The sequence below is a fragment of the Sus scrofa genome, chromosome 1, assembly GCF_000003025.6.
Source record: "Sus scrofa isolate TJ Tabasco breed Duroc chromosome 1, Sscrofa11.1, whole genome shotgun sequence".
Lineage (NCBI taxonomy): Eukaryota > Metazoa > Chordata > Mammalia > Artiodactyla > Suidae > Sus > Sus scrofa.
In genome coordinates this window covers 92,262,628-92,406,806 of record NC_010443.5, presented here as the reverse complement: position 1 = coordinate 92,406,806, position 144,179 = coordinate 92,262,628, and the positions used below count along the sequence as shown (strand labels likewise).

Below are 144,179 nucleotides of genomic sequence, written 5' to 3'. Positions count from 1 at the left end.
ACCGCTGAGCCATGATGGGAGCGCCTCCATTGTCTCTTTCTGAACAGGCTCATCCATGTTTAAGCATTATCCCATTTACTAATATTGTCCTCCCTAATGATATGTTTTTACCAATCAGCATGCTTGAAATCATGGTTTTAGAGCCAAATATGCCAGAATTTTTCTTGCCCTTGGCATTTACTATGTATCCTTAGGCAAGTTTCTTATTTATTAAACTTCATTTATTTTTATTTTTATTATTTTGTCTTTTTGCCTTTTCTAGGGCCGCTCTCACGGCATATGGAGGTTCCCAGGCTAGGAGTCGAATCGGAGCTGTAGCCACCGGCCTACGACAGAGCCACAGCAACAACGGATCCGAGCCACGTCTGCGACCTACACCACAGCTCACAGCAATGCTGGATCTTTAACCCACTGAGCAAGGGCAGAGATCTAACCCAAAACCTCATGGTTCCTAGTCAGATACGTTAACCACTGAGCCACAATGGGAACTCCTTATTTATTAAACTTTAGTTCCTTCCCCTGCAACAGGAGTATAATACTTAATGGATAAAATAAAATAATGTACTGGGAAATGCTTAGCACAGAGCCAGGCACACAGCAAAAGAAAGTGTGATGAATGGTGATTATCAACATCATCATTAATGATGGCAAGAGTTAATTAACGTATTCTCTTTGAAGAGTTCCTGTGGTAACCCAACTAGGATCCATGAGGACGAGGGTTCAATCCCTTGCCCCAATCACAGGTTAAGGATCTGGTGTTGCTGTGAGCTGTGGAGTTGGTCGAAGATGGGGCTTGGATCCCAAGTTGCTGTGGCTGTGGTGTAGGCTGGCAGCTGCAGCTCCGACTTGACCCCTAGCCTGGGAACTTCCATATGCTGGGGGTGTGGCCCTAAAAAGCCAAAAAGAAACAAACAAAAAATTTGTTGAATTGAAGGAGTGAATTAATGTAATAATGAGGGAATCTGGGACTCCCATCTGCTTCTCCCCAAATAAATTTCTTCTACTGACACATGTACACTGTCTTCAGTTTGAGAATTAAGCAGAAAACTCTTCCTTTCATATTAAAAATCATCCCATGGAGTTCCTGTCATGGCTCAGTGTTTAATGAACCCTGCTAGTATCCATGAGGACATGGGTTTGATCCCTGGCCTTGCTCAGTGGGTTAAGGATCTGGTGTTGCCAAGAGCTGTGGTGTAGGTCGAAGATGCAGCCTGGATCCCTCATTGCTGTGGCAGCTGCAGCTCTGATTTGACTCCTAGCCTGGGAACCTCCATATGCCATGGGTTTGGCCCTAAAAAGACAAAAGACAAAAAATAAAAAATACAAATAAATTAAAATCATTCCCAAATTCATGTGTTTTCCAATAGCCATCATAATGTGCTCTGGTCTTTTTCGAGTTTGATTGTTTTAGGTTCTCCAGGAGCGAGGGGTCACCCAGGCCCTGGGAGGGGCATCACTGCATAATGTCTGTTTGTCAGATAGAGGAGGACAATTTCATGTGGCCTGGAAAGAGGCATTGATTACACCCATAACTGGTATTGGCTTAGTTACAAATAGGAACTGGTGAAGGCTGAGGGGGCTCATTGATATCAAAGACTGATCCCTGTTTCTTCCACACACCCCCAATCCTCCCCTCATTCAGCAATCACAGCAGTTACTGAGCTCATCCCTCTCCTGGAAATGTTTTAAATGTTTATGCATGTTAGTTAATTTCATCCTTACCATTACCCTAAGGGGTGGTCCTCAGTTTACAAATGAGCAAACAGATAACCACTTTGTTTTGTTTTGTTTTGCTTTAGGGCTGCCTCCGAATTGTATGGAAGTTCCCAGGCTAGGGATCAAATTGGAGCTGTAGCTGCCCACCTACACCACAGCCACAGCAACATGGGATCTAAGCCACATCTGTGACCTACACTACAGCTCACAGAAATGCTGGATCCCTAACCCACTGAGCAAGGCCAGGGATTGAACATGTATCTTCCTGGATGCTAGTTGGGTTCGTTACCGATGAGCCACAGTGGGAATTCCCAGATAACCAATTCTAAGCATTATTGCTTAGCTGTTTTTGAGAAAAAGCTGACAATCTTTTATAGAGTCACATAGATAATGCTGTTTTTAAAAAGTGATGATAATTTTCCAAATGACTTTTGACACGTGTAATACCGTTGGAAGCTTAGTTAAGCCAAATTACATGTACGGGAGTTCCCACTGTGGCACAGAGGGTTAAGAATCCAACAGCATCAGTTCGTGTCACTGTGGAGCCATGGGTTCAATCCGCAGCATGATGCAGTGGGTTAAAGGATCCGGCATTGCCGCAGCTGTGGTGTAGGTCATAAATATGACCTGGATTCAATCCCTGGCCTGAGAACTTCCATATGCTGCAGGTGCAGCCATAAAAAAAAAAAATTACTTACACTGTCCACAAATTTGTGGAAGCATTGTCATATAATCCCTGAGCATGAAGCCAGTGCTAAATAGGAGAAATGAGCAAAGTGTGTGGCATCAGAGAGGAGGCTGCAGAGCGGAGGGAGCATTGCCTGGGCTGGAGCAACCTTCAGCTGATGGGGCTTCTGAATTCAGGGACTCCATGATCTTGGCTGAGGGGCATAAACAGCAGCTTCTAGTCTGCAGCGGGGAGAGGACAAAGCCTGTAGAGGTCCTTCCTGAATCCCCAGACTAAACTGAATGCCCTCCTCTGTGCCTCTCTGTCCCCTTCTGCAAGGGTTTGCATATCATTTGCAACATTGAAAGTACTCTCTTTTCTTTTTTCTGAGCCTGAGGCATGTGGAAGTTTCCAGGTCAGGGATCAATCCCTCACAGATGTAACCAGAGCCAAAGCAGTGACAATGCCAGATCCTTAACCCACCGAGCCACTAGGGAATTTCTGAAAATACTCCTTATAGGGCCCTCTTGCTCCTAGATTGTAAATTTCTTCAGGGCAGCAATATCTGGAACTGTTTGCTGGGTGAACTCTTCCCTTTAGGTCAGTCTTAGCCCAGCCCCCTTTTTAGGGAATCGTGCCCCCAGCCCATTCCACTCATCCCGCTTCCCCCAAATCTAGGACAGTTTCCTCCACATAATTTTTTTTTTTTTTTTTTTTTTTTGCTTTTTAGGGCCACACCTGCAGCACATGGAAGTTCCAGGCTAGAGGTCAAACTAGGGCTGCAGTAGGTCTAACTAGGGTTAGAACAAAGATGGTGGAAGGTTCAACTTCCAGTGGAGCTCACACCTCCTTATACACTCATTGTAACACATTAGCATCTAATTGACACACCTATAGCCACCGTGACACTTCTGAGGCCAACCCTAAAAGGCAAAAAAGTTGGTAGTGGCCCAATTCCTAGAAATCCCTGCCCCTCCCCCTGAAATAGTTGGAATAATCCTCCCACTCATTAACCTATGAAATTACCCAACCCCCCAAAAAACATATTTCAGGGCTGCTCTCACACCTTTTGAGATGGCCCACTCTCTGTCTGTCCCTTTCAGTAAATCTATTTCTTACCTGTCACTTTGCCTCTCACTGAATTCTTCCTGCTCTGAGACATAAAGAACCTGAACTTCAGTAAGTTCTGAGACCAGAAGTGGGATTTTAGTTAAAAGACAGCATGTTTAATCCCAATCTGGGTTTTGGCTGGGTTCAAGTCCCAGCCTGTGGGTTCAAGTCTTAATCAGAGTCATGCAGTTTCAGGAAGAATGAATACATGGAGGATTTTTTTTTAGGGCCACACCCTCGGCATATGGAGGTTCCCAAGCTAGGGATTGAATCAGATCTGCAGCTTCCAGCCTACACCACAGCCACAGCAACGTCAGATCTGAGCCACATCTGTAACATACACCAAGGCTCATAGCAATGCCAGATCCTTAACCCTCTGAGCCAGGCCAGGGATCAAACCCTCATCCTTATGGATACTAGTCAGGTTTGTTACTGCTGAGCTACGATGAGAACTCCAGATGGAGGATTTTTTAAGGAAGAAAAACTACTCCATGATACTATATGGTTCTGGGTATATATCGTCATAATTTTGTCCAAACTTATAGAATGTACAACACCAAGAATGAACATTAGAAGTTCCCTGTGGCCTAGCATTTAAGGACTCAGTGGTTCAGGTTGCTGCTGAGGCACAGATTCAAGCTCTGGCCTGCGAAATTCTGCATACCGTGGATGTGCCACCCCCAGTGAACCCATTAAGGGTAAACTATAGACTTTGGATGATAGTGATGTGTCATTGTGATTGGAATGGAGTAGGATAGTTACACAGGTGGCTGTAGAAGTCCCAGGAGGGGACCATAGATAGAGATGGAAACCTAGGGGACTTTGTGAGATCACTATAAGTTAATACTAGCTCAAGAAAGCCATCGGAATGATGCAGGCTTACTTAACAATAAAACCATAAATAAAAGCATGAGATATGCCTCAGGTCATTCAGTGAACGATAAAATGAGGCCTGCATTAATGTTCAGCAAGGCAATAATCCTTGCTGGACAGGACAGGAATTTAAGGGAAAGATGACATTCCAAAGTAGGAGACCCTCATTAGACGGAAACCTGAGATGATTCGACACCTTTCTGCATATGTTACCCCTCTTCTGCTGATTTGAGTAAGTGCAGGACAGTCCTAGTTTGACCTCATAGGGTCAAATAGTTACTGGACACGAAGGAGGAGCTAATGATGTAAGCATGATGTCTACTCTAAGAAAGAGGAAGAGGCAGTCATTTCCCCCTCCCCACTTTCCTTGGTTTATAAAAATGTAGCCTACCTAATGCTCAGGGCAGTGCTTCTTTGCCTGCCTGCTTGCATCTCTCACAAGCATTCTATTTTAATCTATGTCTTGCCTATCACTTTTGTTTCTTGCTGAATTCTTTCTGCGCTGAGACACAAAGAACCTGAACCTCGATAAGTCCAGGCACCAGGTGAGTGATTCTAATTAAAACACTGTGGGAGATCTGTTGTGGCTCAGCAGTTAATGAAACCGACTAGCATGCATGAGGACTTGGGTTTGATTCCTGGCTTCACGCAGTAGGTTAAAGATCCGGCATTGCCGTGGGCTATGGTGTAGGTCACAGAAGCAGCTGGGATCCCGAGTTGCTGTGGCTGTGGTGCAGGCCAGCAGGTGCAGCTCTGATTTGATCCCTAGCCTGGGAACTTCCACATGTAGCACTTGCAGGCCTAAAAAGACAAAAAAAAAAAAAAAAAAAAAAAAAAAAAAAGACAGCTAAATATCTGAGGACTATTTTTTTTTTTAAATAGACTATGTTTTAGAGCAGTTTTAGTTTCACAAGCAAAATTGAGAGGAAAGTACAGAGATTTCCACATAAGGAAATTTTGCCTAATTTGTTTAAAAAAAAAAAAAGTCCAAGGTTAAACTCTTACAGGGGTAGAGTTTCTTCGTCTGTAATGCCCAGTTAGAAGTCAGGAGGAAAATTTTTACTCAGATAGAATGCAAAGCTTATTGGTAGAGAATCAGAGCAAGGTTTTATAACAACATCCAAGATTACTGAAATGCAAATATCTGCATGAAACAATAGATCCCAACTAAATGTAGTTGCTTTGTTCTGGGATATGGTTATTCCTACGCTGTCTTTTTTGGGATTTATAAGTGATGATTTTAGTGAAAAATGAGAAGCACCTTACACTCCACAGATCTAAACAGTAGTTTTTATTACAGAAGGTTGCTTTAATGCTAGAAGCCAATCAATCACAGGGTGATCTTCTAGAGATGAATAAGAAGATGGGAAAATGTTCACACCAGCCTCATAGACCCCGGGCTTCTTTTACTCTAGAGAATTCCATACTTGTTTATATAGGCAGTTATCGTTAAGAGCCAGGCTCTCCTGTTACAGCAGGATTTTCTTTTTTTATTTTTTAGGGCCTCGCTCACTTTTTATGGAAGTTCCCAGACTAGGGGTCGAATTGGAGCTGCTGGCCTATACCACAGCCACAGCAACACCAGATTCAAGCCGAGTAATGCCAGATCTTCTAACCCATTGATTAAGGCCAGGAATGAAACCTGAGTCCCCATGGACACTATCCAGGTTTATTACCACTGAGCCACAATAAGAACTCCACAGCAGTATTTTCTTTTCTGTAAATATTTTCTGTCCTTGACTCTTTCAACCAGGCTTGACCAACAGACCTACAATGTAGGGTTTACAAAATTGGACTTCATGCTGGATTTTATTAAGGTTTGTATACAGTTCATCTGGATATACGTGTCATCTTGGATGGGTGATGTGACCATGCTTTTTTTCTTTTTACTATTTTTTTTTTCCTTTTTTCTAGGGCCACTTCCTGAGGCATATGGAGGTTCCCAGGCTTGGGGATGAATAGGAGCTATAGCCACCGGCCTACACCACAGCCATAGCAAGGCAGGATCCGAGCTGTGTCTGCGACCTATACCACAGCTCATGGCAATGCCAGATCCTTAACCCCCTGAGCAAGGCCAGGGATCGAACCTGCAACCTCATGGTTCCTAGTTGGATTCGTTAACCACTGCATCACAACGGGAACTCCTCTTTTTACTATTTTTAAAAAGCATTTTGTTGGCGTTCCTGTCGTGGCTCAGTGGAAATGAACCTGACTAGCATTCATGAGGACGCAGGTTCTATCCGTGGCCTCTCTCAGTGGGTTAAGGGTCTGGTGGTGTTGTGAGCTGTGGTATAGGTTACAGATGAGGCTCAGATCTGGCATTGCTGCGGCTGTGGTGTAGATTCGACCCCCTAGCCTGGGAACTTCCACCTGCCGAGGGTGCAACCCTAAAAAGACACACACATACACACACAAAAGGCATTTTGTTCAGGTTCACAGCAAAATCGAAAAGAAAGTACAGAGATTTCAAATATACTCACACTTGGGCATCTTCCCCCAGAATCGCCATCCCCCATCAGAGTGGGGCACTGTTACACTTGCGGAACCTACAATGATACATCATGATCACCCAAAGCCCACATTTACATTGGGGTTCACTCTGCATACTGCAGCTGCTATGGATTTGGACACATGTATAATGACAGGCATCCATCCCTATGGTATCTTTTTTTTGGTCTGTGCCTGTGGCAGGCAGGAGTTCCTGGGCCAGGGATTGAATCCAATGTGACTTGAGTCATAGCAGTGACAGTGTTGGATCTTAACCTGCTAAGCCACCAGGGAACTCCCATCACCATGGTTATCATACAGAGCAGTTTCTCTGCCTTAAAAACACTCTATGCTCCACCCATTCATTCCTCCCTCCTCCCAACCCTGGAGCACTGATTTTCTAATTGTTTCCATAGTTTTTTGTTTCCAAAGCATTTGGAATCACACTGTATGTAGCCTTTTCCAGTTGACTTCTTTCACTTACTTAGTGGTAAATGCAGTTAAATTTCCTCCATTTCCTTTCATGGCTTGATATCTCATTTTGTTTTAGCACTGAATAATATTCCATGGTCTGAACATACTTTGGACTGACCATGTTTTTTGTTTCCTTTTGTTTTTAGCTCCATGACATTTTTTGTTTGTTTCTTTGTTTTTGTTTTTTTTTACTCTTTAGGGCCACACCCACAGAATATGGAAGTTCCCAGGCTAGAGGTTGAATCAGAGCTGCAGCTGCTGGCCTACACCACAACCACTGAAACGCAGGATCTGAGCCACGTCTGCAATCTACACCACAGCTCAGGGTAAGCCAGATCCTTAGCCCACTGAGTGAGGCCAGGGATCGAACCTGAGTCCTCATGGATACAAGTTGGGTTCGTTTCCACTGCACTACAATGGGAACTCTTCGAAGCTTTATTTTAAATTACATTTAAAAAAAAAATTTCATTGGAGTGTGGTTGACCTTTAATTGTATTAGTTTCAGGTATAGAACAAATATACCTGTATATTTTATATAAGTACTTTTTTTTTTTTTTTTGGTCTTTTTAGGGCCGCACCCTCAGCATATAGACGTTCCCAGGCTAGGGGTCAAATCGGAGCTACAGCTGCCAGCCTACACCACAGCCACAGCAACTCAGGATCTGAGCCAAATCTGTGACCAACACCACAGCTCATGGCAATGCCAGATCCTTAACGCACTGAACCGGCCAGGGATAGAACTTGCATCCTCATGGATGCTAGTCAGATTTGTTTCCACTGAGCCATGATGGGAACCCGTATAAGTACATTTTTTTTTTTTAAAAAGCATGTTATATGTACACAAATTCATATCAGTCATACATATCACATGATTTTTTTTTTTTTCTTTTTAGGGCTGCACCTGTGGCATATGGGGTCAAATAGGAGCCAGGGGTCAAATAGGAGCTGAAACTGCAGGCCTACGCCATAGCCATAGCAACACTGGATTCAAGCTGCATATGTGACCTATGCCACAGCTCACAGCAAAGCCAAATCCTAATCCACTGAGCAGGCCAGAGATTGAACTTATATCATCATGAATATTAGTCGGGTTCTTAACCCCCTGAGCCACAGTGGAAACTCCTATAACATGCTTTTTAGACTTTAACAAGTAAGTATCTCAAGAAATGTTAGAAATATTTTTAAAATATGATATTTTAGGTCTCTGAAATAATAAATAAAAGTTAATAAAAGTAGACTTGAAAGGATATTCTGCCAAAACTCAGGAAAATTTAGACTCAAAATAGGTATTTATATCCAGAAACAACAGTTGCTTAATCAACAGGTGGCCCAAATTTCAGTAATTTTGCCCTAATTTGTGTGCATTCAAGTGCAAAGACAAGTATTGTTATATTCCTAGACTGTTTTGATGATGATTAGTAAACAAAACAGATTACAGTGATAGGTTGTTGCTTGACTCCAAATTTTGTTGGATATAAAAGAAATCCAAACAGGCAAGGAACATTGTTAAAGAGTAGGAATATCTGATAAGTGAGAGAATGTGACATAGGTGGAGACTCACACAGATTTGAGGACTGAGAATCAATGCAACCTTGCCTTCCCCCAACACCCTTGGCATGTGGAAATTTCTGCGCCAGGAATTGAACCTGCACCAAAGTTGCAACCTATGCTATAGCTGGGGGAATGCCAGAGCCTTAACATGCTACACCACAAGGGAACTTCCAATGAATCTCTCTCTCTCTCTTTTTTTTTTTTTTTTTTTGCTTTTAGGGCCACACCTGCGGCATGTGGAAGTTCCCAAAATGGGGTCAAATCAGAGATGTAGCTGCCTGTCTGCACCACAGCCACAATGGGAACTTCCAATGCAGTCTTTTTTGAAGGCAACTTGACAGGTTCTTCCAAAATTTTAAGTAGCATACCCTTTTAAAGTTATTATAGAAAATACACACACATGAAAAAAATAAGAATGAAAAATACACAAGTGCTGGAGTTCCCTTTGTGGCTCAGTGGAAAAGATTCTGACTAGTATCCATTAGAATGCAGGTTCTATCCCTGGCCTCTTTCAGTAGGTTAAGGATCTGGTGTTGCCATGAGCTGCAGTGTAGGTTGCAGATGCAGCTCTGATCTGGTGTTGCTGTGGCTGTGGTGTAGGTCGGCGGCTACAGCTCAGTTTCTACCCCTAGCCTGGGAACCTCCATATGCTGTGGGTGTGGCCTTAAAAAAAAAAAAAAGATATAAGTGATAAAGATGAAGGGGGAGGTGCATGAAGCCATGCACACATTTTAGAAAAGTTTGCTGCGGCTTTTGTGAAGGTTACTGCTAGTCACGGGGAGCAGATACCATCATGAAGTGTTTTAATGTTTTTTTAGATATGAGGAGATGCAAGAAGTGGGTGCATAAAATTTTCTCCTAAAAATATCTAGTTATCTGAAGCCCTGTTCTTCCAGTTTTCCCAGAGCACAGAGTGCCTCGCTCCTGGTCTCCACTCTGAGCTCTGCTCAGGGGGTGCTTTGGGTCAGCAGCCATAGTGGCTCATGATTTAATCCATGTAGAGGCTGATGGCAAGTGCCCAAATCCAATTCACCGGGATCAGGCACAGCCTGCCTAGGTTCTATGTTGACAAGGCTGAAATAAAGCGGTCAGCCAGACTGAGTTCTCACCTGGAGGGCAGTGGGGAAGAATCCTCTCACTTATTCAGGTTGTTGGCTGTGTTACTGTGTTTATAAGAAATATATATTTAGTCTCTGTCTGTGATGTAGGAGTTCCTAAAATCCTTGCTTAGAAAGTCCTAAGAGAATGACTAAGTTGTGTTTTGTTATGTTGATGAATCGACTTTTGGACCCCACCTAAGGATGGGGGCTGTTTTGTTTTGTTTGTTTTGCTTTTTAGGGCTGCATCCGCAGTGTATGTAAGTTCCCAGGCTAGGGGTCCAATCGGAGGAACTGCAGTTCCTGGCTTATGACACAGCCATAGCAATGTGGATCAAAGCCACGTCTGCAATGCATACCACAGCCTCATGGCAATGCTTTTTTTTTTTTTTTTTAAATGATTTTTATTTTTTCCATTATTGTTGGTTTACCTGCTGAAAGAGGCCAGAGACCGAACCTGCATCCTCATGGATACTAGTTGGGTTCATTACCTCTGAGCCAACTCCAGAGGCTGCTGTGATTATAGAGTGTTAGAATTCTGAGTCACATTCACCTGACCTCCGTGGAGAGAAGAGGGGCTGGATGTTGAATCCAGTTGCCAAAGTCCAATGAGTTAATCAGTTATGCCTAAATAATGAAGCCTCATTAAATCCCAGAAGGACAGGTTTTGGAGAGCTTCCGTTTGGTGAACACATGGAAATTTGGGGACAGCGGTGCCTAAAGAGGGCACGGGAGTTCCTCATCCTTTCCCTTACACCCTGCCCAGTGCTTCTCTTCCATTCAGCTGATTCTGAGTTATAGTCTTTTAAAATAAGCCTGTAATCAGGTAATACTTTTTTTTCTGAGTTCTGTGAGCCACTCTAGCAAATTAATCGAACTCTAGGAAGGCCAGCCGTTGGACCCTCCAATCTATAGCAGTTGGTGGCACCCTCCCACCTATAGCACAGGGGTGGGGGCCAGTCTTGTAGGACTGAGCCCTTAACCTGTGGGATCTAGCACTGTCTTAGGATATAGTATCAGAGCTGAGTTGAATTGCAGGACAGACACTAGATGGTGTTTGTGGAATTGCTTGGCAGTGTGGGGACACCTACCCTCTTGATACCTACACACTGAGATTGACAGCCAGAATTGTTACCAGCAGAATCTCATTCCTTGTAGTTGTGAAACTGAGGTCCCCTTTCCTTGCTGCCTGTCAGTCGAGGGTGGCTTGCTCTTAGCTCTGTCTGCATCATTTATCATGTGGTCCCTTTTGTCTTCAAGTGTCCCAATCCTGCTCTCACTCCAGACCTCTCACTTAAATGCAGCATGACTAAGATGTAAAGCTATGGTTGGATTTAAGAGGAGCCTAGATGAATTAGTGGATGGTAGATTTGCAGGGAACACTGCAGCTAGAGAGCATCTGGGGATAAAATATCGGCCGAGGGAGTTCCTGCTGTGGTGCCATGGGTTAAGAATCCAGAGTTGCTGCAGCTGTGGCTTGGGTTCCATCTCTGGCCTGGGTTCCATCTCTGGCCTGGGAACTTCCATATGCCATGGGTGTAGCCAAAAAACAATCAAATGAAAAACCCCTCAGCTGAGGACTTAGATTCCAGGGTTTGCTGACTTTTCCTGCATCCCTTTCCTCTCTTCTCAAAAATGAGGGGATGTGACCAATTTTGTTGAGATTGTTGCCATTGTTCCAGACAAAATTTTCTGAGTGTTACCGTCCTAAAGAAACACCAGGCTGGGAGGATTATTAATCTGATGCTGAAATGCAGGTCCTATGTTCTTTTGAATGATTGATGTGTTCCCAGAAAGAAAAGCTAGACACTGGATTAATCTCGAAAAAACAAGGTACAAATGTAGAACCTAGCTGGAAACCAGACCAAGCAGGTCAGGCATATAGGCAGCACATTTGGACTTTTTGGAGTTTGTCTTTTTTTTTTTTTTTTAAAAGGGCCACTCTTGTGGCATATGGAAGTTCCCAGGCTAGGGGTCAAATCGGAGCTGCAGCTGCTGGTCTATGCCACAGCCATAGCAACTCGGGATCCAAGCCGAATCTGCGACCTACACCACAGTTCTCAACAATGCCGGATCCTTAACCCAGGGATTGAACCTACATCCTCATGAATACTAGCCAGGCTCCTCACCACTGAGCCGCAACGGGAACTCCATGGACTTTGGGAGTTTGGAGAAGGAGCTTTTCTAGGAGCCCTCACACTTCAAGGCAGCTGAAGAACAATGGCTTTCAAAGAAAACAGGCTTTTATCCGAGTCAGTACTGAGTAACTCAGTCTGGATCAGAGGAAGAACACATATTTGGGTCATTTGTTATATGCAGGTCAGGGAGCAGGATCCATAAGTACAGGGCAACACATAGCAAAAGCAAACTCCTAAACTAGATTGATTTTTAATTTTCTGTTCTTTCCCAGCCAGTCTTTGTTCCTGGATATGGATCAGTTGGGAAAACCAAGTTTGGAATGTTCAGTGCTTCCTTCCCACACATTCCTGCCAATCTGTGTGCATCCCAGTTTGCACAAATTCTTACATCTCTCCCACTCCCACATCCCTCAACAAGGTCCAAAGTCTTCATTAGGCCTGCAAAAGAATCCTCATTCTTGTTGAGGTCAGGAGTCATGTTTTCATAACTGAAACACGTTGATCTAATGAGGAGTAGATCATCTCTGCCCCCAGAGTCAGCTATTCCAGACTCTCCCACTATCAAGTTCAATCATACATTGGACAAATTTATCCAGCACCTGCCATGTGCCAGGCACCCAGGACAGAACCAAAACCCGTCCTTGCCCTCCTGGAGACTGCATTCTAGTGGAGGGAGGCCAATAGCAAAGAAGTCTCAGTGGAGTTTGGCTGATAGAGATGAGGGCTATGAAGGAGAAGAGGGGAGTGTGGGCCTCAGGGTGAAGGTAAGGTGTTCTCGCACGTGACATGCCTCAGAATCACCTGGGAGGGAGGCACCTGTTAAAATAGAAGTTGCTGCACACTCCCAGAGTTTCTGACTCAGTAGGTCTGATGTGAAGGCTTGAGTATTCTGTTGACTCAATAGCAATTTATTTTATTTTGTTATTATTTATTTATTTATTTATTTATTTTGCTTTTTAGGGCCACACCCTCGGCATGTGGAAGTTCCCAGGCTAGGGGTCAAATTGGAGGTGTAGCCACTGGCCTATACCAGCAGCCACAGCAACGCTGGATCTGAGCCGCATTTGCAACCTACACCACAGCTCACGGCACCACCAGATCCTTAACCCACTGAGCAAGGCCAGGGATAGAACCCGAAACCTCATGGTTCCCAGTCAGATTCATTAACCACTGAGCCACAACGGGAACTCCTATTATTATTTTTAGTTAGTTAGTTAATTAGTTTCACCCACAGCATGTGAAAGTTCCCAGGCCAAGGATCAAACCCAAACCACAGCAGTGATCCTTGCCGCTGTCGTGATGATGCCAGATCCTTAACCTGCTTCACCAGAAGAGAACTCCCCCCAGTTATTTTTAAAGAGGAATAAATGGGGAATTCCTGCTGTTGTGCAGCAGGTTAAGGATAAGACACTGTTCTGCATTGGCACAGGTTCCATCCCCAACCTGGCACAGTGCATTAAGGATCTAGCGTTGCTGTGGCTGTGGTATAGGCCAGCAGTTATAGCTCTGATTTGACCCCTAGCTTAGGAACTTCCACATGCCACACGTGTGGCCTTAAAAAGACCCCCCTCAAAAAAAGATGAATTGTATGATACCATTTATATGAAAAAGGTTTCTTTTACCCATTTTCTCATTTGATCATCAGAATATTCCAACTTAATGAGATCAGTCATTCACCTTTTCAAAGGGAGACAGAGATTAAGTGCTGACCTGGTGGCTGGTAAGGGAATGAGGTGGGTCTGCAGCCAGAGTCTCAGCTCCAAGGCCAAGGGTCTTTCCACTGCATTCAGCTTTTCCAACACTAAGTTCACCTGAGGGGTAGTCATTATAAGTTATTAAAATGACATTGTCTCTGATAGAAATGTTCTAAAATTGGATTGTCATTATTTTTTATTTTTTTTTTTTTTTTGTCTTTTGTCTTTTTGTTGCTATTTCTTGGGCCGCTCCCGCGGCATATGGAGGTTCCCAGGCTAGGGGTTGAATCAGAGCTGTAGCCACCGGCCTACGCCAGAGCCACAGCAACGCGGGATCCGAGCCGCGTCTGCAACCTACACCACAGCTCACAGCAACGCCGGATCGTTAACCCACTGAGCAAGGGCAGGGACCGAACCCGCAACCTCATGGTTCTTAGTCGGATTCGTTAACCACTGCGCCACGACGGGAACTCCTAAAATTGGATTGTCATTATAGTTGTACAGTACATTTACTAAAAGTCATTGAAATGTGCCCTTAGGGGCTCCCATCGTGGCTCAGTGGAAGTGAATCTGACTAGTATCCATGAGGATGCAGGTTTGATCCCTGGCCTCACTCAGTGGGTTAAGGATCGGGCGTTACTGTGAGCTGTGGTGTAGGTCATGGACATAGCTCAGATCTGGTGTTGCTGTGGCTGTGGTGTAGGCTGGCAGCTGCAGCTCTGATTCAACCCCTAGCCTGGGAATTTCCATATGCCACAGGTGGGCCCTAAAAAGCAAAAAAAAAAAAAAAAAATATATATATATATATATATGAATAACTTTGCTGTACACTTGAAACTAACACAACTTTGTAAAAGAACTATACTTCAATCTTAAAAATGAATGAAGGAGTTCTTGTGTGGCTCAGTAGGTTAAGTATCCGGTGTTTTCACTGCAGTGGCTCAGGTCAATGCTGTGGTTCAGGTTCAATCCTTGTCCTAGGAACCTGTGCATGCTGAGGGTATGGCAACCCCCCCCAAAAAAATAGATAAAAAAGAGTGAATTTTATGATATGGAAACTATTTATCAATAAAGTTGTTTTTTTTTGTTCTTTTGGGGTTTTTTCGTTTTTTAGTTTTGGTTTTTGTGCTTTGCTTTGTTTTGTTTTTTGGTTTTTTTGTTTGTTTGTTTTTGTTTTTTGTTTTTTTTTTTTTTGCTTTTTAGGGCTGCACCCTCAGCATGTGGAGGTTCCTAGGCTAGGGGTCAAATCAGAGTTGCAGCTGCCAGCCTACACCACAGCAACAGCAATGCTAGATCCAAGCCTTGTCTGTGACCTACACCACAGCTCACAGCAATTCCGGATCCTTAACCCACTGAGAAAGTCCACAGATTGAACCTGCATCCTCATGCATACTATTCGGGTTCATTACCAGAGCCATGATAGGAATTCCAATAAAGTTTGTTTTAAAAATGTAATTCTCAACTGCTCATCCCTCTTCCCAAATCACTAATTCCTTTCCCTCTTCCCAAATCACTAATTCCTTTCCCTCTTCCCAAATCACTAATTCCTTTGGCTGGATAAAATCACTAATTCTTTTCCAAAAGCCTTTCAGGTCACTGTTTCATACGTTTATATTGACATTCTTGACCCAACACTAGCCACACTCATCTGAGCCCTCTTAACTAGACCTCAAGCTGAAACAATCTTTTTCTAATAAGGTATAGTGAAAAAGAAGTTCTTGGAATCCGGCAGGAACAAGGAGGCATTATTCATTTCTCTCCTCACTACTTTGCTTCTCCAAGTTCTGATTTATTCTGTGGGTTTTGGGGTCTGTTTTTGCTCTTGTATTGATTTTTATAGTTTGCTGTTGTGAGGATTATTGAAGAGTTGATTACTAACTCAGGATAGAGTAAGGATAACCATAAAGGATAAGCCTGAAGGGATCACATGTCTTTTTTTCTCTTCTGTACTATACAAAAGATACAGTCAGGTACTTTTCTTATAGAAAATAATCACACTTTTGAAAGAATGCAGAGATGGCTTTTTTGGAGGTAGGGGATATTGTGATAAGATATATATCATCACATTTTCCATTTCAACCATTCAGAAGTGTACAGTTGAGTAGTATTAAATACATCCACGATGCTGAGTACTATTACCACTGTCTACACCTAAGACTTTTTTCATCATTTTCAGCAAAAACTCTGTATGTATTAAACAATAATTCTTCTTTATCATCCTCCCCCTAGGCCCTGGTAATCTGCTTTTTCTATTAGAGAGAGCCTTTTTTTCTTTTAATGGCTGCACCTGCAGCATATGGAAGTTCCCAGGCCAGAGACTGAACTCTAGCCACAGCTGTAGCAAAGCCAGATCCTTTAACCAGACCAGGGATTCGACCTGAGCTTCAGCAGTGACTCAGGCTGCTGCAGTCGGATTCTTAATCCACTGTGCCACAGCAGAAACTCCTGGAGAGAGGTTTGGGTTTTTTTCAAATTTTTATTTATTTTTATTATTTTTTTTGCTTTTTAGGGCCGCATCTGCAGCGTATGGAAGTTCCCAGGCTAGGGGTCCAATTGGAGCTGCAGCTGCTGGCCTACGCCATAGCTACAGCAGCGCTGGATCTGAGTCACATCTTCAACCTACAGCTCATGACAATGCTGGATCCTTAACCCACTGAGTGGGCCAGGGATCAAACCTGCATCCTCATGCATACTAATCAGGTTCCTTTCTTATTGCTGAGCCAAGGCAGAAACTCCCTGGACAGAGCATTTTTAGTACTAGATGCTTAAGGGAGTTCCCTTTGTGGCTCAGTGGTAACAAACCTGACTAGTATCCATGAGGATGTGGGTTCAATTTCTGGCCTTGCTCAGTCAGTTAAGGATCTGGCATTGCTGTGAGCTGTAGGGTAGGCTGCAGATGCAGCTCGGGTCCTGAGTTGCTGTGGCTCTGGTGTAGGCCGGCAGCTTAGCTCTGATTCAACCCTAGCCTGGGAACCTCCATATGCTGTGGGTATGGCCCTAAAAAGACAAAAAACAAACAAACAAACAAACAAACAAACTAGATGCTTAAAAGCTAAATTTTTTTTTTTGCTTCTTTTTAAAAATTTTTATTTATTTTTATTTTAAAATTTTTTTTATTACTCAATGAGTTTATCTCATCTGTAGTTGTATAATGATCATCACAATCCAATTTCACAGGATTTCCATCCCACAACCCAAGCACATACCCCAGCCCCCCAAAACTGTCTCCTCCGGAGATCATAAGTTTTTCAAAGCCTGTGAGTCAGCATCTGTTCTGCAAAGAAGTTCAATCTGTCCTTTTTTCAGATTCCACATGTCAGTGAAAGCATTTGATGTTGGTGTTTCATTGTATGGCTGACTTCACTTAGCATGATAATTTCTAGGTCCATCCATGTTGCTAAAAATGCTGGTATTTCATTTCTTTTAATGGCTGAGTAATATTACACATGTGGTATGTGTATACATACCACATGTTCTTAATGCACTCCTCTATCAATGGACATTTAGGTTGTTTCCATGTCTTGGCTATTGCAAATAGTGCTGCAATGAACATTGGAGTACGTGTGTCTTTGCAAGTCGTGGTTTTCTCTGGATAGATGCCCAGGAGTGGGATTGCTGGATCAAATGTAGTTCTATGTTTAGTTTTCTGAGGAATCTCCATACTGTTTTCCACAGTGGTGGCACCAATTTACAATCCCACCAACAGTGTCATAGGGTTCCTTTTTCTCCACACCCTCTCTCGCACTTATTGTTTGTAGACTTTTGGATGATGGCCATTCTGGCTGGTGTAACATGGTACCTCATTGTAGTTTTGATTTGCATTTCTCTAAGAATGAGTGATGTTGAACATCCTTTCATGTGTTTTTTGGCCATCTGTATGTGTTCTTTGGAGAACTGTCTGTTTAGATCTTCTTCCACCCATTTTTGGATGGTTTTTTTTTTTTGGTATGGAGCTGCAGAAGGTGTTTATAAATTTTGGAGATGAATCCCTTGTCAGTTGATTCACTTCCAAAGATTTTCTCCCATTCTGTGGGTTGTCTTTTTGTTTTGTTTAGGGTTTCCTTTGCTGTGCAGAAACTTTTAGGTTTGATCAGGTCCCATTTGTTTATTTTTGTTTTTACTGTCATGACTCTAAGAGGTGGATCTGAGAAGATGCTGCTGTCATTTATGTCAGAGAGTGTTCAGCCTATGTTTTCCTCTAAGAGTTTTATAGTGTCTGATCTTATACATAGGTCTTTAATCCATTTTGAATTTATTTTTGTGTATGGTGTTCGGGAGTGTTCTCATTTCATTCTTTTCCATGTGGCTGTCCACTTTTTCCCAGTTTCGCTTATTGAACAACCTGTCTTTTCTCCATTGTATATCCTTGCCTCCTTTGTCATAGATTAGTTGGCTGTAGGTGCATGGGTTTAATTCTGGGCTTTATTCTGGGCTTTCTATCCTGTTCCACTGATCTATATTTTTGTCTTGGTGTCAGTACCATACAGTTTTGAAGATTGTTGCTTTGTAGTATAGTCTGAAGTCCAGGAGCCTGATTCCTCTAGCTTGATTTTGGATGTCTTTTGCTATTCTGGGTCTTTTGTGCTTCCAAACAAACTTTAAAATATTTTGTTTGAGTTCTGTGAAAAATGTCCTTGGTAATTTGACAGGGATTGCATTGAATCTGTATATTGCCTTAGGTAGTATAGTCATTTTGATAATATTAACTCTTCCAATCCAAGAGCATGGTATGTCTTTCCATCTAAGTTTTAAAAAGCTTATTAAAGCTATTGAGAAAGGCATTTTTATTTACCTTATCATTAGAGATAAATCTGCCTCTTAATATTATATTGTGATCTATGTGCTGGTGATATGACCATGCATGAGATTCATGCTTGCTACATCTCAGGCTGCAGGATAGAGTTAACTACATGAGCATGTAAAGAGATAACAGACAATACCATGTGACAAATAACAGAAATTCTATATTGTTCTCTGCCACATCTTTGGCACAGAGCTCCCCAAACACTTGTAATTTTGTAGGAGCACTGGGAGCATCTTTTTTTTCTGCCATTTGCTCTTCGGTCCTCACTCCTGACCAGGCTCATAACTTCCTTGGAATTTCCTGGGTGACAAGAAATAATGTGGCAGAATCCTGGATGGCTTCTGGACAGGGCTGTTTCCCAGAAAGACTGAGCCACAATTAGAAGCTTGGAACTTTCAGCTACATTCTATTTCCAGGAAAGGGAGAGGGGCTGGAGATTGAGTTAATGATCCATCATTGAGTTCCATGATGAAGGCTTCCTAAGATTCCAAAAAGTATTGGATTGGGCCACCAGACACTTTGAGGTGCTGGGAGGGAGGCAAGTTGTAGGAGGCAGGAAGCTCTGCCCTTTTCTCATACTGTGCTGTAAGCATCTTTCACCTGGCTGTTCATCTGTATCCTTTATAATAAACTAGCAAACATGAGTGTTTCCCTGAGTTCTGTGAGCAAAGTCTTTTTTATTTGGACTATGCCTGTGGCATGCAGAAGTTCCCAGACCAGGGCTCAAACCCACACCACCGCAGCAGCCCAAGCTATGGCAGTGACAAAGCCAGATCTTTAACCCACTGAGCCACACAGAAGTCCAGTTAGCAAATCCTAAAAAATATTAAACCCAAGAGTGGGTGTGGGAATCCTCCTGACTGGTTAGTCAGAAGTGACAACTTGGCCTTGTGATTGGTGTCTGAGGTTGGGGGCAGTCTTGTGGGACTGACCCCTTGTCTTGTGGGATCAGCTAACTCCAGGGTAGATAGTGTCAGAAGTCAACTGAATGGTAGAGCTCTCAGCTGATGTCAGAAAAACCCACGCATCTGGTGTCAGGAGTGAAGGAAGTGCAGTGAGAGAGTAAAGGAAAATAGGAATTTGTCCTCAGACACCAAATAATATGAAAGCAATGTATTATACTGAAAACTTTTTTTCCTGCATAATTGTGAGATGATCAATGTCAAATAAAATATAAATTTTTGGAGTTCCCACTGTGTTGAAGTGGGTTAAGGATCTGGTGTAGCTGCAGCTATGGCTTGGATTCTGTCCTTGGCCTGGGAACTCCCATATGTACTCTGGATGTGACCAAAAATATATATATATATATATATATATATATATATGTATAGATATCTACATCTATACACACACACACACATTCATCATTTGCCCATGTTCACATTTTCCTGATCAATTCTTCATTTTTTCCTTCTAAAATACTGCATGCCACACTTGAGGCAGTAAAGAATTTTTAAACACATGTCTAAGGACTTAAACATTTTTCTGCAGTTGCCTAAATGCTCATCAAATACAACCGTTCACAACAGGTGGTTGTGTTCTCAGTGGTTTTTCATGATCATGGCACGTTTTTGGAAAACATTTATCATGACGACCTTCATATATCTTCAAAATTCATAGGCCTAACATTGTAAATCAACAGTAATAAAAATATTTTAAAAAATACATGAGAAACCCCTCCTAGGGTTGTTGCACTTGAAAAGCCTAGTGATGAGTTCGCAGGCAAGACCTACCCCAATGGCCACACAGAAAGAAAGCAGAATCCTTTTTTTTTGGCTGCCCCCGCAGCACGCGGAAGTTCCCCAGGCCAAGGATGGAACCTGTGCCACAGCAGTGACAACACCAGATCCTTAATCCACTGAGCCCCCAGGGAACTCCAAGAATCCTTCTTGATTTAATGACATTTTTATGTAGGGTCATTTACTGTAACCAATACTAGGGGCTGGCAAACTTTTCCTATAAAGGACCAGATAGTGATATTTTCCCCTTTGTTGGTCATGTGGTGTCTATTGCTACACAGCTCTGCCTGTGTGGTCCTAGCAGCAGGAGACAGGAGATAATGAATGAGTATGGCTGAGACCCAGTATGAGTTTATTTAAGGGTACTGAAACTAGGATTATGGTTGTGGCTCAGTGAAAATGAATCCACCTAGTAACCATGAAGGCGCAGGTTCGATCCCTGGCCTTGATCAGTGGGTTAGGGATCTGGTGTTGCCATGAGATCTTGTATAGGTCGAAGATGCAGCTTGGATCTGGTGTTGCTATGGCTGTGGTGTAGGCTGGCAGCTGTAGCTCCAATTTGACCCCTAGCCTGGAAACTTCCATATGCTGCAGGTGTGGCCCTAAAAAAAGTCAAAACAAAAAAAGAAGGATACTGAAACTAGAATTTCATGTAATTTTCATGTCGTACATTTTATTCTTCTGATATGTTTTCAACCCTTTAAAAGTGTCAAAACCTTTCTTAGTTGCTCAGGTCCAGCTTGCTGGGCTACAGTGGTTGTACTACCTCTGCTCTTTACAAATATACTTCTTTGCACTTAGTCTTCATAGCTTATTTAGGTCCATTAAGTTTCACAGTTTGTGAAACATCTTAAAATCTCTTTAGATTGTCAAGTCCCACTCAGGTTTGAACAGAAAAATTAAGATCTCAAAAACTAAGATCTTGGAGTTCCCTGGTGGCCCAGCAGTTATCACTGGGGTTTGATCCCTTGCAAGGGAACTTCCACATGCCGCAGATATGACCCAAAAAGCCCTCCTAAAACAAAACAAAATTAAAAAAACCCAAGATCTTGCTCAGGCTAACAATTATTAGTCTTTAAGATAGAACTACAAACTGCATCCTTTCCAATAGCTCTTTTTAAAGTTGTTTTGGGAGTTTCCACTGTGGTGCAACAGGCTCCATGGTGTCAAGCAATGTTGGATCCTTAACCCACTGTGCCTGGCTGGGGATTGAACCTGGTTCAATGTGTTAAGGATCCAGCATTGCTGCAGCTCTGGTGTAGGCCTCTACTCTGGCTCGGATCTGATCTCTGGTCCGGATCTGATCTCTTTAGGCCTGGGAACTCCATTTGCCACTGGGCAGCCAAAAGAGAAAAAAAAAGTTGGTTGGTTTGCTTGCTTGTTTGTTTTAAAGCTGAAATGTTACTCAATTTGTATGGCTTATGTTGCAACTGTGAGAGTTCGTAGAGTCAATATCATTTCATTTGTAGCTTTCATTAAAATTCAAACCACTTAGTAACCTGGAGAATGAAAAGGCAGTAATAGAGGCAATGGTGTTTATTCTCCATTTGTGCTGTGCAAGGTTCTGTGAAGACACAAAAGAATGCCATACCTTTGAGGAACTTACAATTCAATGGGAAAGACAGGATAAATGTATAACAAACCATAATGAATTCATTAATCAATTCATTGAGAACTCCTGTTTGTTAAAAGTCAATGCATTATCTGTTATAGCATTTAAAAGCCCTAATGTAGAGGAGAGAAAAAATATTTTTCCTACTACTGTTCTAGGTTTTTGGGCTGGAGCCCTGTCAATTGGACTGACAAAATATTAATAGGAGAAAAATGTAAGATTTTTTTTCTTTTCTTTTCTTCCTTTTTTTTTTTTTTTTTTTTTTTTTGGCTTTTTAGCGAAGCACCCGAGGCATACAGAAGTTCCCAGGTTAGAGGTTGCATTGGAGCTACCGCTGCTGGCCTACAGCACAGCCACAGCAACATGATATCCGAGCCACATCTGGGACATACAGCTCACAGCAATGCCAGATCCTTAACCCACTGAGTGAGGCCAGGGATTGAACCCGAATGCTCATGGATACTAGTTGGGTTCATTACCGCTGAGCCACCTTTTTTTTTCTTTTTAGGGCCACACCTATGGCATATGGAAGTTCCTGGGCTAGGGGCCAAATTGGAGCTGCATTTGCAACACGCTTGACCCACTGAGCAAGGCCAGGGATCAAACCTGCATCCTCATGGATACTAATGGGTTCTTAACCCACTGAGCCATAAGGGGAATCCCTGTAATATTTATTTAATATAATTTTTATGTGACAACAGGGGCCTTCACAAGGAAATAAAGACCTGAAGAAATGGTTAAACCTGAGTGTTTTTATATTAGGTTTGATGAAAAGTGGAAAGACATGGAAAAACATGGTAGGACCAAAGGGTATGAACTAAACGCACCTCAGTGGGGGAAACTCAGAAGACCTGTTCATTTGGACTTTTCTCTGTACCCCTCTGTCTTTGGAGACAAAGATGCTCCTTTCCTCCAAGTATAGTGAGGGCACCTTTCTCAAGAGGCTCTTATGACCTCCTTCAGAGTGAAGGGGGAGGTCAGAGAGTCCTTCTTGCACCTGCTGTTCCCCAAATTCCTCTAGTTTAAAATATTTAAAATATGTCAGAGTTCCCATCGTGGCTCAACAGTTAACAAACTTGACTAGTATACATGAGGAGTCAGGTTCGATCCCTGGCCTCAGAATCTGGCACTGCCATGAGCTGTTGTGTAGGTCACAGACATGGCTTGGATCTGGCGTTGCTGTAGCTATGGCGTAGGCAGGCAGCTGTAGCTCCCATTCGACCCCTAGCCTGGGAACTTCCATATGCCACAGGTGCGGCACTAAAAGTCAAAAGAAAAAATTCAATATGTCAAAGTGCTATATTTTGCAGTAGCATGTTCTGAACCCTTCATTTACAGTCTTTTTGTTTGTTTGTTGTTTTTTGGTCTTTTCAGGGCCGCACTGACTGCATATGGAGGTTCCCAGGCTAGCAGTCAAATCAGAGCTTACACCACAGCTCATGGCAACACTGGATCCTTAACCCATGGAGCGAGGCCAGGGATTGAACTTTTGCCCTCATGGATACTAGTCAGATTCATTTCCACTGAGCCAGTTACAGCTATTAAATGTGAGAGATATTGTAACCACTTCACAGGTGAGGAAACTAAGGCTATAAAACATTAAGAATGTTGTTCAAGATAGCCACTCACAACCCCCAAAGAAAATTCCTTTCCCTCCTCTACCACTCAGATGATCTAGTTCAATCTCCTCCCTTAAGGAGATAAATAATTAATTTGGGAAAAATAACTTTTTTACTTCAATGATCTATAATAATGGCTATTATAATCAATCCAATGAGAATTATATGCTTGGGCAAAAGGGCTGTGGTAATGTGAGACCCTCACACCATGCAGCATGATCCACAGAATGTGTTTTTTTGTTTTGTTTTGTTTTTTTGCTTTTTAGGGCTCACATGTGGCAAATGAAAGTTCCCAGGCTTGAGGCTGAATTGGAGCTACAGTTGCCAGCCTACACCACAGCCACAGCAACTCATGATCTGAGCCGCATCTGTGACCTACACCATAGCTCACAGCAACACTGGATCCTCAACACACTGAGCAAGGCCAGGGGTTGAACCTGTGTCCTCATGGATGTTAGATTCGTTAACAAATGAGCCATGATGGGAACTCCTGTTTTGTTTTTTTATTCTAGTTGGGTTCATCACTGCTGAGCCACAGTGGAAACTCCAAGAGTTTGTTTTGCATGAGGCTAAATACTGTAAAAGAAACAAATTTAAACTAAAATTAAAAACATCTAATCTGAATTTAATTTTAGCCTTTTTTTTTCTTGGGCCTTGCCTACAGCATTTGAAAGTTCCTGGGCCAGGGGAACCCCCACCAGGGCAGTGACCTGGGCCACAGCAGTGCAAATGCTCCACTCTAACCCACTGAACCACCAGAGTTATATATATATTTATGTTGTATTTTTAGGACCACACCTGCAGCATATGGAGGTTCCCAGGCTAGGGGTAGAATCAGAACTGTAGCCGCTGGCCTCCACCACAGCCAGAGCAACACAGGATCCAAGTCACATCTGCAACTCACACCACAACTCACAGCAACACCAGATCCTTAACACACTGAGCAAGACCAGGGATTGAACCTGTGTCATCATGGATGCTAGTCAGATTCATTTCCACTGAGCCATGATGGGAACTCCCTAATTTTAATTTTAAATAGTGCTACAGTGGTAGAATCTATCAAGGAAGGTACGTAATATGATGTAATCTGAAACCTGGCATATTTGCAGTCATCATTTAAGTCAGTCCTGAGAAGGTATGGCACAAGTTTTGGGAAGAATGGGAAGAAATCTGAATGCCTCCTATTTAGTTTTGTTTTGTTTTCTTTTGTTTTTCTAAGAGTGTTAGCTCCTTTAATTGAGGCCATGCTGGTCGATAATGACAGTGTCATTCCTGAGTCAAGGCCAATCTGCCAGCAAGGTATCAACCAGTGAGCCTTGTTGAAAAACTCCTAGGACTTACAGTGAAAAGTTTAGAGAGAATTGCCATCCTGGGAAGAGCTTTGTCCAGAGGAAGAGTGAGGTGAGGAAATGATAATTCAGGTACAGAAAAAGCAGGAGGAAGAGAAACTAGCCTAGGGTGGCCAGCAAAACAGCTAAGTCTTCAGGCTTATGTTACCGGATGCTGTGGTTAATGTTCACGCATAATAAAGTACTTAGGTTATTTTTTAAAATACATCATCGATTGAGTGAGAGTATATGGGAACTCTACAGTCCTTTGGAAATTTTCTATAAATCTAAAATTATTCTAAAATACAGTTTAAAGGAGTTCCCATTATGGTTCAGCGGGTAAGAATCTGACTAATATCTATGAGGACGTGAGTTCAATTCCTGGCCTCACTCAGGTTAAGGATCCAGCATTGCTGTGAGCTGTGGTATAGGTTGAAGACAAGACTAAGATCTGGTGTGTCTGTGACTGTGGTGTAGGCTGGCAGCTGCAGCTCTGATTCAACCCCTAGCCTGGGAACTACCATATGCTGCGAGTGCAGCCCTAAAAAAAAAAAAAAAAGATAAAATACAGTTTAACAAATCTTTTTTTTGGTGGGGGCGGGGGCGCTACTCCTGTGGCATGTGTAAGTTTCTGGGCCAGGGATTGAACTTGTTCCACAGCTGTAACCAGAGCCACAGCAGTGACAATGCCAGATCATTAAGCACTGAGCCACAAGAGAACTCCTTTAAAAAATCTTGTAACGACTTTTTTTTTTTTTTCTTTTTAGGGCTGCACTGTCAGCATATGGAGGTTCCCAGACCAGGGGTTGAATTGGAGCTGCAGCTGCTGGCCTATGCCACAGCCGCAGCAATGCAAAATCCGGGCTGAGTCTGTGACTACACCACAGCTCACAGCAATGCTGGATCTTTAACCCACTGAGCAAGGCCAGGGATCAAACCCGCATCCTCATGGATCCTAGTCGGGTTTGTTAACTGCTGAGCCATAAAGGGAACTTCTTATAATGACTTAATTATTTCTCACTTCCTTTGGTGGGGAGGTAGGAAGCTCTTCCCTTCCCCCACAGTGCTTTTTATAAGCCCCATTAAATCCTACCAGCCTTTTATTGTTAGAAGTAAATGCTCTAGAAATTACCCCAAGAGGATAACTGCCCTGTGTGTAAAACTAAGTTATCATATTTGTTCTCACATGGGTGAATTGTAGTTTTGATTTTATTTACATCATTAGTACAATGTAAAATAATAGGCCAGTACAGCAGAAATTGACAGAACATTGTAAATCAACTACAATAAAAAAATAAAAATCTTAAAATATTTTTAAAAAGTAAAACATGGGCCATTAAGACACTCTGTTATTTACGTTTTAAACAACTGAGGCATTATAATAATAAAAAAGAAATAAAGTTATAGCAGAAAACATTCTAGTCTCAAATGTAAAAGGCAAACTTTCTCTCCTATATGACTTCTTTTTTGATATCTCAACTTAAAAAAAATGAAAGTTTAATTACTAAAAAATAAAGCCTTTGTCATAGTATCTAACTTTTCCCAGCAAACTATTTGCCAAAAGATAAATTTTTGATAAGGGGAAATTAATATTTACTTACTGTATCCCAGTGCTTTACAAGTGCTGTCTCATTTAATCTTCATAAAAGTGCCTGGCAGCATGATAGGTATTTTTATATCCAGTTTGCCTGTGAGGAAACAAAGATTTTTTTTTTTTTACTTATCTACAGCTAGTTACAAAGTAGAGGAAGTTTTGATCCAGATCTGAAAGATTCCGAAGAACTTTGCCACTATCCCCTGATGTTCAGTGATAAATGGAAAACTCTTCCCCGTTCATCTAAAATATATTCTTTTATTAAGCAGCACATGAAAAAAAATGTCTAACATCACTAATTATTAGAGAAATGCAAATCATAACTGCAATGAGTTACCACCTTACACTGGTGAGAATGGCCATCATTATTAAGAGTACAAATAACAAAATGCTGGAGAGGGTGTGGAGAAAAGGGAATGCTTCTTCGCTGTTAGTGGGAATGTAAATTGGTACGACCATTATGGAAAACAATACAGAGGTACCTCAGAAAATTAAATGTAGAACTACCACATGATCCAGCAATCCCACTCCTGGGTATATATCTAGACAAAACTACAATTCAAAAAGATACATGCAAAAAAAATATACATGTACTTGTATGTTAATAGCAGCACTATTCACAATAGCCAAGGCATGGAAACAACCTAAGTGTTCATCGACAGATGAATGAATTAAGAAGACATGGTACATATACACAATGGAATACTATTCAGCCATAAAAAGAACAAAATAATCCCATTTAAAAAATTGTTATTTTTACAGTCGCACCTGCTGCATATGGAAGTTCCCGGGGCTAGGGGTTGAATCAGAGCTGCAGCTGCTGTCCTACACCACAGCCACAGCAACACTGGATCTGAGCCGCAGCTGTTACCTCTGCTGCAGCTTGTGGCAACACTGTATCCTTAACCCATTGACTGAGGCCAGGGATCAAACCCTCATCCTCACAGACACTCTGTCGGGTTCTTAATCCTCTGAGCCACAATGGGAACTCCAGAAATAATGCCATTTGCAGCAACATGGATGCAACTAGAGATTCTCATACTAAGTGAAGTCAGAAAGAGAAAGACAAATATCATGATATCACTTATATATGGAATAAATATGTGGCACAAATCAAACTTTCCAAAGAACAGAAACAAGACCCATAGACATAGAGAACAGACTTATGATTACCAAGGTAGAGGAGGAGGGAGTGGGATGGATGGGGAGTTTGGGGTTAGTAGATGCAAAGTGTTACATTTAGAATGGGTATATACAATCTCTTGGAATAGAACATGATGGGATATATTATGAGAAAAATTGTATATGTATGTATGACTGGGTTATTTTGCTGTAAGGTAGAAATTGACACAACATTGTAAATCAACTATGCTTTAATTAAAAAAAAATTTTTAAGTTCACAAATAATGGAAAGGGTGTGGAGAAAAAGAACCCTCCTGTATACTGTTGGTGAGAATGTAAATTGGCACAGACACTCTAGAGAACAGTGGGGCCATTCCTTAAAAAACTAAAAATAGGAGTTCTCATAGTGGCTCAGTGGAAATAAATCTGACTAGTATCCGTGGAGATGCAGGTTCAATCCCTGGCCTCACTCAGTGGGTTAAGGATCCAGCATTACTGTGAGCTGTGGTGTAGGTCACAGAGGCGGCTCAGATCTGGCATTGCTGTGGCTGTGGCATACGCCAGTAGCTACAGCTCCTATTCGACCCCTAGCCTGGGAACAGCCATATACCAGAGGTGCAACGTAAAGAGACCAAAAAAAAAAAAAAAAAAAAATCCTAAAAATAGCTGTTTCTGCTTTGGTGCAGCAGGTTAAGAATCCAATTGTGGTGCCTTGGGTTGCTGGAGAGGCACAGGTTCCACCCTTGGCCTGGTGTAGTGCATTAAAGGATCTGGTGTTGCTGCAGCTGTGGCATGGATCCAATCTCTGACCCAAGAACTTCCCATATGCTGTGGGTGCAGCCATGAAAAACCCAACCAACCAACCAACAAACAAAAAACTAGAGTTTCCACATGATACTGTGATCCCACTCCTGAGCATATATTCATAGAAAACTATAATTTGAAAAGATACATGCACCTGTATGTTCATTGCAGCACTACTTACAGTAGCCAAGTGTCCATCAACAGATGAATGGATAGAAAAGATGTGGTACACACACACACACACACACACACACACACACACACACACACACACTACTATTCAGCCATTTCGGCCATAAAAAGAATAAAATAATACCATTTGCAGCAACATGGATGGACCTAAAGATTATCATACTAAATGAAGTAAGCCAGAGAAAGACAAATATCATATGATATCACTTATAAGTGGAATCTAAAAAAAAAAAAAGATACAAATTAATTTACTTACACAACAGAAATAGACTCACAGACATTGAAAACAAATTTATGGTTACGGAAGGGAGAAGGGTGAGGGAGGGATAAATTAGGATTTAGGGATTAACATATACACACTACTATATATAAAATAACCAATAAGGACCTATTGTATAGAACCAGGAACTCAAAATTTTTTTTTTTTTTGTCTTTTTTTTAGGTCTGTGCCTGCAGCATATGGAGGTTTTCAGGCTAGAGTTTGAATAGGAACTGTAGCTGCCAGTCTTTACCACAGCCACAGCAATGTGGGATCTGAGCCACGTCTGCAACCTACACCATAGCTCATAGCAATGCCGGATGCTTAACCCACTGAGTGAGGCCAGGGATTGAACCTGCGTCATCATGGATGCTAGTCGGATTTATTTCTGCTGAGCCATGACAGGAACTCCTTAATATTTTGTAATAACCTATGAGAGAAAATAATCTGAAAAAGATATATATAACTTAATACTCTGCTGTACAACTAAAACTAACACAACCTTGTAAATTAACTATACTTCAATAAAAAAAATAGAAAAAAAATTTTTCCTCACACATGATTGCTAAGTTTTAATGCCAGGCAGTGCTTCTCAAAGTGTGGTCCATGACCAACTGACCAATTATTTTACCCAGGGCACAGGTAATAATGCAAATTTGAGGACCCCACCCAAATTTGGATCAGTTGGATCAAAATCTCTGAGGAGGGGCCTGGAAACCTGCCCATTTAACCAGCTTCCCAAGCAATTCTATGTACATTCAAGCATGAAAAAATAGTTGGGGAGTTCCCGTTGTGGCTCTGTGTGTTAGGAACCCAACTGGTTTCCATGAGAACTGGGGTTCAATCCCCGGCCTCGCTCAGTGGATTAAGAATCTGGCATTGGCATGAGCTGTGGTGTGGGTAGCAGATTCGGCCCGGATCCTGAATTGCTGTGGCTGTGGTGTAGGTGGGCAGCTGTGGCTCTGATTCAACCCCTAGCCTGGGAACTTCTGTATGCCATGGATCAAAAAAAAGAGAGAAAGGAAAAAAAGGTCAGCATTTCATCTCATCATCCCTTCAGTTCCAGTAGATTTGGAGGTTGAATGCTCAAGGGCTGGGCGAGGGGGACCGGATGTGGTTAAGTTCTACAAACAGCCCAAGTCACGGAGTTCCTGTCATGGCTCACTGGTTAACAAATCCGACTAGGAACCATGAGATTGCGGGTTCGGTCCCTGCCCTTGCTCAGCGGGTTAAGGATCCGGTGTTGCCGTGAGCTGTGGTATAGGTTGCAGACGCGGCTAGGATCCCGCATTGCTGTGGTTCTGCCATAGGCCGGTGGCTACAGCTCCCGATTCGACTCCTAGCTTTCGAACCTCCATATGCTGTGGGAGCGGCCCAACAAATAGCAGAAAAGACAAAAAAAAAAGAAAGTAGTTCACTGAAACAGCATTTGGAGTTTTTACAATTGATTTATTTTCTTTGTTATTGTTATTTCTCTTGCCTGATAACAGTGGTTCGCTCTTTTGTCCCTTTCCGTTTAAAATCACTATTGCTGAGACCTGTTCAAGGGCAAGCATTAGGGCCTGGCTTAAATCACCAGATGGCTTAGGCCTAAAACAGCTTCTCTCTCCCTCCTTTTTTTTTTTTTTTTTTGGTCTTTTTGACATTTTTAGGGCTGCTCCCGTGGCATATAGAGGTTCCCACGCTAGGGATCCAATTGGAGCTGTAGCCACCGGCCTACGCCACAGCCACAGCAACGCGGGATCTGAGCCGAGTCTGCAACCCACAGCTCACAGCAACACCGGATCCTTAACCCACTGAGCAAGGGCAGGGATCGAACCCGAAACCTCATGGTTCCTAGTAGGATTCGTTAACCACTGAGCCACAACGGGAACTCCTAAAATAGCTTTTCTATGTCAAAAAGTTATTTCTGGTTCTTTTCCTCTGGAGAACCTTTATCTTATTTGCTTATAGAAGCAAGAGTTTCTAGGTTAGAAATGCAAATAACATAAATCACTGGAGTTAGAAATTAAGGTTTTCTTTTGAACAAAAATAGACCAACTCCCTAGATTTGGCCTTCTTCCTACAATGATGGCACAGGAAGATTTCAACACTGCACAGTGCTGTTGATGGCAAAAATGTGCTCCATCTCTCTCTCCCCTTTCTTTTTCTTTCATTTTCCTTTTTCTTTTGTACTGGTTTTTCCTCTCTAGTATGAAAATTCTAGAAAGTGATACACTAAACATTAACAGTGATTGTCTATAGTTAATAGAGCTGGGAATAGAGGATTTTCATCTTATTTCCCTCCTGGAGTTCCCGTTGTGGCTCATGGTTAACGAATTCGACTAGGAACCATGAGGTTGCAGGTTCAATCCTGGCCTCGATCAGTGGGTTAAGGATCCCGCATTGCTGTGGCTGTGGCGTAGGCCAGCAGCTACAGCTCCAATTAGACCCCTAGCTTGGGAACCTCCATATGCCCAAGGTGTGGCCCTAGCAAAGAAAAAAAAAAAATGACTCCCCATCTTATTTCCCTCCTATTTTCTACTTTCAGGTTTGCCGATGTTAAGTCAGTCAGTGAACTTAAAATCACCTGTGTCAGAGTTCCTGTGTGGCACAGCAGGTAAGGATCTGGCATTGTCACTGCAGTGGCTAGGGTCACTGCTGCCTCACAGGTTCAATCCCTGGCCTGAGAACTTCCACATGCCATGGACATGGCCAAAGAGAAAAAGAAAAAGAAAACCTCACAAAACCAACCAACCAAACAAAAAACACCTGTGGGAGTTCCCCTTGTGGCTCAGCAGAAATGAACCTGACTAGGATCCACGAGGATGCCTGTTTGATCCCTGGCCTTGCTCAGTGGGTTAAGGACCCAGCATTACCCTGAGCTGTGGTGTAGGTTGCAGACTTGGCTCAGATTCCAAATTGCTGTGGCTGTGGTGTAGGCCAGCAATGATAGCTCTGAATCGACCCTTAGCCCGGGAACCTCCATATGCTGTGGGTGCAGCCCTATTAAAAAAAAAAAAAAAAAAAAAAGAATACACCTGTGTATGACGATGGAGACATCTGTGGATGTCTTGAGGTAGGAGATAGATGGGCCCCTAGGCTGAGAACAGCTGGGACTTTTTAGGCTGAGTAAACTGGACCTTGCTTTTCTGACACAAGGAGAAAGTTAATCTCAGGAGCTGAGCTCTGCTGGAGTAGAGTGGTAAGATGACACTTCAGTAACTCCTGGGGTCAAAGAGAGCTCCCCAATTACACATGTGCTGTAAGACTCCTAGGGGTCAGGAAGGGAGGGGGTGCCAGGCCATAATAAGTCCTGATACCATCCCACACCCTTTGCTCTGGAATCCATCTTTGCCAAAAGTTGTGCATGCATATTGAGAGGGTCCTATGTCCGGTTAGGTGTTAGAAATAAAACAAGATAATTGGCTGAAGGAAAACAAAGAGCCAGAAGAACCGTGCTATATAAATGATTTAATCAACTCTTTGGTGTGCTCCTCACTCAGGGGTACGCCCACACCTGCACTCCTCTTTAGGGTGTGTATTGCTGCTTTGCTGCTGACTTAAATAAACCACTTCTCTGTGTGCTCTCCCACTTGTTGTACTGTGACTCTAATAATAAACTTTATACCTGTTTTGCCTCCTTGAAACATTCTTGCTTTCAACAGGGGGCAAGAATCAGGGCAATTCCTCTTCTAGCCTCTAGTCAGTCTAGTGGCTGGGATTCCTGGTTTTCACAGAGCAGAGAATTAAGATCTCTCACTCCAAGCCTTACTCACTGCTGCCTCTCAGAAATCACACCTACTGGCTAACTTAGCAGGGAGTAGGGTAAGATTCATTTCTTCACCTGTGAGGTGTACTTTTTAAAAACAGTAAAGAAAAACCTGTTTCTCTAGTTTTTTTTTTCTTTCTGCCCATTTTTCTCTTTTGCTTGTTGATCCTATCTTCTCCCCCCCAGCTGTGAATTCTGTGTCAGAGAAGCAGCTGGATGACACTGGTTGAAATGAAAGAGCCACTGTCTGGTCTGGCTACATAGATAGAAACCACACTACATCATGTATAGCCTTTTTTTTTCCTGGAGGGTTGTGATTTTTATTTATTTATTTATTTATTTAATTTTTTGTCTTTTTGCATATGGAGTTTCCCAGGCTAGGGGTTTAATCAGAGCTATAGCTGCTGGCCTACACCACAGTCACAGCAACGCCAGATCTGAACCTCGTCTGCAACCTACACCACAGCTCATGGCAACACCGGATCCTTAACCCACTGAGCAAGGCCAGGGATCGAACCTGCATCCTCATGGATACTAGGCAGATTCGTTTCCACTGAGCCATGATGGGAACTCCATGTGATTCCTTTTCATAATTCCACCACATTTTGTTTTTTTTGGCTGCGCCCGCAGCATGCAAAAGTTCCCTGGCCAGGGATCAAACCCAAGTCACAACAGTGGCAACATTGGACATTAACCTGCTGAACCACACGGGAACTCCTTCACCATGTTTTTAACATCTCTACAGGGAAAGCAGAAAGCAAGTGCCTTCATCTTTGAGCTGGTCACAGGTTTCCTAAATCTCTATTTTCTCCTGGAACAAATAATTCGGAAGTGAAGAGAGTTTAGAAAGTCTTTCCATACTCCTAAAGAAGTAAAATGCTTAGTTATTAGAATACCACAGAGAACGTAGGAAAACACAGGTATATTGATTTGTATTGGGGGAAGGTTCTTATCATTTGTAAGATCTGCAGCATCACCCGGCTTTGTCCTCTGAGCATGAATGGAGAAACCCCAAACGGTGAACAGCCCAGAACCTCAGCTAAGGCAAAAGAAACTGGGGCTCGGTGCTACAGACTCACTCCCAGACCAAGTGGCCTTGATTGTTTACTTCATTATTCTAGAGACTGTTAACGTTTCAATCTCTACTTGATTTTTTTTTTTTTTTAAATGGTTGTACCAGCAGCATGTGGAAGTTCCTGAGCCTGGGATTGATTCCTAGCTGCAGCTGCTGCAACACTGGATCCTTTAACTCACTGCACTGGGCCAGGGAACAGCATCTCTGCTACAACCTGAGCTGCTGCTATTGGCTTCTTAACCCACCGAGCCACAGTGGGAAATTCTGAATCTCCCTCTTATCTATCACTTTGCAGTCGCTGAAGTCCTTCTGCACTGAGACATAAAGAACCTGAACTTCAGTAAGTCCTGGGACAAGGTGTGTGATTTATTTTATTTTTTTTATTTATTTATTTTGTCTTTTTGTCATTTCTTGGGCCGCTCTCATGGCATATGGAGGTTCCCAGGCTAGGGGTCTAATCGGAGCTGTTGCTGCCGGCCTACACCAGAGCCACAGCAACGCGGGATCCGGGCCGAGTCTGCAACCTACACCACAGCTCACGGCAATGCCGGATCCTTAACCCACTGAGCAAGGCCAGGGATGGAACCCGCAACCTCTTGGTTCCTAGTCGGATTCATTAACCACTGAGCCATGACGGGAACTCCCAAGGTGTGTGATTTTAATGTAAAAAAATAGTGGGTTCAATTCGCAGTCTGGGTTTTGGGCAGGTTAGAGTCCCAGTATGTGGGTTTAAATCCCAATCTGAGGTATATGGTTTCAGCTGCATCCATCTCACTAATAGGAAAATTATTTTTATTTTTATTTTTATGCCCGCACCTGTGGCATAAGGATGTTCCTGGGCTAGGGGTCATTCAGAATTATAGCTGAGGCCTACCAACAACCACTGCAACACTGGAGCTGAGCTGCATCTGCAATGATAGCTCAAGGCAACACTGGATCCTTAACCCACTGAGTGGGGACAGGGATCAAAACTGCATCCTCACGGAGACAATATCAGGTGCTTAACCTGCTGAATCACAATGGGAACTCCAGGAAAATTAATTTTAACTTCAGATGCAGCACTTATTTTTAGGTATATGGGGGCTATTTTAGCCATCTCAAGCCTGCGTTTTCTTGGAAGTGTGAAAGCTTCATTTAAATCTTTTAGACCATGGAGTTCACTGGTGGCCTAGCTGTTAAGGATCTGCCATGGTCACTGCTGTGGTGCAGGTTTTGATCCCTGGCCCGGGAACTTCCACATGCTGTGGGCATAGCCAAAAAACCAAACCCCCTACCCCAAAACCCAGTGGGTTCTAGTCCCAATCTGAGTCTTGGCAAGGTCAGAGTCCCAGCACATGTGTTCAAGTGCCAATCTGAGTTGTGGGGTTTTCGCGCTAGCAAAAGTTCTTTAACTCTGCAGAAAAGTGGGGAATAGTTTTAGGTTTGCATAAGTGGCTGTCATATTACACTCACATTTATAGTTGTTAACAGTTTACAAAGGGTTTACCCTTTCTAAAGCTACTAAGGGCCAACTTCAGCTACATTTGCCCTCAATTTTCTTTTAATTTGGAGTTACTTTTTTGTCTTAGAGGCTAAAAGTAGGCTAGTGAATGAGGTTTCAGTGAGATGAGGAAATTTTTTTTTGGCCTCATCCACAGGATGCAGAAGTTCCTGGGCCAGGGACTGAACCTGCATCACAGCAGTGACAACACTGGTTCCTTAACCCACTGAGCCACAGGGGAGCTCCAGAAATTAAGGTTTTAATCAGGGTTTTAGGCTGATAGGAATTTTTTTGTTGTTGTTGTTGTTTATGTTTTTGTTTTTTGTCTTTTTAGGGACGCGCAAGTGGCATATGGAGGTTCCCAGGCTAGGGGTCTAAGTGGAGCTGTAGGCCACCGGCCTGTGCCACAGCCATAGCAATGCCAGATCCAAGGCGCATCTGCAACCTACGCCACAGCTCACAGCAACACTGGATCCTTAACCCACTGAGTGAGGCCAGGGATTGAACCCACAACCTCATGGTTCCCAGTCGGACTCATTTCCACTGCGCCAAGATGGGAACTCCCTGATAGGAATTTTTAACTTGAGTTGCCCAGTAAGAAAAAAGAAACCAGACGGGATTTCCCTGGTTCATTTTTACTGCTGAGGCACAGATTCAATCCCTGGCCTGGGAACTGAGATTCCCAAATTGAGTTGCTGCCTGCCAAGGGAAAAAAAAAATTGAAAGTAAAAAACAACCCAGTAGCTTTGGAACTTCACTGATTGATTGCTTTACATTTACACACAAGAAAAAAGCCTAAGTGGAGTTCCTGATGTAGCACAGCGGAAACCAATCCGATTAGGAACCATGAGGTTGCAGGTTCAATCCCCAGCCTCGCTCAGTGTGTTAAGGATCTGGCGTTGCCGTGAGCTGTGGCATAGGTTGCAGACCCAGCTCAGATCTGGCATTGCTGTGGCTGTGTGGCTGTGGTTGCAGGTTTGATCCCTGGCCTCACTCAGTGGGTTAATGATCCAGCATTACTGTGAGCTGTGTTGTAGGTCACAGAGGCGGCTCAGATCTGGCATTGCTGTGGCTGTGGCATAGGCCAGCAGCTACAGCTCCTATTCGACCCCTAGCCTGGGAACCTCCATATACCATGGGTACAGCCCTAAAAAGTAAAAGAAAAAAGAAAAGAAAAAAACTTAAGTGAAACCAGAGCTGGTAGGTGGGTTCAGAGTACCAGAGACAGCAAGGACTAACGTGTTTTATATAGTATCAACAGGCCCTCTGCACCATTCCACATCTTCTGCTCTCAATAGGTGGTCTCTGGGCCCTTCAGGGAAGAGAGGTCACCCAGAACAGAGGCTGTCCAGGCCTAAGCCCATGATTGGCTTGCTCCTTCCCCCAGCACAGGAGGTAGGACCCAGAGGGTTCACGGAGCAGACCTCACCTCCATGGAGGACAGAGGCTGCTTCAATCTCCATAAGACAAGTCTTCCAGTTGCCATTCTTGTAAATTCTCTCTTTCCTTTTCTAAGTCCTTTTCAAAATGCTTACCCAATGCCTTTGACTTAGTTATGGACTTTACCTTGAACCTGGTTTCTCTCAGTGACTCCTGGAATTTAGGAAATGAACAGAGACCAGTGTTCCATTGACAGAAGTTCTGTGGCTCAGCACAGAAAAAAGGAAACGCCCATAAGAATCTTTCAAACTGCAGATGTTTTTTTAAAAAACATTACCTGGGGAGTTCCCTTCATGGCTCAGCGGTTAACAAACCCAGCTAAGATCCATGAGGATGCGGGTTAAATTCCTGGACTCGCTCAGTGGGTTAAGGATCTGGCATTGCCGTGAACTATGGTGTAGGTCACAGATGTGGCTCAGGATCCTGTGTGGCTGTGGCTGTGGTATAGGCTGGCGGCTGTAGCTCTGATTCAACCCTTCTCTTGGGAACTTCCATATGCCTCTGGTGTGGCCCTAAAAAGCAAACAAAACAAGTCAAAAATCATTATCTGGTATTAGGCCTAAAAAATTCTTTTTTTTTTTTTTGTCTTTTTGCCTTTTCTAGGGCCGCTCCAGTGGCATATGGAGGTTCCCAGGCTAAGGATCCAATTGGAGCTGTAGCCACCGGCCTACGCCAGAGCCACAGCAACGCGGGATCCGAGCCACGTCTGCAACCTACACCACAGCTCATGGTAACACCGGATCCTTAATCCACTGAGCAAGGCCAGGGATCAAACCCACAACCTCATGGTTCGCAGTTGGATTCGTTAACCACTGAGCCATGACGGGAACTCCTAAAAAATTCTTAATTACCAGGGAATCGAGGCCCAGTGGGTTAAGGTAATTGTCTAAGGTTTATATGACAGAAAGTAGCAGAACCAAGAGGAAACACAAGCCTTTGATTATTAGTCCTGGACTCTTATACCACCACCAGGTTTAACAAATAGGAGGCCAGGGATCGAACCTCTGCCACAGCAGCGAGCTGAGGTTGCTACAGTGACAACACAGGACTCACTGTGCAAAAAGAGAACTGTTTCCTTTTGTTTTTAGATTACTTAACCTTTGATTTATTCAACCTCTTTTCCTCTTTTGCTTTGTGTTTTCATACCACTCTGTACTCAAAGAGGAAGAAGACTTTGAATAGCAATTGTATCTAAGCATCCACATGAAGTGCTTAAGGAGTTATTTTAACAAAAAAGCTCAGTGGTCATTGTGGGTGAGAGCACTTTGTCAGCAAATTAGAGAGGGAGATCACAGACTTTGAAAAACTTTCGGTCACCAAAGGAGACAGTCAGGGATGGAGGGGTGGACTGGGGTTTGGGGATTGGCATGTGCACCCTGAGGTATATAGAGTAATTGACCCACAGGGTCCTGCTGTACAGCACAGGGAACCCTACACAGTGTTCTGTGATCATCTATGAGGGAAAAGAATCTGAGAAAGAATGGATATGTGTGTATGTATGACTGGGTCACTTTGTTGTACAGCAGAAATTATCACAGCCTTGTAAATTAACTATACTTCGACAAAACTTAAAAAATAAATGGAAATAGAGTATGTCAGGCACCCAAAGGTGAAATGAGAGGGTGAACAGTTTCCATAATTTTCTTTTTCTTTCTTTCTTTTCTTTTTTTTTTTTGGTCTTTTGTCTTTTTAAGGCTGCACCCAGGGCATATGGAGTTTCCCAGACTAGGGGTCGAATGGGACCTGCAGCTGCTGGTCTACACTACAGCCACAGCAATGCAGGATCCAAAACCCATCTGCGACCTACATCATAGCTCATGGCAAAGCCAGATCCTTAACCCACTGAGCGAGGCCAGGGATCGAACCTGGGTCCTTATGGATACTAGCCGGGTTCGTTAACCATTGAGCCACAATGGGCACTCCCAGTTTCCAGAATTTTCTACTTCTCTCCTCTTTCAGGAATTACTAATAACTACTGTTTATAACTGTAATAGAAACCAGAGATATTACTTACAAAAAGAAAAAAAGCCAAATCCAAAGGAATATTTCTTCTAGTCTCCTGATTCCCCTCCCAAGTCCAGTTTCTGGGATACAAATTATGAAGCAACCCCCCTTCCTGCTATCCAGTTTCTAATCCTACTTTTGTCACTGAAATGAGCAAAGTCAAACTATATATGATAATTATAGTTCAACAATTCCCCATGCGAAGTTAAAGATGGCTCACAGGAAACAAAAAGTCAAGTTCAAGTATGTAAGAGTAAAAATCTCAGGAAACACCTTAATTCCATCACTCCTTTGTCTCCTGCTGTGTGTGTTTCAGAGGAAAATGTTAAACAACTAAATAGCAATGCTAATAGTTGAAGTTTTATCTCTAAAGTTTAGCATTTTCTAAATCATGGAAGACTTAAACTTTTTAACCATGACCCCAGATATTTGACACATGCCCCTTTGTAACTGGAAAACTATCAATGGTACTTGGAAAATAATGATGTCCATCTATTGTTTACCTGCCAGTGGAAATTTTCAGGGGGATCATGAGTATCTAACAGTGTGTAGAATTACCTAGTTTCACCAGGAAAAAAAGCGGACCCATGTGGTACACTTGGGGCCTTACTAGGCTAATCTTACCAGAAGATGGATGGAGTGGTTTGGCAAAGAATTGATCCTGTTCCCCTGCCATGCCCTAAGACCTTTCACCAGACAGAATGAACAAGACCTCATTCTCACTAGGGTTTGTTGTTGTTGTTGTTTTAGAGACGCATCCACAACACCTGGAAGTTCCCTGGTCAAATTGGAGCTACAGCTGCAGGCCTACACCACAGCCACAGACCCAAGGGATCCAAGCTGTGTCTGTGACCTACATCACAGCTCATGGCAACGCCAGACCCTTAACCCACTGAGCAAGGCCAGGGATCATACCTGAGTCCTCATGGATACTAGTTAGTTTCATTAACACTGAGCCACAATGGGAATTCCAGGATTTTTTTTTTTTTTTTTTTTCTTCTTTGAGAGGATGTATAATGCAAGAAAGGGCCTAGAGTTCTGCTCTGGGACATTATAGTTTTGGGAATTTAGTATTCATTCTCTAAAGTTCATATCTATGGTCATGCAAGCATCATTAATAATTTTCTTACTTATCCACAGAGGATGATTTCAGAAATATCATAAAACAGAATAAGCGGATCTTAGCTGGGATCTTAATGTATTCAGTTAAACTAGTCCTTAACCCACTGAGCAAGGCCAGGGATCAAACCAGCGACCTTATGGTTACTAGTCAGATTCATTCCTGCTTTGCCACAATGGGAACTCCCCATGAAGGATTTTAGTGTTTTTTTAGATATGAGGAGATGCAAGAAGTGGGCTCATAAAATCTTTTCCTAAAAATATCTAATTATCTGAAGACCTGTTCTTCCAGTTTTCCCAGAGCACAGAGTGCCTCACTCCTTGTCTCCATCCTGAGCTCTGCTCAGGGGGTGCTTTGGGTCAGCAGCTGTAGTGGCTCATGATTTAATCCATGTAGAAGCTGATAGCAAGTGATGGCAAGCGCCAAACTCCAGTTCACACAGGGAATCCACTCCCATCTGGAGGAATCCATCTCATTTTTCAAGAACATTGATCAATCTTTGGGGGGCTCTTTGCAACAAATGTATTCTTCACCAGGACAGTGATCACTTTCCTTTCTACCTTCTCAGATATATCACTGGATTTCAGATACACAATGTTGCAATTTTTTTCTGATTGAAAAAATAGTCATAAAGTTCCTATTGTGGCTGGGTAGTACCGAATCCCACTAGTACCCATGAAGACTTCAGTTTGATCTCTGGCCTCGCTTAGTGGGTTAAGAATCTGGCATTGCCATAAGCTGTGGTGTAGGTCAAAGATGCAGCTTGGATCCCACGTTGCTGTGGCTGTGGTGTAGGCCAGCACCTGCAGCTCCAATTAGACCCCCAACCTGGTAACTTCCATATGCCAAGGGTGAGGCCCTTAAAAGAAAAAAACAACAAATACAGTCATAAAAGGAAATGCAGTATGTTTCATTCAACTCATGGGGGCCAAGTGATCACTACTTTTTTCTTTTTTCTCAATATGCTTGCAATTAATTCTCTCACTTTAATGATACATTATGAATCTTCTAAGAATTGTCAAAATCACTGGTATCAATGATTACTTGAGTGTGGGGCGGGGAGGGGGAGAGCACTTTCCTAAAGTTAGAAAATGAGTCTTGTCAAAATTAGGCCTACAGAAAAGTGCCACCAGGCATTTGAAATTTGTGGCTCAGATCCTGGATTTGAATCAGTTAATGAAGGTGAAAGCACCTTTATTTTCTGTAAAAGGGATAATGTATTCTTCGGTGTTTCTCCCCATGTGAGCCTGTGACATGAACCTCAGCTATGGGGCCAGTATCCTGAATTTTAGGTTTCCATCTAGTGCTCTAAGAACTAAGGAGTCAGGGGAGTCCCTGTCGTGGCTCAGTGGTTAACGAATCCGACTAGGAACCATGAGGTTGTGGGTTTGATCCCTGGCCTTGCTCCGTGGGTTGGGGATCCAGCGTTGCCATGAGCTGTGGTGTAGGTTGCAGACATGGCTGGGATCCCTCATTTCTATGTCTCTGGCGTAGGCCAGCAACTACAGCTCCAATTAGACCCCTAGCCTGGGCACCTCCATATGCCTAAAAGGACAAAAGACAAAAAAGAACTTAAGGAGTCAGGATCTCTGGGGTTGGAATTCAAATCTATACCCCAGGAAGCTTTAATACCAAGATCTGAGAAAACCATGTCTACTCTTTCAACCCCCCACCCCAGCTGCTGCAATGACTGGATCCTTAACCTGCTGAGCCACAGGGGAACTCCAAAACATATCTACTCCTAATTAAATATATTTCATCTCAGTTATGCTTTGTCAAAAACTATCAGGTTTAGATTATCTTGTTGTATTTTATAAAGAAATTGCTTTGACAATCTCTCAAGTAATAAGTTTTTTTTTTTAACCTTTATATCTAAAAAGCCTAGAACAGTGTTTCTTTCTTTATTTCTTTTGTTTTCAGGGCCGCACCTGCGGCATATGGAAGTTCCCAGGCTGGCTATGGAATCAGATCTGTAACTGCTGGCCTACACCACAGCCACAGCAGCACAGTATCTGAGCCATGTCTGCAAACTACACCAGAGTTCATGGCAATGCCGGATCCTTAACCCACTGAGCGAGGTCAGAGATCGAACCCATAACCTCATGGTAACTAGTCAGATTTGTTTCCACTATGCCACAATGGGAACTCTGTTTGATTCTTAGTAGATGTCTTTGATAGCACTTTATTGAAGAACTGAATGAATGCTTTATGGGTAATCTTTTGGAAATAAAGTCAGTCCCCAAATTTTAATGGACAAATATGACCAAAAGCCATCTCATATCTTTTATAAAAAGTACCAAAGTGGACATGTTTTGCTGAATTGATGGGGCAAATACTATTCAAATAAATGTTAACCAAGAAATTGATAACATCTAGTATGGGAGGCTGTGTAGAAAATAGACTATGAAAAACAACCATAAGGTCAGAATTTACAGAGGAGACAGAAATGAACTGGACCCTAGATGCTTGGTTTGTGGTAAGCAAGTGGAAGAAAGAACACTATTTGAGGGAGGGGAGAATGTCTCATTAGGCCAGGAACAATGGGAGATCTTCTTGATTCAGCAGAAGGTGGGAATCTCAGGGAATAAAATGGGGAAGGGAGTGATCTCAGATCACAGAGAGCCTTGAAGTTCACGCAAAAGTGTTTAAACTTGACCTAGTAGGGAATCAGGAGACAAAGGAGATTTTATAGGGTTAATAACTTGAAAAAAATAATGTGTAAAGAATTCCAGCTTGGTTGTGCCAATAATAATATTGGTTTCCTTCTATCGAAGCCCTGATTTGTGCCAGGCACTTGACCAAGAGCTCTACAAGGATGAGAACTATTGCTTCCACTTAAAGCTTTGTAAAATGAGACTCTGGGAGGTCTGGTGACTGAGTGAGTAGCAAGCAGAGTTAGTATAAGGCTGAGCTAGGGCCCACATTTGGGTCTCTAAAGTTTGCACCCTAGAGCTAGGATTGACAAATTTTGGTGCATAAGCCAAATCCAGCCTGTTTTTTTACAGCCCTCAAGTTAAGAATGGTATTTACATTTTTATTTTATTTTTGTTAAAAATTAAAAAAAAATTTTTTGGAGTTCCTTTAGTGGTGCAGTGGAAATGAATCTGACTAGTATCCATAAGGATGCAGGTTCAATCTCTGGCCTTGCTCAGTGGGTTGGGGATCTGGCTTTGCCTCAACCTGTAGTGTAGGTTGCAGATGTGGCTCAGATCCTGTGTTTCCGTGGCTGTGGTGTAGGCAATCCGCTACAGCTCCAATTTGACCCCTAGCCTGGGAACTTCCATATGCTGAGGGTGTGGCCCTAAAAAGCAAAAAATAAATAAGTAAATAAAAATTAAAAAAAAATTGGGGGGGCTATACCTGTGGCATGGCATGTGAAAATTCCCAGGCCAAGGATTGAACCCAAGCCCAGTGACCTGAGCTAAATCAGTGACAGTGTTGGATCCTTAACCAGGTGAGTCACCAGGGAACTCCCTGGTATTTACATTTTTCCAGGGTAGAAAAAAAAGTCAAAAGAATTATCAAGGAGTTTCTGTTGTGGCTCAGTGGTAATGAACCCGGCTAGTATCCACAAGGACTTGGGATCCCTGGCTTTGCTCAGTGGGTTAAGATCCGGGTTGCTATGGCTCTGGTATAGGTCAGCAGCTAGCCTGGGAACTTCATATGCCGTGGGTGCAGCCCTAAAAAAACCAAAAAAAAAAAAAAAAAAAAAGATTAAGAGACTGAAGGGGGAGGGGCAGCTTTCACAGACATGTAAAGAATGTTTGCCATTTAACTATGAACCAGCAGCCACACATTCCTGCCCCAGGCCTCTGGGATTCCTGCATATAAATATGCAGAGAATAGGACCAGACACAAGTTAACATACAACTTTGCACTGCTTATTTTAAAATGTGTTTTGCCCTGACATTTTGAATAAAGCTGATCAACAGGAGGATAATTGAATTAACTGGTACCACCTTTCCATCTCCAGCCTCCATTTAAGATTTGGAGACAGAAAAAGGACTTCCTGACAATCAGGAATGTCCATGCCACTAGAAATGAGCCTGAAGCACTGCTGTTGGGAAGTTTAAGAGATAGTGTATTTTGCTAAAGCATTTTTGCAAATGTTAGAATAGTTGTAAATAAGATTATGCAGTCTGTAGTCCCCCTCAAAATTACTCTGCAAGGAAATGTGCCATTTGACCACTTTCTAATTTGCTTTTTTTAAAAAAAGATTTTTATTTTTTCTATTATGTTGATTTATCTAATTTCCTTTTTTTTTTTTAGGGCTGCACCTGAGGCATGTGGAAGTTCTCAGGCTAGGGATTCAATCAGAGCTGTAGCCACCGGCCTACACCACAGCCACAGCAACTCTGGATCCCAGCCATGTCTGCGACCCACGCCATACCTCACAGCAATGCCAGATCCTTAACCCACTGAACAAGACCAGGGATTGAACCAATGTCGTCATGGATGCTAGTCAGGTTCTCTAATCGCTGAGCCATGACAGGAACTCCAAAGGATGACTTCCAATTAACTCAACAAGTGGAGAATGTGTTATGCTCAAAATATATAGATAAATAGGACAGGAGAAAATGGTCTGAATCCAAGAAGTTGGCAGTCTAAAGGGACGATAGGCATGTAAAATAATGAAAAACAAAAGAACATTTTGGACTAGCACAGAAAATGGAGCAAACAACTCTGACTGGAAAGGCTGGGGGAAACATACACATATAATTTATTTTAAAATACTTTTATTTGGAGTTCCCGTCGTGGTTCAGTGGTTAACAGATCCAACTAGGAACCATGAGGTTGCCGGTTAGATCCCTGGCATTGCTCAGTGGGTTAAGGATTTGGCGTTGCCGTGAGCTGTGATGTAGTTTGTAGACGTTGCTCAAATTCCGCGTTGCTGTGGCTCTGGTGTAGGCCCATAGCTACATCTCCGATTCGACCCCTATCCATTATTTATTTTTATTTTTTACTTTTTATTTTATTTTATTTTATTTTATTTTATTTTATTTTATTTTATTTTATTTTATTTTATTTTATTTTATTGTTTTCTTTCTTGGCCTGTGGCATGTGGAGTTCCTGGGCCAGGGATCAGATCAGAGCTGCAGCTGCACCGTGGATTGAACCTGCCTCTGTGGTGCTGCAGATGAAGACACTAATCCTGTTGCACCACATTGGGAACTCCTTTTTTTTTTGCCACATCGGGGCACACAGAAGTTCCAGGGCCAGGGATTGAATTCATACCAGAGAAATGACCTGAACCACAACAGTGACTGCTGACAGCACCCAACACTTAACCCACTGTGCCACCAGGCAATTCCTAAAGTATTGACTTCTACATATATACTATAAACTTTTTACTAGGGAAAGGTTCAGCCATGCAAAAGTAGAAGGAATGGGAGAATAATGGAATCCCCCCACCCCACCCAGGAATTGTTTTCTTTTTTCTTTCTTTTTTTTTTTTTTTTGTCTTTTTGTCTTTTTGCCATTTCTTGGGCCACTTCCCGAGGCATATGGAACTTCCCAGGCTTGGGGTTGAATGGGAGCTATAGCCACCGGCCTACGCCAAAGCCACAGCAAGGCAGGATCCGAACCATGTCTGTGACCCACACCACAGCTCACGGCAGCACTGGATCCTTAACCCACTGAGCAATGCTAGGATCGAACCCACAACCTCGTGGTTCCTATGCGGATTCGTCAACCACTGAGCCACGACGCGAACTCCCCCAGGAATTGTTTTGAAGGATATTTCTTTGAGTCAGTTTTCATTGTTGTTGTTTGTGGGTTTTTGTGTGTGTGTGTGTGTTTTTTTTTTTTTTTTTTTTCTTTTCTTTTTAGAGCTGAACCCATGGCATATGGAAATTCCCAGGCTAAGGGTCGAGTTGGAGCTGCAGCTGCTGGCCTACACCGCAGTCACAGCAATGCCAGATCCGAGCTGCATCTGCGACCTACACTGCAGCTCACTACACAAGTCTGGTTCATTACCACTGAGCCACAACAGGAACTCCCTGAGTCAGGTTTTGAAGGATGCCTGAGAGGAGGGGCTGCTTGAACACCACAGGAGATCAGGGACACATAAGACACCTCCAAACCAATCTGGCTTGAGGGGCGGATTTTAAGATATTTATGAGAATAAGGTAGAGAGTTAAGTTAGAATGTAAGCTCCCTGAGGGCAAGAATCATGTTTATCATCTTCATCCTTGTGTGCTTGAACCCCCCCCAGTGCCTGGTGGAAAGTAGTGCTTAAAGTCTGTGCAAAGAGTAAATCCGTGCCCTTGGCATGTGCACTTTATTCTGGGGTCACTGAGTTAGTTTAATGAACTGAGGAGGTGTTTTGTTACATGATTAAATGTGTTTGTGGCAGATGAACTCAAACAGAAACCGATGTATCATAAGTATGCCAAGTTCCCTCCAGGGACTGGTGTTACAGGGCCTCACCTACAATCATCTGATCTAGCAGCTCCCTTTCAGTTGAACCTACTGAAACCATGACCCTCATCTGACCTTTATTTTTTAACTTTTAAAATAATGCAGCATATGGAAGTTCCCAGGTTAGGGGTCGAATTGGAGCTACAGCTGCTGGCCTACACCACAGCCACAGCAACAAGGGATCTGAGCTGCATCTGTGACCTACACTGCAGCTCATGGCCATGCTGGATCCTTAATCCACTGAGAGAGGCTAGGGATCGAACTTTCGTCCTCATGGATAATAGTCAGGTTCATTACTGCTAAGTAAAAGGATACTAAGTCAGGTCCATTACAACAGAAACTCCCCTGAGCAGATGATTTTAAATGAACTTTTGTTATATCATCTGCATTTAGTCATTCATTTGTTTACTAAACATTGATTCAGTGTCAGGAGCCATACTGGACTTAGGAACAATAAAGATGAATAGATCATCATTTTAGAGCACAAGGGGCAGTCATGGTACTAGAAGAAACAAGACAGGGAAGCAAGGGATTCCAGCAAAGATGTGAGTATTTACAACAAGGTATGTACAGTAGAGGTATGTACAACAGCTGAAGGAGGTGATCCCCAAGAGGCGACAATGGACCTGAGTTTTGGGGTTGAGCGAAGACATTCTAATCTAGGTCAGAGAAACAATACCTGTGAAGGCAAGAAGATTAGAAAGAGGATGACTTACTCAGCATGGCTGCCTCCAGGGTGTGGCAAAGGATCGGCAGCAGATGGGACTGCAATTGCACTGGTAACCAGATATACCAGCTTTTGTTCTGGATAATATCATTTGGAATAGGTTTGTTAAATATAAAGTATGAAAATTTCATGAAGTGTGAGATAAATAATTGTGTGTTTTTTAGCATATTAATTTTAACCTTAAAGACAATTGCCTTTTTAAAATAATATAACTGAGAATAAATATTCAGTTAAATGTGGAGTTCCTGTCGTGGCTCAGTGGTTAACGAATCCGACTAGGAAACATGAGGTTGCGGGTTTGATCCCTGGCCTTGCTCAGTGGGTTAAGGATCTGGCGTTGCTGTGAGCTATGGTCTAGGTCGCAGACACGGCTTGGATCCCGCATTGCTGTGGCTGTGGTGTAGGCCAGTGGCTACAGCTCTGATTAGACCCCCAGCCTGGGAACCTCCGTATGCCAAGGGATTGGCCTTAGAAAAGGCAAAAAGACAAAAAAAAAAAAAAAAAATTCAATTAAATGTGTATTAAGAATGGCAGTATAGGATTTCCCAGCTTGGCTCAGTGGTAACGAACCCGACTAGTATCCATCAGGTTGAGGGTTTGATCCCCAGCCTTGCTCAGTGGGTTAAGGATCTGGGGTTGCCGTGAGCTGTGGTGTAGGTCTCAGATGTGTCTTTGATCTGGTGTTGCTGTGGCTGTGGTGTAGGATGGGAGCGGCAGTTCCAATTCGACCCCTAGCCTGGGAACTTCCATATGCTGCACTTGTGGCCCTAAAAAGGAAAAAAAAAAAAAAAAAGAATGGCAGTATACTCTGTAGGATGGTGGTAGATAGACTTTAGTACTTTATTTCAGTCATGCTGTTTGAATATTATGAGTATAATAAAAGATAAAAATCTTATCAGAGGGCTTCATTCCTATGGACCAAACATTATAAATCTTCAAGATTTTTGTCTTTTTGTCCTCTGGGCAGAGGAAACTTGCCTTGAAACAGATTTGTTGGATTATCAATGTTAAAGAAATCTTCATATTTTCCTTTTCTTTCCTTTTTCACTTCCTCTCTTCCTCCCTTCCTTCCTTCCTCTCTTTCTCTCTCTCTCTCCCTTTCCTTTCCTTTCCCTTTCCCTCCTTTCCTTTTCCTTCCTTCCTTCTTTCCTTCGTTCCTTCCTTTCTAAATGGCCACACCCACAGCATATGGAAGTTCCTGGGCCAGGGATTGAATCTGAACCACAGCTGAAACCTGTACCACAAGTGTGGCAATGCCGGATCCTTTAACCCACTGCGCCATGCTGGGAATACAACATGCACCTCCACAGCCACCCAAGCAGCTGCAGTTGGGTTCTTAACACACTGCACCAGAGCAGGAACTCCAAGAGTATCCATATTTTTCAAGTTTGTATTCACAGTCTTGAATAGCTGGAGAAAGAGTTATGGTCTAATTGTGTACATTTTCTTTTGCATTTTTAGTTTATGTGTTTTTGTTCATTTCAAGATGCTGTAATAGAATGCTATAGACTGGATGGCTTATAAACAGCATTTGTTTCTCATAGTTCCAGAGGTTGGGAAGTTCAAGACACTGGCAGATTTTGCATCTGGTGAGAGCCTTTTTCCTGGTTCAGAGATAGCTCTCATCTCCCTGTGTCTCCACAGGGCAGAAGTGGCAAAGAGCTCCCTGGGGCCTTTTTTACAAAGGTGCTAACACTACTTCCAGACTCTTCCCTCATGGCCCAAAGGCCCACCTCCAAATACTGTCACTTTGGGGATTAGGTTTCAACATATGCATTTTAGGGGGGCACTAACATTCAATCTATGGCAATAGGTAAATCAGCTTTAACCAAATTATAGTTCTTCTCTGGTATGTAGATATCAGATTTTTAAAGATACGTAACTTCAGAGGAATTTATGTCTATAGAAGAGAAAGGGTGACGAGAAACAGTCCTGGAGAAGAAAGAAGGTTCTGGTTGTTGATGAAGACTTAAAGAGAAACCAGAGTCTTTCATTCACATTAATTTACTTAGTTAACATTTTAAGACATTTACTAAGCCCTGCAATATGCCAGGCATGAGTTGTTTTTTCTTTGTTTGTTTTTTAGGGCCACACCCAATGGCATATGGAGGTTCCCAGGCTAGGGGTCAAATTGGAGCTGTAGCCGCCAGCCTACACCAGAGCCACAGCAATGCCAGATATGGGCTACAAATGTGAACTGCACCACAGCTCACGGCAATGCTGGATCCCCAACCCACTGAGCAAGGCCAGGGATCAAACTCTCATCCTCATGGATACCAGTTGGTTTCATTTCCATTGTGCCATGAGGGGAGCTCCCAGGCATGAGTTTTGATGAAGAGACAGATAAAGGCCTTGTCCTTTCCTCAACGAGCAAAAAATCTGGGGTAATGGGAAATTATGATGAAATGTGTTAAGTGATTTCAATAGAAGTCACCTCAGAGTGTCACAGAGAAACAGCATCTAAGTCAGTCTTAGGGATGGACCATACCTTCTTTAGAAGCAGCATTAATAAATAGGTCATAGCTTCTGGATATGAAAATCCATCAGAGGTGTTTTTTTCCTTATAAAAGGAATCATATCAGTGAATATTTATAGCGCTTATAACTTACAAAGCATTTCACATGCATTTCATTTTATTTATTTATTTATTTATTTATTTATTTAGCTTTTTAGGGTTGCACCTGTGGCATATGGAAGTTCCCAGGCTAGGGGTTTAATCAGAGTTGAAGCTGCTGGCCTACACCACAGCCACAGCAACTCGGGATCTGAGCTGCATCTGTGAACTACACCACAGCTCACAGCAATGCCAGATCCTTAATCCACTGAGCAAGGCCAGGGATCGAACCCGCATCTTCATGGATACTAAGCCGGTTCGTTACCGCTGAGCCATGATGGGAACTCGTCACGTGCATTTTAGAACTTGAGCTTCTCAAAACTGTGAGACTGAGATAATCATGCTCATTTTGGAGGCTGGAGGATTGAGCCTCATGGAGTCCCTGGGACTTGCCCACTGACTACCACCCTGAGTTCTCTGGTCCTGAAGTCACATTCTTCTCTCTCTACCACATTCTCAATTTTTCATCAACTGGTGCACAAGGTGTGTTCTCTGGGACAAATGGGCAGAAGACTTGATTATCTGTGGCCCTGCCTTCCCTAATTTGGGTCTGCAAGTCCTGTGCATTGTAGTGACCTGAAAGGAGCAGGTTCATTCACACACTGCTGCTGCTTGTCAGCGATGCGGGATGCCCTGTGCTTGTGAGCAACTGTATCTCACTCCTATGCTGGCATTTTTTTCTGTCCATTTGTCTTGTCTCTGCTCCTCTTTAGTTTATGGCCCTATAGCTGTCAGGGCTCTGTCCATCTTTCTGACCTTTCTTCCAAACGTATGCCCCAGTAGCTAGCTGGCCTAGGGCACAGGACCCTGTCTTCAGCACCCTGCCAGAAAAAGCTGGCATGTCCCAATGGAAAGTGCGGCTTCCTGAGGGCTCTTGCTTGTTCGGCTTTGGGCCAGCCCCAGGGCCTCTGGGTTCCAGGAGAGGTGACAAAGTACTGTGACAAATTCTTGCCCTGACTAAAAACGCAAGCACTGGCCAGCCTGAGCACATGGTGCAATAGCAGCCCTGAGAAGGGACTTTGTATCCCTGATGATGCTGCCTCTGCACTGACCTGCCTGGTAGGTGAGACCTTCACAGGCAACAGCATCTTTGAGGATCTGTACCTCCAAGCCATTGGAAGTTGCCACCACTAGGCCGTAGAAAGAACCTAAGTAGGAGCCAAAAGAATTAGCTAAAAATCTCTCTTGAGAAGCATCCCGATGCGGAAGCCTCGGCGTGGGAAGGCTGCAGACTTGAATCCAAGGACTGGCTCTGTTGTTGGGATGTTCTTGGATATTTCAGAAAACTCTGTCTGCCTCAGTCTGGTTTAAATAAAAAGGAAATGTATTATTTCTCATAACCGGAGAATAAAATGACTCCAGGCCCTGTGTGATCAGTGGTTCAGTAATGTCACTCAGGGTTCTTTCTTTCTCTGCATCCTCACCATCTTTAATGTTGGTGACACCCTAACAGCACTCATGTCAGTTCCCCAGCATGGTTCCGAGAAGATTTCTAGTAAACTGCCAGGCAATCCAAGCTGGAGGCTTCCTTAGTCACTACCAGCAGGCAGAAACCTCTCCCAACCATGCACTCTAAATTCTCTGCCTCAGTCTGATCAGCTCAGCTTTAGGACTCCAGCCTCAACTCCTTGACCAGTAAGAGTTGCCATGGGAATGCTGTGGTGATGGGCTCAGACCTGCTTTCTCCAGTATGGGAGCTACTAGCCATGTATACTTACATGTGTCCAGTCTAAATTAATATAGCCTCTAAGCATAAAATACTCTTCAGATTCCTCAACCATCTGTCTTTCCTCTCCCTTTCTCTTGCTCACACATACAGACGTAATATCTTGATTTAATTTTTTGGTATTGATTACATGTTGAAATGTTAACATGTTTTGGGTTTATTGGGTTGAATAAAGTTTATTATTAAAAATAACTTCTGTTTATTTTTACTTTCTAGATGTGACTACTAGAAAATTTTATACTACACACATGTGACTCACTTTTTCTTTCTATTGGGTAATACTGGTTCAGACAAAACAAGGGTCTACTTCCAGAACTGGAGATGGAAAGATACCTGAACTAAACTGTGGTTCAGGGAGTTCCCATTGTGGCACAGCAGAAACAAATCTGACTAGTATCCACCAGGATGCGGTTCGATCCCTGGCCTTGTTCAGTGGGTTAAGAATCTGCATTGACGTGAGCTGTGATGTAGGCCACAGATGCTGCTCGGATCCTGTGTTGCTGTAGCTGGGGTCCTGATTCCACATGGGAACTTCTATATGTGGCCCTAAAGAGCAAAAAGAAAAAAAAAAAAAAAAAAAAACTGGTTCCTTTAGAAGGAGGAATTCTTTTCTTTTTGAAATTATATGTATATTTGTAGATACTTAGCAGAGAGGGTAGACAAAGGCAAACAATGCAGGGCTATACATTCAGAGAACTATTTATGTGAAAATGTGCTGTGCTAAGTGTTGTAGGGGAAGAACTTGCTGACTGTGTTGGGGAGATAAGATATGTAGGCATGTGAGTGGTGCAGATAATAGAGGCTGTAGGATTTCGGACTTTGCAGAGTTTTTGCCCAGTGTGACAATGGAATGCCAGTTTGATCTGGGCCTTGAAGGTAGATGGGGTTTCAAAAAAAGAAGTCAATTGGGGATAGTTGCCTTGAGGGCATTCTAGCTGAAGGGAAGAGCAGAGAAACAATGCTGAAGCAGGAAAGTATGACCTGGAATTTTAGTTTAGCTGCAGCTGAGGGTTAAAGAGAAAAGCCTGGGTCACACTGCTGAAGGCCTTTCACCACTGGTGCGAATCCTAGTAGCAGTTTTATTTTAGGATGGCTAATGGGAACATTTGTTAAAGAGGTATCGGCAGCAGCAGAATATATTTTTGCCAATGCATCTTTAGCAAATGAGCTTAATTAAACCAGTTCACGATCTCATACTGCCCCTTAGGAAGCATTCACAGGTCAGGTCTGCACAGCGTGGTACTTGGGTATATGGACTCTGGCACAGACTGCCTAGGTTCTCATCCCACCCATACGATTCATTAGAGGGGAGATTTAGGACAATTTACTTAACCTCTCTTTGCCTCAGTTCCCTATTTGTAAAATGTGAATGATAACAATATACTTATCTCATAGAGTTACAGTGAGGAGTAAATGAATTAATACGTGTAATGTTCCCAGAGTATACAGTGCATGCACATAGTAGGTGCTAAAAGTTTGTTTTTTAAAATTTTTATGGGGTGCGTCGGCAGCATATGGAAATTCCCAGGCTAGGGGTTGAATCAGTGCTGCAGCTGCCAGCCTCCACCACAGCCAAAGCCATAGCAACATAGGATCCAAGCCACATCTGCCACCTGCACTGCAGCTCAAGGCAACGGTGGATCCTTAACCCACTGAGTGGAAAAGGGATGGAACCCGTGTCTTCATGGATACTAGTCAGGTTTGTTTCCACTGGGTCGCAACGTGAATCTCCTGAGGTTTTTTGTTTTTTGTTTTTAAAGAAAATTGGTCGGTGTTGTTGACTACACATAGCTAGGTAACTGAGATGCTACTGCTAGGGGAAAAAAACCCTATATTTTTCAAAATTTGTGTATGTTAGGTAGTAATTATATGTATATAAAGAAGGAAGAGTCTCTGGGTAGAAATAGCATTGTCAGGTCACTCTGACAGAGGCTAGTTCCACATTTACCGGCACACTTCCCAAACCAGCTTTGCTGATGTCCACAGAAATTGTTGCAGAGTTTACAAATAAATCTCCAAGTATTTTGCACAACAAAAGCAGTGCAGAATACACTAACGGTGTCAGAGTTCTTAACGGAACAGGATCTTTTTAAAAATGGGGCAACAAAATGGGCTTTCTTTTCAAACTGCACCTTCACTTGCTTCCCTCCCCTCTCCCTTCCTTTTCATGGAGTTGGTGAGGGGTGAGGAGTGTTTTCTGTGTTTGGACAAATTGCTCAAATCCCTCAAGGTGACCCTAGAATTCTGGTTTCCCCCAGGCGGATTTTCCACGGATGTCCAGGTGATGCAATGACTCTCTTAGAAGTCTTGGTTTGTCTGGTAAACCACAGGTTGTCTCATCCACAGGGAAAGGAGAGGGGCACACACACTAGTGTATCGGAGATTGGGTGGTGTATGCAGGTTAGTGTGTTCTTGGAGGCTGGGAGGGAGATTCAGGGGGGCAATGGATGAGTTGAGCTGGCATCCTGGCCTTGGGGCTTGCCGGAAGCTGTGCTGGGAAGGGGGCAGGGTGCAGGCCAGCGCGAGCCAGCGGGACGTGGGGTGAAACCTCTAGAGGCTCCAGGTGGCCCAGCGGGGCGCAGCGGGGAGGGGCCGCATGAGCTGTATGGGCGGCGGGGGAAGCTCAGCTGCCAGTCAGGCCCTTGGTCCTGTGCATCTGCAAACAGGCCCAGGGCATCTCCACCGTATGAAACACAGTCTGTTACAGATTTTTTCTTTTCTTTTTTCTTTCTTTCTTTTTTTTTTTCGGTCTTTTTAGGGCCGCACCCAGGGCATATGGAGATTCCCAGGCTAGGGGTCAAATGGGAGCTACAGCTGCCAGCCTACACCATGGCCACAGCAACGTGGGATCTGAGCAGCCTCTGGGACCTACACCACAGCTCACCCCAACTTGTGATCCTTAACCCACTGATCAAGGCCAGGGGTGGAACCTCTGCCCTCACGGATGCTAATCCGATTGGTTTTGCTGAGCCACCAGGGGAACTCCCTATTATTGATTTTTGAATCTTAGCTGCAGCTGCCATGTTCCTGGAGAGTCACTGAGGCCGAGACAAGAAACCCCAAGCTCAATATATTTGTAGTAGAGGATTGCTTTTCCTAGAAAAGAGGTCCCAGCTGCCAGGCCCAGGAGCCAGCTCCTTCCCCAGCTCCCTTCCAGCTGAAGGGCAAGGGGGAGGTCCCCTCGAAAGAGGGAGGTCCCCTTCGAGGCCCACGCTTCCACCCCTGGCTGGATCTGGATCACCCCCGTGCCTTGTTTTCAGGAAAGTTTAGAATGAGTGAAGAAAACGGGTCCTGTCCATCCTCGGAGCGGGAGTTGATCTGGGGTCTCCAGGCCGCTCTTTGCGGCCGCGGTGACCCCAGCCTCTGGCAACGAGATCCCAAGGCTCCTGAGGGTTTTACGTAACTATCATTACACTGTAATCTTAAAAACTAACTGTGTATTTTAGGCTAAAAAGCAAGAAAAGAGGGTTAAGAAGTAATCACTTTATTATTAACTCATCCTGCCGCTCAGAGCTGCGAGCGCCCCACCCCTCGTGCGGGCGGGTGTAGACCCCGCGGGGCGGGTGTAGATGCCGCCGGGGGCTCTGAGGCCCAGCTGGGACTTTCCATTGTTCGAGCCGGCTGAGTCATTCTAAATTCTTCTCTTTGTGTTTTCTCCGTCCGCGAGCGCGCAGAGATGGTTGCTCTAATAGTCATCTTCTTTCCTCAGACAAAAGAAATCTAGTCTTTGATAGTTCTGATTCACGAGTCAGCTAACAAATGAGTCAAACTCCAGTTTCCTAAGAGCTATAAATATTTGCCCCGCCCCACCCTTAGAGGAAGTGTCTAGGTTGGCATAACGCCGCCCAGCGGCTCAAATCTGGAGGATTTCTCTGGTTTCCAGGGCAAAATGATCCACGCTCCGTGAGCAGTTTTTAGGGCAGTGACACTGCAGTGTATCCCAAACTCAAGAGAGAGGAGTGGCAGTGAGTGAGTGCGCGTGGGGGTGCATGTGTATGTGTGTCTATGCTTTAGTAATCGACTGTTTCTTTGGTTTTAGTTTTTGACTTTTTTTTCTTTTTTTTTTTTTTTTTTTTTTGCTTTTAGGGCCACACCTGCAGCATACGGAGGATCCCAGGCTAGGAGTCAAATAGGAGCTGCAGCTGCTGGCCTACACCAAAGCCACAGCAACACGGGATCCAAGCTGTGTCTGTGACCTACACCACAGCTCAGGCAGCACTGGATCCTTAACCCACTGAGTGAAGCCAGGGACCAAACAGGCATCTTCCTCAGGGGTACTAGTCCAGGTTCATAACCCACCGAGCCATAATGGTCACTCCAATAATCAGTTTTTTAAAAATATAAAACTGTTCTGGTGAAAGTTATAGACACTATACTGGGATAAGGGAATGGAGAAGGTAGCAGAACTGATTGGTGTGCTCCAGGATGTCTGCATTTTTGGCAAGTAAATATGTGTCACCTGGCATGGCCTCTAGGCTGACAAGAATATCAACAAGGGCCACTTTGTAGGCTGCAGAAGCCACTTTATACCCAGGCTGAAGTGTCAAGCTTGAAGGTGGTAATGCTGTGGGGGCACTTTCTAATGGATGGCTTCAAGAAGTCAGTTCTGGGGCTGATAGTGAGGGTTCTTTTTTTTTTAAAAACAATGGTTTTTCTTTTTTATTTTAAAAAATCGATTTTTATTTTTGAAAATTTAAAATAAATTTAAAAACTCAAAAGAGAAAAAATGTTTATTACATTCTATTAAATAGGTTCTTTTTTTTTTTTTTTGGGTCTTTTTTAGAGTTGCACTTGGAGCATATGGAGGTTCCCAGGCTAGGGGTTGAATTGGAGCTGTAGTTGTTGGCCTACACCACAGCCACAGCAATGCTGAATCTGAGCCACATCTGTGAACTACACCACAGCTCAGGGCAATGCAAGATCCTTAACCCACTGAGCGAGGTCAGGGATCGAACCCGTGTCCTCATGGATGCTAGTCAGATTTGTTTCCATTGAGCCATGACTGGAACTCCTAAATAGGTTCTATATTTTTGTTTTGTTTTGTTTTAAGATTTTTTTTCCCACTGTACAGCAATAAATAGGTTCTATTTAATTACCTATTAAATTACTTATTTATTTCTCATGACCCAGAAATAATTCACCTTTTTTTCCCCAAGTATATTTCATTTAAACAAAAGTGGAATTGCTACATTCAAGAGAATTGGAAACCTATGCCCAAGAGTCTAGCCTGGAAACCTCCATATTCAGGTGTGACCCTAAAAGACAAAAAAAAAAAAAAAAAAAAAAAAGCAAAAAATACATACATATATACATGAATAAATAAAAAGGAGTACTGATACATACTACAACATGGAGCATATTACATGATTCCAATTATATGAAATATGTGGAATAGGCCTATCTATAGAAACAGTAACTAGATCAGTGGCTGGCAGGGGCTGCAGCTGGGAACTGGAGAAATGGGGAGTGACTGCTAATGTATATAGGGTTTCTTTTGGGGGTGATGAAATGTTCTGGAATAAAGTTTGTGATAGTTGCACAACTGTGAATATACTAACAACTATTGAATTGTACATTTATTTAAAAATTTTTTTCCTTGTTCAGCCACACCCTTAGCATGTGGAAGTTCCTGAAGCAAGAGTTTGAATCAGAGCTGCAGCTGCTGGCCTACACCACAGCCACAGCAAAGCTGGATCCAGGCCGAATCTGTGACCTCCACTGCAGCTTTCGGCAACTGAGCAAGGCCAGGGATCAAACCCACATCTTCGTGGATACCAGTCAGGTTCTTAACCTATTGAGCCACAACAGGAACTCCAATAAAAATATTTTTTAAGCAGATACCCTGAAGGTGTTGAAGTTGGGCAAGGGAAAGAAATATTTCACTGTCTAATATTCATTCTTCTGGAGTTCCCATTGTGGCTCAGGGGTAATGAACCCAACTAGTATCTATGAGGATTCGGGTTCAATCCCTGGCCTTACTCAGTGGGCTGGGGATCCAGTATTGCCATGAGCTGTGGTGTAGGTCTCAGAATTGGCTAAGATCCTGAGTTGCTGTGGCTGTGGTCTAGGTGGGCAGCTGCAGCTCCAATTTGACCCCCAGCCTGAAACTTCCATGTGTCTTGGGTTCGGCCCTAAAAAGACAAAAAAAAAAAAAAAAAAAAAAAAAGGACAATAACATTCACTTTCCCGCATTATTTAATTTTTTAAGAATGAATGTGCATTACTTTAAAAATAGAAATGTTGCAGAAGAGCGGTATTAGGAATATTAGGGAAGTGTTCATAATATATTACTAGGTATACCATGATTACATTTGCTTTTGTTTAAAACAGCTTCTTTGAGATATAATTCACATTTTATGGTTAAAATTTATCTTCTTAAAAGTATACAATTCGTCAAAAAGCTTACAAATAATAAATGCTGGAGACAGTGTTAAGAAAAAGGAACCCTCCTACACTCTTGGTGGGAATATAAATTGCTGCAGTCATTATGGAGCATAGTATGGAAGTTCCTTAAAAAAATGTAAGTATGGAGTTCTCATTGTGGTTCAGTGGAAATGAATCCGACTATTATCCATGAGGACATAGGTTCAATCCCTGGCCTTGCTCAGTGGGTTAAGGATGTGGTGTTGCCTTTAGCTGTGGTGTAGATTGCAGATATGGCATTGCTGTGACCATGGCATAGGCCAGCAGCTGCAGCTCCAGTTGAACCCCTAGCTTGGCAACTTCCATCTGCCGCAGGTGTTCCTGGGCATGTGAGAAGAAAATCAAAATTCAAAAAGATGCATGCACCCCAATGTTCATTGAAACACTGTTTACAATAGGCAAAACATGGTAGCAACCTAAGTGTCCATTGACAAAGGAATGGATAAAGACATGGTACATATATACAATGGAATATTACTCAGCTATAAAAAGAATAATACCATTTGTAGCAATATGGATGGACCTAGAGATTATCATACTAAGTGATAAGTGAAGTTAGACAGACAAATATCATATGATACCACTTATATGTGGAATCTAATAAAACTGATACATGAGAACATATAAAACAAAAAGGCTCTCAGATTTTGAAAACAAATTTGTGGTTATCAAAGGGGAAAGGGGGAAGTGAGGGATAAATTAGGAGTTTGGGATTAACACATACACACTCCTGTGTATAAAATAGATAACAAACAAGGATGTATTGTATAGCACAGGAAACTACACTCAATATTTTGTTGTTTTGTTCTTGCAAGTATCCCTGGAAAAATCACATTTTTGTATAGGTATTGAATTTTCTGAAGGGCTATTGTGCTATAAATTGTCGTCTTTTTTTTGTCGTTTTAGAGCCACTCCCTTGGCATATGGCATTTCCCAGGCTGGGGTGAATTGGAGCTGTATCTGCCAGCCTACACCACAGCCACAGCAACACAGGATCTGAGCTGCATCTGTGACCTTCACCACAGTGCATGGTAACACCAGATCCTTAACCCACTGAGAGGCCAGGGATCAAACCCGCATCCTCACGGATACTAGTCAGGTTCATTACCGCTGAGCCATGACAGGAACTGCCTCTAAGTCTTCTTTTTACTTAACATTTTCTGCATGTTCCTGGGTGATGATATTATTCAAGAGCAAAGTCCACCATGTTTACCTTACTTGGCTGGCCTCCAATGTGTCCCAGTAAACAGTATGATGCACATGTTCCCTTCGGGACTTGAGCAAGAATCACTCTGGCAGGTACCCAGGTGTAGGGCAGTATACCAGAGTAGGATATATTCTTAATTAATTAATTAATTAATTTATTTATTTTGTCTTCTAGGGCCGCACCCCCTGCATATGGAGGTTCCCAGGTTAGGGGTCAATCGGAGCTGTAGCCTCCGACCTATGCCAGAGCCATAGCAATGCAGGATCCAAGCCAAGTCTGTGACCTACACCACAGCTCACGGCAATGCTAGATCCTTAACCCACTGAGTGAGGCCAGGGATCAAACCTGCAACCTCTTGGATACTAGTCGAGTTCATTACAGCCAAGCCACGAACTCCTCTACTGCATTTTGAACTCTTATTTTCCATTGGGAACTGAGTTTCTCCCCCTCCGCCCAAAAATGTGCTTCCCAGCCAGCCCATGATTTGAAATAACGTTTATGGGCCAAGAACAGAATATCAGCAGCTCCCCTAGAAGGAGTTTATTTTTCAGTAATAGCACGGAGTGGGAGGGCTGGTCTTTTCCCCCACACCAAAGTGTCCAAAATTGTTGAAAATTTCAAACTGGTACAGCAATAGAAATAATGAGTTAAATTCTTTTTTGTAGGAACAACTGAATTGTATCACCATGTTTAGTTTTATAGAAAACATTAAAAAGATTCACTGTACTGTAGCACAAACATAGAATAACTAAACATTCCCTAATATCACACATGGAGCTAAGATGGTAATACAACAAATTCCAATGCAATATATGTTTGTTTTTATTGCTTTTTTTGGCCACACCTATGACATATGGAGATTCCAGGCTAGGGGTTGAATTGGAGCTGTAGCTGCTGGCCCACACCGTAGCTACCTCAGTGTGGGCTTTGAGTCACATCTATGACCTACACCACAGCTCATGGGAATGACGGATACCTGACCCACTGAGCTAGGCCAGGGACCGAACCCTTGTCCTCATGGATACTAGTCAGGCTCGTAATCTGCTGAGGCACAACAGGAACTCCCCACCTCAATGTAATAGTTTGAGACAGTAGTCTTATTTGATCGATGTGGGCCCTGTGAGCCAAGGTTGCTGGCAGAGTCCCTGTAAGGGCCAAGACTTCTCTATTAACAGTCAGAGACTGTACCTCTGAGCCCAGGTATAACGAGGTCTTGTTGCCTGCATCTCCAAGAGTGTTTGTATGCAGTGAGGTCATCTGTGTGGGAGTGGACACATGCTGTCACCTGTCCTGTGCTTCTCTGTAGCTGATGATGGTCAGAAAGAGACCCCTGTTGGAGTTCTCATGTGGCTCAGCAGGTTAAGGATCCCATGGTATCACTACAGTGGCCTGGGTTGCTGCTGTGGTGTGGGTTTGATCCCTGTCCTGGGAATTTCCACCTACTGTGGATGTGGCCAAAAAGAGAGCGAGCGAGACTCCTGCAAATGCCCCAGTACGGACTTCCTGCACTGATGACAGAACAACTCAGCAGAGCAGACACTTTGGTGTGAAAAGAAAAAGGTGCATAATCATAGACCTTGTATAGGTAATTGATACAGTATACACATTGGAATTTCCTCTCACAGCATCCAAATACTTCACACAAAATAGTTCTTGAGCATTAAAAAGAATGGACTGTATGTCCCACCCCAATTGCTTTCAATCTTGACCAATCTTCTGTGGGAAACTCAAGTTTCGGGCTGTGGAGTGAGGGTGAAGTTGTGAGATGCTGAGAACCTAGGCTGTTTGTGGCTGGAATGCAAGTTGGGGCCTGCATGCACCCTGGATCCCCAAGCACTAGCATGTTTCAGAGGTTCTGTGGAGAGAGCAGGTCTGGCAAAGAATACAAAGTTTAGGATGGAAGTGGGGCTCACCCTGTCAGAAGACGGGCAGCCTACCACTGCAGGAAGGCTATGTCTCTTCAATACTTGCCAGCTCAGTTGTGCAATAACGGCTTCTCACAAGCACGGAACTGGCAGTGACTGGAACGTCCGCCTCCTCCCCCAACACCAAGATAAAGTGAAAGTAAACAGGCACTTGGAAAATTACTAGTGTTCTTCCTCCTCAAACCACATGGAAGGTGGTGTCAGAAAACTGGTTACATTTCATGTGCTTTCAGTATTGCCTGTACTCAAAGCTTACCACAGCAGAGCTCCTAAAAAGTAGTTTCTATGTTAACCTCTTAAAGTGAAGCCCTTTTATGTAAATGGCTTTTCTGCTTGTGGTTGCTCTAAAAGACAGAGGCATCTGAAAAGGCTTTGTGATCCACCTTAATTTACATTCCTATGAGAAAGATAATTTATTCTTTAACTGAAATTAGACATTTACCCCAAGTCTAATCATCCCAGGCAGTAGCATGATTTCCTGAAAGGAAGAGGAACAAGGCTGGTTCCTATAGAGCTTCCTGCTTAAATACTCTATCAATGTTTTTCCATTCGGGAAATTTTATTTTGAATAGTGGTAAACAGCCCTCAGAGAAATTATTTACTTTGCAACAGGATCTTAATTCAAAAAATCTTCATTTCTGACTTGAAAATGAAACAAAGGCTAAAGTAAGAAGGACATTACAATAGTTAATACAAACTGCTGACTTCAGCGCTCCTCTCGTTTCTTTCATAACTCTGGCTCCCAAGGTCAGTTGGTATATGCTTATTTCCCCTGGATTTGATTGTCTGATGGACAGTGCCACGGAAGGTTCCAAAGACTGGACTCTGTGAAGGAAACTGTTTGCTAAATCAGAGCTCTGTGAGAAAAGGGTTGGCCTTTTTCACTGCTTTCTCCTGGGTACAAAGAACTAAGCCCGGCCTGTGATGAATACTTGGTAAATATTTGTTGTATAACTGAGAGAAGTCCTTTGCCTATGTTGAACTGAGCTCTCCTAAAATACTTTCAAAACCATTTACTAATAACTGCCACATAAGTTATTTGGAGGTTGACATATCATTTCTTTATTAAAAGATGTCACACATTTAACTGTCACACATTTAACGCCTTTTTTGAAAAGAAAACAACCTGTTAAAAAAACAATATACAAGATAAAAAAAATTCAGTTCATTTAACAAAGGGTTATTTACTAAATATTTTTAAGCAACTAATTTTTTTTTTTTTAGGGCTCCACCTGCAGCATATGGAGGTTCCCAGGCTAGGGCTCTAATCGGAGCCACAGCTGCCAGCGTACACCACAGCCACAGCACCACCAGATCCAGATTTGAGCTGCATCTGTGACCTACACCACAGCTCATGGCAATACCGGATCCTTAACCCACTGAGCCAGCCCAGGGGTTGAACCTGCGTCTTCATGGATGCTAGTCAGATTCGTTTCCGCTGAGGCATGACGGGAACTCTCAAGCAATTAATATGTTAAGACAACATGTATTGCCATGAGGGAGACCATGCAGAGCTCAATCAGACCTACCCTCAAGATGCTTGCGGTGAATCTAATGGGGACCGACAGAGTCACATGCTCCTGTGTGTCATACAGAGAGGCCACAGAGGAGCCGGGGGTCGAGGAGCCTAGCTCAGCTCCCAGGAGGCCTCCAAGAGGGAAAAGACTGTCAAACACCATCTGTATCCTTCCCACGGAGCAAAGAGTAGATATTCCTAGTTGTTGAATGAATCGTCTCTTCCTGGAAACTTAGCCTGAGGCCTCAACTTAAAACAAAGAAAACCTCAAAATTAATAAATAATATGGTTTGTCAGGAGCTCAAAGGATGAGCCCACGTCTAGATCAGGGAGGGTGTGAGAAATTGTGAAGAGGAGTTGCGGCTCAGCGGAAACGAATCTGACTAGCATCCATGAGGATGCAGGTTTGATCCCTGGCCTTGCTCAGTGGATTGAGGATCTGGCATTGCTATAAGCTGTGGTGTAGGTCGCAGATGTGGCTCAGATCTGGTGTTGCTATGGCTGTGGTGTAGGCTGGCAGCTGTAGCTCCAATTTGACCCCTAGCCTGGGAATATCCATATGCCTCAAGTGCCACACTAAAAAGATAAAAAGAAATCATGAAGAAGGTGGGGTGAAAGGAACAAGGTTAGTAAAGGTTCAGAGGGGAGGGGGCGGTGCCCGGATGCAGCAGAGGCAGCTATGTGGGAGCAAGGAGGGCAGGCAGGTGGCGGGTAGAGGGCTTGTTGCAGAGGCAAAGGGAGGCCAGGCGTGCCTGTGGGATGGGGCGGGGGTTGGGGGGTGGTGTTTTCACCTTGGGGGAGTATCCTGATCCCAGAGATGGGATGTTCTGGGACCAATAACGCAGCACAGGGGGGAAAAGGATTTTATTTCTGGAAATTTAAAATTGGAATGGAAAAGACAGGTGGTTAATGACATACAGGGTTGAGGGTGGGGTGGGAGATGAGGGAAGAGGAGGAATAAAAATGATGCCAAGCCCCAGCCTCAATGAGGAGAAGGGGAGTGGCAGGCACAGCTGACCTTACTGGGGGAGGGAGGCTGTGAAGACAGCTCACTGGGGATGCCTGGCAGGGAGTGCAAAGCCTAGTGGTGATTACACAGTAGCTTGAGCAACAGGTGTTATATTTTTAAAATGTTTTTCTTTGAATAGGCTATACCGCCACATCTGGTAAGGTGAAATGAATTTTCCTTGCCACCCCGGGTGCCAATTTTATCTTTCCAGAAGGTACCACTGTTCCGGGTTTCTTAAGTGTCATTCTACAACTATCTCATATACATGTGTTTTTGCTTTTCCTTTTGTCTTTTTTTGGTCTTTTTAGGGCTGTATCCGCAGCATATGGAGGTTCCCTGGCTAGGGGTCCAATTGCGGGAGCTGCAGCTGCCAGCCTACGCCACAGCCACAGCAATGCAGGATCTGAGCCACATCTTCGACCTACACCACAGTTCACGGCAACACCAGATCCTTAACCTACTGAGTGAGGCCAGGGATCAAACCTGCATCCTAATGGGTGTTAGTTGGGTTTGTTACAATGGGAACTCCCAGTCAAGGTTTCCGATCACTTAGACAACTTGTCTCCCAGCTGAGAAGGGGCGGAGAAGCACCTAGAGGTAGGCTGGTGGTTTAAGGAGGATGACAGAAAAGATGTAAAATAGCCACTGTGGACTCTAGAGGATCATAGAACTGTCAGGCTGAAAAAACAAATCCAAAAAAGTTAATTTTGATTATTTATTTTAAAAAATCACCATAGTAACTTAAAGCTATTTACAGATTTAAAAATAAATTTACAAAAATGTATACACATCATATTACATTAAACAGCTTTAGTTAAAATGTTACAGGTAGTGTTGAACAAACAGGACAAAACAGAAATCAAGTTTTAAATCATATAAATGCCCTTGGAGCCTGCTCAAAAACCACTGGAAGATGGTCCAGGAAAAAAACTAGAAAAATGAAATTTCAGAAACCAGCAGTCACAGGTGATGGAAGTAAAAGCCACTTTAACCTTGAGCTGCAACCAGACACTTACATGTAAGACAGGCAGAAGAAAATGGGAATTTTAAAAAAAATTTTACATATTGTGTGGCTTATAGAACATAGGATTTGAAAATTAATACTCTTATCCAGGTGAGGGTAGTTTTAATCAAGGATGGCATTATCTGTGGCTAACTGGGCATCACAATTTCTTTTGCATGTTATCTACCTGGCAATACTCGGGTGTGTTGAGCACATGGAGACAGTGGCTGTGGCTGTACCACTCCTGCTGGCTCAGGGCTTCATCCATAGCCACTGGGAGAAGGGCACCAGCCAAAGCCTGGCCGCTGACCTTGGTCTTGGATGCTGCCTCCAATACGTGCTGGGCACGGTCCCTGAAGCCAGGAAGGGGATGCTTGGCAGCTGCCTGGGCCTGCTTTCCTCAGTGTAGCTGCCAGGCCAAATAGTACAGTCGCTGGCAGCTCCACAGAGATGCTGGAGATTGAGGGTGAAGTGTCAGGGACTGCTAATGACAAATAACTTTTTGAGGAAAGTGTACAAAAATAGGTGTTTACCAAGACCTGAAAATTATTATCCAGTTTAATTAAGCAAAGAGAAGGGTCCCTTTCAGCTCATCCTTTTAAATATAGTTCTTCAAAATAAATAGAACTCCCCTACTTCAGGATGCCTGACTTGCAGCAGATATATGACTCTAAAATGTAAGTTCCAGCAAATGTGTTATTAATAATTAAAAACAGCTAATTTTACTAATCTGGCAATTGGTGACATTTCATGATTACAAACCTTCCAAATTTAATACAGTATAATTTTCTTGTATAGACATTGCTTACACAATAAAATATCCAAGGCACTTTTAGGTTACATGATAAAAATACATTAATGGAGACAGGATTATTTATTGTTTCCTTCAGTTTTTGTGTCCATGGTGATCACTGACAGCCCAGCCTTGCACTTCACCTTTGCCAAACAGTGTGAAGAAAATGGCACCAAATACATTAAGAGCAGCAGCAATGCAGAAGACAGTTTGCCATTCTCTGATCGTGTTCTGCAGAGAAAGAAAGAAAGAAGAAAAATGCAAGTGAAAAAAGATTTTGTCTGTAGTCCACTTTACAAAAAAGGTGGTGTCATAAGATTGTTCTACAGCAGTAGCATCATTCATAAAAGCCTCGTGATGGAAACAACCTGAATGTCCAACAGCAGTAGCATCTTTGGTCCATGGAGTGTTACATAGCAATGAGGGCAAACAACCTACAACAGCAGATACAGCTCACAAAGAAAAGAAGCCAGACACAAAAGAGCACATACTGAACGATTCCAGCTAGAGAGAGCCCCTAATCAAACAAAACTCATTTTTGGAGTTAAGTTCAGGGCAGTGGTTCCACTTGTTGGGGGTAAAAGAAAAAGGAAGGGGTGCTGGGGGCTTCAAGAGGAAGGTAACATTCTATTTTTTGACTGGGTGCTGGTTACACAGATATATTAACTTTGTAAAAATTTGTCCAGCTGTATAGTTAAGATGTGTGCATTTTAAAAATGTTTGTTACAGGGAGTTTCTGTTGTGGTGCAGCAGAAACAAATCTGACTAGAATCCATGAGGACGCGTGTATGAACCCTGGCCTTTCGTTCAGTGGGTTAAGGATCCGGTGTTGCCATGAGCTGTGGTATAGGTTGCAGATGTGGCTCGGATCCTAAGTTGCTGTGGCTGTGGTGTAGGCTGGCAGGTGTAGCTCCGATTCAACCCCTAGTCTGGGAACTTGCATATGCTGAGGGTGCAGCCCCAAAAAGAAAAAAAAAGGTATGTTACATTTCAGTAAAAAAGTTTACTAAAAATAAAATGCTAGGGGAGTTCCCACTGTGGCACAGTGGGTTAAGGATCCAGCGTTGCAGCTATGGCTTGGATTCTCGATCCCTAGCCTGGGAACTTCCATATGCCTTGGATGCGTCCAAAAAAGGGAAAAAAATAAAAAATAAAAAACCTGCTGGTATGTCCTTCAATTGTGTGCTTCTAGGAAAGAACTAGTATGATGCCTGCACGTTGTTTCCCAAGTTCTCAGGTGGGAAGTGTCAGGAGCAGGTCAAGTCAGGATGAGTTCAGGGGTCCCTGTGTGGCTCAGTGGGTGAAGGTTCCAGTGTTATCATTGCTGTGGCTGGGGTATCAATCCCTGGCTTGTCCACAGCCAAAAAAAAAAAACCAAAAAAAAAACCCAAAAAAACTATGGACTTGAGACCTGGCCTCAAAGATCCCACAGGGCTCTTGAATGGCACACAACACAGGACATGGCTGGGATTTGTCAGTAAGAGATCAAAAAGACACAGCATATAATCCAGCAGCATAAAAATATTTGGCAGTTATCTAAATCTCTGGGTCATGTGATAAACTTCAACAACCATTTTTTGGGGGATTTTTATAATTTCAGCATAACCAGAGTGCTACATTGTAGCATTTAGAAAAAGAAAAAAATAAGCATTAGAATTGGCAATGAGGAAGAAAAAGGAAAGGATGAGGAAGAGGTCATTATTTAGGAAAAAAGGAAAAACATGGAGAAAGAAGGACTCTGTGGTTAATTATACTTGTCTGAGATAAACGTATTGTGGTGAAAAAAAAATCTTAGAAATCCATCTTAAATTTTAGGGACTATCTAAGGAGTTCCCACTGTGGCTTAGTGGGTTAAGATCCTACTAGTATCCATGTGGATGCGGTTTGATCCCTGGCCTTGCTCAGTGGGTTAAGGATCTGGTGCTGCTGTGATTTGTGGTATAGGTCATAGATGGAGCTCCTGTAGCAGAGGCAGGCAGCTGTAGCTCCGATTAGACCCCTAGCCTGGGAACCTCCATAGGCTGTGGGTGCGACCCTAAAAAACAAACAAAAAAAATTTAGTGTCTATGTAGATACGCTAACAATGTGTTACCATCCTAGAGGAGGAGTCGGTCAGCAATTACTAAGTACATCATACACCAGAGAGACAGGCTTAAGATTCTTAGGACTCTAAGACAAAGCTGCTCCAGGTCATGCCTCACTGTTATCTGGAGACAATAGGTGACTTAAAATCAATCAACTGTACCAGAAATCGCCACACAGCTATTTTTTTTTTTTTAACAAAAATTCCACCCATTTTTAGAGAATGCTATTTTGTCTATAACAAAACTGAACTTTAGGAGTTCCCATCATGGCTCAGTGGAAACGAACCTGACTAGTAACTATGTGTACATGGGTTCGATCCCTGGCCTCATTCAGTGGGTTAAGGATCTGGCATCACCATGAGCTGTGGTGTAGGTTGCAGATGTGGCTTGGATCCCACGTTGCTGTGGCCGTGGTGTAGGCTGGCAGCTGTAGCTCTGATTTAACCCCTAGCCTGGGAACCTCCATATGCCGCGGTTGCACCCCCTGCCCCACAAAAAAATTGAACTTCAGACACACTTTGACTTTTATATCATTATTTATTTATGCTCTGACTCATTCCACAAAGTATTTGAGACTGTGCAGTAAACTTGCATTGTAAGAAATTACAAAGGCAAGTGCGTTTTTCCTTTAAAAAAATAATGGTCTTTTAATAAGATTAAAAAAATGTTCTAACAACATATCTGAAACCCAGTTCAGTTCCCACTTGATAAGCCTTGCAGGCTTAAGTTCCAGAGACTGCACCTTTCCAGCAGAAGCGCCAGGACTGTGGGTAACAAGCTCAATCCCTCATGGAAATGTGCTGACTTAGGTTCTTAGGTTGCCACCATGCTCCCTGAAGAGAACATTAAACATCCTGAGACTTCCCAGTATCCTTTCCTCTTAAGTGAGAGAAAATAGTAGTGAAGGGCATGAATTCATTTGAGGGAGGAATTAGAAATGGAAGAGCACCACCTGTGCAATCAGTATTTGGTAATAAGACAACCTGTAGGTATATCTTGAAATTCCAAGGACTAGACAGTGTTAATTTCATCACAGAGACAAAACAGAGATAATTAAGTCTCTTTTAGAGGTTTAGATCAGCCTCTTGAAGAATACATTTCACTGGTTCTTTAGAGTTTCTTCTTCTTCTTTTTTTTCTTTTTCTTTTGGCTGCACCCAAAAGAAGTGCACGTGGAAGTTCTTGGCCAGGAATCGAGCCCACACTACAGCTGTAACTAGAACCACAGCTGCAGCAACACCAGGTCCTTAACCTGCATGTCACAGAGGGAACTCCAGTTTTCCTTTTTTGGGGGGTCTTTTCTTTAAGGGCCACAAACACAGCATATGAAATTTCCCAGGCTAGGGGCTGAATCAGAGCTACAGCTGCTGGCCTATGCCATAGCCACAGCCATGGCAACTTGGATCTGAACCTCGTCTTCAACCTACACCACAGCTCACTGCAATGCTGGATTCTTAACCCAGTGAGTGAGGCCAGGGATCAAACCCAAGTCCTCATGGATACTGGTTGGATTCATTTCTGCTGAGCCACCATGGGAACTCTCCAGTTTCTTAAACAGTAGAAAAGGGCCTGTGAGGTCAGTGAATTTGATTTTTTACACAAACTCAGTGCTTCTGCTTAGTGATCTGGCCCCACGCTGCCTTACAGCCTCAGGCTGGACCAGTTGCTTGGGCCCAGCGTGTTCCTGGGGCCTCAGTGCCGCAATGCAGGCCCACTGCCTGCCCTGCCCTCACCCCTGGCCACTCCTCCAAGCTCCTTCCCCATAAACTGGTTGTGCCCTCCTCTGGGCCCATGGCACTCTGCATACATTTCTTCTTCAGCTTCTGTCACACTGTACTTTTATTGCAGATAATCTCCAAATGATGAGTTTCTCAAATGTAGAGTCTTGTAATTTTGCCTTTGAATCTGGTATGTGAATAAGAAATGCCATGTGGATACATATTTGACTATTTCAGGGCTCAATAACTCAAGGCAGCCCATGCTACATAGAAACAGCTTGAAATAGAAAAATTGCCTATGGTCTCCTCCTAACTTCTCTTGTGTGTCTTTGTCGAACTTCAAATATGTGAAGACACCTACATGTCTTCCCAACTCTGCTCCTTAACGTTTTTCACTACTTCAACTCTTCCTATTCATTCGCACATGATTTTCTGACTCATTTGTGGTTCCACTTCTTGAATAATTCTTATATGGCCAATTTTTATTGATTCAAATCAAAGATACAAGTTACTTATTTGGTATAATATCGCAACTTTAAGTACTTATGTGATTATGAGATCTTCATTTAACTTAATTCTATTTTCCTGTCTAAACTCCAGAGAGTATTCTTTGAAAATATATTTTCCTATCTATTAAGGTATTTAGTTTTTGTTGCTATAAATAACTGCATAAGAATAAGGATTCAGAATTTTACCCTAAATTAAAACATACTCAACTTTAACACAGATGTGCAGCTTCAAGGGAACTATTTAGACCATTTCAGTTTATAAGCAAATAATCTACTTACCTCAGGGGTCAGACTTCTGGCAATGACAGGCCCAATCATTCCAGGAATAGTGGCAAATGTATTTGTGATGCCCAGAAGGATACCAGCATACCTGCAAAACATTTTCACAGAGGTGTATCACTGTGTTACACATTTATTTACTTCTTTTTCTTCTTTTTTTTAGGGCGGCACATGTGACATACGGAAGTTCCCAGGCTAGGGGTCAAATTGGAGCTACAGCTGCAGGCCTACACCACAGCAACAGCAACGCAGGATCCAAGCTGCATCTGAGACTTACACCACAGCTCAGGGAAACTTGAGATCCTTAACCCACTGAGCGAGGCCAGGGATCAAACCCATGTCCTCATGGATACTAATTGGATTCATTTCTGTTTCACTGTAACGGGTACTTCCTGTGTTACACATTTAAATGCCTTCCATCCATAGATAGCTACACTGTTCTCAGGCTCTATTCTTGAGAGATTCTACATGTAAATGAAATGTCTTACTGACTAAATATTTAGCCAGTGAAAAACTTACATTTCAGTTCCAGCATCATATAGAGAAACACAGCCATTGAAATGAGCCCTTTTATCATGAAACAGAAAAGTGCTGAGGGAGTTCCCTTGTGGCTCAGTGGGTTAAGGACTCGGTATTGTCACTGCAGCAGCTTGGGTGGCTGCTGTGTTGCAGGTATGACCCCTGGCTAGGGAACTTCTGTATGCCATAGGTGCAGCCAAAAAAGACAAAAAAGAAAAAATAAAAGTGTTGAGATAGGATTTTCATACATGATTGTATCTATAAAGGAAGCTTGATGTCTTCAATTTTTTCAAGTTAAATACTTTATTTCCTGATTAAAAAAATTGAAAAACTATAAAGGAAAATTACTTATAATTCTTCTATATGGAGATAATGAACATTATTAACATTTTGGTAAATATCCTAATTATTATTTTCCTGTATATATTATTAATATATTATTAGAGAAATGAGATCATATTGGATACACAATTTCACAACTAGCTTGTTCAACTTATTACATACCTTCTTTTTTGTTTTGTTTTGTTTTTTAGGGCCGCACCCACAGCATATAGAGGATCCCAAGCTAGGGGTCCGATCTGAGCTGCAGCTGCCGGCCTACACCGCAGCCATAGCCACTCAGGATCCGAGCCTCGTCTGCAACCTACACCACAGCTTATGGCAATGCCGGATCCTTAACCCGCTGGATCCATAACCTACTGAGTGAGGCCAGGGATGGAACCTGCAACTTCATGGTTCCTAGTCAGATTTGTTTCCACTGCGCCATGATGGGAACTCCTCAACTTATTGCATATCTTCTTGTAGCTAAATCCTTGTGCACACTTCTCCAGAGATAGACAAGATTTTTTTTTTTTTTCTTTTCAGGGCCGCACCCACGGCATATGGAAGTTCCCAGGCTACGGGTCGAATCGGAGCTATAGCCACCAGCTTATACCACAGTCACAGCAATCCAAGGATCCAAGCCACATCTTCGACCTACACCAGAGCTCATGGGAACACTGGATCCTTAACCCACAGAATGGATCCTTAACCCACTGAGCGAGGCCAGGGATTGAATCTGAAACCTCATGGTTACTAGTTGGATTCCTTTCTGTTGAGCCACTACGGGAATTCCTGACAAGTTGGGTTTATATACTGGGTGTGGGTATGACAAAAATGCAATTTTAATATGCTAGGAAAAAGTTCTGATTTATTTTAAGGATAGATCTTAGGGGAGTGGGATATTCTTATATACATTTAGATGAAAATCTTTAAAGAGTTCCTGCCTATTTCTGGGAAATGCAAATGATCTGTTGATGCCTCCACTATAGACTCTGGACGGCTATGACAGCCAAGATCTTAGGTACCAGCTTAAAAAGAATGAAATGCTTATGATTTTCTCTAAAGAAGTCATATTGGACTGGTAACAAGGAGACCTAAAGATTCCTGACTTAGCTCTACCATTAAACCATCAGTGCGACCTTGGGCAAGTCAGTGAGAGATTTTTGTTTCTCACGTCACTCATGGGTGTAACGTTGTCTGCTGGTCCCCACTGAGCTTCCCTACATCCCACCAAGTATACTGAAAATATTTACTGAATGTAACTCATGCCTGGAAATGCACATAGACCTTAAGTGTACAGTTCTATGAACTTTAACAAGTGAACACAACCATGTCATTAGCACTCAGTCAAGAAACAGAATCTACTGGTGTAAAAATTATCAGGACATTTTACGTATGCTGAACTGCTTCTCAGACTGTAAAAGCTTTAACTTGAATAATCACAATTTTGTCAGGTCACCATCTCCTCAAATGCTCACATGATGGTCTACTGTTCACCCCAACAAGCCTGCAATATCCTGCCTGGCTTGCTGTGGCCTAGCCTTGGTCTACCAATCCTGCCTTGCTTCCTATTGCTGCACAACATACAACTTCAGATCTGCACAGCTCTCGCTCCAGCTGCTCACATCTGGTGTGCTCACTCCTGTTGCTTTTCTTAACTTGTATCACTTTCTGAAATCCACACTCTTTCCATCCAAACCGCTTTCACGAAGATTTCTCTGAGCTGTCTTTTCAGCATCCTTATTGTCTTCAAAGTTGGCACTTTATGGTTTTTTTTGGCAGCACCTGTGGTATATGTTAGTTCCTGGGCCAGGGACTGAACCTGTGCCATGGCAACGACTTTGTGGATCCTTAACCTGCTGCGCCATCAGGGAACTCTGTCAAGTTTGTATCTGCTACCTATGCCGCAGCTCATAGCAACACCAGATCCTTAACCCACTGAGCGAGGCCAGGGATCAAACCCACATTCTCATGGACACTAGTGGGGTTTATAACCCACTAAGTCACAACAGGAGTTCCTAATTTTTAATGAGATAATCAGTGGGTTTTTGTTTTGTTTTGTTTTTTTCTTTTTAGGGCTGCACCCGCAGCATATGGAGGTTCCCAGGCTAGGGGTCCAGTCGGAGATATGGCTGCTGGCCTATGGAGGCTACAGCAAATCCAGATCTGAGGGATCAAACCCGCAACCTCATGGTTCCTAGTCAGATTCATTTCCACTGGGCCATGATGGGAACTCCAGACAATCAGTGTTATAAAATAAAATTGTGGTCAAAATTAAAGAAGCTTAATTACACCATATAGTTTTATTTTGGGATAATGCTATTTTTATTAGGGCTTAGGATCCTCAATACCTTTGTTTCAGATGACTGATTTGAAGTTCCCCTCCCCATTTTAGACAAGGACAAGTGCCACTTATGGGTTGAACTGTGTCCCCCAAATCCATACCCTCAGTGTGACTGTATCTGGAGTCAGAGTTTTTAGGAGGTAATTAAGGTTAAATGAGGTCACAAAGGTAGGGTTCCAACCTAATAGGACTAGTGGCCTCATAAGAAGGAGAGCTCTGTGCACACAGAAAGAATGGCCACATGAGACACAGTGAGAAGGTCTACAAACCAGGAAGAGAGCTCTCATCTTCATATAATTAGCTCATGCAGCTGTAGAGCAAAAAACAAACAGCCTGGGCAGTTCCCACTGTGGTGCAGTGGGAACGAATCTGACTAGTATCCATGTGGTTGCGGGTTTGATCCCTGGCCTTGCTCAGTGGGTTGGGGATCCAGCACTGCTGTGAGCTGTGGTGTAGGTACAGATGAGGCTCATATACCACATTGGTGTGGCTGTGGTGTAGGCCAGCAACTGTAGCTCTGATTTAACCCTTAGCCTGGGAACTTCCATATGTTGTGGGTGCGGTCCTAAAAAAAAAACAAAACAAAAAAAACAAACATAAAACAGCCCAGTCAAAAAATGGCATAAGATCTAAACAGACATTTCTCTAAAGAAGACTTACAGATGGCTAAAAAACACATGAAAATATGCTCAATACTGGAGTTCCTGTTGTGGAGCAGTGGAAACGAATCTGACTAGTATCCACAAAGATGTGGGTTTGATCCCTGGCCTCGCTTAGTGGGTCAGGGATCCACTGTTGCTGTGAGCTGCAGTGTAGGCTGCAGACATGGCTTGGATCCCACATTGCTGTGGCTGTGGCTGTGGTTAGGTCAGCAGCTGCAGCTCCATTTCAACTCCTAGTCTGGGAACTTCCATATGCCAGGGGTAAGGCCCAAAAAAGCAAAAAAAAAAAAAGCTCATCGCTATTAGAGAAATACAAAACAAAACTATAAAACTATAATGAGGTATAACCTTACACATGTCAGAATGGCCACCATCAAATAGTCTACAGGAGTTCCTGCTGTGGCACAACAGGTTAAGGATCCAGTGTTGTCTCTGTGACAGTGGCAAGGGTTTGACCCCTGGCCCAGCATAGTGGGTTAAGGATCCAGTGCTGCTGCAGCTGTGGTTAGGTCACAGCTGTGGCTCAAATTTGTTCCTTGGCCTGGGAATTTCTATATGCCATGGGTGTGGAAAAAAAAGAAAAGTCTACACAAAATAAATGCTGGAGAGGGTCTGGAGAAAAAGGAACCAACCCATTGTTGGTAGTAATGTAAATTGCTGTTGGTGCAGCAATTATTAAAAGCAATATGGAGGTTCCTTAAAAAACTAAAAGTAGAACTACGATATGATCCAGCAATCCCACTTCTGGACATCTATCAGGAGAAAACCATACTTCAAGAAGATGCATGCACCCTAATGTTCACTGCAGCACTATTTGAAATAACCAAGACATGGAAGCAAACTAAATGTCCATCAACAGAGGAACAGACAAAGAACATATGGTGCGTATGTACAATGGAATATTACTCAGCTATAAAAAGCATGAAATAATGCTATTTGCAGCAATATGGATGGACCTAGAGGTTATCATACTAAATGAAGTCAGAGAGAGACAAATATCACATTATATCATTTATATGTGGAGCCTAATAAAAAAAATGATACAGGAGTTTCTGCTGTGGCTCAGCGGTAATGAATACAACTGGTATCCATGAAGATCCCCGGCCTCACTGAGTGGGTTAAGGATCTAGCACTGCCGTGAGCTGTGGCATAGGTTGCAGACTCAGCTTGGATTTCCCCGTTGCTGTAACTGTGGCTATGGTGTAGGCTGGCAGCTGCAGCTCTGATTAGACCCCTAGCCTGGGAACCTCCATATGCCTTGGGTGCAGCCCTAAAAAGAAAAAAAAAAAAAAAAAAAGATACAAATGAACTTATTTACAAAACAGAAACAGACTTACAGATTTCAAAAACAAACTATGGTTACTAAATGGTAAACACAGGGGAGGGATAAATGTGGGTTAACACATACGTACTGCTAACGTACTGCTATGCATATAACAGATAACCAAAAAAGGACCTACTGTGTAACACAGGGAACTCTATTCAATATTTCACAATAACGTGTAAGGGAAAGGAGTTTGAAAAAGAATGGATATCTATATAACTCATTCACTTTGCTGTACACCTGAAACTAACATTGTAAATCAATTATATTCCAAAAAATTTTTTTAAAAAATGAAAGAACCTGACTGGGCTGGCCCCTGACCTTGGACTTCTAACTTCCAAAACTACAAGAAAATCAACTCTTTTTCAAGGTGCTCAGCCACGTGGTATTTTGTATGGCACCCTGAGTTGACTAAGACAGGGCACAAATAAAAAATCCTGCTGAACCTAATTCAGTTATCTACAAACATCACCAATTTTTATGTTGAAAACGTGTGCATAGAGGGTACAATAACAAAAACAATGTGGCTCAGATCTTTTCGGCTTATGACCTTTAGGAGTGGATCTTAAATTAACCAAGCTTGGCAGAACCTATGCTTTTTTTTTTTTTTTAAACCATTAACACCTTGGTAGTGGGAGGAACCCTGCTGCAATGTTGCCAGGCCTTTTTCAGGGACAGATATTAAGTGTTGTGAAATTCGTAATGTCAGCACCAAGAAGCTCATTCAAGTATTTATATTACACTTGGCCAGGAAGGGCCATGAAAAATTGACGAGTGCCTGGAAAAAAAAAAACATGTCATGTGGAGTCAGTCTTGAGTCCTAGAATTCTGTGGAATTAAATTAAAAATCTATCCAAGTCCCTTGAATCTTAGCAACAAAATTATCCATAGAAAATACCTAGTCTATAGAAGAGAAGGCTTAGAAAATACCAGGTGGACATATATTTATAGTATTTACATGCTAATAGGAATACTGACTGCTTATTGAAAAACTTTGTCAGACAGGGTTCCATGTATTTTATGTATCTTATTCCATTTTATAGCAAAATGAACCCCAAGAGGTAGGGATTATTATGTTTATTCTGCAGATAAGGAAGACTATAAAATATTACCTACTTTGCCTACTTCCAAATCAGGACTTGCAATGGAATGTTATAATTTATAATGCTGTGTTATGAAAACACAGTCATCACTGAATTCAATCTGTAGGAAAGATCAGTTTTCTCATGCTTAATTTTTATCACAAGCCCCAGAGATGACTGCTTAAAGGTCTGTGGTCTCAGTATTCTGAGTAGTACCAGAATACTCATAATTAGGTATGAGTATATAACAAAAAGGTATATAACTTTCCAGTTAGCCAAGACACAGGGAGCTGGAAACAACTTGTATACTTTGAACCAAGAAATTTTAGTTGGAAAATAAAAACTGAAAGCTCATCTGAAGGGTTGAATTAAAACTTAAGGGGCATAAATGATTTGACTTCAATGAGATCACCTTACATTTGCACAGCTGTATAATTTTATTTATTTTTTGGCCAGGGCATGCAGCAGCTTGATAAGAGATCTCAGTTCCCAGACCAGGGATTGAACCTAAGCTGCAGTGGTGAAAAGTCCTAAACACTAGACCACCAGGGAACTCCCCTATAATTTTACAAGTCAACACATATTGTCCACATACATACAGACGTGATCACAGCCATAAACCTGGTATTTTGGTCAGCTTACAGCAAGCACAGCACTGTTCATTACCTGAGGTATACAGTTACTCCATTCTCCTGCTTCTACAACTATTTGCTGGCATCATTTATATTATTAAACTGTTTAGCTTCATACCATATCTAGGTAAATATCTTTTTTTATTTATAGGACTCCCAAAATATCAGGGCTGGAGCAGGGTCTCTAAGACGTAGTTAACCACCCTGCTGATTCTGGAAGCCCAGTTCCAGGATCCTGCCTACAGATTGTCCAGTACCTGTTTCAGGGTGAGACCTGGGTACCTTCCCAGCCAGCAGAAGCTTACCCAGATGCAAGCAGGGACTGGGTTTCTTTCTTTCCTTTTCTTTTTTTTGCCTTTTGTTTTTTAGGGCCACAGCCGAGGCACACGGAAGTTCCCAGGCTAGGGGTCAAATCAGAGCTGCAGCTGGTGGCCTACACCACACCCACAGCAGCTCAGCAGCTCAGGATCTGAGCTGCATCTGCAACCTACACCACAACTCATGGCAACATCGGATCCTTAACTGACTGATCAAGGCCAGGGATCAAACCTGTGTCCTCATGGATGCTAGTCAGGTTCGTTAACCGCTGAGCCATGACGGGAACTCCCCACTTTTTAAGATATTTAAGTAAGTCTTTGAGGAGCACCTTGAGTGGTCCCTGGACCAAGGAGCTGGAAGACCTGGATTCAAGTCTGCCATTTGCTATGACTTTCCAAGTCATATGGCTCCCTTGTGCCTAGTTTCTTCATCTTGCAAACAAGTTCTCTGTGTTGGTATCTTCATCTGCTGTGTGCATGTTACCAATGGCCTCCTCGGCACCTGCTCCCATGAGGTTTAAGGGCACTGCCTCCTTCCTCTTGAACTTGAGAGGCATGTGCTGACTGCAATGAAGTCTCACAGTATTCCTGTGGCCATGAGGCTGCTTCAGGGGTGGGTATGTGACTCAGTCTGGTTCAATATGAAGTCTAGGACTTATTGCCATGTTGAAGAGAGGAGAAGACCCTTTCCTTTCTTGCTTGGGATAAATGAAGAAGCATGTAATCCCGTTGTTACTAGAAGTCATTTATGGTATCATGGAGGCAGAGTAGAGAATGGAGAAGAAACAGGTCTTGGGGGGCACCTGATGGATAGCTGGGTATCAACTCCTGCCCAAAGCTTCTGGGCTTTAGTAGATTATGCTTCTTAGCCAGCTTGAATTAGGATTCCTGTTCCTTCACCTAACAGCATCAAGAGATAACACGCCTAGTCTTCTTTTGTGCCCAAACTCTCAATTCCCGTATTTCTTCGACTCAAGCATAAGCTTGTTAAAATTGCAAACCTAGACCAATTCAACAGCACGTTTTTCAGGACTATGCTTGGGCTGCTAAAGATCGCCACTCAAAGAAATAACAACTCTATAAACCAGTGAGAGTACACTATTAATCTCAAATTTAGCTGATCCTCATCCATGATCCAAAGCTCTGCTAGGAGTTCTCAGTGACTATTTTTCTCAGGCGCTCTTTCCAGTTTTTACCATTCTCAAGTCCTTTACTCTGTATTTTAAAAACCTCAGTCTTGGAGTTCCTGGCGTGGCGCAGTGGTTAACGAATCCGACTAGAAACCCTGAGGTTGTGGGTTCGGTCCCTGCCCTTGCTCAGTGGGTTAACGATCCATCGTTGCCGTGAGCTGCATGCGGTGTAGGTTGCAGACGCGGCTCGGTTCCTGCGTTGCTGTGGCTCTGGCGTAGGCCGGTGGCCACAGCTCTGATTGGACCCCTAGCCTGGGAACCTCCATATGCCACGGGAGCAGCCCAAGAAATAGCAAAAAGACAAAAAAAAATAAAAAATAAAAAAATAAAAAAAATAAAAACCTCAGTCTTAGCAATGAACCTGACTCCCACGTCACAGAGAAAATCAAAGACTACCAGTTAAGATTTTTCAATCTGTTAATCTACTGCCACATAATAAATTACCTCAAAAGGTAGCTGCTTCAGATAACAAGTATTTAGCATCTCAGTTTCTGTGGGTCAGGAATGTGGAAGGTGCTTGGCTGGGTGATTCTGGCTCAACCTCAAGAGGTTTCAGTGAAGTTGCTGGCTGGGTCTGTGGTCATCGGAAGGCCTGTCCGGATCAGCTTCCAGGATTACTCGTGTGGCTGCTGGCTGGAGGCCTCAGTTCCGCCCCACTGGCCCTTGCATGTGCTCACCACGTGGCAGTGGGCATCCCCAGAATGGGTCATCTGAGAGAGAAAGAGCAAGGAGGATTCTGGGCTGCATTCTAGGGCCTGTCAGTGACCATCACTTCCCTCTACTCCTCAGAAACTAGTCACTAAGTCAGCCCACACACAAGAGGAGGGGAACTAGGCTCCACCTCCTTGAAGGGAGGAGTGTGGAAGAATTCTGGCTGTATTTTAAAACCACAGGCCTCAATTTCTCAGCTCACCTGAAAACTTTCTTCAACTGAAAAGTTCCTGCTTTCCTTCTCTTCTCCATTGAAAGCTCATCCTTCCTGTCTTTTACTACCCTGTTAGTTTTATTTCTTTACCATTTCATCTCTTGTTCTTCATTGGCCTTTTAATCTCAGCATATTAACACACCTGGGTCTCTTTAGTCTTAAAAAAATCCTTGGAGTTCCTGTCCTGGTGCACTGGGAACGAATCTGATGAGTATCCATGAGGATGTGGGCTCGATCCTTGGCTTTGCTCAAGTGGGTCGGGGATTTGGTGTTACTGTGAGCTGTGGTGTAGGTTGCAGATGCAGTTGGATCCTATGTTGCCATGGCTGTGGTGTAGGCTGGCAACTGTAGCTCCGATTTGACCCCTAGCCTGGGAACTTCCATATGCCCTGGTGTAGCCCTAAAAAAAAAATTCTTCATCAGTGTCCATCTTTGGCTTTTTTACTTCCCTCACAGTTAACAGCTTTGAAAGAGCTGTTTCTTGGCAGTGGTTCGCAAATCTTAATTCCTTGAGAACAACACAGAGGGGAACAGGATGGAGATTTCCTGGCTCTGTGACCAGTGATTCCGCATTGTTTTGAATAGACACTCTGGTGATTCTGCCGTGGAGACAATACTGGATCCTTAACCTGCTGTGCCACAGTGGGAACTTTGAAACCGCTGTTATGCTGTTTTCATTTCTTCATCCTCCCCCTCATACCTCAGGTCACTGCAGCCCAGCTTCTGCCTCCGAGCTCCATGGGAGCCCTGTCACCACGATCAATGACGAACTTCTCCACCTGGCTGTCTGACGCACAGAACACGTTCATTATTCCTTTACTTAACTTCCATGGGGCACCTGACACTGCCGATCAAGCTGTCCCTTTGGGGTACTAATCTCTCTCACTTTCCTTATCCTTCTCCTGTTGCTTCTTCTCAGTTATCTTTGTATCACGCTCTTCCTTCCCATGGATTCCCGAAGTTCTCACAGTTTACTGCATAGTTTTATCCAACTCCACAGCTTCATTCACGCTCCAATGTCAAATGCTCCTACATCTTTATCTCGAGTCCAGGTTGCATTCCTGAATTGAGGACTGGATGGTCTCCATCTACTTGACAACAGGCTACATCCTCAACTTTCCTTCCATCTTCCTGGTTGTTCCCTTTTGGTCTCCTTTTCTGGTTATTTCCCCTCTTGCTGGTTTCACTTGTTTTCCAAGATCCAGTCCTGGGACACTTACCTTGCAATTCTACCTTTCTCCCCAGGCAATCCTTGTCTTGAGAAACTTCGAAAGGTTGGATTACTACTAGAATTTTCATTTCTGGTCAATTTTATGAGTTCTAGATCCAAAGGTCAAACTACTTACATCTATTACTTTCTAGATGTTTTTCACAAATCACTAAAATTTAACATGTGAAATTTTTATCTCCCCCAAAGACTCTTCTTCCTTCAGACACCCCAGTTTCAGTAACTGGTACAACTATCCACCCAATTGCTCAGGCAAAAATACATGGAAATCATCATCCTTAATCACTTCCTTACTCTTCAGGTCTAATCTATTGTCAAGTCTCATCTACTGTATTTATAAAAATCGCAAGTGACTCTACTTCTTTACATCTCATATCCCTGTTCTTTTTTTTTTTTTTTTTTTTTTGTCTTTTTGCTATTTCTTGGGCCGCTCCTGCGGCATATGGAGGTTCCCAGGCTAGGGGTCGAATCAGAGCTGTAGCCACCGGCCTACACCAGAGCCACAGCAACGTGGGATCCGAGCCGCGTCTGCAACCTACACCACAGCTCACGGCAACGCCGGACCCTTAACCCACTGAGCAAGGGCAGGGACCGAACCCGCAACCTCATGGTTCCTAGTCGGATTCGTTAACCACTGCGCCACGACGGGAACTCCTCATATCCCTGTTCTAAGATGTCATTGCCTCTATCTGGGTCACTGCAACTGGCTTCCTCTACTTGAATTCTTATCCATACATGAGTGACCTTAATATACAGAGAATGTCATTCCTATCTGTTTAGGATACAATATAAAATACTAATCTGTTTTCTCCCCAGTGACTTTCTTCTCTGCTTCTCAGCCACAAATGACCTTCTCTCAGGTATAAATTACCTTCTCTCAGGTAAATGAAGTACATTCTTATGGACTGATTTGTTTTTTCCTGGATTTTGAGGGCCGCATTTGTGGCATATGGAAGTTCCTGGGCTAGGGAACAAATTGGAGCTGCAGCTGCTGGCCTACACCACAGCCACAGCCACACTAGATCCGAGCCTGTCACTTATGCTGCATGCTTGCAGCAATGAAAGATCTTTAACCCACTGAGTGAGGCCAGGGATTGAACCTGCATCCTCATGGGCACTAGTAGGGTTCTTAACCCGCTGAGCCACAACAGGAATCCTACGGAAGTTGTATGCTTCCGAAATCTGTATGTTGAAGCCCTAACCTACAGTGTGATTACTTGAGGAGGTGATAAAGGTCAGAGGTCATAGTGGGAGGGCTCTACTCTGACAGAGCCAGTACCCTCATGAGAAGAGGAGGAGACAGCACAGGCGAGCACACTGAGGAAGGCCACAGAGGCGCACAGCAACCAGCCAGTCCTCTGTAAAGCAGGAAGAGAGCCCTCACAAGAAACCAACTGCACTGGCACCTTGATCTTGGACTCTGAGCCTCTAGAGCTATGAGAAAAAATACGCTTCTGTGGTCTAAGGCACCCAGTCTATAGTATTTTGTTCTGGAAGCCCAAGAAGACTAAGACACACACCAATTTCCTTCTCCTCTCATGTAAATTCTTCTGTCAGGAATATTCCTTCCTTTTTGCCTAATTTCTTACTCAACTCTTCAGGCTCTAACTTAAATAGCACTTCCTCAGAGGCCTTCCCTTGCTCTCTCGACCTGCGTTATATCTCACTATTATGTCCTCCCACTTTCTCTTCAAAATTTGGTTTCTACTTGTGTGATTCTTCTGTGTCCGCTGTCACGGACTGAAAGATCCACAGGCAGGCTGTGCCCTCACGGCTGGCGCTTGGTAGGCATTTGATTAGTATTTGTCTAAAGGATGAATTATCCTAACATATGACAACTGTTCATTTAAAAATGTATTGTAGTTGGTTTACAGTGTTGTGTGAATCTCTGCTGTACAGTGCTCATTTTTAATTCTTTCTTTCTGAACTAGATTGATCTCCTTGCGAGCAGGAGTTGGGTTTTACATCCTTCAGTGCCAGGCTGAGGGCTATGCATGGTAGGGATTCTGTAAACATTGCTGTGTTCATGAGAGACTGGACCAAACAGGGCTGCGTGCTCAGACATGCAACGGAAGCCCTGAGGATCTTAAAGTGAGATGCTAGTTCAGTAAGTCTGGCGAGATGCTCGTGAATCTGAATTTCACACAGGCCCACATGTAATGCTGACACCACTGGTCCATGGACCACACTTTACATAGTGAGAGACAAGAATATTCTATTTATTTATTTATTTTTTGGTCTTTTTAGGGCCGCATCTATGGCATATGGAAGTTTCCAGGCTAGGGGTCGACTCAGAGCTACAGCTGGCGGCCTACACCACAGCCACAGCAACACGGGATCTGAGCCGTACCTGTGACCTACACCACAGCTTGTGCCAATGCTGGATCCTTAACCCACTGAGTGAGGCCAGAGTTGAACCTACATCCTCATGGATGCTAGTCAGGTTCGTTACTGCTGAGCCATGACGGGAACTCTGAGACAAGAATATTCTAAATCCTGGAGTTCCCATCATGACTCAGTGATAATGACCCTTACTGCCTGGGAACTTTCATATGTGACACGAGTGGCCCTAAAAAGCAAACAAACAAAAAAAAGAATATTCGAAATCCTTCCTAGTTCTAACTTTTGATGACTCTATAAACTACACACTGTTTATGGGAAATCCTCTCCAGATTCCTTTTCTAATCAGTAGCTAAAGGAACATATTTCAATCCCATAATTATTTGCTACATTGTGGCTCAGTGGAAATGAATCTTACTAGTGTTCATGAGAATGCGGGTTCAATCCCTGGCCTTGTTCAGTGAGTTAAGGATCCAGTGTTGCCATGAGCTGTGGTATAGGTCACAGATGCAGCTCAGATCTCAAGTTGCTGTGGCTGTGGTGTAGGCTGGCAGCTGCAGCTCTAATTTGACCCCTAGCCTGGGAACCTCCATATGTCACAGGTACAGCCCTAAAAAGCAAAAAAAAAAAAAAGTAAAAATTAAAAAAAATTATTTGCTATTCCTTAAATCCTCTCCTGGGTAATGGGGCTTAGTCTCCACTTTGTAAATTTCTTCTCTTTCTTCATTATGTTAAACTCCTTCAGCTCTTAATGTACCAATACATATACTTGACAGATATTTTCTAGCTTGTAAAGTTTACGAATTCTTTCCTTATTTCTTCTTTCTCATAAGGAAGAGTGTTAAAGAAAAGTGTTGATTGACAAACAATAAAACCAGTACAGGAAAAGTTTTTTAGAAAGAATTTTGGCATGGTACTGAATATAAAAGTCTATTTTCATTCTTCCTCCATGCAGCTGACTGACTGGCACTGACTGTTGGTCCAGCACAGGACCAGAGGCTGGAGCTGCTGGGGTTAAAAGGACAGACTTTGGCCCTGAACTCTCAGAGCTCACAGCCCCAGAGCTTTTGCTTAGGTTACCTGTTGCTTCAAATGGTTTCTTGGCCCAGTGCCTGAGTGTTCCCCACTGTTATGAGTCTATAGCACTGAAGTGCCCACTTTCTTAGTACGATCTTACATATCAACCACTCAACCAGTACGGACTGGGGCTGCCTGTCCTAGTGCAGAAGCTATGGTATGGATATACAAAAGGCCTCAGTCTGAGGGAGTGTACAAACTGGGGACATAAGAAAGAGAAGAGTTACACTTAGAAATAATTGCAATAAATTAAGGTCTAATGTTCAGCATAAAATGAGAAAATGAGAAAATGAGAAAAGAAAAAGAGAAAAGCACAAAGTCTGGAAATGTTGGTCAAGAAGTGGGATATGACCTGGGAAGGATTCGGATGGATGGAGAGGGAAGGCACTGGCCCAGGGGCCGAGAATGAGCCCCGGAAGAAGGCAACATTGAGCCATGGACAGGACTGGGCCCGCACTGGGCACACAAGGACCCCAATCCTGTGACCCTCCGATTTTTAGGCTCCCATACAAAACAAGAGACTGCTTAGAATGATTTAAAGGGCCACTCTGGTTCTAGGATCATCCATTTATTGGAGCTTATCTAGATATATCTATTGGAGCGATGGGACACTGAGGATTAACAGGAATCTGAAGATTCTGTGGTAGTCAAGGTGAGAAGAATTTGGGGCAGGAGACTTTTCTCCAGAAATAAATTCGTGTTCATTATTTTAAAAAATTAAGTGCACCAAATCCTCTGGGTTAATATATTTACATAGTCCCCTCCTCTACCTTGTCAGCTGGCACAAAAGAATTCTAGAAGTATGAGGCCCAGAGAATATTTCCAGAGAAATTAGCTGTAGGAAGAATCCTGGGTTTAAAAGTAAGAATTTAGGGGGAAGCTTTCGCTCTTATCATTTAATAGCTATGTGGTATAAGACAAGTTACTTGACTTCTCTGAATCTGAGTTTTCTCAGTCATAAAATAGGTTAAGAATACCCATCTCATAGGAATGCTTTAAGGATCAATAAGATTACATTTGGGAAGGTGATTTGTAAGCTATCAAGTGCTAAACAAATAGATTTGCACAAAGTAAAGTTCATAATTGGACAAATAACTTGGTCTGGTCTTGGAGATCCATCCATCCAACTAAATACCAGCTCTGTGCCAAGCCCCACAGTGAGCCCCGAGGAGGTAAGAAAGAGCCCATGCCCTCATGGAGTTCCTGTCCTAGATGGGTGTCGTGCGTAATGTTTTTATGGGGACATGGGGACAGAGGTGATGACAGTTAAAAGTTTAAATTTAAAAACAACTTCATGAAGTTCCCATCATGGGTCAGTGGTTAACGAACCTGACTAGTATCCATGAGGATGCAGGTTTGATCCCTGGCCTTACTCAGTGTGTTAAGGATCCTTTGTTGCCGTGAGCTGTAGTGTAGGTCGAATACATGACATAGTTGGTGTGGCATAGGCTGGCAGCCACAGCTCTGATTCTACTCCTAGCCTGGGAACCTACATATGCTGCGGGTGCAGCCCTAAAAAGACAAAAATAAAATAAAATAAATTAAAAAATAAAAAAATAAAAACAACTTCAAGCTTTAATTATTGTGTAAACTGAAATCTTGTTTAAGAATTTAAAGACAGACAGTCAAATACATAGAGACAGAAGATGAAAGGGTGATTGCCAGGGGACTGGGGTGGAGTGAGGTGGATGGGGAGTTAATGTTTAATGGGTCCAGAGTTTAGGTGTGGGCAGACAAAAGTTCTGGAATGAATTATGGTGATGGCTGCATGATAATGTGAATGAATACACTTAATGCCATAGAACTGTACACTTAAAAATGGTTAAAATGGTAAGTCTTGGTATATATTTTTTACTATGATTAAAGAAAATAAAGTGAGAGACAATCTTTTTTTTTTCTAAATGTGTATATATATATATATATATATATATATATATATATATATATACACATTCTTTTAAAATATTCTTTTCCATAATATTCTATCCCAGGATATAGTTCTGTGTGCTATAAAGTAGGACCTCATTGCTTATCCATTCTAAATGTCATAGTTTGCATCTACCAACCTCAGACTTCCAGTCCATCCCACTCCCTCCCCCTCTACAACCTCAGTCTGTTCTCTCTCTCTCTGTGAGTCTGTTTCTGTTCTGTAGACAGGTTCATTTATGCCGTATTTTAGATTCCACATGTAAGTCAGAACCAATCTTTATATAAGTACTCACGAAGGAGCAATGTCCAGATGGCTGATGCTAAATCCAGAAGAGCAAAAGCCTCCTAGGGTTGTTGAGATGGTTAGGAATGCAACAGCCAGGGAATAGTCACAGCCTATAAAGCCAGCAGCTACCAGGAATACCGCAGGTCCAAACATTCCTGGAGTTAAAAAGTTATAGAAAGAAAACAAAGGAAGCCCCAGTATCAACATTTGCTTGCTCTACCTTAATACAGTATAAATCTGAGATTTGATGTTACTGCCACCTACTGTAGAGATATTGTACTGCCTAGAAGACTCAATTTCAATTACATAGTATCATAGCATCATGAAAAAGATTAATGCAACTATTACAAAAGTTGAAAAATACCTCATTATGCAATATTATTAAATCTGTATGTGTTCAGGACTCAGTTACAATGTTTAAGAAAAGAGCAAGAGGAGTTCCTGTTGTGGCTCGGTGGTAACGAATGAGATGAGAATCCAAGAGGACCTGGGTTCGATCCCTGGCCCTGCTCAGTGGGTTAAGGATCCAGAGTTGCTGTGAGCTATGGTGTAGGTCACAGATTCAACTCAGATCTGGTGCTGCTGTGGCTGTGATATATGGTGGAGGATGCAGCTCCGATTCCACCCCTAGCCTGGGAAATTTCATATGCTGTGGGTGTGGCCCTAAAAAAAAAAAAAAAAAAAGAGCAAGATATGGTTTAGAGAGGAGCAATAGTTGAATAGTTGATAAACTAAATAATGAACTTTGTTGGATAAAGTTAGAAAAACATTCCACCTAGGTTTTGACAACTGAAAACAACATGCACAGTTTATTACAGGCAGTTAAGCATAACATACAAATAATATAGGAAGAGACTTAATGGGTGAGATGCTGGTTTTTCTGTGCCATCCAACAGCTCTCTGAGATGATGGAACTGCTATATTTGCACATACAGCAACTGAGGAACTTATTCTTAAATTTCAATTCCATTTAATGCCACATATGACTAGTGGCTACAGTACTGGATAGAGGAGGCCCACAGAAAGCCAAAAAAGAGAAAACTGAATTAAATCTAAATGAATTTATTTCACTTGTAGATGTGGAAAAATCTCTTTTTAAGAGTTGAGGTCAATAGGCAGTGGGACAGGACAGTGCATTCTAGTCGTAGGTGCTCAGAAAGTGCTTTCGTAATTATACTTCAGAGGGTCCTTTTACAATGTAATTACCTTCAGTGACCTCCAGGGTCCCTAAGTACTTGTATAATTATCCTAGATAGTCCAAAAACTTTTCTTTTCTTTCTTTCTTTTTTTTTAAGGGCCACATCTGCAGCACATGGAAGTTCCCAGGCTAGGGGTCCAGTCAGAGCTATAGCTGCCGGCCCACACCACAGCCACAGCAACGTGGGATCCGAGCCACATGTGCATGCTATACCACAGCTCATGGCAATGCCGGATCCTTAACTCACTGAGCGAGGCCAGAGATCGAACCTGCAATCTCATAGACCCTATCTGGGTTTGTTAACCACTTAGCCACAATGGGAACTCCTGACAAGTTACTTTTCTGAAACCAGAGTCTGCAGCACATGATTATTTAAGGTTCCTCTGAATTCTTTGATTTATAGCTAGCTACTCCTTTGACATAATAATATTGGCATATATTTTCAATTGAAATTTAAAATAGAAAAGGGAGGGAGGCTTAAAAAATCTTATTTTCATTGCAAACTTAGAGCTGAAAACAAAGAGTTATAAAATTCTGGAGGAGATATTCAGCAAAGTGAGCCATTTTTTATAGTTATAAGAGTATGGTAGAGATAACAGGATATTATAAATCTTAATCCTCAAAATGCATCATTCAAAAAGTACCATTTTGTACAGACATGAACTACATGCATTAAAAGATATTGATTTACCATGTAAACAAATGACTAATATCAATTTCATTTTGCCTTGCATTGTAAACACATTAAACAAGTGTAAACCAAAACCAGATTTTTACCTACCAATAAGGCTAAAAACTCTTCGGACACACAGAGTTGAAAAATTCCATTTTGCTCTTAAATTGTCAGCAGCTTGACCAGACAGAATCATACATACCCAGCAGCCGAAATAAGGGACTGCAGATAAAAACCCATTCTGGAAGGAATAAGAAGATCCAGGATTAATTACAGAGGGAGGAGAACCAACATGCACACACATACACCTTTTTTTTTTTTTGCTTTCTAGGGCCAAGCCTGAGGCATATGGAAGTTTCCAGGCTAGCTGTTGAACAGGAGCTACAGCTGCTGGCCTACACCACAGCCAACACAGGATCTGAGCCACGTCTGTGACCTACACCACAGCTCAGGGCAACGCCAGATCCTTAACCCCCTGAATGAGACCAGGGATTGAATCCCCATTCTCATGGATACTAGTTTCCTTTGTGCCACAATGGGAACTCCCACACACACCCTATTTGAAAGCAAAGGAAATACAGAGCAATATTCTCTAAACTTTATATAACTATAGGGAGTAAGTTTGGTTTTTAGAAGGATCATGAGATTCAGTTCTGTGCAGTCTGCAGAGCCTGCCTCAGAGGGAAGCAGAGCTCCCCAGAGTCTCAGGAAAATCCTCAATGTTATTTTGGGACCTAGGCTATAATGAGAGATGTCCTCCTCTTAGCCTATGGATTATACCCACACATCACTTTTCACATATTTATTTATTCTAAAAATATTTTTTATTATAAAATAAAATTCAGATACAGAAAAGCACATGCATCAAATGCACAGCTTAGTGACTTCTAAAAGGAACACCATCTGGGTCAGTGCTGGGGCAGTGACACAGGCTCTGAAGAGAGGACAAAGGCAGCGACACACACAGCTCTATTTTTCCCTCTTCTTTCCCTTTATGTCACCACCTGAGCAAAATGAATACGTCACAAGATATGAAACAGGATTTATTATGGAAGTGTGTTATTTGCTTTGTAGGTAATAATTTGACAGTCAGCTTTTTAGGAAATCACCAGTTTCATAATGGAGAAAACATAATCAGGTTAGCACAAACCTGACGTGCCAAGACTAAATGGCCCAGTTCTGGGAGTTCAGTTGTGGCTCAGTGGTAATGAACCTGACTAGTCTCCATGAGGACATGGGTTCGATCCCTGGCCTCACTCAGTGGCTTAAGGATCTGGCATTGCGGTGAGCTGTGGTGTAGGGTGCAGACGTGGCTTGGATCCTGCATTGCTCTGGCTGTGGTATAGGCCAGCAGCCGTAGCTCCTATTTGACCTCTAACCTGGGAATCTCCATATGCTGTGGGTGCGGCTCTAAAAAGACAAAAGAAAAAAAAGGCCCAGTTCTGACAGAAACAAAAGTTTTTATAGTCTGAGAAAGATGGGTACACCTGTTAGGGTTTTATAAACACAAAAGGTAGAAAGATATTTTACCACTGATATTTAAATTTGGTAATAATTCTATATAAGCATCATCAATGGTACAGACCAGCAACATTTTTAATACATATACTTTTTCTTCTAAGGCCACACTCAAGGCATATGGAAGTTCCCAGGCTAGAGGTCGAATTGGAGCTGCAGCTGCTGGCCTACACCACAGCCACAGCAATGAGGGATCCTTAACCCACTGAGTGAGGCCAGGGATCAAACCCACATCCTCGTGGATCCTAGTCAGGTTTGTTACCACTGAGCTAGAATGGGCACTCCCAAAAGATTCTAGTTTTAAAGTCATTATAGAACTAAAAAAAGAAAGTAATGAAAAGTAATTGAAGCCAATTAAGTACATATCACTAATTACCAGTCAGCTATTGATAGTTCATTCTTTCTCTAGTACTTCTGGGAAAATTTCAAATAGAAGCATCAGTGGAGTGATATTTGTGTTTGCATTCAAGGCTTCAATACAGAAGCGCCTGCATTAAGGCTCTGTTAACAAAGAGCTTAGAGAAAACAGGCTTGCTCACAAGTCCATACCATCCTATTGCTAAAGCCTCAGTGCAGTTTAACATCTGTCAACGCCGTTGACAGAGGTAGTTCAGTGAAATTGATCTTGTTTTCCAAAAGTAGCCAGAGGAGTTCTTCACAGCTAGTTGCTTGGGTGAAGTTTAAGGTTTGGGCCATGTGACCAATGTTTCTGGCTTGCTTTGGAAGCATGGTGCCCAAAGGTGCCCGTCATTTAACCGTTGTTGACAGAGCTAAGTCCATGTAATCTGTGCAGCTGTGCATCAGCTCTGCTGTCTACATCCTCATCCAGGCCGCTCTTCACCTCCAGTGCTTCCACTTCATGACTGTGGAATATACCACAGTTTGTTTATCTATTCATTATCTGATACACATTTGGGTTGTTTCCACCTTTCAGTTATTATGAGTCATGATGTTTTGAACTTCCATATACTTGTTTTTGATGTTTTTATGTGGACATGTGTTCACTTCCCTTGGGTATAAACTCAGGAATATTATTACTGGTAATAATAACTTTTTTTTTTTTTTTTAGGGCCACACCCACAGCATATAAAGGTTCCCAGGCTAGGGGCTGAATTGGAGCTATAGTCGCTGGCCTACACCACAGCCATAGCAACTCGGGACCCAAGCTGCATCTGGGACTTACACCACAGCTCAGGGCAACACTGGATCCTTAACCTGCTGAGCAAGGCCAGGGATCGAACCTGCAACCTCATGGTTACTAGTTGGCTTCGTTTCTGCTATGCCACAATGGGAACTCCATGGTCATTATAATGTTATGGTTAACTTTTTGAGGAATTTCCAATTTGTTTTCCACATTGGCTACAAATTTTTACATTCCCACTAGCAGATGTATAAGGGTTCCATTTCTTTCTTTCTTTCTTTTTTTTTTTCTCTTTTTTTGTCTTTTTGCCATTTCTAGGGCCGCTCGCGCGGCATATGGAGGTTCCCAGGCCAGGGGTCTAATCAGAGCTGTAGCTGCTGGCCTACACCAGAGCCACAGCAATGCGGGATCCGAGCCTTGTCTGCAACCCACACCACAGCTCATGGCAATGCTGGATCCTTAACCCACTGAGCAAGGCCAGGGATCGAACCAGCAACCTCATGGTTCATAGTTGGATTCGTTAACCACTGAAGCACGACGGGAACCCCAAGGGTTCTGTTTCTATCATATCCTTACCAACACTTGTTGGTTTCTGATTTTTTTGCCTCTTCTTTTTTTTGGGGGTGGAGGGGCACACCCAAGGCCTATGGAATTTCCCATTGCAGCTACCAGCCTATGTCACAGCCACAGCAACACCAGGTCCTTAAGTCACTGAGCGAGGCCAGGGATCAAACCCCTTCATGGATCCTAGTCGGGATTATTACTGCTGATCCACAACAGGAACTCCAGTTTCTGGTTTTCTGATTCTAATAGGAGTGAAATGGTATCTCCTTACGGTTTAAAAAATTTTTTTGGCCACACCAGTGGCTTGTGGAAATTCCTAGGCCAGTGACTGAACCTGTGCCACAGAAATGACAACATCAGAACCTTAACTGCTAGGCCACCAGGGAACTCCTCATTATGGTTTTGATTTGCATTTCCTTAATGTTGAGCTTCTTTACATGGGTTAATTGATCATTTGTATACCTTCCCTGGATTACTGTCTATTCAAATCCTTTGCCTATTGAAACAATTTATTGGGTTATTTATATTTGTATTATTGAGTTATATAAATTTGTTATATATTCTGAATACGAGACCCTTATCAGGGTTTAATTTTTTTTTCCCTTTATGTAGGGCTGTGCCCACAGCATATGCAAGTTCCCAGGCCAGGGGTCGTATCGGAGCTACAGTTGACAGCCTATACCATAGCCACGGCAATTGAGGATCTAAGCCATGTCTGCAACCTACACTGTAGCTCACAGCAATGCCGGATCCTTAACCCAATGAGTGAGGTCAGGGATCGAACCCTCATCCTTATGGATACTAGTTAGGCTCGTTACTCTTGAGCCACAATGGGAACTTCCTCTTTAGGCTTTTCTTTAATGTCTGGAAAGATCAAAATCCGTCAACACAGAGAAAACAGAACTGCCTCGATTTGAGGAGTTAGAAAGAGAACTGGCAGTTTCAGGAAGGCCCGTCTCGCACAGCTGCATGGCTCTAGATCTGCCAGGGCCTGAATGACACTGCAGATTCACCTCTATACAAGAGCCCTGTGCCTTTCAGCACCCCTCTTGGCTCCCAGCAGCATCCAGCTACCACCCATTTAGAAGGGAATATGATCCCATCTGCATTTATCATCTGAGATCTAAGACCTAGTAAGACTAGCAAGACCTTTATGGTTAAAGGGGGGCTGGTATAAAGGGGATACCAGCCCAAATACCTTGAATCGAGAGTTAACACACACCAAGGAAAGGGACAAGTGAGGTCAAAAGAGCAATCTCTACAATTTAGTGTATCAGAGGAAAATGGAAGGTGTAAAATAACTGAGTTTCCTATGGATAAAAGCAAATTCTGTATACTCTCTATAAGAAGAAGATGTTTATTTTTTCCTTACCTCTTGAATATTGAACCTTAGGACCTCCTTCATATAAGTAGGCAATAAAGTCAATAAGGTATAAAAAGTCCAATTGTAAGAAAAATGTGCAACTACAATAGCCCAAAGTGGCAGTGATTTTAGCATGGGTATCCATGGCACTGACTTCTGTGAAGAGAGCTAAAAAACAAAACAAAAACAGACATAATTAGGACAAACTACAGCTATCTTTATGCTGTGTTTAGAGCAGTACCTCATCAGCTAAAATTCCGTCTGGAACATATTATCACCCTTGATTAGTATATCTCAGATTAAATAGCCATCAAGAGTTCATGATTCAGATAAGAAGAAAAAATAGAAATGTAATCTTAGAGCTATAATGTTAGGACACCAAATACTTGTTATGAATGTCAAAAGTCACCTGCAGTATTAATTTCTCCACCTAAAAAATAGAGAACAGTCTAATAATCAAATCAGAGACTGACATAAGGGTGAAGAACAGAGACTGGAAGTCCTCTAAAAATTCATATCTTGGGGTTCCTGTGGTGGTTCAGTGGTAACAAACTTGACTAGTATCCATGGGAATGCAGGTTCGATTCCTGACCTTGCTCAGTGGGTTAAGAATCTAGCATTGCCATGAGCTGTGGTGTAGGTCACAGACACGGCTCAGATCTGGCATTGCTGTGGCTGTGGTGTAGGCTGGCAGCTGCAGCTCCGATTCAACCCCTAGCCTAGAAACTTCCATATGCCAAGGGTGCGACACTAAAAAAAAAAAAAAAAAATTCATATCTCATTGTCCAATGATTTGTAAGAACTATGTAAGATATGGTGTCTTATGAGCCATCTGGAGGGCTGCTCTTCAAAGCAGGTGTCAGCAGTGCAGGGTGTGCAAGGTAACTGCTGTGGTTGTGCAAAGATGCAACAGACCTTCGATCTATAATCACTTTTATTCTAAAAAAGGAGATTAGGATCTATTGATATTTAACAATAAATTGGCCTGGAATATGCCAGACAATCACAGATTGTTTGATCTCCCAACCCAGGGGGTTAATGGCACCTCATGGGTTGGGTGGTCCTCAGGGCAGAATGACAGCAGAGTACAGTTTATATCTGCCTTTTTAAAATGGATTTATGGGTTCTATTAGCCAGTTTTTTTTTTTTCTTTTTAAGGCTGCACCTGAGACACATGGAAGTTCCCAGGTGGGAGGTGGAATGGGAGCCTAGCCTTCAGCCTATGCCATGACCACAGCAATGTCAGATCCAAGCCATATCTGTGACCTACGCCACAGCTTGAGGCCGCACTGGACCCTTGATCCATTGATGGAGGCCAAGGATCAAACCTGCATCCTCATGGTTACTGGTCAGGTTCTTAATCCAGGGAGCCACAAAGAAAGAAAACTCCTATTAGCCAGCTTTAATGAAAACAAATCTACAAAACTGACAATGCTGTCAAAAGATTCTTAAAAAGAAAGTAAAGAGAATTCTCATAAGGTAAGCACGAGTAAACACTAAGAAAGTAGTGTTTCTCCATCATATATCCTTGCCTCATTCAACAAATATCTGAGTATCTTCTATGTGCAACTTCACACACCAAAAAAATCTTCCTTTCAAATGTAAGTAACAGCAAATTGGTTTAGAAAAAGTTCCATGCAATACATGCTTTTAAGTTAGTGCAACTAAATATTCAAACAAAAGCTTCTATTTGCTTCACAATGTTGTAAAATTGGATAGTCTTTCTAAAGGTATAAAAGAGAAACAAAAAAGTTATAAAATATGCTGTCCTTAAGAATTAAGAAAAGAAAAGGAAAAAACCAATATCAGACTCTATGAGGGAAAGAAAACTTCAGTGGGTGAAGTGGTAATGCCTGGACAATTTATTTAAAAGAGACCTTCATATACCATATTCTTGGATTGGAAGAAATGATACTATTAAAATGACTACATTACCCAAGGCAATCTACAGATTCAAAGCAATCCCTATCAATATACCCATGGCATTTTTCAGAGAAGTACTGCAAATAATTTTAAAATTTGTATGGAAACACAAAAGACCCAAAATAGCCAAAGCAATCCTAAGAAAGAAAAATGAAGCTGGAGGAATCAGGCTCCCTGGCTTCACTTTGTAGTGTAGTCATCAAAACAGTATGGTACTAGCACAAAAACCAGAAATATATATATCAATGAGACAGAATAGACAGCCCAGAAATAAACTCATGCATTTATGGCCAATTAATCTATGAAAAAGGAGGCAAGGATATATGATGGAGAAAAGACAGTCTCTTCAATAAGCAGTGCTGGGAAAACTGGACAGAATGAAATTAGAACACCCTCTAACATCATATATAAAAATAAACTCAAAATGCGTTAAACACTTAAATATAATACTGGACAGCGTAAAACTATTAGAGGAAAACATAATCAGAAAACTCTTTGACATAAATCATAGCTATATAGATATATTTATATTTTTGTCCTTTGTCTTTTTAGGGCCACACCCACAGCAGATGGAGGTTCCCAGGCTAGGGGTTGAATTGGAAGTACAGCCGCTGGCCTACGCCAGAGCCACAGCAATGCCAGATCCGAGCAGCGTCTGTGACCTACACCACAGCTCACGGCAATGCCAGACCCTTAACCCACTGAGCGAGGCCAGGTATCAAACCTGCAACCCCCTGGTTCCTAGTTGGATTCGTTTCCACTGCACCATGACAGGAACTCCTTTTTTTTTTTTTTTTTTTTTGTCTAGCAATGTTTTTTATAATCTTACCCCCAAAGAAAAATAAATAAAAGCAAAATTAAACAAATGGGATCTAATTAAACTGTACAGCAAAAGAAACCACCAACAAAACGAACAGACAACCTACTGAACTGGAGAAGATATTTGCAAATGATGTGATTGATAAGGGGTTAATATCCAACATACATAAACAGCTTATACAACTCAACATAAAAAAAAAAAAGAAGCCCTTGGAGTTCCCGACGTGGCTGAGTGGTTATTAACGAATCTGACTGGGAACCAGGGAATTGTGGGTTTGATACCTGGCCTCGCTCAGTGGGTTAAGGGTCCAGTGTTTCTGTGAGCTGTGGTGCAGGTCGCAGATGCGGCTTGGATCCCGAGTTGCTGTGGCTCTCTGGCATAGGCAGGCAGCTATGGCTCCGATAGACCCCTAGCCTGGGAACCTCCATATTCCTCAGGAGCAGCCCTAGAAAAGGCAAAAAGACCAAAAAAAAAAAAAAAAAAAAAAGCCCAAACCCAAACAACTCATTTAAAAAAACATGCAGAAGAAACGAATAGGCATTTTTTTTCCAAAGACGAGGTGCAGATGGCAAATAGGCACATGAAAGGATGCTCAACATCAGAAATCATCAGGGAAATGCAAATCAAAACCACAATGAGATATGACTTCACACCTGTCAGAATGGCTGCCATCAAAAAGAACATAAATAACAAGTATTGGTGAGGATGTGGAAAAAATGGAACCCTCATGCACTACTGGTAAGAATGTAAACTGGTGCAGCCACCACAGTGGAAAACACATGAAAGCTTCTCAAAAAACTAAAAATAGAACTAACATATGACGCAGCAATTCTACTCCTGGGTATATATCTGAAAAAATAAAAATAAAAACACTATTTGGAAAAGATACATGTATCCCAATGTTCATAGCAGCATTATTTATAATTGCCAAGATATGGAAGCAACCTAAGTGTCCATCAACAGATTAATGGATAAAGAAGATATCACACACAAACATATACACACAATGGAGTACTACTCAGCCATTAAAAATAATGAAATTTTGTCATTTGCAGCAACATGGATGGACTTGGAGGGCATTATCCTGAGTGAAATCAGTCAGATAGAAAAAGGCAAATATTGCATGATATCACTTGTGCAATGTAAAACATACAACAAAGTAGTAAAGATAACAGAAAAGCAGCAGACTCACAGATATAGAGAACAAATGAGTGGTTACCAGTGGGGAATGGGAAGGGGGGAGGGGGAACACCAGTGTAGGAGATTAAGAGGTACAGATTATTAAGTATAAAATAAGCTAGAAGGATATATTGCACAAGACGGGGAATACAGCCAACATTTTATAATATTATACTGGAGTATAACCTTTAAAAATTGTGAGTCATTATATTGTACACCTGTAACTCCCACTGGCCATGAACATGGCCTCTCTGGAAGCATGCTGGGAGGGGAAAAACAGGCCACCCCTCAGTCACGCCTGAGCAGACAAAACCAAGAATGTATGAACCACGCAAAGGAGCAAACCATTCTCTCTCAGCTAATTCGAATGACTGCTGTTTCTTTGCCAATTATAGCCCAGCCTATCTTCGAAATAAAAATTAAGATACTCAGCCACAGAATTGTTACTGCTTTCTCACAGTACCAATTCCAGGGCAAAACACTGCCCCCCCCCTTTTTTTTTACTTTTTTTTTTTTAATTAAAGTTGCTTTACAGTGTTCTGTCAATTTCTGCTGTACAGCAAAGTGACCCAGCCATACATATCCATATACATTATTTGTTTTCACATTATCATCCATCAAAAACTTTGGTTTTTTAAACCCTCCCCAAAGTCAACTAACACAAGTCTAAATAAACTATAACAAGCTGCTCTCAACTCTCTCTCTGAGATGCCCTTTGATTTCTCAGGATGTGCTTTTCCTTCACTGCAACAAAGCCAGGAATCCAACTCTGTTCCACTGCCAGTATGTTCTTGATGTCCCTGGCCACAGAGCTCTTCCTATGAATCCTCAGGCTGGCTGAGGACCCTGCCTTTTCTGTACCAAAGATGCACTGTGTAACTCAGAGCACTCATCAGTAGCCTGTATTAATTACACTGAGATCTTGTTCACCCATGTTTGTCTTCCTCTGGAGATAACAGGTCCCACAGGAACCATGTCTTGTTCATTCCTTTTCTCTGATTAATTTTTAAACCCTCAGTACCTGACAGAGAACCTAACATACAGTAAGCTCTCAAAAAATGCTTAAGGAATGATTAGGTATAGTAGATGCTACACATTTCTTGGATCCAAGATTTAAAAGCAGAGCTTCGTGTAACACAGTATTTTATGACATTTTCAGCTACAAAGTCATCTGGTTTAAGAATGTAGTTTGGGGTTCTATGAAACCTAATGCCCCTAGTTCCTCTTGTTTCTGAATATTCCATTCTCTTTTTCTCTTTCTTTTCTTTTCTTTCCTTCCTTCCTTCCTTCCTTCCTTCCTCCCCCCCCCCCTCTCTTTGCCACAGCATGTAGCAGCTTGATGTGGAATCTCAGCTCCCAGACCAGGGTTTGAACCCAGGCCACAGTGGTGAAAGCACCAAGTCCTAACCACTAGACCACTAGGGAACTTCTTGAATATTCCATTTTCTGAAGCATATAGAAAAACAGATTAACTTTAGGTTTGGACAATGGACAAATTTAGGAAGATATTAATCTATCTTTTAGAAAACTGTAAATAAACTGAAAGGTCTCATAAGTCCATGAAAATAATGATAAAAATGAAGTTTTGGAGGAAGCAAGCGTTTCCTTCCTTCCTTTGTCTTTTTAGGGCCGTACCTGAGGCAGATGGAAATTCCCAGGCTAGGAGTTGAATTGGAGCTGTAGTTGTCGGCCTACACCACAGCCACAGCAACGCCAGATCCGAGCTGCATCTGCAACCTATGCCACAGCTTGGGACAACACCAGATCCTAAACCCACTGAGTGAGGCCAGGAATCAAACCACATCCTCATGGATACTAGTCAGATTCTTAACCCACCTAGCCACAATGGGAACTCCTAAGTTTTTTTTTAATTGAAGTATATAGTTGACTCATAATATTATATTAATTTCAGGTGTACAAAACAGTAACCCAATATTTTTATAGTTATGCTGCATACAAAATTATTATAAAATATCAACTATGGAGTTCTTGCTGTGGTGCAATGGGACTGGTGGTGTCTCTGGAGTGCTGGGACACAATTTCAATGCCTGGCCCAGGACAATGGGTTAAGGATTTGGCGTTGGCACAGCTGTGGCTTGGATCTGATGCCCAGTGCAAGAACTCCATATGCCACAGGATGGCCAAAAAAAAAATATATCTATATCTATCTATCTATATATATACACACACACGCACACATAAACACACACACATAGACTATATTCCTGTAGTGTACATTTCATCGTTATAATTAATTTACTTTACACATAGTAGTTTGTACCTTTTAATCTCCTTCACCTATTGTGCCCCTCTCCCCATATTTCTCCCTCTGGTAACCGCTGGTTTGTTCTCTGTACCTATGAGTTGGTTTCTATGTGTAATTTGTTCATTTATTTTTTATATTCCACATATAAGTGAAAACACACAGTATTTGTCTTTTTCAATTTGACTTATTTCACTAAGCATAATACCCTCCAAGTTGTTGCAAACGACAAGATTTGTTTCTTTTTTATGGCTGAGTAACATTTCATTATATATACAAGACATATTCGATTTTATGTGGCAAGATCCATTAAAATACACTAAATCTTTCTATATCTGTTACTCAGGGGGAAAAAGTGGGTGGTTCATTTGATTAACATTGCAGAGACACTGAGATCTCAAAGTAACTTTATTACACTGGTGATATCTTCTAAGTCTTTACCAAACTTTGGCAAGGACCAAAGGATGTGATATTTCTTAAAGTTCAGCAACTTATAAACATATTCGTAGCAAAATTTAAAAATGTAAAAAGAAATGTGAATGAGTAAACGTTGAATTTGCTGCCTGGTTGACCATATATAAAAATTAAAACTATCAATCATATTAACTTAATGGGCAAGAAAAGTTTTATGGGAAATATTTTATGTTCTTTAATAAAGTGATATGAAGGCATCAATAATGCTAAAGACTTAATGCTAAAGATTTAATTTTATTTTATTATTTTTTGCTTTTTAGGGCTGCACCTGTGGCATATGGAGGTTCCCAGGCTAGGAGTCTAAACCGAGCTACAGCTGCCAGCCTACACCACAGCCGCAGCCATGCCAGATCTGAGCCAAGACTGCAACCTACACCACAGCTCATGGCAGCGCCGCCTTAACCCACTGATCGAGGTCAGGGATCAAACCTCATGGTTCCTAGTTGGATTCGTTTCTGCTGCACCACGATGGGAACTCATATACATTTTAATTTTTCCTAATGTTTTCATGTTTTTTTATTCCCACCAAAAAGCAAATATTTTGTCTTCATGTCTTGAGAATTTACTGTATTACAGACTTTTATTTCTGAATTGCTTTACTTTGCTCAATTAAAGGAAACAAATCTCTTCAGTCAGTATAATTTTTTTTTCTAAAGACCTATTCTAGAGGAGCAAACAAGTGTATATCATATGATATTATGATATATCACAATAAATATAAAATACAGATGAGAAGTTCCTGCTGTGGCGCAGTGGGTTAAGAACTCAACTGCAGTGGCTTGGGACGCTGCAAAGGTGTAGGTTCCATCCCCGACCTGGTGCAATGAATTAAAGGATCCAGCACTGCTGCAGCTGAGGCTTGGTCACAGCTGTGGTTCGGATTCAATCCCTGGAACTTCCAATATGCCCAGAGTGCAGCCATTTAAAAAAAAAATACAGATAAAAATATACCAGTTAGTTTTCTAACAACTAACTATTTGTTTATTTATTTGGTCTTTTTAGGGTCACACCCATAGCATATGGAAGTTCTCAGGATAGGGGTCGAATCAGAGCTACAGCTGCTGGCCTATACCACAGCCACAGCAACTCAGGATCTGAGTCGCATCTGCAACATACAGCACAGCTCACGGCAATGCTAGATCCTGAACGCACTGAGCAAGGCCAGGGATTGAACCTAACAGGGATTGAACCTGCGTCCTCATGGATGCTAATTAGATTCATTTCCCCTGAGCCACAATGGAAACTCATGGTATCTTACTTCTGAAGAAAAAAAGTTCTGAAATTACTTAAAAAAAATGTGCCCAAATCCTTACCTGATTTCTTTTCTTTTTTTTCTTACCTGATTTCTTAACGATGAAAGAATGTACTCCTTTTCATAAGGGGAGATTGTCCTGTGAGTATCTGGTGTGTCACTAACTAACCAGGTCCATAAAATAAACCAAATGATTCCAACTAGACCTTAAAATAGAAAAATAATAGTTAAATACAATTAGGTTGCACCAACAGTGATTTTTATATGTCTTGAAAAGATTATGTCATTATAAACTCAGTGTAAAATTGGTTTCAGCTTAGTTTTTATTTCAAGTTCTTCTTATAACACTTTAATGGGATAATTGCTATTTGTATTATTTCCTATAAAGTTTGAAGAGAACAACTTAAAGTTGGCATATAACATTACATTAGCTTCACGTGTACAACGTAACGATTCGATATTTATATACACTGTGAAATGATCACCACAATGTCTAGTTATTTGGGAGTTCCCGTTGTGGCACAGCAGAAACGAATCTGACTAGTATCCATGAGGATGTGGGTTTAATCTCTGGCCTTGCTCAATGGGTTAAGGATTTGGCATTGCCATGAGCTGTGATGTAGGTCACAGACTCAGCTCGGATCCCACATTGCTGTACCTATGGTGCAGGTCGGCACCTGTAGCTCTAATTCGACCCCCTAGCCTGGGAACTTCCATATGTCACGGGTTTGGCCATAAAAAAGCAAAAAACAAACAAACAAACAAAAAAATCCCAAAAAACAAAAAACAATGTCTAGTTACCATTTGTCACCATACAAAATTACAAATTTTTTTTTCTTGTGATGAGAACTTTTAGGATATATTCTCTTGGCAACTTTTTTTTTTTTTGTCTTTTTGCTATTTCTTTGGGTCGCTCCTGCGGCATATGGAGGTTCCCAGGCTAGGGGTCAAATCGGAGCTGTAGCCCCCGGCTTACGCCAGAGCCACAGCAACTAGGGATCCGAGCCGCGTCTGCAACCCACATCACAGCTCACGGCAACACCGGATCGTTAATCCAGTGAGCAAGGGCAGGGACCGAGCCCGCAACCTCATGGTTCCTAGTTGGATTCGTTAACCACTGTGCCACGACGGGAACTTCTCTCTTTTGGCAACTTTTAAGTAGGTACATCACTATTGACTATGGTCACTGTGCTGTACGTTATTTCATAATTGGAGATTTGTGCCTGAAGAGAACACTTTTAACCACATGATTCTGCCTATCAGGGTCTGCCAGATAAATCTTTAAAAAAAAATAAGTGTATACAATCTATTATTTCTGCAGGCATCTGCTTTTGTTTATTGATTTGTTTTTTGTTTTGATTGCAGCTACATCTCCTGCATAAATGCTTATGTGGCAATCCAATTTATCAAATATGCAATTCATCCTGCTATTGAGATTGAGACATGAAAGACCTGGGTATAAACAAACAAACAAGATATTAAAACTACCCAGTGAGGAGTTCCCACTGTGGTGCAGTGGGTTCAGAATCTGACTGAAGTGGCCTGAATTGCAGTGGAGGCGTGGGTTCGACTCCCAGCCTGGTATAGTGGGTTAAAGGATCTGGCATTGCTGCAGCTGTGGCGTAGGTTGCAGCTGCAGCTTGGATTCAACCTCTGGCCCAGGAATTCCATATGCTGGGAGTGTGGCCATAAAAACAAAACAAAACAAAAAACTACCCAGTGAGAAGAAATAGTTTCAAAGATACATTTTAATGGAGTTCCCATTGCGGCGCAGTGGTTAATGAATCCGACTAGGAACCGTGAGGTTGCGGGTTTGATTCCTGGCCTTGCTCGGGTGGGTTAAGGATCCGGTGTTGCCATGAGCTGTAGTGTAGGTCACAGACGTGGCTCGGATCCTACATTGCTGTGGCTCTGGCGTAGGCCGGTGGCTGCAGCTCTGATTAGACCCCTAGCCTGGGAACCTCCATATGCCGAGGGAGCGGCCCAAGAAATGGTAAAAAAGACAAAAAAAAAAAGACACATTTTTATAATAAACAACATAGCAATTTTTGATAGTAAGTATAGCATTTAAGTCCTGGACTCAATAGCAGTTTCTATGGAACAAATATTTCAAAATAAATTATTAGGTCACAACTCAGATCATTTTAACCACATAAACTTGAAAAACAGGTTATCAGTAAGAGTTTGAGAGCTTTGCAGTTTAGGAGATGGTTGCTTCAGTGAATTGGAATATACATTTTTTTTTTTTTTTTATAATTTTAGCAGTCCTCCAAGTTGCCCTCAGTCAGAATCTGATTTCGGGTGTTGGCTAGCTGTGGACAATGCTCTTTTATTTTTTATTTTTTTTGTCTTTTTGCTATTTCTTTGGGCCGCTCCCGCGGCATACGGAGGTTCCCAGGCTAGGGGTCGAATTGGAGCTGTAGCCACTGGCCTACGCCAGAGTCACAGCAACACAGGATCCGAGCCGCGTCTGCAACCTACACCACAGCTCACGGCAATGCCAGATCGTTAACCCACTGAGCAAGGGCAGGGACCGAACCCGCAACCTCATGGTTCCTAGTCGGATTCGTTAACCATTGCGCCATGACGGGAACTCCGGAATATACATTTTTAACCAATTATTAGATCACTACTACATTTTGGATCTATCGCATTGTAATTTAGGTTACATTTTTGAATAAACTTACCAAAGAGGTAGAAGACATAAGTCCAATTCAAATAGAAGCAAATTATTCCAGAAAGAGGAAGAGAAACTACTGTCCCAAGCTGTGCCCCTAGAACAACAATAAAGGCTTTGTAAACGTGGGAGAGAAATGAACAAAGAGGGGACAAGTCTATCGCCTAAAGAAGATGGGTAATAGACGTGGGCGAAAAGAAAGAGCCATGTGAATCCTGTAGGAATTGAATTAGTCATAGGTAAATATAAGCCATCCATTCTCTGAACCAATCAATCATTTATGCCAAAAACCCACAATATGTAAAATGTATACTTAAGATGTAGTTGCATTAGTTACAACTATGTAGCTATTGATGAACTAGAAGGCATCAATCAGTAGATCTAGTATGACCTAATATGAGCTCTACTAAATGCTGCATCACTAGCAAATGTGTTAGAAAGATAGGTATTGGTGGAGAGGCTCAAAGGTGGTCTCTAAACATAATCTACTGCAGCATGCCTGATGAAAAAAGAATGATGCTTTCAGTAATCTAATTTGCTTCAAATATACAACAATTGTTTCAGATAAATAAGTAATAAAATTAATTTTAACCATCAAACAGAAAACATCTTAGTAGATCCAGTGGGAGCTAAAATAATCAGACATTGTTTCTGGTCTCAAGTTTTAGCCTTATACAGGAGGTAATATAAACAAATAATTATTACATGTAGAAAGTGTTGTGTGTCCCAGAACAATATGGAATTTCAAATACAGGACAGATTACCTCTGACCTCTAGAGGTCAGCAAAAGATGTAAGAGCAGTGGACTTTGAAAAGATGAGCAAGATCTGGCCCCATAAGAAAGAAGATATATTGTCATTATTCTAGGAGAAGATATTGCTGTGGTTTATGTCGGAGAGTGTTTGGCCTATGTTTTCTTCTAAGAGTTTTATAGTGTCTGGTCTTATATTTAGGTCTTTAATCCGTTTTGAGTTTATTTTTATGTACGGCATTAGGGAGTGTTCTAATTTCATTCTTTTACATGTAGTTGTCCAGTTTTCCCAGCACTACTTATTGAAGGGACTGTCTTTTCTCCACTGACTCACAGACTTTGAAAAACTTATGGTTTCCAAATGAGATAGGTTGGGGGTGGGGGGAATGTGCTGGGGGTTTGGGATGGAAATGCTATAAAATTAGGTTGTGATGATCATTGTACAACTATAAATGTAATAAAATTCATTGAGTAATAAAAAATAAACATAATCACTAATTATAACTTAAAAAAAAGGAAGGAAGATACAGAGGCAGGTGTAACAGGGTGAGCAAAGGAATGGACATAGGAAAGCAGAACGTGGGTTTGGGAACTTCAATTGGGTAAAGGAAAGGAACAGAAGATAGAGACTAGAAAGACAGCTTTGAATAGTTATGGACAGGAACTAAGTGCCAGGGACTAGGTGGCCTGCAATGAAGTGGTGCAGACCCTAAAGAATCTTAACCCCTGGTGGGAGCTTAGACTTTATTCAATAGGGAAAGAGGAGTCATAGATAGTGTCTGTCCTTGAACTTCTCATCAGATTTCTTACATCGGTCTCCACATAGCTGCAAGAATCTTCTTAAAAAACATACATGGGGAGTTCCCATTGTGGCATAGCGGAAACGAATCTGACTAGTATCCATGAGGATGCGGGTTCAATCCCTGGCCTCACTCAGTGGATCGGGGATCTGGCATTCCCTGAGCTGCGGTGTAGGTGGCAGACGAGGCCCAGATCCTGTGTTGCTGTGTCTGTGGCGTAGGCTGGTAGCTATAGCTCTGATTCAATCCCTAGCCTGGGAACTTTCATATGCTGCAGGTGAAGCCCTAAAAAGCAAAAAACAAAAACAAAACAAACAGAAACCATGCATGGGATCATGCTTCTCTCTTGATTAAAAACCTATGATGTTTCCCCACTGTATTTTGGAAGGAAAAAAATCTACATTCCTTCCTGTGGCCTATAAGCCTGGATTTGAAATCTGTCTCTTGTCTCTTTTTCTAACCCCATCTTTTGTATTTCCCATTTTATTCAGTGTTTTCTAGACACCTACAGTGGTTTCTCATTGCTTTGAATCCTTATGCTACCTCCTGCCAGAGAGACCGTCTACACGCTGTTCTGACTGGCTGGAATGCTCTCCTTTTTGCTCTTTGCCTGACTGGTTTGTTCTCATCCTCAGATTTTGTCTTAAAAGCCACCACAGAAGACTTTCTCAACCACTGTATTTAAAAGCAGTTTGGTCAAAAAGTTTTCATGCAGTATATGAGCTGGTAAAATTATAATTCACATATAAAGCTCATGTAGATCAAAATGATAGCAACTAAATGCATAGGAAAAAAAAAAAAAAGGTGTCTGGGAGTTCCTGTTGTGGTACAGCAGAAACAAATCTGACTAGTATCCATGAGTATTCAATCCCTGGTCTCACTCAGTGGGTTGGGTATCTAGCGTTGCCCTGAGCTGTGTGTAGGTCACAGATGAAGCTTGGATCTGGTGTGGCTGTAGTGTAGGCCAGCAGTTACAGCTCCAATTCGACCCCTAGCCTGGGAACTTCCGTATGCCACAAGTGTGGCCCTAAAAAAGCCAAAAAAGAAAAAAGTGTCTGAAGGGAGGACTTAAGAATCATGACGTAGTCATTCAGATGATCAAATTAGATACCACAGTTAAAGGACAAAAGGGTTCCATTTTCCAGCTATTGTCCTTTTTTTGGGTTTTGTTTTGTTAAAGCATTTCCTATACCTACATCTGAAAAGGCAACAGGTTTTGAAATAAAAGATGGCAGATGGCAAAAATGACAGTAGTCAGTTAAGCCACATTGCTACATGTTGTTGATCCCAAGGGAAAAATTAATAATAAAGTTATATCCTCCAAACGTTATTTTCCCCCAAAGGAAGCACCTGACACTCAATGAGTCTGCTGTGCAGATTTTCCCCAAGGTTAATATACAGATAACAGATTGTAGCAAAAACCTCTACAAGAATAGTTACCTCACCTGCATATGAAATACTAAGAAGCTTGCTTCTTTCAAGAGGGGGAGCCCAAGAAGACCACATGGCATGCATGGCTGGAAATGTGACACCCTGGGGAGGGAAAAAAATATTTCTGATGAAACACAAGGTAGCTATGCTAATGTTTTAAATTTGGTTGGGTATTTTGTTGCAAGAGAAATGTTTGGATAAGACAAACTAGAATTGGGTTTCATGAAGTGAGATACCTTTATAGTGTTGAGTGAAAATATTTCATAATGAAGTACTTTCAAAATCTAAACAAAGATCTGTGGACTCTGTCAACTGGTTTGAAGACTGCAAGGTAAGGGTGACAATAAAAATAAAAGAATGCAATGAATGCTGACATAAGGGGATCCTTCTCAAGGTTCATTTTACTCACCTACTTCATTTTATGACCTGAATGAAATGAGTGTTACCAATATATTACTTTTAAAAATACTGAGATAATACTACGGGCTATGAGAAGAAAATTCAAATTGACATTTAATCTAGAGGAAAAATGGTCCTACCTACCAAAAACAGATGAATTCAATTAGAGTTTTTATGGTTTTTTTTTTCTGTTATAATTAGCCTAGTAAATGCGATAAATGGAGGGGCAAGGTAGGGGTAGGAGATTAAAAGGTGCAAACTATCCTAAATAAGCTATAAGGATATATTGCACATCACAGGGAATATAACCAGTATTTTATAATAACTATAAATGTACTATAATAAAAATTTTTGAATCACTATATTGTACATATGAAATTTACATAATTTTGTACATCAACTATACCTCAATTTAAAAAAATTACTGGGAGTTCCTGTTGTGGCTCAGTAGTAACAAACATGACTAGTATCCAGGACTCCCTGGCTTTGCTCAGTGGGTTAAGGATCTGGTGTTGCTGTGGCTGTGGTGTAGGCTGGTAGCTGTAGCTCCGATTCAACTCCTAGCCTAGGAACTTCTATACGCCACAGGTGTGAGGCCCTAAAAAGCCAAAAAAAAAAAAAAAAAAAAAACAAAAAACCCCACAAAAAACGAAAACCACCAACCAATTACTGCTGTGGAGAAGCAACGGAACAGTGGAGGAGGGGAGGTTCACAGGCTTGGGAGAAGAGGAAATGCCACAGGGAGGGGAGGAATAGACCCTGGTGGGCTTATAGCTCTCCATGGCCATGTACCAGCTGTGCAGCCCCGGAAAAATTAGTTACCCTCTTACAGCTTCAGTTTATCTCTAAAACATACTTTCCTTAGGTAAGGAGAAGAGGAACCTGGTAATAGAGGGTACTTTTATTTTATGGTTAAGAAGCATTTTTTAGTATACCCAATAAGGTCAAAAATAAGAGCATCCAGAAGAGTGATCAAAGCTTAAATTTAAATAGCACTTGGAAACGTCCAAAGTTTTCTAGTCATTACTATCACATCTGAGCTGTGACTGAGGACGTGATAGGTATTTCATAACTACATTTATATTATATATGCATGTACTGTATTTGTATAATATTTATAAACTAATAGATACAGCTTGAGCTCTGATTTTATGACTCCAGTCAGTGTTTCTCCTATACAGCATGATATAATGCTACCTAAAACAACCTTTATACCAAACCCGGAGGCCACTATCTTGTTTGGGTTAAAGAAATGTCAAGAGAGAGTAAAATAAACCCATGCCTTAGTTTTACAGTTTAGTTTAAAGCTAGAAAATAAAAGAGATCATTATTTAAAGATGGAGATACATACGATGAAACACAAAAGAGAAGTGGAAGGGAAAATAAAAGGAGTGAAACGTTTAAAATTGAAATTAAAAAAAGACAAATCTTAGGAAAGAAAAAAAGATTAAATATTAATAATGACAATTTTAAAAGAAGAAGAAAGTCCAGAAAAATCACATAACTGAAAAAAACATAGTTATGGAGTTCCTGCAGTGGTGCAAGAGGTTAAGGGTCTGCTGTTGTCTCTGTGGCAGCTCACGTGGCTGCTAATATATGGGTTCAATCCCCAGCCTGGTACAGCAGGTTAAGGATCTGGTGTTACTGCAGCTGTGATGTAGGTCACAGCTGTGTTTTAGGTCAAAGCTGGGGCTCGGATTCAGTCCCTGGCCTGGGTACTTCCATATGCCAAGAATGTGGGCCCCCCCAAAAAAAAGTTATAAAAATGATAAATTACTTGTCTTTAAGTTAGAGGACCAGAAAAAAAGAACAAATGATAAAGAGGAACTTTTATGAAAAACAACAAATTTAAAGTAAAACAAGGAATTTGACACTCTATCATGTAAAATGTGTTTTAGATCTGGTCAATCAATGAAGAGGTAAACTGTGGCAAAAATTCAAGAGGTAGGATGTTCTATTTTCATGCTTTAGTGGTGGTTTCTTATCTCCTAAGTAGGGGGTGCTATGAAGTGTTAGCTAGAAAATGTTTTCTCTAGCCTCTGACTAAAGTTCCTAATTTTGGAGTGTTCCCACTCGAGACCTCACTGATCACAAATGAAATCTCTCACAAATGAAATCTCTCAGGTTATTTTCTGGTTAATCATCTTCCTAATTAAAGAATAAATCCTTATTATCTTGTCATATTTTGGTTCATATTCATGTCAAAGAAAAATATCTTTAAGAAGACAATAAAACAATAGGGGGTAAGAAGAAAAACCAAAGAGAAAAAAATTACCTCTCCTAGTCCTTCTAGCGCCCTGAGTGCAATGAGGGCTCCAACTCCGAAATCTGCAGCCAGGGGAGTTAACAGGGTGAAGACAGAGGTGCCAAGGATCCCAAACCCCAGCAGCAGTTTCCCCCCACTCCTGCTGGCAATATATCCTCCAGGAATCTGTGTGATGATATAGCCATAAAAAAAAGACCCAAGGATCCATCCTTGGGTTTCTGCATTCCATTGGTACTTTTTACCCTATAAAGAGTAGGAGAAAAAAAAAATAACCTTTTAAGACCTTGATGAAATTGCTCCTTTTTCTTACTGGCATGTAAGTACATATACATGTAATTTTTGTGGGTTTTTTTGTTTTTTTAGGGCTGCACCCTAGAGGTTTCCAGGCTAGGGGTCAAATCTGAGCTGTAGCTGCCAGCCTACACCACAGCTCATGGTAATGCCAGATCCCCAAACCACTGATTGAGGCCAGGGATCTAACCTGTGTCCTCGTGGATGTTAGTCAGATTTGTTTCCCCTGAGCCATGACAGGAATTCCTATACATATAATTTGAACCAATGTTTTACATCAAAGAACATGCAGACTTTCGACTGACTAGGTGAGTAATGGTGATACAGACATGCAGTTTCTAGAAGTGAATGAAAAAATCGTGGAAAGTCATAATGTTCAGGGAGACTTGCTATTTTATGAAACTAGACTATGGGATGAATTATGGATGTCCTGTAATGACCATGACAAAAAAGCCTCAAAAAAGGCAAGAGCCTAACCCAGAAAGCTACTGAGAGGATACTGCAATGGCTTAGCCAGGCTTTGGAGCCAGGCTTGGGTTCAAGCCCAGCTGTTATTTATTAGATTCGAAATCTGGAAAGATTAAAAGAAAAAGGCTCATACAATAAGGCCTGACACACACTTAGTATTCACCTAACGTTGGCTACTAGTATGTGTAGATACAGATAATTAATACCTCCCCATTTCAGACCAACCACATAAAGCAATATAAAAAAGCAAGAATTTGAACCAAGGGAGTTCTCTGGTGGTCTAGTGATTAGGACTCGATTTCACCCTGTAGCCTGAATTCAATCCCTGGTCTGGGAACTGAGATCCCACATTAAGCCACTGCATGCTGTGGCCAAAAGAAAAAAAAAATTAAACCAAGCCAAAGACTTCATGTGAGTAGGAAATGTGTTTTAATTAGTAGCAGCACACATCAAGGTGACAATGAAGATCTGGTAACTGAGCACCTGACATGTAACCTAGCCCACGTGTCAGAGAACCATTCAGGATTTCTTTTTACTGTTGATAAAGGGCAGATGAGTAGCTAGGTCATAGAAGGCATTTCTCAAAAGTAAAGATAAAAAACAAACCCCTAATTATCCATGGTTAGGGTACCAACTTGTAGCTTTTCTGTGGGAATTCCAGGGCTTCCTGAAGTGCCCAGAAGTTATAGGATGAGGTGGGGAAAGTGAGTGAAATGTACCCAAATATGTACTCAAAAACATCACTGAAGTCCAGTGGGAAGATTTTTGATAAGTCATTATTTCATACATGCGCTTATTTGGGCAGAAGCCCTCTTCCATAGTTGACTGCTACTGCTCTTGTCTGTCAATGGGAGAGGAGCTGCACCCATGTGGGACCTGGCTCCTTTGTGAGCACTGAAGATGGGCGAAAATACAATCATAAAAAAAGGACAGCAGGAGTTCCTGCTGTGGCACAAAGGGACTGGTGGTGTCTTTGCAGTGCTAGGGCGGAGGTTCGATCCCCAGCCCAGCACAGAGTGTGAAAGGATCTGGGGTTGCAGCAGCTTCTGGGCAGGTCACAACTGTGGCTCAGATCTGATCCCTGGCCAGGGAACTCCATATATCACAGGGCAGCAGAAAAAGAAAAAGAAAAAAAAAAAAGACACCAACTTTTCCCCCCTGTATTCTCTCCTCATGTGATATGCAAAATAAAATATTTAAAGTGTGTAAAATTCAACAGTCAATAAATGAACATGCGCTTATCAATTTCACCACAACATGAGGCTGGCAAAATGACGTCAATGATGGTCCCATAAAAACTATTTCACAACATCTAAAATGATCTAATTTTCCAGTGTGCCAGACAGGTTTTTCTAAATTCTCTTCAAAGACAGTACATTTACAGAGGAAACTGAAAAAGGATTTTTAAAACAGATCAGGACACAGCAGCAGCAGCTACAGAGTTATAAGTTACTATCCAACCAGTTACTGGGAAAACACGAAAGAAAGAGATTCAGAGTTTACATGAAGAAAGTGTTTGTGGGCTCTGTAGGGTGAATAAATTCAACATTTTTAAATATTTTTACTTGGAAGTATTTCAGGATTAAGATTGTTTGCTTGAACAATAGCACTTACCGTTTGGTTATGGAGAACTTTTATGGGTGCAGAGTGCTCTGCACACTCACTGGACGTTCTATTCTCTGCTGCAGTTGTGTTTGAATCTACCATGTCCACTAACGCAACGCTCAGATTCACCCGTAAGGAATAGAGAACGAAGAACCCAAAAAAGGCCAAAAATGCTAGGTTGTAACGAGCAGAGCAGCACACTGGAGCTGAAATAAAGATTGGGTGTGGGGGGGGGGCTGTCATTAAAAGAATAATTTAGCTGATATTATCTAAATTACTAGAAAGGTCATTTCTTGGAAGTACACAAATTAATAAATCATGAATATTTTTCTTAGAATATTCTCAGATGAAGCATATCTAAAAACAGACATCAAAGAGAACTTGTTCCCAGTATTCGTAGTTTTGATAAACCTTTAACACATGAAAGCCTGAACTGTAAGACAATTTCTTAAAATGTGGAGACAACATCTTTGTCAACTCTGCTTAAAAAAATCTACATTTCAGAGTCAAAAATGAATCCCTAATCCCTGTTTGCTGGCAAGATAAAAGAAAAAATTGGTAAGAGAATTTAATGGCATGCCTGTTTCTGAAAAACTACCTCGAAAATGGCCCCTAAGTACTTGAGTCTCCAGCATGCCATAGACACTACTGACCACGGATTAGCAGCAATCTCATTCCATACCTATCTCAGCACAAAAAAGTCACTGCCAAAGTCAGGGCATGAAGCTCTCCTGACTGATGTCTTACCTCGAAAAGCACCCTCCAAGGCTGGGTTTGAGTCAGAAGCCATGGTTAATACTTGAGGCTCTCCTCCTACACTAAATACATTTAAGAATCCAGAAGCACACTTCAGAGTCTATGACAGTTGCAGCCCTTCTGACAGTTGCTCAGTTGATCACACTTAAAGGGCCAACAGTTAAAAGCACTGTGATTTAAAAAAATAACCTTTTAAGACCTTGATGAAATTGCTCCTTTTTCTTACTGGCATGTAAGTACATATACATGTAATTTTTGTGGGTTTGTCTTTTTAGGGCTGCACCCCAGGTACTATATACATGCTTCAGTGGAGGAATGATAAGATGTGATTTGTGGTTTAAAGAGCTTCTCTGGTTGCTGGAGATTACAAAGGGGAAGACGTGTGAAGGGGGGTAAGGGATGTAGACTCAAGGCGATCCCTTAAGGGACTACGTAATCTTCCAGGAAAGAGATGGCAGTGCTTAAAGGAAAGCACAGGCAACAGAGACAAATGCGTGGTTCTGAGATCACTTTAAAGGCAGAATTGACAGGTCTTGCCTACATATTGGATGGGGGGGAGGTTAGTGAAAGGGAGGAGTAAAGTTACCCTTACTCTAAATAAATTTATTTTATGCTACTCAGACTTGCAATGTTATTACTCCATTCTATCTGTATTCAAGTTAACTTATTTTACTGTAAGTTATCAGCCTCTCCCCAGATGATAACTGATTTGGACTATAATATATATATACCTCATCATGTGAATAAGACATGGGGCTAGAACCTTGGGAAGTGAAAGAAAGTGATTATTAATTGGAAAATCTGACCTAGAAGTTTTGGATCAGTCAACTTTAACTTTCAGAGGCACAGTCAATAGTCAGAAAAGAAAAAGCCAGCACAGATGTCACAAAGTATACGACTATGAGGTTTTAAGAAACATTAAAAATAAATGGCAACTAGCTTTATAAAAATGGTTGATTACAAATCAGTTGGAAAATTTTCATTTCGAGAAAGTAAGATGATAGAGCAAAATGTGCCAGTGAATTGGGCCAATGTTTGAAATTGGTCCAAAAGGAGCAGGCCTGCATGACGAGGAGAGAGAACACCCATGCCACACTGAAATCAAGTTTAAAGCAAAACCATGCTTGCAGAATGAACAAAGCACCCATCAAAACAATCATCAGCTTCTAAAACATGGTTAAAACTTAGGAATGTGAAGTGGGTGCAGTAGAAAGAACACAGGCTGACTGAGATTGGAGCAGACCTGGCCATGGATCTCATCTCTGATTTTCACCACTGTGTCTTTGGGGAAGGTAGTTCATAGTTTTCATTATTAGGTTTCTCAGCTCCCAAATGATACAACCACCACCTACCTCCCTGGGTCGGGTTTGGATCAGAGGAAAGAGTGACGGGCCCTCAGTAAAGGTGAGTTTCTTTCCTGCTCACTATAGAGAAAGTTCTATCCACAAGATGGATAATTTGCAAACATTGGTACCTATGTGTAAGGTGGGACAAAGGAGCCACATGAATGTGCTGTGTGAGGGGTCAAAGAGGCTTCTGGGAGGAAGAGTACTTGTACAGAACCTTCATGGATGAACAGGAAGCCACCAGCAGGTTAGGCAGTGACAGCAGTGCAACCAGAAGCAGAGGCAGGTATGAAGTGTGGAAACGAGAAGAGCAAGCACAGAAGGAGCAGGAGGTAGCAAATGGGCCGATGGCAGGCCTATGATGCTGTGGTGACTCTCAGTGGGACAGCAGCCCTGAGTTCAGTAACAAAAACGAGGTAATAATTGTGAGCACTATGTGCTTGAGCATTTTGCCTGTATTTGGGTTATAAAGATTAACTGAAGTGGGACAAGGAAATACTTGGAACAGTGCTTAGCACATAATACACCTGCAATAACTGGGAATTGTTGTTATTAGTATTGCCTTTTCTGGATATTAGGAGCTGAAGTAATTTGTTAGGGATCAAAGTTATTTCTTATTTGTGAGAAATCAGGACTTGCAGAAGTTGTCATTGCGCTGCAGTGGAAACAAACCTGACTAGTGACTACGAGGAGGTGGGTTCGATCCCTGGCTTGCTCAGTGGGTTGGGGAACTTAGGACTTGAAAAAAGAAGGTGGCATTGAAGAGAGCAAGGGTGTGAGGTTCCCAGGGGAACATACAGGAGTAGGCAGACATCCCTGCAGAGCTGGTGGGAGCAGCCTGCCCTTGTTTGTGACTCTGAAGCACTGCCTGGCTGTATACAGAGGGGAGCACCAGGTAAGCAGAGAGCACCACATTGGATGTGGAGACATAGTGGAGGGCAAGAGAATTTAGAGTACTGGCAAGAAAATACTGGACTCTGATTCTGACCTCAGAAGCAAGCAAAAGGGAGAGGGCTACTGGTTTAGGAAAATGCACATTAGAATATAAAAGCTCAGTGAGGGCAAGAGCTATTTTGTTCACTGCTGCAAACCTCCAGTGCCTCAGTGTCTGGGAGGCTTGGTATACAAATATTGGGAGGGGCTTAAAAGTAGAGAGGTGTTTCTTGATGGCAGTTCACAATTCCACCTATGAAGTTCTCCTAACAATAGATGAAGCAGACAAAGCTTTTGTAGAAGCGTGAACTCTTCCAAAAAAGTTGCGGAGTCAGTGGGTAGAAGGTCCAAGTGAAACAAGTGAGCAGTCAAGGAGGAGCAGTTACATAGGAAGGGATCCTAGCTGTGGTTAAGGCAGTGACGGGCGATGACAAGGTCCTGTGGCAACTGAAGAGGGAAGGAAGTCATTAGAGATGTAGGAGTCTGAGAACTGAGGGGACATGGTGCTGGATGTGAAGTCACTCAAGACGATGACAGGGATCAGAGTGAGGAGATGGAGGCGTGCCTATGATGAATGGATCCAAGTGCTGGGAAGCGGGCAGAGGAGAAAACCTCATAGGGGAAAGCGGTCTAGCCAATGGTGTCAAGAGTGGAGGGCTCAACATGGAGTGGGGGGAGTCGATCCCACCAAGTACTGCAAGATGGGACAGCAGTGAGCAGAGAGTGGTGTGCTCAGAAGGCAGGTTTCAGTTGGAGCAAAGATTCATTGTAGAAGGGGCAGGCGAGGGGCAGCTGTATCTCCAATTAAACCCCTAGCCTGGAAACTTCCATATGCCTCGGGTGCAGCCAGGGAAAAGCAAAAATAAAATAAAATAAAATAGGTAATATCTAACTGGGCTCAGCCTGCATTATGAGTAATTCATTCCTGATAAATTCTTATGGATTTCTAGCTCCCAATATCCATTTACATGAAAAACACCAAATTCCATTAAAATGGACTCAGTTACTTTAATATTAACACTGATGCTCACAACATGACCCAAGGCTGTTCCCCTTCATTCTGTAACGTGCCTGCTGCCTACCAGCACTTTGAACCTTATACCGAAGACTATATTTACACACAAATTAATTTGCAAAACACAAAATTTGTGTAACTGAACCTTGAATGTAACCACCTGCCTTCCATCCCAAAAGGAGAGCAGAGGCAAAACACAACAACAACAAAATGAAATAAATCTCAGGATGTGCCATTGAAGCTAGAAAATCACAAGCTCCCACAGAGCATGAAGAATGATGCCCTTATTTTGCAGTGCCAGTTTCTCCAAGAAATGCAAATCCAAACAGTCTTCACTGGTGATGATGAAATGATAATAACAGTAATTAACACTATGTGCCAAACTCTAGTCCAAGCACTTTCTATTAGCTTATTTAATCCTCACAATAACCCTATGAATTAGGTGCATTATTTCCCCTGATTTATAGGCACAGAGAGATTAGGTTAGTTTAGGTAATTGCTAAACCTCACCTAGCTAGTGAGTGGAACTAGGATTGGCAATTCGTCACCCTGCCTCCAGATTTACAAAACTGAATTCTCCTAATATGCATGAGCATATTTTTTTGGTGCAACGGTATTTTGAAAATCCATTTAACTGAATAAAAGGCACATCTCATTCATATCAAAAAAAAACCCTCCAACTAGTGGAAAGTGTGAGGAATTTTTATTGAGGTTTATCAGTATTGAGCCGCCCTTTCCCTATCACTTTAGCATGCATCTCTGAAATCCACCCTGCTAGATAAAAGCAATTGCTTGAAAGACAAACATAGATGAGTTACTGAGAACTCTGTCACATTCTGTCAACCTGAAAGTTATTAATTTTTAACATTACGGAAACATATCCTAATTTTAATAAAGCAGCACTACGCATAGCATAAAATCATGTCCTCTTATTCACGACAGAGTGGGAGAACTTTCAAATTTGTGAAGGATTCAACGAAAATGAGTAAGCACTTTGCAAATAGGAATTTCCCAAATGTAACGCAAATGTGGCAGTTTTGTGACGAGGAAGGAGGATGGGACTAAAATCCAAAAGAACTCTGGTTCGTTCTTAGCATGGCTGCAGCGATCTTTGGGAACTTAACCTCTTTGGCCTTCAATTGATTTACATATAAGATGATGCCCACCAGGAGTTCCCACTATGGTGCTGTGGGTTAAGAATCTGTCTCCAGCAGCTCAGGCTGCTGCAGAGGAGGTGTGGGTTTGATCCTGGCCCCGAGCACTGGGTTAAAGAATCTGGTGTTGCTGCAGCTTGGATTCAATCCTGGTCTGGAAAGTTCCTATGCCCCAGATGCGGACATAAAAAAAAAAAAAATGCCCACTAGATGGTAGTTAGTCTCTAAGGTCTTTCATCTGTTATAAAATTTATGACTGACATTTTATCAGCATTTCTCTTCTGAAAAACAAAACTATACACATTAGCTAATTTCATAGAGGTTTGTTCCAAAAACAAACATAAAATGTAAATAACACATATACACATACAGAAAGAGAAGTTTTAAGAAGTGCTAAAGATTTACTCCTTCCATGTACCAGAAACTTTAAAAAACTTAACTCTGGATGGAAAGATTTTGTTTTGTTTTGTTTTAATACACTTACACTTTCTGAAATGTGGAAAGTAAACACATAGAACATAATTTAAATAAGAAATTTAACTAAGGGTCATCTTGTTTCTCTTATTAGATGTAGACAGTAGATACTATTACTGAAGCAAGAACAGGTGGCACTACTGTGAGTAAATGAAGTAACGTCTAGTGCCTCTTATAAAGCTGCTATAGTGTCTCTGTCTCTTCCATCTCTTCTTCTGGTGCTCCTCTCTTGTCCTCCTGCTTAAATTACCCCAGACACAGAGCTTAATTTAAAATATCATTGAGAACCCAACCACGATCCATGAGGATGTGGGTTCGATCCCTGGCCTTGCTCAGTGGGTTAAGAATCTGGCATTGCCTCAAGCTACAGCACAGGTCACAGATGTGGTTTGGATCCTGCATGGCTGTGGCTGTGGCATAGGTCAGCAGCTGCAGCTTCAATTCCATCCCTAGCCTTGGAACTTCCATATGCTGCAGGTGTGGGCCTTAAAAAAAAAAAAAAGATATTGTTGACTAATGCAATACTCTGTAACTGTAGGTTCCTCTTCTCTAAAATTCCTATATTTTAAACAGCAAAAAAAGAAGTATTGCTGTTATTTTTACTTCACATTTGCTCTCCAGTGGGTATGTAAAGAGTGAAAATAAGAGAAAGGGTTATAATGAAGACAGCCACCTCAAGATCTATACACTCAACCCAGAAATCAAGCCGGCTGCTGTATAGCACTGGGAACTATATCTTGCTACTTATGATGGAGCATGATGGAGGATAATGTGAGAAAAACAATGTATATATTTGTGTGACTGGGTCACTTTGCTGTACAGTAGAGAAAACTGACAGAACACCGTAAACCAGCTATACTGGAAAAAAATAAAAATAATTTAAAGTAAAAAATAAACAAAAAATAAATCAAGCAGGGATTATTTTGCAAAGCAATGAGTTAATTTTTTTTCTTTTTCAATCTACTCTATGAGGCATATTTTACATACAATAACCTGCACCCATTTCAAGTGTTCAGTTTGGTGAATCCTGACAAATGTATACATCTCCACACCCTAATCAAGACGCAGAACTTTTCCATCACCCCGAAAAGTACCCTAGTGCCTCTCTGCAGTCAATTCCTTCTTGCCTGTAGCTTCCATGAGACCACTGATCTGCTTCCTGTTATTACAGATTAGTTTTGCTTCTTTGGAACTTCATACTGATGGAATCAGACTTTAATATGGTGGTTTTTTTTTTTTTTTTTTTTTTTTTTTTTTTAGGGCTGCACCTGTGGTATATGGAGGCACCCAGGCTAGGGGTCCAATCAGAGCTGCCAGCTTACACCACAGCTCACAGCAATGCCGGATCCTTAACCCACTGAGCAAGTCCAGGGATCAAACCCTTGTCCTCGTGGATACTCGTCAGGTTTGTTACCGCTGAGCCATTATGGGAACTCCGTGGTGGTTTCTTTTGGATCTGAGATTTGTCCACGTTGTTATATGTATCAGTAGTTTCTTTTTATTACTGAGAATCTGTGGATATACTACAATTTGTTTATCTATTCACCTGTCGATGGAATGTTGGGCTGTTTTCAGTTCTTTACTATTTTGAATAAAGCTGCTACAGACATTGTGTAGCATATGGTATGTCTGTATAACTTTAAAATAGATGGCCAAACTGTTTTTCAAAGTAGTTGTACCCTCCTACATTCTTACTAGCAAAATATCAGAATTCTAGTTATTCCATATGTTTGCCAATATTTGGTATCTTGAGGTATTTTAACTTTAGCCATTCTAATAGTTGTGTAATGGCTCACTATGGTTTTAATATGCATTTTCCTGATAATTAATGATGTTTAACATTTGAGCTAAAATTTGATTATACATTTTTCCCAATTGCCACAGAATATAGTAGTCTCCAGAGAATATCTATATTACAGTATTTGTTTCTGTATTTCTACACTAGATTACTGTACAGAAGAGAATTATATAAATCTCATAGCGCACAGAAAATGATCAGTTTGTGGAACTAAGTCCGACTTCCAAGTAAAACATCACTATGATACAGTATTTACATTAAGCTTCCAGGAAAATAGGCTCCCAGCTGCCAGATGGAGCTACAGTGTTGCGACCTCTACCGCCACCATCTGGTAACGTTAAAAACAAATTTAAAAGATGCACAGACTATACAGGTCTTGGTGGAGAAAAGTCAAATTTCTAAGTCAACTCTGTTTCTCATGTTTCTTTTTCATGTTCCTCTGTTTCTTCTTGAAGGTATAGAATGTCTGCAAACTGGTTTATTTTTTAGTTTTAATTTCTTTAAAAAAAGTATCAAATAGCAATCTATTTTAATTTCCCTAAATTCTGGGAAGATGTGTTCCTCCTTTTCCATTTGTTGCAAGATTTGGGCAAATTACTTTAGATCTTTATGGAGAGCTTGCCTATCTTGAGGATAACCTGTCTCCTAACTTAAATCATAGACTGCTACGACTTAGCTATAGAGGGGAAAAAAAAGTATGCAATACATTTTTTCTCTTATTGCATAATTTCAAGATATTCGCTCACCGGTTATCCAATCATTTCCCTCTATTTACTCACAAATGTTGACCTCAGCCCGTTTTCGTCTCCCTTCCACGCCTAGGGAGCTCGCTACCAGATCACATGCCGAGGAGCAGCTGTGGCAACCTGGCAGCGACAGGGAGGAAGAGCCGCGGCTCGATCCCACCCTCTACCCTTCAATTGCAGGTTTCCTCCAGTTCACTCTTCCCCAGGATCCTCCGCTTCGCCCTCTGACCATTAATTTCCAAATTCTTCCCCAGTTCGTCTTCCATGGGGTTCCCTGCCCAATACTACCAAAAATCGCCGGGAGCCCAGAGCCCGCAGCGTACAGCTGCCTTAGGCCCCGCCGTAGGTCCGCCGGCTGCACCTGCCGAGGCCCCGGGGCCGCACCTGTCGAGGCCCGGGGGCTTCCGCCCGGCCCGGCTTGGCCTCACAGCCCCATCCGCGCCCTGGGCCCCAGAGCGGCTTCTGAGCACCCGAGCTGGGAAGGCTGGGGGCCGTGAGTGGGCTCCTGGTCCTCAGTCCCCTGTGGCCTAAGCATCTCTGGACACCCCCATCTTGGGACCACCGCCCGCCCGAGCTTCCTCGGTCGAGCAGCTGCTCACCGGTTTCCGCCCGCGGGGCGTGCTGCAGGAGCGGCGTGCAGTCCGAGCCCTCCTCGCAGTCGCTCGGGGTCGTGTCGGGGACCGGGGACTTCATGACACCTCCGCGGAGCTGCTGTGCAAACCACCCCGCGGAAAAGAGAGCTTCGGTGGTACTGCCGAAACCCCCCGGCAGCGCAGGGCCGCTGGCACCGCTGGCACCGCCCCTAGCCTGCCCTGCCCACCGGCCCCGTCCCGTCACAGGCCCCGCCCTTCGGCCTCGTCCTGTCGCAGGCCCCGCCCATGGCGGCACGCAGGCCCCGCCCCCGCCGCCATCTTCGCTCAGGCTGCTCTGCTGGCGGGGCGTCCCCTTGCGAGGTGCTGGCTCTCTCCTTTCATCCGCTGGCCGCAAGGTCTAGGCTGGCCGGGTCGCTGGCGCCCTCAAGGATGGTGCTCACCTCCTGTGCGCTGCCTTGTGAAGCTTGGTGCTGCCCCTCTGGGAGCAGGGGTGGCTGGGAACCCGGAGGCGGGTGGTGGGGGCTTATATCTCGCATTGTTGAGGGGAGGGCTTGGACCAAACTGGGGTGGGTGGTGTGTTTGTGTTCAGTTAAAGTAGTGAATTGCCATGAATATTAGCAACCCTGGTAGCATGTTGCCCCGAGGATCGCTTTTGAGGAGGAAAACAGTGAATAGAAACATCGTTGAATCCTATGCAGTTGCCCATTTTGTAGGTCAAATAACCCAATAACAACAGTTTCATACTTTCACCCTATGGAATCATCTGACGTATATGTTATGTCTCCACAGATCTAATTGGAACAGGTTCGCTTGGCATTTGCTAAGCTAGAAGCACTAAGAAAATGCACTGGCGTGCCTTGGGGGGTTGGAGTGGGGGTGGAACAGAGCTGTTGTGACCACAGGCAGTTATCGTGGGTAAGAATGAACTGGAGATGAAAGGGAAAATAACATAAGGAGATGCTCTTCAAGAGTTCGCTGTAGGTGGGAAGGCTCAAAAGCCGCCGGTGCAGTCAGCCAGGTCCGAAGAGTGGCCAGGTGGAAACAAGTTGAGAGGGTCCATTGGGAAGGGTGGCACCTGCAGGCGTCTCTGACCTCCAGATGGTAAATGCTAGGAAGGTTATCATGTTAAAACTAGAACAAGGCCTTGTTCCTGAGTTTACTGAAATCATCATGTAGATTTTAAACTCTGAGGATTCTGGCCCTTTGGGAATCTTGTAGAGCAATGCCACTTAAACCTGAATGCAGGAAATCACCAAGGCAGTTCCTTTTAAAATGCAGGTTCAGCATTAGCAGGTGTGATGTGGTGGTTTAATTAAACATTTAAAAAATCATTATATGGCTTTTATTTTTTAAATTTAATTTTAATTTTTTACATTTTTGGGCCACCCAGCAGTCTCAGGCCAGGGCTCAGACATGAGCCACAGCAGCGGCAATTCTGGATCCTTTAACCCACTGTGCCAGGCCAGGGATGGAACCTACCTCCTGGCGCTGCAACCAACCTCTTTGTACTACAGTGGGAAATCTGTTTTTTATTTCTTAATTTGTTAATGTGGTAAATTACATTGATTTTGCAGAACTGGGATATAGTTGATTTTCAATATATTAGTTTCAGGTATGCAACCTAGTGATTCAAAATTTTTATAGATTATACTCCATTTAAAGTTATTAGAGGTACTCCTGTTGTGGCGCAGGGGAAACGAATCTGACTAGGAACCACGAGATTGTGGGTTCAATCCCTGGTCCCCACTCGGTGGGTTAAGGATCTGCCATTAATGTGAGCTGTGGTGTAGGTTGCAGATGCGGCTCGGAGCTGGTGTTGCTGTGGCTGTGGTGTAGGCGGCAGCTGTAGCTCCAATTCAACCCCTATCCTGGGAAGCTCCACATGCCGTGAGTGTGACCCTAAAAATCAGAAAAAAAAAAGTTATTATAAAATGTTGGCTGCGTTCCCTGTGCTGTGCATCTTTGTAGCTTATTTATTTTATGCCGAGTAGTTTGTATCTCTGAACCTGCTACCCCTGTCTTGCCCCTCCCCCTGGTACCTTATCCCCACTGATTTGTTCTCTGTATCTGTGAGTCGGTTTCTGTTTTGTTATATTCATTTATTTGTTTTATTCTTTAGAGTCCACATATACGTGATAACACAGTATTTGGTGACAGTTAATTTTGTGTCAACTTAAAAGGAGGATGTTTTTGAATGAGGTTAACCTTTAGATTGGTGAACTCTGGGTAAAAGGAGATTGCCTGCTGTCTTGTGAGTAGACCTTATTCACTTAATCTAAGGCCTGAATAGAAGGAGAAGACCTACCCTCTGAACAAAGAGGAATTCTCTAGCAGACTGCCACAGACTTCATTTGTCCTGTGGGTCTTTAGGCTGCCAGCCCATACTGCAGATTTGGACTTGCCAGCCTTCATAATTGCATGAAACAGTTCCTTATAATAATTCTGACACACACACCACACCCTTTTGGTTCTCTTTTTCTGATGGACCCTGACTGGACTATCTGGGATGGGACTGGGAATCTGTAGGAAGCTCACAAGTGACCACACTCTGAATAGCAAGGTTATAAAGGGAATAAAGGTTCCAATAGACTTGAAAGATTTCAAACAGAGACAGGTCCTTTTTATTTTTATTTTTTATTTGTTTATTTATTTTGTTTTTGGCAGGTGGAAGTTCCTGGGCCAGGGCTTATACCTCATCACAGCAGCAACCCAGGCTGCTGCCATGACAATGCCAGATCTTTAACCTGCTGTGTCACAGCCTTAAGGGAACTCCAGGTGGTCCTTTTTAAATTTTTAAAAAATTTTATTGTTTCTTTTTATGACTGTACCTATGGCCTATGGACGTTCTTGGGCCAGGGGTCAAATTGGAGCTGCAGCTGTGGCCTGGTGCCATGGCAACACTGGATCCTTAACACTGGATCCTTACTCACTGAGCCAAGCCAGGGATGGGACCTGCATTCCCTTAACCCGCTGAACCACAATGGGAACTCAGGTCTCTTTTTAAAACTAAAACCAAACGAACAAACCAACCGCCAAACAAAAGCCCCCCACACTTTTTATTTTAGAAGTTTTAGTTTATAGTTAAGTCATGGAGCTAGTCCAAAGAGTTCCATACAAAGGGTCTGTTTGATCTGTTGTTAAGATCTTACATTAGTATGATGTACTGATTACAACTAATTAGCCAATATTAATAGATAACTCTTAACTGAAGCTCACACTTTATTTTCAGGTTTCTTTAGTTTTTACCTAATGTCCTTCTGTCCTAGGATTCTATCCAAGATGCCACATTATATTTAGTCATTGCATTTCCTTGAGCTCCTCTAAACTGTGACAGTTGCTCAGACTTTCCTTATTTTTGCTAACCTTGACAGTTTGGTAGAGTACTGGTAGGTTTTGAAGAAACTCTCTCAATTTGGGTTTGTTTGATATTTTTATTATGATTAGACAGGGTTTATGGGTTTTTGAGAGAAACCCCAAAGGCATAAAGTGCTGTCCTCACTATGTAATTTCAAGGGAATGTGCTGTTAGTATAACTAATCATTGATTGTTATCACTGGTGATAAACTTCACCACATGCCTCAGGTGGTGTCTGTCAGGTTTTTCCTCATGTAAAGTTCCTCTTTTTCCCCCTCACCCCATTCTTTTCTCTCTAGAAGGAAGTCAGTATGTGCCCGGTGTGACTTTAGGCTTCACCTCTTTGGGGGGAATGTCTCAGTTCTCTCCTATTTGTTTATTTATTCCATCAATCATTTACTTATGTTAGTTAGTCTTACAGTTATTTATTTTATACTTTGGGTTATAGTCCTTTTTTATTTTTATTTTTGCTTTTTATGGCCACAACTGCAGCATATGGAAGTTCCTGAGCTAGGGGTCGAATCAGAACTGCAGCTGCACAGCCATAGCCACGTGGTATCCAAGCCACCTCCATGACCTACACTACAGCTTCTGGCAACACAGATCCTTAACCCACTGAGTGAGGCCAGGGATCGAACACAAGTCCTTATGGATACTAGTCAGGTTCTTAACCCGCTGAGCTAAAACAGTAACTCCTATAGTCCAATTTTATTGCTCAAATGGTTCCAGCTTTGGTTACTGGGAGCTCTTTCACTGGGCCCCGTGTCCCTTTTCCAAGCCCCCTTTGTGGTTTTGAGCATTGCTTTAACTTCTGTTACAGGCTGTCCCTGCTCCTGCTGTCTCTAAGGAGAGTGATGCTACAGACCAATGTGAGGGATGCCACAGACCAAGGTGGGAGCTGCTTGTATTTCTTGCTACTATGTTGTCAGTGATTCCAGGCACAGAGGAGGTACTTTTGCTTTGTTTTTGTTTTGTTTTGTAATTTTCCCAAGAGGATTTTTTTTAAGTGTAAGATAACAGCTTTTTTTTGGCATTTGATTCCTGACTACTCATTGCTGTAAAAGATTGTTGTTGATGTTATTTATTTTTTAGTTGCTTATTCCTTCCTTTACCAACATTCTAAACCAGTATTGTTCAATACAAATATAATGCAAGCCACGTGTGTAATTTAAATTTTTCTAGTAGACACATTAATAAGAAACAAAAAACAAAAAAGGTGAAATTAATTTTATAATGTACATTATTTAACTTAATAAATCAAACATTTTACCAATTCAACATCAACTCAACATAAAACACTTGATGAGATATGCTACATTCTTTTTTTTTTTTTTTTTTGTCTTTTGTCTTTTTAGGGCCGCATCCATGGCATATGGAGGATCCTGGGGTAGGGGTCCAATTGGAGCTACAGCTGCCGGCCTATGCCACAGCCACAGCAATGCCAGATCCGAGCCAGGTCTGCGACCCATACCACAGCTCACGGCAATGCCAGATCCTTAATCCACTGAGCGAGGCCAGGGATTGAACCTGCAACCTCATGGAGCTAGTTGAGTTCGTTCACCACTCAGCCATGACACAAACTCCCTTTTTTCTTTTTTTAAATATTAAATCTTCAAAACTTAGTGTGTGTTTTGCACTTATACCACATCTTTATTAAGACCAGCCGAGTTTCAGCTGTTTCATAAGCACATGGGCTACCATTTTGAACTACTACAATTGTACTCAATTAGACCATTTGAAGGCTTATTTTTTTCCCTCAAATTCTAACTTTGCATGGGAAAAGAATATCTTCTGAGCAGAGTGCCTAGTTCAAAAGACTCTAGCTCCTCCGTAATATGAAGATTATAATAGAAACAATTATTATTGTTAAACAACTCTAGGGTTATTATAAGGAATAAAAAAGATAATGCATGTAAATCGTGGCATGAGGTAGGTAATAAATCTCTATGTATTAGCTATTACCATTTTTATTAAGTTTTTGGAAAATGGCTCACCCATTTATTTATTATTTATAACTAAATATAGTTTGATCTACAATGTTGTGTTAGTTACTGGGGTATAGCAAAGTGATTCAGTTACATATTTTATAAATTCTTTTTATTGTAGTTGATTTGCAGTGTTCTGTCAATTTCTGCTATACAACAAAGTGACCCAGTTCTATATATATATATTCTTTTTCTCATAATATTTTCCACCATGTTCCATTATAAGTGATTAGATGTAGTCCTATCCAGGATCTCATTGCCTATCCACTCCAAATGCAATAGTTTGCATCTATTAACCCCAAACTCCCAGTCCATCCCACTCCCTCCCCCTCCCTCTTGGTAACCACAAGTCTGTTCTCTATGTCTAGGAGTTTGTTTCTTTTCTGTAGTTAAGTTCATTTGCACTGTATTTTAGATCCCACATATAAAGGATATCATATGGTATTTGCTTTCTCTTTCTGACTTACTTCACTGAGTATGAGAATTTCTAGTTACATCCATGTCACTGCAAGTGGCATTATTTTCTTGAAAAAGTACATTTTTAAACAATGAATGTATTGTTTGGTTTTGATTTGTGGTTGCCCTGTTTTTCAAGTATGTTAACCCCTTCCTATATCTGCTATCTGCTTGCTTTAGCCTGATGCTCAATCATATTCGAACAAAAAAGAGTCGAAATTTCCTTACTTTCCTTCCCCACATTTTATGATTTTGATGTCCTTTTTTACATATTCATCTTTGTCCCTTTGCTCTTCCTTGTGTTTATCATCACTTTAACAAGCAGGAATTTTCTTTTTCTTTTTGTTTCTGTAGACTGGCTTATTTGAGTGATTACTTTCCAGTTGTGATTTCCTCCATCCTCTATCTTCTTACTTCTTTCCTATTTAGAGAAGACCTTTCAATATTTCCTTTACAGTGGGTTTAGTATTGCTGTATTCTTTTAGTTTTTATTTTTTGGAAAAATTCTTTATTTCTCCTTCTAATTATTTATTTATATATATATATATTTTTTTGCTTTTTAGGGCTGCACCCGTGGCACATGGAAGTTCCCAGGCTACGGATCAAATTGGAGCTACAGCTGCTGGCCATAGCAACTTGGGATCTGAACCGTGTCTGCGACCTACACCACAGCTCACGGCAATGCCAGATTTTTAACCCCCGAACGAGGCCAGTGATCAAACTGCATCCTCATGGATACTAGTCAGATTCCCTTCCACTGTACCACAACAGGAATTCCTCCTCCTTCTAGTTAAATGATATTCTTGTTGGTTAGAGTATTCTGGGCTGCAGTATTTTCCCTTTGATTTATTTTATTTTATTTTTTTGTATTTTAGGGCCACACCCTCAGCATATGGAGGTTCCCAGGCTAGGGACTGAATTGGAGCTACAGCTGCCAGCCTACACCACAGCCAGAGCAACTCATGACCCGAGCCGTGTCTGCGACCTATACCACAGCTCACAGCAGTGCCAGATCCTTAATCCACTGAGCGAGGACAGGGATCGAACCTGCATCCTCATTTTCCCTAGTCAGGGTTGCTACCACTGAGCCACGATGGGAACTTCCCAGTTTTTACCTTTTAGAACTTTAAATGTATCTTGCCACTCTCTTCTGGCCTGCAGTGTTTCTATAGAGAAATCAGCTGATAGCCTTATGGGGGTTCCCTTATAATTAATTTTTTTTTCCTTGCTCCCTCTAGAATCCTCTCCTTATCTTTAACTTTTGCCATTACTATTATGTCTTGGTATGGGCCTGTTTGAATTCAACTTGTTTGGGGCCTTCTGTGCTTCCTGTATCTTGATATATGTTTCCTTTAGATTTGGAAAGTTTTCAGCCATAATTTCTTCAAATGTATTTTCAATCCCCTTTCCTTTTTTTTTTTTCTCCTTCTAGAATCCCTATTATACATAGATTGGTCTGCTTTATATTATCCTATTGATCTCTTATGTTGCATTAATGTTTTTTCATATGGTTTTCTATCTGCTGTCCTTAATTGGGTTATTTCCATTATTCTATCTTCCAAGTCACTGATTTGTCCCTCTACATTATTCATTATGCTCCTCAGTACCTTTAACTCACCTTATATCTCTGCAAGTGAATTTTCTAATTTTCCTCAGCTCCTCCTTATATTTTCTAGTTCCTTTCTAAAGTAATCTGCATTACTGTTCATATCTGCTCTTCATTCATATCCATTTTTTAATTCCTTCAGAATTTTCACTATCACCTTTTTGAACTTGATGTCTTTTAGGCTGCAGAGGTCTATTTCATTGTTTGCTCCTTCAGAAAATTCTCCTGTTCTTTTAACCTGGAATGGTTCCTGAGCCTCTTCATTTTGCTTATATTTTTCTTATTCTGTGAGTTCAGCAAAAACAGCTGCTGTAGTCTTGGAAGGCTATTTTGGTTTGGATGCTTGCTTTCTCTTTCCTCAGTGTCTGTAGGCTGTTATCCCCATGCTGGTGTACAGCCTGCATGTGCTTCCAGGGAGTTGGAAGAAATGGGCAGGGCTAGTAGCCAGTGTCTGGTTGCTCGGCCCTTGACAGTGGTGGGGACCCATGAGGAGGTGGCACAGGCTGCTCCTGGTTGCAGGGCCCTGAGAGGTGGCAGTGACCCTCAGGCAGGGGTAGGTGGTGACCAGAGCCTTTGGCAGTGACAGCCACAGGATATTCCTAGGGGAGGAACACTGGTGGTGCTCAGTTGTAGTGCCTAGGGGAGGAACACTGGGTGGTGCTCAGTTGTAATGCCTTCCTCTGTGATAACCCCTGAGGTGACTGGAGCCATAGGTGGTGCCTGTTCATGGACCCCTAGTGGTGGTGGACCACACTCACCTCTGGAGTCTGAGATGGCTGGGTCAGTTTGCCCCCATTTCCCATAGCCCTCGCAGGAGGGACCCTGCTGCCTGAGAACCCACTCATGCACAGAGAAGGATATTCCTATTGCAGTCCTGCCCCTCCTCCCTCACTCCCTTGGTTGTGGTGCTCTGCTCCCCAGCACATGGCACATTGCTCCCTAGCCCCTAGGCTGTCTCCACACAGCAACCCTAGTTCTCTCCCTAGAACTGACCTCCAGAGCCTGAGTCTCAGCACCCAGCCCCTGACCAAGTGTCTCAGGCAGTAGTGTCCAGGGCAGTGGTGCTGATGGTCTCTGTGGCTCTCGCTTTGCTTTGACCTCCTCAGTCTGGCTGCTGCACTTTTCTCTAGGGCTTTGATCTTCCCTCTCCATCTCGGCTGATCTCCCCGCCAATTAGGTGGGCTCCCAGGGTACAGATTTCTTTCCTCTTTCACAGCTCCCTCTCAGGAGTGCTAGACCCATACTAATTCCCTTTTTCTCTCTTCTCTCCCTCATTTTTTCCCCCCTTTTTGTTCTACACAGTTATGTGGAGAGTTTCTTGCCCTTTTTGGAAGTTTAACATCTTCTGCCAGTAGATGTTCTGTGCAAATCGTTCTACATGTAGATGGGATTTTTGGGTTTTTTGATGTGTTTTTGGGAGAAGGTGAGCACCATGTCTTACTCCTCTGCCATCTTCATCCCACCTCTATAAATTCTTTAGCATAATATTTTCCATTACAGCTTACTACAGGATACTGAATACAGTTCCCTGTGCTATACAGTAGAATCTTGTTGTTTATCTATTTTATTTTATTTTATTTTTATTTTTAGGGCTGCTCCTGAGGCATATGGAAATTCCTAGGCTAGGGGTTGAATTGGAGCTACAGCTCTGAGCCTACGCACAGGTGAAGCAACACAGGATCCGAGCCTTGTCTGTAACCTACACCACAGCTCATGGCAACGCTGGATCCCTAACCCACTGAGCAAGATCAGGAATCGAACCTACATCCTCATGGATACTAGTTGGATTTGTTTCCACTGCACCACAATGGGAACTCCCTATTTATATGTTTTGTATAGTAGTTTGTATCTGCTAATCCAAAACTCCCAATTTATCCCTCCCCCACCCTCTTTCCCCTCCGGTAACCATAAGTTTGTTTTCTATGTCTCTGAGTTTGTTTCTATTTTGTAAATAAGTTCATTTGTGTCATATTTTAGATTCCACAAATAAGTGATATCATATAATATTTGTCTTTCTCTTTCTGACTTACTTCACTTAGTATGATAATCTCTAGTTGCATCCATGTTGCTGCAAATGGCGTTATTTCATTCTTTTTCATGGCTGAGTAATATTCCATTGTATATGTATACCACATCTTCTTTGTCCTTGGACATTTATGTGTTGTTTTCATGTCTTGACTACTGTAAAAAGTGCTGCTATGAATGTTGGGGTGCATGTATATTTTCAAATTAGAGATCTCTCCAGACATATACTCAGGAGTGTGATCACCAGATCATATGGCACCTTTATTTTTAGTTTTTAAAGGAACTTCCATACTGTTTTCCATAGCAGTTGCTGCAGTTACATTCCTTTCAACAATATAGAGGAGCTCCATTTGTATTTTCATTATACCTCTTTTTTTTTTTTGCTTTTTTTAGGGCCACACCCACAGCATATGGAAGTTCCCAGACTAGGGGTCCAATCAGAGCTGCAGCTGCTGGCATATACCACAGCCACAGCAATGCAGGATCTGAGCCGTGTCTGCAACCTACACCACAGCCCATGGCAACGCTGGATCCTTAACCCACTGATCGAGGCCAGGAATGGAACCTGTATCCTCATGGATCCTAGTCAGGTTTGTTAACCACTGAGTCACAAAGGGAACTCCTAATTATGCCTCCTTTAAAATACTTATCACATTTTATCTGGAATTACATGGTTAGTAGTTGCCTGTGTGGCTGTTTTAGTTCCTTTTTGTGACTGTAGGTGTCCTAGGAGCTGGTACCATGTTTCATTTATCTTTGTGAGCTGAGAAGTTCCTAACTGTGCTTCTTTCACTGTGCATATCATGTTTTCACAATGCCTTATCATGTTGGCCTTGGTGAGACAACCAAGGTGAGAATTCAAGTAGAAAGGAATATGCAGGGAGTAAAAATCTCAATGGAGAGACATATTTGAACCACTAAATTTAGAAATAGTAAATTGGTAAAGCATTTTTTTTGATGAACAGTGTGGTCCTATAAAATCATCCTTTCTTTATCCCAGCTTTTCTTCTAAAATAAATAATCATAATTACAAATTATGATGATTATTGAGATATAATGATTATTGATATATTTTATTCTTCTTATTTTTTTTAATTAAAAAAATTTTTTTGCCAAACTCGAGAGTTAATCATCTGAGAGTTAATTTCTTTGGGTTAATTTCAAAATTCTTTTCATTTTATGGTTTTGAATCTCTAGGATTTAGTAACTATTTTATTTAAGGTATATCATATTATTATGTGATATTTTGCCATTTGGAGACATTTTCCTTATAGAATTCTGCTAAAGCAGTTAAATTCCATTGATCATTTTTTTTCTCAAATTAGCTTTCTAACTTATATAGAGCATTAGTCAAAATATTTGCTCAGAAAATAGACTTTTGAAAAGGAGAAACATTAAAACTTTAAGTACTACACAGATCAGTGTAACTAAAACAGTGACCTAATGCAATTAAAAAATTGTTTTATTTTATTTGATTTACAGTGTTCCATCTAATGTAATTATTTAAGAAGGAGGCTTAAAATGTTTTTAAAGAATCAGATTAGTAGGAAAATTTCTACAAGTCTAAGGTTTCTATTTTCCTTATGATACACCCCCTTTCAGGCATCAAAATTCCTGATTTCAAACTTTATTGCAATGCTGTAGTAATTGAAATGGATGGTACTGGCATAAAAATAGAAACCATAGACCACTGGAATAGAATTGAGATCCCAGAAATAAGCCCACACTTACAAGGCCAACTAATATTTGACAGAGGTGCCAATAATAGCCGCTTCAATAACTGGTTTGGGAGAACTGTATAAATACATGCAGAATAGTGAAGTTGGACCCCTACCTTATATCGTTTACAAAAATTAACTCAAAATGCATTAAAGACTTAAATGTAAGACCTGAGACCATAAAACCCCTTAGAAGAAAACAGGAAAAAAAGCTCCTTGACATTGGTTGTGGCAATGAGTTTTTGGATTATGATACCCAAAGTACAAGCAAAAAATAAGCAAGTGGAGCTACATCAAACTAAAGAGCTTCTCCACAACAAAATAAACAATCAGGAGTTTCTGTTGTAGCTCAGTGGAAACGAATCTGACTAGTATCTGTGAGGATGCAGGTATTATACCTGGCCTTGTTCAGTGGGTCAAGGATCCAGCGTTGCTGTGAGCTGTAGTGTAGGTCTCAGATGCAGCTCAGATCTAGCATTGCTGTGGCTGTGGTGTAAGCCAGCAGTTATAGCTCTCATTCGACCCCTAGCCTAGGAACTTCCATATGCCGTTGGTGCAGCCCTATAAAGATGAAAGAAAAGAAAAAAAAGAAACAATCAGTAAAGTAAAAAGAATGAGAGAAAATATTTGTAAACCCTCTATCTGATGGGGGTTAATATTCAAAATACATAAGGAACTCGTACAACTCAATAGCATAAAAACCAAACAATCTGATTAAAAAATAGGTAAAAGACTTAAGTAGACTTCTTTTCCGAAGAAGGAATATAAGTGGCCAAATAGGTACATGAAAAGATGCTCAACATCACTAATCATTATGGAAATGCAAGGCAAACTGCATATGATATCACCTCATAACTCTTAGAATGGCTGTTATCAAAAAGCCCACAAGTATCAAGTTCTGGTGAGGATGTGGAGAAGAGAAAACCCTTGAGCCCTGTTGGTGGGAATGCAAATTAGTGCAGCCACTTTGGAAAGCAGTACAGAGGTTCCTCAAGAAATTAAAAATAGGACTGCCACATGACCCAGCACTTCTGCTTCTGGATGTATATCTGAAGGAAATGGAATCAGGATCTCAAAGAAGTTTCCATACTACCACATTCACTGCAGCATTCCTCACAATAGCCAAGCTGTGGAAACAACCCACATGACTAATGGATAAAGAAAATATGATGGAATATTATTTAGCTGTATAAAAAAGGAAACCTTTGTGACAACATAGGACATTATGCTAAGTGAAATAACTCATATAGAGAAAGACGAATACTGTTTGTTCTCATTTATATGTGAAATCTAAAAAAAGCTGAACTCAGAGAGTAGAATGGTGGTTGCCAAAAGCTGGAGCTGGTGTGAGGAAAATGGAAGAGATGTTAGTCAAAGAGTACAAACTCCCAGTTATTAAGTTCTGAGGATCTAATGTATGGCGTAGTGATTGTAATTAACAGTGCTGTATTATATACTTGAAAGTTGTTGAAAGCAAGTTGTAAATGTTGTCATTATTTTGCAATATATATAGGTGTTAAATCATCACATTGCACAGCTTAAACCTACATATGTTATATGTCATTATCTCAACAAAGCTGGAAAAAATATTTCTCCTGTTCCCTGTTAAAGTATCGTCTACATGTGCCCTAATGCTATCTCTGCATAATAAAGGTCTGATACTCTTACCTCTTTAAATATCCCTTCAATGGTAGCTTATTGCCTGGGTCTTCGCATTTTTTGACTATATACTCCATCAATAAAAATTATGAATGTGGACCCAAGTTGTGTATTTTTCTTTATAAATAATGCACATACATTAATACTCAACAAACACTCAAAATTAAAAAGGACGAGGGAATGTAAGTGCACATAGATGTTCTGATTTCTCCCTGAACCAGTTTGCATGCACTCTTGAGTGAGTGCACACCACTCTTATTTATTATTTTATTTTATTTGTTGTCTTTTTAGGGCTACACCTACAGCATATGGAGGTTGCCAGGTTAGGGGTAGAATAGGAGCTGCTCCTGCTGGCCTGCACCACAGCCACAGCAACACCAGATCCAAGCCTCTCTGCCACCTGCACCCCACTTGTGGCAACATTGGATCCTTAATTCACAAGCAAGGCCAGGGATCAAACCCACGTCCTCCTGGATGCTAGTTGGGTTCGTTAATTGCTGAGCCACAACAGGAACTCCAAGTTCACCCCATTTTGGAGACTACTTGTCTAGAATATAACCCAAATTCTTTTGTGGGGAATACAAGACACTCACAGACTGGCCCAAGTTTCCAGTCATCTTCCACCCCTTCCTGCACCTGCTCTCTGTGCTTTACACACTGGGCTACACATCATGTTTTCCTTGTTTGCTTTTTTGGTACACAGTGAGTTCTTATTTGTCCTTAGACTAAAATGTCACCTTTCTTTAAAGATCTCTTGACAGTGTCCCTTTTTTTGTGTTCTCATGTGTATTGTACATACCTTTATTATTGTGTTGCAGTTATCTAAGACAGTTTATAGTGTCTGAGTCACTCCTGGAGAACAGGAACCTTGCCTGACTTATCTTCCATTCCAGCTCTAAGCAGACAGAACAGCTTAAGAAATATTTATGGAGCCTAATATCATGTAGAAGTAAATGTACTTTGAAGAAAATACTTCTTTTCTTTTCCTTTTCTTTTTTTTTTTTTCTTTTCTTTCCTTTCCTTCCCTTTGCTGCTCCTGCAGCATATGGAAGTTCCCAGGCTAGGGTTTGATCAGAGCTGCAGCTGCTGGCCACAGCCACAGCCACAGCAATGCCAGATCCAAGCTGTGCCTGCGACCTACACCGCAGCTCACAGAAACACTGGATCTTTAATGCACTGAGCAAAGCTTCGATCTCATGGATACTAGTCAGATTCTTAACCTGCTGAGCCACAACGGGAACTCCAAAGGAAATATATCTTAATTACTGTCCAAGGAAGTATAAATATTTCTCTAGTAGCTATGGAAGTTAGAGGACATATTTTTAATTTATATTTTCTAGAGAGCCAGTTGTATATGATTAATGTACTCCAGACAATGAGTAATACTATTTTTAGAAAGGAATTTGAAAAATTAATAGTCTAGACATACTTTCCCATGTCCTGTTTCTTTCAGGCAGCTGTACTGACTGGTATCCTCAAACAGTGGTCAAGATATAACAAAAATAAGGTAGATAAATGTGAACAGTTTTTTGATCATGTGTCTGTGACAGCATGCACTCAGTTATTTTTTATTTATTTGTTTATTTTTTTGATTTTGACTCATCAGAGCCCATTTTTATTTATTTATTTTTGTCTTTTTGCTATTTCTTGGGCTGCTCCCGCGGCATATGGAGGTTCCCAGGCTAGGGGTCCAATTGGAGCTGTAGCCACCCGCCTACACCAGAGCCACAGCAACGCGGGATCCGAACCGCGTCTGCAACCTACACCACAGCTCACGGCAATGCCGGATCATTAACCCGCTGAGCAAGGGCAGCTACCGAACCCGCAACCTCATGGTTCCTAGTCGGATTCGTTAACCACTGCGCCACGATGGGAACTTCGCACTCAGTTATTTTTATAACATAGTTTAAATTTTCTCATTACTTTACAACTTAGCAGTTGGGTTATTATTGTAACATATTCACAGACATGTGGGTATTATTATAACTACTTTAAAGAGAGGAACTAATCCATAGCAAGTGAATGAAGTGATTTGTCTGAGATCATGGAGAGCCAGTATTACACTTCAGATATATTGCCTTTTCTAGAAACTTCAAAATTCCTTTAATTTTCTATGCCTCCTGTGTTGCCTTCGCATCTGAGAACTTTTGAGTACAATTTTGCTTAGTCTTGGAAGTCACTTCAATGATAGGTGTGTAATATGTGAAGTTAGCTGCTGATTATAAATTACATGGCATTTTCTTTGTCAGTTTCCTCTCATTATTTGCTATAGGAAAGCTGTAAAAGCAGTTACTTAAAAAGATATAGGTAATTTTGCCTCTGTGAAAAGTCTGGAAAAGACTGATAAGTAAAATTTAAATATACTAAAAAATTTAGAAGATATATCATTCTTTTATTTCAACTTCAGGGAATTTAAAATAAATCAGTTTTTGCAAATACTGTGACATGTCAGTGGAGCAGATAGTGAATCAGCTGGGAAAATCATACAAGAAACAAAAGAAACAGAATGACCTTCAGGAATAAACTAAAAGTGCATGCAAAGCAACTCAAAATTGAATGACTCAAGCAGATTAGAAGATTAAAATTCAACTCTGTTCTTTTTAACTAGTATGTGAAACCACAGTGCTGTTGAGTCAGCCCTTCTTAATAATTCGTTTTGGTTAGAATTCTTTCCACATATAAATTCATATTTTCTGATTAATGGAGGATATCCTGGCTTAGAAAGTAATTGTTGGTATTTTATAACTAATTGTTGTTCCAATCTGAGATGAGTGGAATTTGGGGTAATAGATGACCTGGCAGTTGATACAACAAAACTTAATTTTTCCGATGGGTGTATTCCTAAAGTTTTATATGAATACAACTATATTTAATATGACACATGAGGGTTTGCTACTTTTTTCATTTTAAAAAGTTTTATTGACGTATGCTTGTTTTAAAATATTATAATTTCTGCTGTACAAAAGTGATTCATTTATACATGTACACACATCCATCCTTTTTCAGATTCTTTTCTCATATAGACCATCACAGAACACTGGGTAGAGATCTCTGTGCTGTACAGCAGGTCCCCATTGGCCAATCATTCCACATACCTCAGTGTGCATATGCCAATCCCAATCCCCTATTCCGCTCCTACCCCTACCTGTCCCCTTTGGTTTCAAAACCTGTGAGTCTGTTTCTGTTCTGCAAATAAGTTTGTCTTTCATTAACTTAGTATGATATTCTCTAGGTCCATCCATGCTGCTGAAAATGGCATTATTTCATTCTTTTTATGGCTGTAGATAGGTTCATTTGCTATATATATATATATATATATTAGGGCCACACCTGTGGCATATGGAAGTTCTTGGGCTAGGGGTTGAATCAGAGCTACAGCTGCTGGCCTACGCCACAGCCACAACAATGCAAGATTCTAGCCACATCTGCCATCTATGCCTCAGCTTATGGTAACACCATATTTTTTTTTTTGTTTGTTTGTTTTTGTCTGTTGTCTTTTGTCTTTTTTGTTGTTGTTGTTGTTGTTATTGTTGCTATTTCTTGGGCCGCTCCCGCGGCATATGGAGGTTCCCAGGCTAGGGGTTGAATCGGAGCTGTAGCCACCGGCCTACACCAGAGCCACAGCAACGCGGGATCCGAGCCGCGCCTGCAACCTACACCACAGCTCACGGCAACGCCAGATCGTTAACCCACTGAGCAAGGGCAGGGATCGAACCCGCAACCTCATGGTTCCTAGTCGGATTCGTTAACCACTGCGCCACGACAGGAACTCCCCGGTAACACCATATCTTTAACCCACTGAATGAGACCAGGGATCAAACCTGCATCCTCATATATACTAGTCGGGTTCTTAACCTGTTGAGCCACAATGGGAACCCTTGTACATGCTTTTTTAAAAAATATGAATTATTTTTTCCAATATAGTTGATTTACAGTGTTCTGTCAATTTCTACTGCACAGCAAATGACCCAGTCACACATACATATATACATTCTTTTTCTCACATTATCCTATATCATATTCTATCACAAGTGACTAGATATAGTTCCCTGTGCTATTCAGCAGGATCTAATTGCTTATCTACTCCAAATGCAATAGTTTGCATCTATTAACCCCAGACTCCCAGTCCATCCCACTCCCTCTCCCTCCCCCAACCCTTGGCACCACAAGTCTGTTCTCCAAGTCCGTGACTTTCTTTTCTGTGGAAAGGTTCATTCATACCATATATTAGATTCCATATATAAGTGATATCATATGGCATTTGTCTTTCTCTTTCTGACTTACTTCACTTAGTGTGAGAGCCTCTAGTTCTATCCATGTTGCTGCAAATGGCATTATTTCATTCTTTTTTATGGCTGAGTGGTATATATACTACAGCTTCTTAATTCATTTATCTATTAATGGAAATTTAGGTTGTTTCCATGTCTTGGCTATTGTGAATAGTACTGCAATGAACATAGAGGGGCATGTATCTTCTTCAAGGAAATTTTGTCTGGATATACGCCCAAGAGTAGGGTTGCTGTGTTGTATATTTAGTTTTCTGAGGTACTTCCATACTGTTTTCCACAGTGGTTGTAACAAATTTATATTCCCACCAAACGTGTAGGAGGGTATGCTTTTCGCCACACCCTCTCCAGTATTTGTTATTTGTGGACTTATTAATGATGGCCATTCTGACTGGTGTGAGGTAGTACCTCATAGTAGTTTTTATTTGCATTCCTCTAATAATCAATGATGTTAAGCATTTTTTCATGTACTTTTTTGCCATCTGTATATCTTCTTTGGAGAAATGTCTATTCAGATATTTTGCCCATTTTTCAATTGGGTTGTTGGTTTTTTTGCTGTCAAGTTGTATATGTTGTTTGTATATTTTAGAGATTAAGCCCTTGTCAGTTGCATCATTTGAAACTATTTTCTCCCTTTCTGTAGTTTTTTTTTTTTTTTATGGTTTCCTTTGCTGTGCCAAAGCTTGTCAGTTTCATTATGTCCCATTGGTTTACTTTTGTTTTCGTTACTACGGCCTTGGGAGACTGACCTAAGAAAAAAACATTTGTAAGGTTGATGTCAGAGAATGTTTTGCCTATGTTCTCTTCTAGATGTTTTATGGTGTCTTGTCTTTACATTTAAGTCTTTAAGCCATTGTGAGTTTATTTTTGTGCATGGTGTGAGGGTATGTTCCAGTTTCATTGATTTACATGCAGTTCTCCAGTTTTCCCAGCACCACTTGCTGAAAAGACATTTTTCCATTTTCTATTATTGCCTCCTTTGTCGAAGATGAATTGACCATAGGTGTCTGGGTTTATTTTTGGGTTCTCTATTCTGTTCCATTGGTGTATATGTCTGTTTTGATACTAGTACCACACTGTCTTGATGACTGTGGGTTTGTAATATTGCCTGAAGTCTGGGAGAGTTATGCCTCCTGCTTGGTTTTTGTTCCTTACGGTTGCTTTGGCAATTCTGGGTCTTTTATGGTTCCCTATAATTTTTTGGATTATTTCTCTAGTTCTATGAAAAATGTCATGGGTAATTTGATAGGAATTGCATTGAATTTGTAGATTGCTTTGGGTAGTATGGTCATTTTTATGATGTTAATTCTTCCAACCCAGGAGCATGGAATATCTTTCCATGTCTTTGAATGTACATCCTTTTTTGAAAGAAGTTTATGGTCAAATTCGTGTTTGAAAGAGAATACACAAAAAAGACCCTATTGAATGGAAAGACCTTAAGACTCCACTATGTTTTACATATTGACAGTTCAATTTTATATTTTAAATATTTTACCTACAAGGGATAGACAAACATTATGTTCTTTTGAAATTCCTCATGCATTTCATTCTTTTTATGTCTTAGTAATATTCCATTATATATGTATATGTATTATATATATGTATATATATATATAATATACACATATGTAGATATCACCTCTTCTTTATCCATTCCTCTGTGAATGAACATTAAGTTGCTTCCATGTCTTGACTATTGTGAATAGTGCTGCCGTGAACTTTGGGTGCATGTATATTTTTGAGTTATAGTTTTCTTTGAATATATGCCCAGGATTGGGATCACCAGATTATATAGTAACTCTATTTTTATTTTTAAATGAACCTCCATACTGTTCTTCATAGTGGTTGTACCAGTTTACATTCCACCAACAGTGTAGGAGGCTTCCCTTTTCTCCACACCCTCTCCAGCAGTGGTTATTTGTAGACTTTTTCTTTTTCTTTTTTTTTTTTTTTTTGGTCTTTTCCAGGGCCACACCTGCAGAATATGGAGGTTCCCAGGGTAGGGGTCTAATGGGAGCTATAGCCACTGGCCTATGCCAGAGCCACACCAATGCCAGATTTGAGCTGCGTCTACAGCCTACACCACAGCTCAGTGCAACACCAGATCCTTAACCCACTGAGCGAGGCCAGGGATCAAACCTACAACCTCATGGTTCTTAGTTGGATTCGTTAACCACTGAGCCACTAAGGGAACTCCCATGTAGACCTTTTAATGATGGCCATTCTGACCAGCATGAGGTGGTACCTCACTGTAGTTTTGATTTGCATTTCTCTAATTAGTGATTTTGAGCATTTTTAAAAATGTGCCTTGTGGCTATCTATATATCTTCTTTGGGGAAATGTCTATTTAAAAAACTTTTTGCATCCACATTTTTAAAATTATAGTTAATTTACAATGTTTTGCAAATTTCTGCTGTACAGCATAATGACCCAGTCATATACCTATCTATCTATATATATATAGATAGATATATATATACACATTCTTTTTCTCATACTATCTTCCATTATGTTCTATCCCAAGAGACTGGATTTTGTTCCCTGTGCTAAACAGTAGGACCTCATTGCTTATGCATTCTGAATGTAATAGTTTTCATCTACCAACCCCCAAATCCTCATCCATCTCACTCCCTCCCCCCTCCCGCTTTCAAACCACAAATCTGTTCTTTATGTCTCTGAGTCTGTGGAGAAATGTCTATGTAACTCTTCTGCCAGTTTTTCGATTGAGTTGTTTGTTTGTTTTTGATATTGAGCTGTATGATCTGTTTGTATGTTTTGGAAATTAATATCTTGTTGGTCACATCATTTGCAGATATTTTCTTCCATTCCATATGTTGTTTTTTCATTTTGTTTATGGTTTTCTTTGCTGTGCAAAAGCTTACATGTAATTAGAACTGATTTGTTTATTTTTGCTTTTATTTCCATTATTCTAGGAGATGGGTCCAAAAAAATACTGTTGTGATTTATGTCAAAGAGTGTTCTTTCTATGTTTTCCTCTAGGAGTTTTATAGTATCTGGTCTTATAGGAATCCTTCACACATTTCAGATGATAGTCTTATTTTTGTATAATTTGTCTGATTTTATATTAACTAATAGGATTAAAAGAACGCTGGTGAATGCAGACTTAAAGCTTTTCAATTCTATTCAGTGGTGTCTGTTTTCTGGGACTTTTGGTGCATATTAAAAACATTTTGAAAATGTAATTTTTGGAGTTTCTCTTGTGGCTCAGTAGGTTAAGAACCTGACATAGTGTCCATGATGATGTGGGTTCAAACCCTGGCCTCACTCAATGGGTTAAGGTTCTGGCATTGCTGCAAGCTGTGGCATAGGTGACAGATGCTGCTTTGATCTGGTGTGGTTGTTGTCTAGGCCTAGCCCAGGAACTTCCATACATCATAGGTATGGCCATAAAAAGAAAAAAAATGTATATAATTTTATAAAAATGCTTTATTGAAGCAGAAATCAAAAGCTTTACAGTCAAGCAAAAGCTAAGAGAATTCATCCCCATTAAACCAGCTTTACAACAAATACTAAAGGAACTTCTTTAGATGGAAAAGAAAAGGTCACAACAAGAAACAAATTGCAAATGACATGGCTCACCAGTAAAGGCATACAAATAATAAAGGTAGGAAATCATCCACACACAAATATGCTACCAAAACCAAAAAGTTTGAGAAGAGGAGGGTAAAAATACAGGATACTTGAGATGCACTTGCAAGTAAGAGACCAACAAATATATATATACATATATAGACTCTATCAAAAATTCATGGTAACTTCAAACCAAAAATCTGCAGTAGATACACACACAAATAAGAAAAAGCAGTCCAAACACAACACTAAAAATGGTCATCAAACCACAAGAGAAGAAAAAAAGACCAACAAAAACAAATCCAAAATGGCAATGAGAACATACATATCAATAATTACCTTAAATGTAAATGGACAAAATGCCCCAACCAAAAGACATAGGCTGGCTGAAAGGATACAAAAGCAAGACCCATATGCTGTCTTCAAGAGACCAACTCCAGTTCTAGGAGCACATACAAATTGAAAGTGAGAGGATGGAAGACAATATTTCATGCAAATCAAAATCAAAAGAAAGCTGGAGTAGCAATACTCATATCAGAAAAAATAGACCTTGAAAAAAAGAGTATTATAGGAGACAAAGAAGGACATTACATAGGAATTCCCATTTTCATGTAGTGGAAATGAACTTGACTAGTAACCAGGAGGTTGTGGGTTCAATCCCTGGCCTCTCTCAGTGGGTTAAAGATCCAGTGTTGCCATGAGCTGTGGTGTAGTTTGCAGACACGGCTCGGATCTGATGTTGTTGTGGCTGTGGCATAGGCTGGCGGCTGCAGCTCCAGTTTGACCCCTGGCCTGGAAAACTCCACATGCCTTGAGTGCAGCCCTGAAAAAAACCCCCAAAAAACAAAAAGAAGGACATTACATAATGATCAAAGCATCATTCCAAAAGAAGATAAAACAATTGTAAATATATAGGCACCCAACATAAGATCATCTCAATATTTAAGGCAACTGCTAATAACCTGGAAAGGAGAAATTGACAATAAAACAATATTAGTGGGGATGTTAACACCCCACTTACAGCAATGGACCGATCATCCAGACAGAGAATCAACAAGGAAACACAGGCCTTAGATGATGCATTAGACCAGATGGACTTAATAGAACATACCATCTAAAAGCAGCAGAATACGCATGGAAGTATATCCTATTCTCTAGGATAGATCACATTCTGGGCCACAAATCAAGCCTCAGTAAATTTAAGAAAATTGAAATAGTATCAAGCATCTTTTCCGACCACAATGCTATGTGCCTATAAATCACCAAGAAAAAAATCTGCAGAAAAAAGAAACACATGGAGACTAAACAACATGCAACTAAACAACTAATGGATCACCAAAGAAATCAAGGAAGAAATTAAAAAATTCCTAGAAGCAAATGATAACATGACACAACAATCCAAAACCTGTGGGATGCAGCAAAAGCAGTTCTAAAAGGGAAGTATATAGCAATACGAGCCTACCTCGGGGGAACAAGAAAAAGCTCAAATAAACAACCCAACTTTACACCTAAAGCAACTAGAGAAAGAAGAGCAGACAAAACTCAAAGTTAGCAGAAGGAAAGAAATCAGAAAGATCAGAGCAGAAATAAATGAAATAGAAATGAAGAAAACCATAGAAAAGATCAATGAAACTAAATGCTGTTTCTTTGAAAAGATCAACAAAATTGATAAACATTTAGCCGGACTCATCAAGAAAAAAAGATGGAGGACTCAGATCCATAAAATTAGAAGTGAAAAAGGGGAAGTTATAATGGACATCACAGAAACACAAAGGGTCATAAGAGATTACTACAAGCAACTATATGCCAATAAAGCAGGCAACTTAGAGAAATGGACAAATTCTTTGAAAAGCACTATCAGACTCCCCGACTTCAGACCATATTACAAAGCTGTAATCATCAAAAGCATATGGTACTGGCACAAAGACAGAAATATAGATCAGTGGAACAGAATAGCCCAGAATTAAACCCTCACACCTACAGTCAACTAATCTATGACAAAGGAGGCAAGAATATACAATGGAGAAAAGACAGTCCTTTCAATAGGTGGTGCTGATAAAACTGGACAGCCACATGTAAAAAATGAAATTAGAACACTTCCTAACACCATACACAAAAATAAACTCTAAATGTATTAAAGACCTAAGTATAAGACTGGATACTATAAAACTCTTAGAGGAAGACATAGGCTGAACACTCTCTGACATAAACGAGAGTATGTCATTACTTTACCTCCTAGAGTAATGACAACAAAAATAAACAGGTGTGATCTAATTTAAATTTAAAAGTTTCTTTACATCAAAGGAAACCCTAAACAAAATGAAAAGACAACCCACAAAATTGGAGGAAATATTTGCAAATGAAGTGACTGACAAGGGGTTAATCTCCAAAATATATAAACACCTCCTGAAGTTCAATAACAAGAGGGCAAACAGTCCCATCAAAAGATCTAAATAGACAATTCTCCAAAGAAGACATACAGATGGCCAAAATACACAAGAAAAGATGTTTGACATCACCAATTATTAGAGAAATGCAAATCAAAACTACTATGAGTTACCACCTTACACCAGCCAGAATGGCCATCATCAAATAGTCTACCAACCATAAATGCTGGAGAGGGTGTGGAGAATTTAAATTGGTGCAACCCTTATGGAAACCAGTATGGAGATTCCTCAAAAAACTAAAAATAGAACTACCACATGATCCAGCAATCCCACTCCTGGGCATCTCTCCAGAGAAAACCATGACTCAAAAAGATACATGTACTCCAGTGTTCATTGGAAATTTTGCAAAATTGGATTGTGATGATGGTTGTATAACTATAAATATAACAAAATTCATTGAGGTGGTTTTTTGTTTTTTTCTTTCTTTTTTTTCTTTTTAGAGCTGACCTGCGGGCATATGGAGATTCCCAGGCTTGGGGTCAAATCAGAGCTACAGCCTATAGCTGCTGGCCTACAACACAGCCACAGCAACACTGGATCCTGCCAAATCTGTGATCTATACCATAGCTCATGGCAAGGCAGGATCCTTAACCCACTATGCAAGGCCAGGGATTGAATCCGCAACCTCATGGTTAATAGTCCATTTCATTTCCATTGCACAACAATGGAACTCCCCAAATTCATTGAGTTTTAAAAAAATTTAAAAATGCTTTAGACTTAAGTATATATTTTGGAGAAGTCATATTCCAGCTCTCTTCAGGAATAATGAGAACTCAAGTGAATAACCTGATTCATAATATATTCAAGGGGGTTCTATCAGAGCATCTTAATTTCTGGTTTACAGTCAATGTCTTGGTCTTTCCTAGCCTTGAAGCAACAATTTCTCTTGACAAGTAGATTTTTTTTTTTTTCCTTTTTGGCTGCCACGCAGCATATGGAGTTTCTGGGCCAGGGATCAGATCTGAGTTGCAGTTGCGAGCTACACTGCAGCTGTGTCAACACCTGATCCTTTAACCCACTGTACTGGGCCGGGAATCGAACCTGTGCCCTAGCACTGCAGAGATACCAGCAATCATGTTGTGCCACAGTGTGGAACTCCAAGAGAAATTTTGTGTGTGTGTGCTTTTTAGGGCTGCACCCGAGGCATATGGAGGTTCCTAGGCTAGGGGTCGAATCAGAGCTACAGCTGCAGGCCTACACCACAGCCACAGCAACACCTGATCTGAATCAAGTCTGCGATGTACACCACAGCTCACGCCAATGCCACAACGGGAACTCAGAGACATTTTTTGAAGTGAATTAA

General features: G+C 41.8%; 1 protein-coding gene and 1 long non-coding RNA gene across 4 annotated transcripts; one reads left to right on the top strand and one right to left on the bottom strand.

Annotated features, from left to right (window-relative positions):
* On the bottom strand, positions 64,019 to 119,986 carry SLC17A5 (solute carrier family 17 member 5). Of its 3 annotated transcripts, none has more exons than XM_003121410.4 (11): positions 119,756 to 119,986; positions 110,944 to 111,140; positions 108,580 to 108,813; positions 105,920 to 106,007; positions 102,934 to 103,020; positions 100,334 to 100,452; positions 92,345 to 92,503; positions 87,858 to 87,990; positions 85,886 to 86,033; positions 69,703 to 69,793; positions 64,019 to 65,344 (listed from the first exon to the last, which is right to left on the bottom strand). In XM_003121410.4, the coding sequence occupies exons 1-11, from the start codon at positions 119,847 to 119,849 to the stop codon at positions 65,207 to 65,209; spliced, it is 1,488 nt and encodes a 495-aa protein (XP_003121458.2). In that variant the 5' UTR covers positions 119,850 to 119,986; the 3' UTR covers positions 64,019 to 65,206. The 3 variants fall into 3 exon arrangements, with proteins under 3 accessions (XP_003121458.2, XP_005654460.1, XP_013840593.1); XM_013985139.2 differs by lacking the exon at positions 64,019 to 65,344 and adding an exon at positions 67,661 to 69,101 and having other exon boundaries at positions 119,756 to 119,982; XM_005654403.3 differs by lacking the exon at positions 108,580 to 108,813 and having other exon boundaries at positions 119,756 to 119,982.
* Positions 120,021 to 134,177, top strand: LOC106506626. The gene is made up of 3 exons (XR_002344120.1): positions 120,021 to 120,109; positions 123,924 to 124,052; positions 134,006 to 134,177. It is a non-coding gene; the product is annotated as an uncharacterized LOC106506626 (long non-coding RNA).

What these genes read in the sequence shown, in the direction of transcription:
- SLC17A5 (XM_003121410.4), bottom strand. Translation starts at nt 119,849, where the DNA reads ATGAAGTCCCCGGTCCCCGACACGACCCCGAGCGACTGCGAGGAGGGC. An exon ending in CGCCCCGCGGGCGGAAACCG is followed by an intron (nt 111,141 to 119,755) that starts GTGAGCAGCTGC and finishes TCTTTATTTCAG; the next exon opens with CTCCAGTGTGCTGCTCTGCT. An exon ending in CATCTGGACATTGCTCCTTC is followed by an intron (nt 69,794 to 85,885) that starts GTGAGTACTTAT and finishes AATGTTTTGCAG; the next exon opens with GTATGCTGGTATCCTTCTGG.